Source organism: Pinus tabuliformis, chromosome J (genome assembly GCF_031772625.1).
Source record: "Pinus tabuliformis cultivar Carrire ecotype Pingquan chromosome J, CPIR1, whole genome shotgun sequence".
In the NCBI taxonomy this organism is placed as follows: Eukaryota; Viridiplantae; Streptophyta; class Pinopsida; order Pinales; family Pinaceae; genus Pinus; species Pinus tabuliformis.
Window position 1 is genome coordinate 149407131 of NC_142295.1, and position 144179 is coordinate 149551309.

Below are 144179 nucleotides of genomic sequence, written 5' to 3' on the forward strand. Positions count from 1 at the left end.
AATTTTACTGTTTTATGGAAACTGTACCCATTCTAATGATTTTACAAGGTTTATCATCACCCAATTGAACCTGTCCAAAATATCCTTGAACATAATCAAAAAAATGTTTCCTATCAGGCGTGGCATGGAATGAGGCCCCTGAATCTACCACCCAGGCATCAATAATATTTTCTAATGAAATAATCAAAGCATCTTGCAACACATCACGTGTTACATTCGCTTCATGATTAGTTTCTTGCTGCGCATCTCCTTCTTTTCCTTTTCGAGACTTGTAGTCTTTCTTCAGGTGTCCTTTCTTCCCGCATTTCCAGCACACTATCCCCGATCTGGATTTGGATCCACCTTTTCTTGACTTACTTCGATATCCAGGGCTCTTTCTTCTTTCCATTTTTCCTCCCTAGTCTCTGCAGTCAAAGAATTACCTAATGTCTCACCGGAGCTTTTCCGTTGCATTTCCTCGCTAAGGATTGCACTAACAACATCATCAAACTTTAAAGTACTAGATCCAGAGACAGAGTTACTAATGGCCATAACTAAACCATTCCAACTTTCTAGCTGAATGAGCACAGAAATAACAGAGCCCTAACTTCATCATCAAAAGTTACCCCTATAGAACTTAACTGACTGGTATATGTATTAAATTCATTTAAATGATCAGCAACAGATCCACCTTCTGACATCTTCATATTAAATAAATTCTTCATAAGAAATAACTTATTTGAGGTCAAGGGTTTTTCATATAGTTTGGCCAATGTCGACATTAAACCCTCTGTTATCATTTCCTTTGAAATATTAAACGCTACCGACACCGCTAGGCATAGCTATATTGTTCCAAGTGCCTTTCTGTCGAGAATATCCCATTCTGTATCTGTCATACTCATCGGCTTCTTTGTATTTCTGCTCAATAGTTGATACAGATCTGATACAGATAATCTTCCATTTGCATCTTCCACAGCTGGTAGTTTTGGCCATTGAATTTTTCGACCCTAAACCTACCATCTTCCGCCATTGCTCCCACTCGAACCAGGAACCCTTCTCTCCTGTGAGTTTATTAGCCAAATAGACCTTCGGCTCTGATACCAGTTGTTAGAAAATTATATATTACAGAGCAATGGAACACATAAAATATTGCAGAAATATAAACACAGAAAACACATAAAACAAGTGAGATACAGATATACGTGGTTCACCTAGTTTGGGCTATGTCCATGGAGAAACAACCATTCCTTCTTTTTATGTTGTCCAGTAAACTGAAAAGATACAACCTACAATAGATCTGCTGTAACTCCCTCTTCGCTCTCAATCTCCTCTCTCTTCCTGACTCGGAATACAGATCTACATAGACGAAATACAATTCCCTCATATATAGCGAGGGGTTGCCTTCTAGGGCAAATATTTTATGGGTGGTGTTGCCACCCCATTACGAACTGGGGTCCAATGTAGCGATACCTCTGAATACAGAAGATAATCAGGCTCCACACTCAACAGGACATGCCTGTGGTATTGAAGTACATTTGAAATTTCCTTTAAAAAAAAGCCATTTTTCTTTCCCTTAACAATAACAAAGGAAAATCATTGAATTACTATAGGGGCTTATTTCTTTCCATTAGAAGGTGGTAATGATGAATGTGTATCAATTATTAATTCTTATTCTACATGTCGAGAATGTAACTGTTGGGGAATTATTAAATCTACTTTAAATTTGTTTTACTTTTTTTCTCTAAAGGCAATCTTTCAATGAAAATCCATTTTACCTATGATCAGAGCATAAAGGTCTTTTCGACATGATTTTTCATGATTTTTTTAATAACTTGGGTGTCAAAAATATCTTGTTTCGTTAGCACAAACCATGATCAATACCTCCAATAAATGAGTTACATGCCTCTCCATTATTTCCCTTTCTCGGGCGGTTAATCCATCATGCTAAATTAATGCATTCATATTTGCATAAGTCATGTTAATTATTTTCCAAATTATGTATAATAAATGGTTGAAGATGACCTTTAATTGCCTCGAGGGGAGGGGGGGGTGAAAACATAAAAAGTATAACATATATTTATAAACTCTGCAACAATCATTGTATGTTATGGTCTTTTGAAGTTTTTACAACTGCATAATATTTTCGACCCTCAATTTTCTAGGCTTCTTATTTCTAGTTTCTTTCTAAGATTGATGCTTACAAAAACAACGAAAATGGGTGGTCACTCAATACACAGTGAACCTATACAACTACAAGTTTCAGAATAGGCATGAAACATTTTGGACCAGGTGGGATGGTCAAAATATTTCCTCCGGTTGTAAGGTTTGTACACTGAAGTAGCCGTAGAATTCATAAGCAATCTGAATGATCAAATGATGATAGTCAAAGGCATACAAATTTAGGTGAATGCAAAAGTACTAGCTAAAGTAACATGCCTACCTTCGGAAGGTGAGAAATGGTTAGAGATGCACACTCCATTACAGAGCGCAACATCTTTGTTTCTAAATCATGGGGAATAATTGGTAAGGAAAGGGAAGGGAAGGGATACAAACCTACTTCATTGCTGGAACCATGGAAGTAACTTGCAGGAGTGGTCTAAATATGTATCACATGCGATAGACACAACGATGTGGGAAGAGGTCGACACCTAAAGCTATTTGCGACACTAAGATGAAAGGTAAATTTGAACCTACCTTATTTTTTGAGTTCACTTGTGCATGAAACCATAGTGAGACTTAAAAGGTCCAAGGATCAACCTTCAGTGGTGATCCACCATGGATTGATATAATTAATAATTGTCAAAAACCTGAACCAATCACAATTAAATTGGGAGGAATTCCTTGGAATTCCAGAAACTTTACCAAACGAGGAAGCACCCAATGAAAAATGTGAACAAATTATAGTTGATAGTAAGTAGTAGGGAGAAACTAAAGAAATTGACAATGTTATGGTGGAAGAGACTCCAAAGACCCCTGCTTCGCAACAATTCATGAGGAAAAAAAATAAGATGGCTTCTCTCTTGGCCTCCTTACCCAGAAAAAGAAGAAGGTAATCTAGGTTGGCTAAATCTTGGGACTCCATAAACCTTGCAAAATAGTTTTTAGAAGACAATGGAGCTCAAACTCATGAGGAAGACCCTCCTCAAGAACATGAAATGTAGCTAGCCCAAGTCTTAGAGGGGTTGGAAATGTTTTTGAATTGAATGGACCTTGAAGAAGCTATAGGTTTTTTAAAGGATTCTCTCGAAGAAATGACATCACCCACATCTCCAGCCTCTCCTCTCGATTCCGTTAATGATACTATTATTTTTTAGCCTTTAAGAGAGCCTAGAAGTATTAAAGAATGCTCTGTTGACTCTGTCACAACCATCCAAGAACCATCCCCTTTTGAAGAGGTACAACGTCATTAGCAAAATATGGAGCAAAAATCCAATGACGATTCTCCCAAGGGACCCCAAGATGGTAGAAACCTTTTTGAATCCATAACTAAGGATATAATTGAGCCTGCTAAGGAACTAGTGAATGAAACTCCAACAACCATTGTTATTGTTCCCTCTCCTCTAGTTACCTTAGCCAAAACAGTTACACAGAGGATTAATAGTGGATTAAGAAATAGGCAAGAAGACAAGAATAATATACAAATGGAGCAGTTAAAGAAATAAAATAAGAAATTACAAAGAAGGGTCTGACAGCTCAAAAGATGGCTACGAAATAGTAAAATTTAGAGGTAGTTTGAGAAAAGGAAAGAAAGAAAGAAGGAAGTTCAAAAAATCGGGACCTGAATTGAGAGTGGAAATCTTGTTGTTTCTTCTACTGTAGGGACTCAGATTGAGTTAGAAATGTCTACTATTGAAGTTGGAACTCAGACATAAATGCCAACTTCTACTACAAGAGGAATACAGACTAAACTTGTCCCTCCATATACTCCTCTAATTGTGGAAGCTACAATCCAAGTCTTGAATAGGAAAATGGAAGAACAGTGAGAAACCATAACACGATATCAAAGGGAGGTAGTTCCCCAGAAATAACATCACGAGTTATTGCAAAAATTTCAGGCATCAATAGTCACAGAAGATGGAACATATGCCAAGTTGTGAGCAACAAAGGGGAAGATTAAAAATCTAGAAAAACAACTTGAAAGAGCTATAGAACAAATAAAATAAGTCTATTATTTATACTTAGACACCTTGGCATGTAGGTCCCCAACTAGGAACTACACTTTACTTTTGTTGGAGAGATACTTATTTCTCAACGTCAAGGTTGTCCGGTGTGGGAAACCCTATTAATTTAGTAACATTTTAGAGTTTATTAACTCCTTTCATAAACAAGATGATAACACAAGGTATTTCCTCTGTGAGCTATACACACATAATTTGTTTCTAGAAGATCAAAGAGATGAGAACCCTACCTCTTTCTTAGGGGATGTACAATTGCAAGCTTTCATATCCTTTTCTAAAAATCAGATTAAATGGGAAAAGTCTTATAACGTGTTCCAAAGACGAGAACTTGGCCTCGACCTCTAGGTCAAAGGAGAACCAAGTAGTCCTTTATTCACGCTCATCCATCATAAGAGATTCATGGAGTACTCTAGGGATTTATAAGATTTAGCAACCATTCATAATGACGTATTTAAGTAAGGGTTAGAATATATATTGTATATTGAGTCTGAGGTTCTGCAGGGAGAAAAAAAAAAAAAAGGTGGAAGGCCTCAATCGTGGAAATAAAAAATAGGGAGGCCTTCAATCATCGAAATTTTCAAGCTGCAATGGAAAGGGAAGAGGATTATGCACACATGATATTAGAAGAGAGCCCTAAATGGATAGGATGTAGATATAGGTACCTAATAATTTGGTGCCCTAAAATTGATTATAAGGCTGAGTATGAATTAATTCAAGCAGGTAAGTATATCACTTTCCAGGAATTTCGAGGAAGGAATGGTTTCCGACATTATGGAGAGGATTTCTACCGAGCTTATGCTTTAACTGCTCTCCATTACAATAATTTGTTTGCATGAGGTCATACAAATAGTAAGCAGAGGGGAGATGTTGGGCCCGAAAGTTAACACATTTTCTTACTCTGTTTCCTTATCATTTCATTAGTTTTTTGAGTCTTTTAGGTATATAATATTGTAACTTGTGTGTTGTGAACTTTAGAAAGTAGTTAATAAAGTGTTTCATCATTTAATTCTCTAAATGACTTGATTTAACCATGAACAATTGAGATACAATTTGAAATGATATCTAACAGGGATTCTGATAAGCAAATGTTGTTCCCTGGATAGATGGACAAGAGCAAGTTACATGAACCTACTTGGTTTCGTTGTAACCTGGATAAGCAAGAATAACAATCATCATGGAAATACCAACTTTGAATGATATTTTTTCCATCTATTCTGAGGGAACTTAAGAGATTTTGTAACTATAATTGAGCACCCTAAGAATCTCTTGTAGCGGCTACAACCACCCTCCAAAATTTTACCTTCGCCTGTTTTGGAGCCTCCCTACCAACCTTACACAACACTTTGTCTTCCTTCGTCAAGTACTCAAGCGTAAAGTATTTTCCTCACACAAAGGCACCCTGTCGATCACAGTTGATCCATTCCCCTCATAGGTTGTTCACCCAGACTTGGTCCAATTGCAGGCTGACCAACTTCTCCTTGAAAATTGCACATTTTTGGAGGGAAACCAACCTTCCCTAAAGAAATTGCGCAATCCTCTCTAGCAGCCTGCTAGGCTCCAATATTGCACAATCATGCCTGCTAACACTCCCAACAGGATTTGTGCAAATTTTCCCAGCAAGGCTGCTCAGCCCAAAATTTGCACAAATCTAGGAACCAATCAGTTTCCCTGCCCAGAAATTGTGCAAATCTCCTGGGCAATCAGCCCAATGCCCAGCCAGAAATGCACATTTCCTTCAAGTAGTCGAACAACCTCTTGCATGTGAAATTGAGTTGACTAGTTCCCTCTGGGACCGAGCAAAGTTGACTTGCATGCACAAGCTGCTTCTCCTAAGGCAGCATGTAAAGACATCCCTTGTCTTAGGGATCTATGTTTAGCAGTTGGAGGTTACATGCAAGGAGAAATTCAAAAACCTCCCACCAAGTGTCACTTCCCCTAGATTTGTGGCATGTTCATCACAACCTCGATGTTATCAAAAATCATCAATCGGATGCTGCAGAGCTCATTCCTCACATCAATCTTGTAGCTCTGACATCTCACATCACATCTAGGAGCAGTCTCACATTCAGCTCAACTGTTTTGGGGTAAGCCCATTTCCCATGCCTTGTGCTGCATTTCTGTCACTTTTTGTGTTTTCGCTTATGGGAGTACTGTTTGATTGATTTCTTCGAATGCTTTCTATCTTTTATATGTATACTATCTTGTCGTAGCTCTGCTTCAGTTTTCATTGCTATCTCACTGCTATCACATGCATGAAATTGTTTTGCACGAACGTTTGCCCAACTGGCAAACTGCCTCACCCACATGCATGTTGATTTGTTTGCTGAATATTTCATTCATGTTTTGCATGTACTGTCAATCACTTCTGCTATTACTTAGTGTCGCCATGCATTTACTGTATTAGTTGCTTTTAGTTGCCCGTCGGCAAGTCGGGCCAACCTTGGCCATGACTCTTCCTTCACGATGGCTACATTGCACAATCTAGGGAAGGAAGGCTCACCGTCCTCTCCAAATTTGTGCATTCCTGCCCAGCACTAGCACTACTTTTCAAATTTCTAGAGGATAGTGGCTTCTTGTCCCAAGAAATTATGCAAATTTGTCCCTAGGCCAACAACCCTTCACATTTGGAATTGTGCATTGCGCAATCCCAACAATTAGCAGCCAGATTGGACTATGCATTGTGCAGTTCCACCAGTTAGTCAGTCTACCAACAACCCAAACTGTTCCTTATGTAGTGTTGGCATTCACTCTCCTGACCTCCCGGCCAAAATTGTGCAACCTTCATGATCAGTCACACAGTATGTTGCAAGTCAAGTCTCAAAGTTCATTTTGTTTTTCTACTAACAAATTGCTTGCCATGAGTGTTTCCATGTCTCTAGGTATTACAGGTGCTCATCTGCCTCTTAGCAGTGTAGGTACAATGGTTTTCAAGAGAGCAGAGTCGAAGACATTGTTTAGAGCACACCTGGAGATGTAGTCGATCAAGTGTCTATGAGCTTGCCTACTCATGAAGACATCAAGTTGTTTGTAGACAAGGACATCAACCAACAACATCATGAACAATAGCTGAAAGAAACATACCGAATGTAGCAAATGCAGCGAATTCAATGAATGCAACGAATGCAGTGAATGCAATAAATGCAAGAGGAAGGTTTTTGACAACATAGAGGTGGAACAAAGTTGCAAGATCAAGCAGATCCACTGATAATGAAATAAACTTTGGAGACTTAGGTTATGAGGTGATGGTGCAACATGAAGGTCACGCGAAGAGAGAGAATGGAATGAAGAAGGATTTGCATGTGCCAACATAGAAACTCAAGGAAGAACATGAAGTTACATAGGCAGACGAATGAGTTGCAGCAGGATCAGGAACAACAGTGAGCACAACATGCAATCATGGATGAAACTGTGCCCGTACAAGTTAAAGATCCATCCCAGTAGCCGACACGGAGCATACATGGTGGGTAGTGTTGTTGATCACATGCAATCGATTTAGCAGGATGCATGTCATTGTGCCCATGCATACAATCAAACCCATTCAACACACTCACCAAGGCGAAGAGAAGAAGCAAGTCCAACTGAAGCTGAACATGTACTTTGGAAAGTTGATGTGCATGACCACCAACACACACTTGAAGATCAACATGGAAATTATGCATCAGTGTGTTTCTGGTTCACTCACACCCAAGAAGACCATGTGCATGTTAGCAGATGAGTTAGATGAAGGAGCCAAACCAATGCACTGGTTGCAATGGAGGCAAGAGTTCGCTTCAGCAAGATGCCATGATAAGGTGCATGCACACCATCACAGATGACCAAGATTGGCATCAACTCACCCCCTTCACCATCTCAAGCATGTCAAAAGAGTTGGTGTCATCACAGGGGATCGAGTGTCAGTGATGTCTTGCAAGGCTTACTCAAGCCATGTTGTCTCACATGAGTACATGTGCATTGTAATGTTGAGTCATGTCAAGTGTAAGTCAAACATCAATAGTTTGATGTAACAATCATAGAGTAGGTGAAGAGTCATGAGGGTAGTTGAACTATCACAAAGGGGAATGTCAAGGATCACCCCACCCTTTGCTATAAATTGCCCCTCATAACTCATTGTATGGGCTTTTGGTCAGCCAAGCTTTTGATAAGACTATCTTGGAAAGAGATTGGACAATATTGTACCACACCTTGGCTTCTCCACTACATGGAGCTAGCTCATATCTTTGGAGGAGTAGGCAGACGTGGCTGTAACATTCCACTGATGGGCTAGTAGGCTAACAAGGATGTATTGTATGATTGGAACTTACACTTCTTGATATAATAAGAGCCAACACATTTTCATGCATATGTTATTATTGTAGCTGGATTGCTTCGGTTGCCTTAATGATATATGTTGTTTAACTTACGTATTTGTGTGTGAATTGATTCATATGCAATTATATGAATCTTGTCGCAAATGTGTTGTATATGCTATTAGTGATATCCTATTTGTGTCGACTGTTCTGTCAGACATCAGACAGACCTTTCACATGAACCTTGCTGTAAAAATTGTTGCACTCATTCAGACTGATTCGTGAGTGTTGTACATGTTATCTTACCTTGTATGATGTGACTACTGCATCTGAGTGGACTGCTCCACCGGAAGCTGTGTATGTCCTTTTGTGTTGTGTGTTCTTAGCTGAGTTGGGACTGGTCCCTTTCAACTTGGAACTCACCTTCACCCTCATCTCACCCCCTATGTCTTAGAACCTCTCATACACCTTCCTTGACTCACTATAGCAGACACACCCTTGCTACTGACAGAGTTATCCAACTTGCCTTTGTGCGACATCACGGTCAAGCATTACCTTATGACCCACTGCTGGGACTCCTAAACCAAATAGCTCGAGGTCTAATTGGGACTTCTTACCTTAGATATCCTCTTGACATGTTGGCGGGTCCAGCACCGTCAACATTTATGGCGCTAGAAGGAGGGCCTAATGACAAGCTGTTTCCTCTCATCTAGTTTTGAACCTTTGCATATCTTTCATGGAGTCATGCACTCTTCTTCCCCCATGGTGTTTTCAGAATCGTGAATATGTCCCATCACATGGAAGATTTTCAATCTCTTGTCCACTTTCACGTATGATGGTGAAGGCAAAGTGGCATGGCCTGAGCACTTACATAACTTTCTTTCCATGATTCATGAGGAAGATGAGTTTTCTGATGAATATGCAGGTTTGCTACTTGCATACACACTTCGTGAATCTCCATTTCGTTGGTTGATCAGCCTACCGGTTGACACTGTGCACTCATTTGAGCACTTATGTGATCTTATTGAAGACACGTTCTATCCTTTAAATCCAAGTCATCTTGACTAGAAACTGTTACATTAATGGAGGGCTCTGCATGAATCAGATATTGATTTTTGGCAGCACTTACGTGACTTGCAATTTCAAGCTCCCAGGAGCCAGATGAAATTTTCATATCTTTGGGACCTGTTAGAGTACTACCATAAGAAATCTCCCCGTCCCAAGAGAAATTTTGAGATCAACCCTCGCTCAACATTCTTCATTGATGGAGCTACGTAATCTCATGTGGATGCGAGCACTGTCCCTACTAACTGTCTACCTTCCTCTCATTCAACAACTCCCCCATTTTCCCAGTTATGTTGAGGATCATGCTCGCACATCTGTTCATCCCTCACATTCTCCCAACATCACTTCACTCAATTTTCGTGCATATTTGGTTGTGATTCCCTTAAGTTCCCATATGCATTCTTTTCTTTGACCTCCATCTTCAAACTCGGGTGTTCCTCCGGATGATGTTGTCTTGTGTTCTTCCATTCCAAACACTTCATTTGTTGTGAACGAGGAACAACCCATTGACGGATTTGGTGCTGCACAACCAACATGCGCTTTCATTAATGAAGAGTATGAGTGGGAGCTTGAACATCAACACTTGGCGAATGATAACTCCCTTCCACCGGAGCCCCCTCCGTTCTTGCTTGACGTCTTTGGTGAGTCTGCCATCCATGATTTTGCATGTGAGTCTTCATCCACGGATGCACCCATTGTTGATCACTCGCAAGACTCATCGGATGTTAGTCCATCATTCGATGTTGTGTGTGGAGCATGATTGTTCAGAGGTCTTTGTTTCAGCCGGATGTATACCCCAGGAAGTTTGTACACCCCTCCACGCGGGGGGGTGCGGGCAGGGGCTCGGGGGTAGCGCCCCCGAAGCTAAAAACAAATGTAAAATTGCCTTGTAAAAGTATAGTAATTTCTAGTCAATCTGGGCCGTTCATTAGGCAGATGATCTGACGGTAGAACTTATGTTTAGTTTAGGGTTTTTTTGCCCTAGAAGGCAACCCCTCTCTTTGTATGAGGGTATTGTATTGGAGGCTGAGATATAGATGTGTATTCTATGAGCGAGAAACAGAGAGGTGAGACTGTGAGAGAAAACAGAGGATATTACAGTGGATTTGCTGTAGGTTGTGTCTCTTCATTTTGCTGGATAATAAAAAGGAAGGACTGGCTGTTCGGGGTGGACGTAGCCCAAACTGGGTGAACCACGTATATCTGTGTCTCTCTTGTTTTGTACGATTTCTGTATTTATATTTCTGCAATATTTTATGTGTTCCATTGCTCTGTAATATATAATTTTCTAACATTCGACAATGGAGAGGATAAGTTACTCATTGGAAATCCACTTGATCCTTCAACTGTCTTTTCCGGAAACAAAGAGGATGAGTTTGTTCTCTTTTCATCTACCCCTATGTTTTATTTATCTAATCATGAGGATGCCAAAGAATTCATTGATTCTTCTGATCATGGTGGTCGTGATCCATTTGTTTCAATTTTTTTATCATGATCATGAATCTATCGCAGTTGATCTTTCGAAGCCACCAGTTTATGATGATCTACCTGATTATGAAGTTGAGACACCCAAGACTTTCGAGGCAATTCAGCCCGAGCTGATGGTTATGTCAGGTCCTCACTCTCTTTGAGTTAGGCTCAGTTCTGATCATGAAATTTTTCAATCTCCCAAGGCTCCTCATCACTCATCTATATGCATGGAAGATCCATCTCACACACAAATCACACTTCGTCCACTCGAACTACACGATCCCATTTCTCATGCATTGGAGGAGTCGTACATTGCAAGCATTCGTTTGTGATGCAAGTTAGCTTTGTTACATTCATTTGCTTGCATGTCACAATCAAGAGTGTGCTTATGCTTCAAAGTTGCACGAAGAGTCACACATCACCATGATAAGTCCACAGACTACTTGCCATGCACATGCACTCACTTATGTCCCGTGGGAACTTTGAAACACGAAGCATGGTTGTCTTCATTATTATATCTTTCTTGTTTGCTGGTTCGAACAAATAGGTTGCTCGCGGACCAAGCCTTCATCAACATGGTTCTACCAATGTGTTGATGGCTGCATTGGAAGTATCACTTCACGTGATCAGGCCCATGCACCGTTAGTGTAGTAGTAGGAGTAGTGTTTTCTTTCAGTTGTTTGCTTACATGCTTGTTTGCTTATATGCTTTGTTTTCTTGTTTGTTTGCTCGCTTGTTTGCTTATTCTCTTTTTTTTGGCTTTGTAGGGCCTGACCCAGGTTTAGCATTAGTTAGCTAGACAAATCCCTACACTACTGGTCCTTGCGGCATCAGCCTGTGGAGCGCAGACCGAAGTCTCACTCGAAGCAGTATGGGGAGATGCTGGAACCAAGTTTCAGTAACTTGAGATGGTCGTGATGTCGGTTTATACCCTCTATTCCTACTTTCACACAAGTCACTAAGATTTAGTGCTTTGTCAGTCTACCTCCTTATTCTGCCCTTCAGTACCTCTGCAAAGGTGTACGATTGACCTTTGCACAGCCTTAACCCGCGATCCAGGTACGTTTGCACTGCTATGACAACATGTTGTATAGGTTCCCAGGTTATCTTAAGTGTTTTACTTATCTTACTAAACAATCATAGTTAGTTCTGCGTAAACTAATGTTCTTACTTGCGTTCAATTAACCAATATAATCACATATATTTGCGCATCACATAAACATAATAAATTAAACCCAAAACACAATATAACGGAAGGCAGTAACAAGAAATAAATACACAAAATTTGCAGAATACTTCTCTTTATTAATATCTTCAGTTTAATACAGACTATATCTTCCCTACACACACAGCTGCAGAGGTCCATGCACTCAGCTGCAGACTTTCACCCTAGGCCTCTACGCACTCAGTTGCAAAGCCTCTACCTATGCTAAGACCTGAAACACTTATACTTCTCTACCAAGACTCAAAACTTGTCTACTTACTTCCTTCTTAGAGATTACTTGTTTAGCGCCTTTTTATACAATCCCATCGTCCGCAAACCATGGGTCGATCTTTACAGCTGACTTTACACTTTACAAAATAAGCGTAGACAACCCTTTATGACTCTTGACACCTTTGCACTCTGCGACCACAAATTGCGGAGAATTTACAGCTTCATTACAAAATTTCTCCCAAAACATGGTATTTTAGCCCGAAAACTGTCCTTGGGGCAACCCATTCCCAATAGGCCCCCAAAAAAATATGGTGACTTGCCCTTGAGTCACTCTGTGGGCGCAGAGATCTTGGTGCGAAGACCTCCCAGCTTGACCTATATGACGAAAACCTCATTAGTGCACTGTGTGGCCGCTTGCTTCGCTTCTTCCACCAATAGCTCGGTCGCTGGTCTTGAACTGTTAACCTAAAGCTTTTGCTGAGTTTCTTGCAAATTAGCAAGCTTGCCTTAAATAGAGGCCATGACCGAATAACCCTCATCCAACCAGGGCTTCAAGCACGCCTTCAACACTACCTCCTTGTGCTGCACTGCATCTACCTGTTCTTTCAATTGTTTGGCCTCCTACAACTTTGCCAATCTTTGCGTGAGAGTGATGGTTCATGCTATGCCTTTTACTTCATCATAGCACTGCTGGAGTTCTCGCACTTCTGTCTCTAGCCGTTATACATTAGGGTCCTCCTGCAGGCTCATCAGGACCTCGAACGACTATTCAAAATGTTGTGTGCAGTCTGCTACTGCACTATCTACCACCGCTATTGCCTTTGTGACAGTGGTTGCATGCTGCTCCTTTACTTCTGGTGGAGTTGAAGGCTGGGCGTTCAACTATAAATATGGAATCTGTAGGTTCACCTCCAGTTGAACCTTAACCAACTCTGTGCGAGCATCATGCACCCCTGTAGAAAGCTTTCAAACGTGCACCTCAACTAGTTCTTCCTCAGGAATGGCCAAATCCGGGGCCATTCGGCATGCCTCCTCCACAACCTGAACTATGCGCTTGTTTTGGTTAGTTACCTCAGTCGTGGCGGCGATGGCAGAGTCTCACTGTAGGGCCATCAATTCATTATTAATCTTCTGCTCATTGATCACCTACAAAGCACGGTGTTTGCAAGCCTTTAGCTTCATGATGACTCCATCCTGCAATAGGTTGAGCACCTCACTAGGGAGCACTACCAAGTTCAACACCACTCCCTTGAGGGCACTAATAGTAGGCCTGTTAGCTTCCTTTTTTGTTGTCAGTGCTCCATCTAGCAGCACTATTGCGCGGGAGACCTTTGCACGCAACATCTCAGCAGCTTTTGAAGTACCGATAGCGAGGCTGGTGGACACCGTGCTAGCCTGTGATGCGTAGGTCTGATACTCCTATAGACCTATCTAGAGAGCCCCCAATAGTAGTGGATGCTACTGTTCGAACTGCTGTAGTGCCTCCGTGGTGAAATCTTGCACTGTGTCTGCAATGTCATGCAAATCTCCTTCTCTGAGGATGATTGGGTCCAGCGATGCCTTACTGGCCTTGGATTTCTTCCTCGACCCCACTTTTTCTTGTTCCCTTGGACACTTGATGTGGTTTGACGTCATTTGTAGGTCCGTGCCATGCTGCTTTTTTTCTTGTATATTTCTTTTTCTCTTTTGGGCGAAGGCGACCTCGTGCCTTTGTTAGAGCCATGCTCTGTTTCACCTGTCTACTTTTCCACCTGTTGGGTGGCATCATGCTCCACCTGGGCCTTGTCAATAGCCTCCTTCTTTCTCATCTCAGCTAGCTGTACCATCTTGAGCTTGGCCTCCTCCTTTTTGCGCTGTGCGGCAAACTTGCTCGATCCCACTACCAAGTCTGAGGTAGTGCGCCACTCTGTCGGCCAACGATCAAGTACTGCATCAATTGCATTGTTCATTTCCAAGTAAGGCAAGTCATACCATGTCTACACAGGTTCCTTCTGTGCCCTAATTGATACCTAGTGAAAGTCTGCCTTGAACTCTGCATACCCCTGTACTTTTTCAAACATAGTAGGTGACAACTGTGGTTTGCAATTAATAGCCATGTGGATGTTCATTTCCATCAAGATCCAAAAGATGTCGCTATCTTTGATGCGTTGAGCATCCTTGGTCACCCACAACGAAGTGTACTTTGCTACTTCTGGCAAGTCCAATGCGACCGAGGGGAATTGACTGTCTTCTGATAGCTCCCAGGCTACCAACACAATAGATGATCTGAATTGGATCCATGAAGATTATCAAAGTGCCATGACTATATAAAAAATCGGATAGACTTCAAAATTTATGCAAAGAGTGATCAAGAAGACCTCTGGATAGTGGCAGTTTGCAGCTTGCAAGGAACGATGAGGACCTCAATCAAAGCGCGCTGACCAAGGCCCATGGAGACCACGCAGGAGGAAAAATTGGTAGTTAGGAAGCCCGGATTGGGAAACAGAGGGGAAAGAGCTCAAGCAAAACCCCTCGAGAAGGAAAAGCCCTGAAGCGCTCGGTTGCATGAGAAGCCGGGAAAACATGGGGAAAGCGCTAAGGTGAAAGGTGGGTCCCATGCTCCAAAACTAGCGGTATATCAGAGGCACCCTTGGGTGGTAAGCAGATTAAGCCGAAAACGAGTGATTCCATTCAACGCATGACGCATGTCAGGCGGATGTGAGAGAAAACCGCCTCTCATTGCACGCTAACGATCGAGCAAGTCAACCATGCAAAATCAGCGAATAATGTAGGATCTTGGGGCTCCAGATCTGACGGTGGAGATTGCGCCTAATGGAGGAATTGGACTTGACAGGGAATTAAGCTGTGGCATAGAGAAGTTTGACATCCGATTTGACCATTGAGTCAAAAGATGAGTCATTCCATAGTGTAACTGAAAAACTGAGCCGTTGAGGAAGAGCTGGCGCAGCTCATGAGAGGACAAGTGGCCACCTCCCTGTGAGACATTGGTGATGACGCAGAGATAGAGAACTCGAAAGGAACAATAGCAGGTGAACCGAAGGGGTGGAAGAGGAAGTGAGCAGTCTTGAGACTGATTGGCTTTAAGCCATGAATAGACAGAGAACAGGAATAGAGAAGAGGAGAGGAAAGAGAACAAAGATAGAGAAAGCGAGAGTGAAGAAAAGACAGTGAAGCAAGAAGTAGAAAAGAGAGAGCCGAGCTGACCTTAGGCAGCATCGAGAAGACAGAAAGCTTGAGAGGTTCAAGCAATCCTTGAGAGGATCTGTTGGGAATTGAGCACCAGATTGGGCTCCTCCCATTAAAGACTAGAGAGGTCCAGATTTGGTAAGGAGAAGAGTCTGTTCACTCTAGTGTCTTGGGGGATCTAAGAACCACCCTTCCAGACATTCTCTATTTCAGGAGACTCAAAATTGAGCTCCTCATTGTAAATCTCTGCTTTAAAGACACAATAAAAGAAGGCCACCACTGAACGTTGGACCAGAGATGTAGCCCTGGAGAATAGGGTGAACTCCTTATTAATTGTTGTGTTCTTGCATTTGCTTACTGTGTTTTCCTTACTATTTTCCATTTTTCAGTGTCTATGTATTTTGCAATCTAATCGATTTGTTGCCTAAAATAACATAGACACACACCAGCACATGAGTCTGTAATACCTTCATTTATTAATTAATTAATTGAGGTCACTCACGAGTGATTTTCAGATCAAGTGGTATCAGAGCTTTAGGGTGTTAAGGTTAGACAAGCTTGTGTTGATTTAGCTGTTGAATGCTAACTAGATCAAAGCTCAAATTAGGAGAAGGAGATTTGGTTGAAACTAATTCTGAAATTGGGAGAGTCTATTCTCGGAAGACAATGTCAGAAGAAGGTTCTGTAGGACTAGACCCTCAATTCATAGATAGTTTCCTAGCTATAAGGTCCATCGTAGAAGAAATGTATAAGGACTTTAGAAAACACAAGGATGAAGATGCATCAAGCTCCAAACAAGAAAAAGGAGAAGATGAGTCTCACTTCCATGACCACTCAAAAGGAAAAGGAAAAGAGGAACACTTTCTCACACCTCCTAATAGCCCTGAACAAAATAAAAAAGCATCTTTGATCAAAATAGATGTTAAATTTGATTTACCTATATATGATGGAGAGTTGAATGCAGAAAAGCTAGACAATTGGATTAGACAAATTGATGTTTATTGTAGAGTGCAGAGTATCGACTCAGACAAGAGCAAGATTCAGTTCAAAAGCCTATGCCTTGGAGGCACCGCCTTGGTTTGGTGGGAAGGCAAGACCCAAGCTGACATGAAGAGACATGTTAAGACTATATCTGTCTGGAGTGAATTTGTTTCTACAATCAAAAAATAGTTCTATCCATTGGCTTACATGCAGCAAGCCATGATGAGCTGGAAAACTCTTCGACAGTTAAAAGGGCAAAGTGTGCAAGGGTACACTCAAGAATTTAGAAAGAGAGCATTGATTCTAGGAATCTCTTTAGACTCACCTGAGACTCTGTTGAAGTACATTGGTGGTCTACATAGCTACATGAGGCATACTATCCTCATGTTTAATCCCACTAGTATAGATGAGGTATCTGCACAAGCTACTCATCTAGAAGCTAGAGGAAAGAATGGAAGTCTAGAAGTTGGGGGATCATCCCAACCCACTGCAAGTAAGAGTAAGGAGACAAGAAAGTAGAAATGGAAAGCAAGGAAGGTTAACACTACATAGAAAAGTAGAGCTTCATGCACTCACTGTAAAAATGATGGGCATGATGATGAGCACTATTGCATTCTGCATCCAGAGCTGAGACCTAAGAAGTTCGAGAGTAAGAAGAAGAAGACTGCTGCAGCTATTCAGAAGGATTCAGGGTCAGACTGAGGAGATGAAACAACTGTTGCAGCCATAGGTATAAAAGGTAAGAATTCTGAAGCATCTACTAGTAATTCTGCACAATCTATTATTGATGAAGAAAATGAGAGAAAAAGACATGAGCTTTTCCATATTCTAGTTATTTCCAAACATCAAAAGATTGATACTTTATTTGACAGTGGCTCACAAGTAAATTTAATTTCTGAAGCAATTGTAAAGAAGTTGGGATTAGTAACTACACCTCACAAGAAACCATACCCATTAGGATGGTTAAATGATAAAGCACAACTACAAGTGACAAGACAGTGCAAACTCAAGTTTTCTTTTGGGTCATCATTTGTAGATGAGGTTGAGTTAGACATAATTCCTTTGGATTTATGTAGAGTTGTTTTAGGAAGTCCTTACTTGTATGATAGAAAAGCTATTTTCTATAGAGCTGAGAACAAGTATCTACTTGTTAAAGATGGAATCAAATACTTTGTAAGAGCTCATAAGCTCAAGAATAATTATACTCTCATAAACTCAGGGCAGATGAAATGAATGATAAATTCATGTAAACAATTCTTACTGATGGTTGTAAAGGAAAAGAAACCTAATAAAACCAATGTATTTGAAGGTTGTAATGCTGAACAACAAGCTGATTTAGAAAAGGTTTTTTCAGAGTATGATATCTTGTTTCAAGAACCTAAAGGTCTACCACCCAAAAATGAAATAGTACATGATATTCTTTTGCAGCAAGATGCTCCATTGCCTAGCATTGGAATGTACAGGTGTTTCCAGGAAAACTAGTGTCTTTTCGATCTATTAGTCCCACTAAGACGGGTAGCTATCTTAGAAACAAACAATCAAATCAATTTTTGATTTCCTTTATGTATGACAGATAAGAGAGAAGCAAAGGGGACCAACCTGGATCTTTTGCTTGGCTCCTTGCTTGATTTCTCTCTCCCTTGATAGAGTTTGCAACTCTTCTCCTACTCATCCCGCTTTAGAGAATACCTGTAGAGTCATAGTAACAAAACACTATCAAAGCATCTCGATCTATAATATCATAAACAATGAAGAATCAGAAATACATTGACCATACAATTGCATTCATAAATAACAAGATTCACAAATACACGATTATATGGAGGAAAAGTCAAAGAACTTTATTAATAGTAGAAGAGAGGATTACAACCTAGCTGTATGATCCAGCATCATCCTCCTAGCATCAAAGCCCTCTTCACCTCATGAAAAGCAAGATCACCCAACAATACAATGTCTCTTCTCAAAGATAAACCAACAACACTTCCTTACAAATTACAAGATTCCAGCCTCTAGATCTCTCAGATGAGGGATCCATTTATAGATTTCTACAAGGGTGTGAGTCATCTCTAGGTTTTTTATTAGTGTCATTCCACTTGTTGTTCTTGGTTCCACTTGGAGATTTCTTGGATCTCTTACTCATCCCTGGGCAAATTCAGAGAGGCAAGTGTCATATGAGAAGTTTCTGGAAGATTCCATGATCATTCACTTAGCAAATTGTCTCGAACATTTGTACATCCTCACTCATCTCACCCTATAGAAGGCCTTTTCAGTATGCATCGCACCCCCCATGTGTAGAAGGTGAGATGCATTGAACCCTGACGGTAGAGCAATCAGTATGTCCAGTTTTGGCTAGTTCTGAGTGGTTTTTCAGGTGGAACTTTTGGGGAATGATGTAATCAGTTGACCATGATTTTTTAGGGTATGAAACAACACTTTTAGGGGTTAAAGAGCCCTTGGTTTATTGACATATAAGATTGGGGTTCCAGTGCCCAAATATGTCTATAACAATTTCCCCCTAAAGCATGAAGTCGTAAATCTTTTGATGTCGGGTGAAATGCTTTATCATGAGGATCCGAGATATTCAAACTGGAAGGTGACCTATATAAGATATAATAAAATACATCATCATCATATTATTTTCATGATCTAGCTAAGGCAGGCATTCCCGTGCTCAGCTTTATAAATTCATTTTCATGTACATAGGACAGACAATCGTCTGTTGTTGCAGACTGGTGATTCTTCATATGAAGAGTCATCTTCCCTAGCTTAGATGACTATCTGTGTAGCTTTTGTGTAAATTTGATGTCTTTATGTTCCTGAATATATCGCAGCCCGGATGGTTGAAACTAGATTCGGGGTCTTCAAAACTCATTCAATCTTTGCCTGATGTACAAGTCGATCCATGTGAAAAGATGTTCTGAAGTCAAACATGGAAAGACATCGCTTGATTACCAGCCAATAATGTAAGCTGTTAACAGGCATGAGAGGAGTCACCGATAATGATAATGACCCTCATGGTACTATAGTACAATTCACGTGGCGTGAATATATGAGCCGTTGTCAAACACCACGCAAAATGTTTCGGTCAAAGGCCATTGATGTAAAATTGTCGTTGGAAGTGAGAAACTTGCCATTGAGGCATGCAAGCTTCAAAGTACTGAAAGGGTTGTTTCTAAGTCAACTTCATGGATAAGGAGCTGATGTCAACAAGAAGTGACCCGTCGTAGGAGGGCCTTGATGTATCCCACTTCTACAACACGAAACGAAGCAAATGAATTTTTTTTGGGAGGTGAAAACGATCTGATGATACAAGGTTTAGGAGTGGCGGCCATGAAAAATGAAGGGTGAAAGTATTGCAGTGGATGAGGCGTTAGCTGGATGGTAAATTCTCTGAATGAATTCTCTTGAGCATGTCGGCAACACTAAGATGGATTGGTAGCATTAACCCCAAAAGATGGATGGTATGGAGGACCAATGGTGATATGACCGGTGAACGGAATAACCCAACCCGACTCAGTCATGGTGATGGAGTGAAAGTGTCATGTTCAAGAGCGACCTGCTACCAATAAAATTCTTCAATTTTTCTTCCCTTTTTCCCCAGTCATTGCTGACCAGTACCTCTTTATTTTTGTTAAGCTTGAGGAGAATAACATATGCTTGTTCTATAATTTTCCCTTCGGGAAATCCTATCGCTATGTTTTAGCGAGCCTAGTGACAGTGAAACTCGTTCTTGTCTAGATGGACAAGTTTTTCGCTATTGTTTTAACAAGTTTAGTGACAAAGATAACTCGATCCTTTTCATGTTTAGAGAGTTTGAAAAGGGACGAAAAGGAAACTCCAGCAGTCTTTTTTCGTAGCATAATCCCTTAAGTCCGAAAAAAGTATAAAATAATATGAAAGGGATGACTTTTTTATTGCTTTAGTGAGCTGAACAAGACAAGCACTCGATCTTTTTGTTTAATAATCCCTTAGGTCCAAAAAAAATTAAAATGTATAGGAGGGATGGCACTTCCCTTTACTTTAACGAGTTGGAAAGGCCAATAGCTCAACAATCTTTTTATATTTAACGAGTCTAAAATGAGTTTAAAAGAGACTTGTTTTTTAGGAATGAGTGGTGTCTTGGGTAGCAACTGGTTCCGGGTAAGCTTGGAACTTCTCAAAACATGGCAGTGTGAAGAGGGTGGCTAACAGGACCACTCGTCGCAACTATTCCTCAAAAGGGTAAACAATCAAGTGGAAGCGTATGATCGGTAAAAAGAATGGAGGTGACGGTAGGAACACAACCAAGGTTCAAAAGGCTGATAGCAGGGTAATCACAAAGGTTATTTACCGAGGGTGGATTCATTTTTTAATGAGCTTGAACCAGGAGAAACTATGCTCACAAGCGGGTTTATTTTTAACGAGCTTGAACCTTGTGGAAACATTGCTCATGATAATGGTCTAAGACATTTAATTTACCATTTAACATGTTAGATTCTTTCTTCGGTCATTCAACCTGCTCAATTGCTCCATCAAATTGATTAGAAATACATATACATGCCTGAAAAATGAATTAAAAAACTAACATTTTACTTGAAGTACGTGAACAGTAACATAAAAAGTAGTTTTACCTCTCATTTTTACCATTTCATTTCGAATTTGGGATTTTGGAGCTCTGGTGTGGTTTTCCCGTTCAAATTTCATCAGCTGATTTCATGAGATCTGGTGGACTATTCTTTGCGCTATCAAGACCACATAGGAGCCAACCCCGAGCTCTTCATTTTCATTCCATTCTTTTCTGATTTTGAGCAAGTTTTTCCCTGTTTCTAGGCCCTTGCGGTTTGAAGAACTCGTTCTCCATCCATTGCATTTGGCCTGCATCAAAAGGTGCGGTGCATACTGAGCTGGACATTGGCCAGTGAGTATGCATCTCACCTTGCTCACAGGCAGGGTGTGATGGGCGCAGAGGGGAAACTTTATACAGTGATTTTTCATGAAATTTTTGCCTGTTTTTGCTCAAGTCAGGATCCTAATTTATCTTTTGTCTATGTTTAAGAGATTTATTGAATCTAGATAGTCATCACATGGCATGAACGTGAACATGAAGAAGAGGACATGATTTCTTTACACGATCAGGGCACAGTTACTGCATTGCAAAACTGCGGTTTGCTCAAATTCTTCCGCATATCCAACATGAGGCAACAAATTAGTTTGCTATAGTATTTCCTTGATGCTTTGGATCCAATCAACCAGGTATTCCAGATGAGAGGCAAATCCATTCCATTGACAGTCGAGGACATCTACTTTCTGACGGGGTTATTAAGGAGTGGGGCCCCTCTTTCCCTATCAGAATCCGTTCGTGGGCGCGAATCTGTGAGAGATTATATCCGTCAGTATTGTAGAGATGGATCTTAGCCTATCAGGGACGGCAAGATCAATATCTAGGATGTCACTGATCGGCCCTTGAGGACCATTTTATTCACCTTTTCTAGATTGGCTGGTAGTGTGGCTCTTCATTTGGCAAATAAATCTTATATGCAGTACACCCTAGAATGTCTGGAACCAAAGATATTCAACTGGTGTGAAGGGGTACTTCCGGTTATAAAAGAACAGCTCTCCAAGGTGAAGAATGGAAGACCCAAGAACTTTGGCTACGGTTCCATTTTGACTGCTTTTGCCTTGGAGATGATTCCATTGATGTAGCCTTAGTACATTTCACTAGGATTGCTAGCGCCGAGGGAACCATGGATGTAGAGGTGGGTTGATCTCTTGGCTAGACATATTGGTCAATCACAGATTTCTTTCTCTGATGCCTTCTTTGAGTGGTTCGACCGTTAGTAGATGGTCTTTGCAGAGTATCCATATGTTGGGATGGATTTCCGTGGCGACCCAGATTTGGTGTTACCGGCTGGCGAGCAGTGGAGCGTTATGGGTAAAATTATTTGACCATATCTTCATGTGTAGATATTGGGCCAGTGCGACCAGCACAGTGCCCATGGGTGGTAGCTGATACTCTAGTAGGAGAGGCTGTAGGGAGGGTTGTCCTTCGCGATTTGGGCATAGCAGAGACCCTAGCAGTATTGCAGGATCAAGTCGAGGGTCTCACTCCTGGGATTCAAGATGTGAGGACTGACGAGTTACCTTTGAGGTTACAGCGACATACCACTGGCATGCCGAGTCGATGGACTAGGCTCTTTTGTATGATCGCACAAGCGATGACATGTTATCATCAGCACCATTAGTCTAGGGTGCTTTTCTACATTCATTTTTGAGTTTCTCGGTCATGTGACTGATTTTGTCTTGGACACAAAACATTTTGTAAAACTGTAAATAGTTATATATTTTTTATTTTCGAAGTTTTATTTTGGTTAATCTATGTGATGCCAATGAAAATTTTAATGTGAAATGCTTTTATTTACAAATGTTACAAATGTCTATCTGACACATAATTTGCTAATGAATCAGTTAATGTGTTTAAGTTTCTGGAAATGTGTTGATATTGAATGGAATAAAATTGTCTTTCCAAAATCCTGACTCTTAGGAACATACAATAAATAGCTGGGTTCCGAATGGAATAGATGCCCATAAGCTGTAGAATGATGAGCTGCGAATCTAGCCTGACAACAAGTCGGCGTATTCAATGTGAAATGGCATCATAGAGAATTTCAATCAATGCGATATACTCAACGATGTTGTTCGTTGATCGACCAATACATATCCCTCTGAAACTCACTAACTCGCCGCTTGGAGCAAAAATGGCCTAGGCTGCGGAAGATAGGTTCGAAGTACTATGACTAGCTCCGTCGGCATACCCAATGAATGATTCCAAAATGCCCGACATCTACAACAAATGAAAAGTGGATTAGCTAACCAAAATGATAACTCTTGACGAAAATAAAAACGTAACAAAAGCATATCTACAAAGATATTACTACACTTGATCAAGCATAGTAACGCTTGTAATACAACCCATTTTGGGGTTGTGATAGTGGAATCCCATTGTAATCTACCAGCTCGTAGGCTCCTTTCGCTAATACTCGTTCAACAATGTAGGGGCCCATCCATAATTGTTCGAACTTACCTGCTCCCAATTTATCAGAGTCCTGATCGTAGAGCAATACTAGGTCACCTTCTGAGAAGACACGAGGCTTGACATTTTTATCAAATTGCACTTTGAAATGTTTCTTATGTGTTTCGTTAGCCAGCACGGTGTCACGATGGCTTTCATCCAAGTGGATTAGTTCCAAGAAACGAGCCTCTTCCTCTGAAGTTTTGAGAAGTAGATCGTTTGCGAGCTTGAGAGATGAAATTTCACACTGAATTGGCAAGACAGCTTCTAGATCATACACCAACTGAAAAAGCGTAAATCCAGTCGCATTTCTCACTGAAGTCCCATATGCCCACAGAGCTGTGTACAGGGAAAAATTTCAATTCCGTTTGTGGACTCCAATCATTCTCTGTAGCATGCGCTTAAGGACTTTGTTGATCGCTTCAACCTGTCCATTAGCCTGCGGATAATATGGAGTAGAACTATCATGGGGCAGTCCTAATTTGGCAGTCAATTCAACCATCATGTGATTGCAAAAATGTGATCCATGATCTGTGACTATAGCCTGTGGAACACTGAACCTAGAGACTACATCATTGAAAAATAAAAGAGTAGCCATTTCATCACTATTGTTTAATGTAGGCATCGCCTCGGCCCATTTTGTAAAATAGTTGACAACGACTATGATATACCCATGCCCCCCGGCCGAGGTGGGGTTACATGTCATGAAATCTATGCCCCATTTAGCGAATGGCCCAACAACAACTACTGGATGTAGCGGTGTAGGTGGTCATCTGGTTTTGCAATCGAAAATATGACAGGCATGTCAACTTCTAACTGCGATTATATAATCTTTGAATATAGTGGGCCAGAAGTAACTAGCTCGTAAGATCTTTTGTGTAGTAGCATAACTAGATAAATGCCCCCACATGCTCCTGAATGATAGTCATTCAGGAATTTTTTGGCACACATGAATCATTCAGGAATTTTTTGGCCTCCTCATGTGTGAGGCACCTTTGCAGAACTATCTCGACACCATGATGGTAAAGTGTATCACCAACGATCATGTATTCTTTTGCTTGGTATCAAATATGTCACTATTCGAGTGAGAGGAGTTAGGCCTAAATGTTTGGGTTTGGAGATAGATTAGTATATCTCTGTACCACGGGTCACTAGATGATATCAGAAACAGATTTTCATCCACGATTGATGCTTTAGATGTTAAATCGTTAGACGACGATGGGATGTCACAAAGTAACACCGCCAAGACTAGAGATTTCTTTGATTTGGATTTGGTGAATTCCAAACTAAACTCTTCCAAAATGGCTATCCATTTGGAATATTTTCCCCCTAGCAATTGATGCGACAGAATGTAGGTCATAAGGTTGCAATTTGACAAAATGGTAGTTTTACGAAAGAGTATATGGTGTCAAAATCTCTGTACTGCTTGAATAGCTGCTAAAGCTAGCTTTTCAACATAGGAGTACTTTATTTCTATATCATTTAAGTTGTGGCTTAAATAATACATAGGATGTTCTATTCCATTATCTTCTTGTACTAAAACCATGGCGATGGTTGTATCTGTAGTGGTGAGATACAAGTTAAAATCATTTTGATAGTCAGGAGCATACATTAATGATGCTTTTAATAGGGAACCTTTTAAAGCATCAAAGGAAGCTTGCACAACCTGATCTCAGTTGAAGGGTACTTCATTTTTCAAAAGATGCATATAACCTTAGCAAGTTCAGCATAATTTGGAATGAACCTCCTTAGAAAGTTTGCTTTCCCTTGGAGTTTCTAAATCTGAAGAAAATTTGAAGGTGGAGGCATGTCGATGATTGCCTGAATCTTACATGGGTCGAGTCGAATTCTGTCCTTAGAAACTACAAAACCAAGTAACCAACTAGAACCAACACAGAACACACACTTGTGTGGATTGAGTCGTATCTTGTAGTGTCGGCAACGTAGAAATATAGCTCTCAAATGCTGTGGATGATCGGTCTGCTTTCGTGAATGTGCCAGTAGATCGTCGAGATACGGTTGAACGATGTGCTTGATGTCATGGAAGGTGTAGTTCATTGCCCTTTGGAAAGTTTCCCATGCATTCTTCAAACCGAAATGTAGTTTATGGTATGCGAATGTGCCCCATGGACATATAAATGTAGTCTTTGACTGGTCTTGTGGGCGGATATTGATTTGATTGTATCCAGAAAATCCATCCATAAAGCCAGAAGTTGTTGTTGAACTATTGGGTTGATCTGTAGCGTTATTGTTCGATGACTGTGGATTCCCATAATCTTTATTCCTTGTCGATATCAAAGCATCATTTTGTTGTGTCGAGATGGATAGCATAAGCACTTGGGATGGGGAAGCATGATCAGTAGCAACCATATTAGTTTATGGGTTTGGAAATGGATCAGTCAATACTGCTGAGGTACTTGAAATCTTTAAAAACTTCGTGACCTCAGCTTGATGTGGACAATTTTTTGTATAATGGTCTTCATCACATATGAAACATGGCTGAATAGGTTTCTTTCGCCCAGTAGGGTTTCCTGAAGATTTATCAGGAGTTGAATCTTCCTGTTTCTTCTTTTTGTTTGTCCCTTTCTTCTTGCCCCCTGGTTGCTTTAGATTTTTGCCCTTGTCAGATGACACAACATTAATCTCTGAGGCAAGAGGTTCTTCATTTGCTTTTTTACTAGAAACTGCAAGGTCTTTCTTAGATGGAGCCTTCACAGTTTGCGTACTTGAGGTACCAATCACACCATCGCCAGAATGAGAGTCCCTGTTTGATTTAGGAGGGGGAGGAACAGAAAATTCTGTTCTACGAGTGTCAAGAATTTTGTCGTAGAGCGTGCCGGACTGAGTATAGATGAAGTCTAAATATTGAGCACGAGCAATGACTTGCTCTTCAGTGACAACCCCTCCCTTTGCCACATCTTCAGTAATTGAAGGTAATAATGGCTTAATAAACCACTCAGCTAGAAGCTAATTAGGAACATACGTCTTTACCATTCGGCGACGACATCGTCACTCATGAATATGATCAGATATGTGAGTGGTTGTCATCTGTTTAAAGATGGTAAGGAGTTCTATCCCCATTTCGTACCTTATGGGTAACTGAAAATGGCTTAAAAAGGTAGTGGCAAGGGTGCTGAAGTTATCGAACGAAGCTCTAGGCAATTCAATATACCATTTTGCTTCCAGACCAGTTAGCGTTCATTGGAAAAGGCGAAGCCTAATTGAATCATCATTCAAGGTGTTAGATGAGCACCACAAATGAAAAGTCATTACATGATTCGATGGATCTTCACCTGGATTTCCATTGAATTTAGGAATATGAGAGGAATATCAGATCTGGTAATTCTAGAGTTGCTACAAAAGGCAACTGTTGATTTAGATTTGGTGAAGCATACCTGGGATAAGATGGGATCGCCTGAGCAGTAGGTCTTTGCATACTAGCATAATGTATCTGATGTTGATAACTTTGATAAGGTTGATGGGCATAACCATTATAGTATGGTTGTTGATAACTGTTTTGAAAATGCAGTTGCCCGTTACCTACAAAGCCTTGTTGCTCAGGTCCTTGGTAAGATTGCTAGAATTGCAGTTGTTGATATTGTACCAGCCATGGTTGATGGACCATTTGCTGTTGCCTAATACCGGATGATTGACCAAGATGCGGGATGATAGTACCTGTTTGAGCCTGAGTCATTCCAAGTAAGGAGGCACTAACCTGAGGTTGTGATTGAGCCGCAGAGACAAGAGGCTGTTGTATTGCAACCTGAGAGGCTTGAGGTTGACACACAACAAGTAATGCTTGTACTTGCGATACAGTCACAATAGTAGGTGTAGTGGTAATATTCGACACAGGTTGGACTGGTTGCATTGAATATACAACCCTTGGTTGTTGAGGCAGTATTGGTACCTAATCGCTAGATGTAATTCCGGATTGACCTGAATTTTGTTGTAAACTCTCATATGGTTGCTCCCCAGGAGGGAACAATGAAAAGGCATACTGCCCCCCATATGGTGGCAATCCAGTGCTTAAAGGATAGATCGGTGTTTGAAGACTGGACTGCCCAAATTGATACTGCCATATGGGATCAATTTGTTGAGTTTCAACATAAGAAATACCAGATGAAGAAATAGGAACAGACCATGTTGTTGAATCAGTCCCTGAGTGGACTCTAGCTAGTCGTTGATAACTAGCCAGGACAGATGGTATACCAGCAAACATTGTAGGAATGGCAGCAGGAAGCTTTGTCATAGTTGTGTCAGATGACATAGTCCTAGATGTTGATGGTTGCTCAGACATATTTAGTTTATCCAAAAGATTTCGTAGCGATTCGACAGGAACTTGTGATGAAGGATGATTAAAAGAACTAACTTCAGAAATAGAAGGATATAAGTGGATCCCAGTTCCAAAATAAAATGGAGTACTAGATGGAAGATCCTCTATTATCTCCTCTATGGCAATTAGTTTAGGTGGAAGAGGTAGACCGTCAGGTCCATAAAATATTTCTGGAGCCGAAGAAGGTATAGCTTCTACAGTAATAGATACTGGAGGGATGACACCTTCTAAATTCCGGAACTCAACTTCCAGATGTTCAGGTAATTGAACTTCAATCTCTGGTTCAACTCTAGATGGAGTTGTCTTAGGTATAGAAGTGCCTACCATTACACTAGGATCAGTTCTAATGCCCTTTGGTAACAGTGGAGCTTCTTCTGTTAAGGCAGATGTACCAGAAATGATCGGAGTAACTGTAGTCTCTGACGATGTTGAAACACAAGTTTCAAATAGTTCAGGTGAATTGGACTCGGTTAAAGGAGACTATTTTGCCCGGAATGGTTTCGTCTCTGGAGTCAAAGACGGTTGACTCGCTAGTCTCCGTGAACAATGGGGTTTTAATTGACTTTCTTCCATGATTGCGGATTACTTGATCAACTCAAAATTAAAGGGGAAAAAGATGTTCCTTTTTAATGACACTTTGACACAACTTTGCTTTTTAAATTTTTGAGAGTCAAGAAAAAGCTAAAGATGAGTCTAGTCGCCTTCGACTTTTAATGAGCCTGAAGTGACAAGTGCTCAGATGGACCTTTTCTTTTAAGGAGCCGAAAAGGAAGAAAAGTGACTACTCTAGAATTCTAGATAGAGGGATTACCAAACCAATCGCAAAATTGCAAAATACACCTTGGTGATAAATTAAAGAGAAATTACCAAGGACTTATGTACGGCAATCAATCTTCTCGAATGCTGTGTTCAGTGCATTGCGATCGATAGGGCGGCAGACACGGCTTCCTATGAATAAAGGATATCAACCTATTATGGTCTCCCAATATATACTTGACGGTACGGGGAGCACAAGTTCGTACTAGCACTTGTCGTATCAAAGAGGAGGAATCACCCAACCTTCGATGAAAATGATAGTTACCAGGTTTTACGATGCCGGAACACGTCTCTAGGTTCCAAAGCGTTTTTATGTTCATTGAGATTTATTTTAGAGTTGATCTTGTTTAGAAGTTTGTCTTTCAAGGTTTACTGCATGATGTAGATGTAAAATTCCTAAATATGCAATCTAAAATGATAAAGAGTCATTTATTTTTCTTTTAGCAATGAAAATCCTAGTTACTAAGGAAATAAGATTATGATTTTTTCAATAGAGAGAAAAGGGCACACACTAAATGCACTTTTCCTAAATCATTTTCACACACAGTCTAAATGCAAATGCAAATGCATGTATTTGTTTTTCATTTCCTTAATGTGAGAATGCCAGAAAGGAAAACTAAGTATAGATCTGAACTATTTTCTTCAAAGCGGCATTTTGACAATTTCATTTCAAAATGAAAGGAAGACTAAATGACACTTTTCGATTTCGAATAGAAAACTGATTTTGACACCTCAAATATTAAAAATTCAAATCAAATACATGACAAAAAGTACAATCGACTATCTAGAGGAGGAAGACTTAACGACACTCTTTTTTTGACTCAAAATGATAGTTACAACACTTTTTTGCATCAAAACGACAGTTCGATTTAAGCTACTTTTTGAAGAAGGATTGTAAATGATGAACAAATACATAAAAAAATTTACTAATCCTAATCAATGGATGTTGAATTATGTAAATGAAGGAGGCTTCAGCAATGAGATATTGATCATAAGCAACAACACAATCAAACAGAGCTAAAAACAAGGAGAGAAAAACAAATTTCAAAGAAAGAAATAAGATCACTCATTCATTGCACCTGTGCTTCAGAGAAACAGGGATGCATCTCACTTGCTACACATGGGAGGTGTGATGCATACTGTTTCCACTTACAGACAGTGCGATGAGCCAGGGAGCGAAACTGAGTTGGGTTTTTGGTCAAATTTGTAGCTGAGTTTAGGGATTTAGGCTGAGCTATTACGAACAGTAAAGAACAAAGTATAGGGGTATGATCTTAGAAGGTTATTGAGCTACCAAAAGGGTGCTTAGAATGCTTGTAAGTCAGTTGTTCAGTTCATAAACCAACTTGGAGATTGAGTGAAGCAGCATTCATCTACTTTGCAATTGCATAGCAAGAGCATTTCGAAGGCTTTCTGGCTAACTTCAGGCTCCTTCTATAGTTTATAAAGCAAACAATAATAACAAACAAACAAACTATTCGTTCCCCAGCAGAGTTGCCATTTTGTTTTTGGGAAAGCTAGTGTCTTTTCGATTTGCTAGTCCCACTAAGATGGGTAGCTATCTTAGAAACAAATAATCAAAGCCATTTCCGATTTCCTTTATGTATGATAGATAAGAGAGAAGCAAAGGGGACCAACCTGGATCTTCTGCTTGGCTCCTTGCTTGAATTTTCTCTCCTTTGATAGAGTTTGCAACTCTTCTCCTACTCGTCTCACTTTAGAGAATACCTGTAGAGTCACAGTAACAAAACACCATCAAAGAATCTCGATCTATAATATCATAAACAATGCAGAATCAGAAATACATTGACCATACAATTGCATTCACAAATAACAAGATTCACAAATACACGATTATATGGAGGAAAGCTCAAAGAATTTTATTAATAGTAGAAGAGAGGATTACAACCCAGCTGTATGATCCAACATCATCCTCCCAACGTCAAAGCCCTCTTCACCTCATGAAAAGCAAGATCACCCAACAATACAATGTCTCTTCTCAAAGATAAACCAACAACACTTCCTTACAAATTACAAGATTCCAGACTCTAGATCTCTTAGATGAGGGATCCATTTATAGATGTCTACAAGGGTGTGAGTCATCTCTAGGTTTTTGATTAGTGTCATTCTGCTTGTTTTTCTTGGTTCCACTTGGATATTTCTTAGATCTCTTACTCATCCCTGGGCGAATTCAGAGAGGCAAGTGTCATATGAAAAGTTTCTGGAAGATTCCATGATCATCCACTTAGCAAATTGTCTCGAACATTTGTCCATCCTCCCTCATCGCACCCTACAGAAGGCCTTCTCAGTATGCATCGCACCCCCTATGTGTAGAAGGTGAGATGCATCGTACCCTGAGAGTGGAGTAGTCAGTATGGTCCAGTTTTTGCCAATTCTGAGTGGTTTTTCAGGTGGAACTTTTTGGGAATGATGTAATCAGTTGACCATGATTTTTTAGGGTATGAAACAACACTTTTAGGCGTTAAAGATCCCTTGGTTTATCAACATATAATATTGGGGTTGCAGTGCCCAAATATGTCTATAAGAATAGATTGTCTGCTTTAGAGAATGATGAAATCAAGAAGTAGGTGCAGGAGTTGCTCGAGAAAGGGTTCATCAGACCTAGCACATCACCATGTGGGTCACCAATCGTTTTGGTGAGAAAGAAAGATGGCTCATGGAGAATGTGCATTGATTATTGATCACTGAATAATATAACAATAAAAAATCGTTATCCCCTTCCTCGCATAGATGATCTTTTAGATCAATTGAAAGAAGCTGTTTATTTTTCCAAGCTAGACTTGCACAGTGGATACCATCAAGTCAGAGTTGCAGAACAAGATGCATGTAAGACTGCTTTTAAAACAAAGTAGGGATTGTATGAGTGGTTGGTTATGCCTTTTGGCTTAACTAATGCTCCTGCTACTTTCATGAGAATAATGAATGATGTACTTAGACCTTTTCTTGATGATTTTGTTATTGTGTATCTAGATGACATTCTGATATTTAGCAGAACATGGGAAGAACACTTAAAGCATGTTAAGTAGACACTAGATGTTTTTGAAAAGAGAAAAAATTCATGTTAAACTCTCAAAATGTGAATTTGGAAAAACATCTCTGAATTATTTGGGTCATATAGTAGGGGGTGGTGAATTGAAGATAGATCCCTCTAAAGTGGTTGTCACTGTGAACTGGCCTAAACCCAAATCTGCTACAAAAGTTAGAGCCTTCTTAGGAGCAACACAATATTGGAGAAATTTCATTTCTAACTTTTCCTTAATTGTAGCTCCCTTACATGCTTTAACAGGATTGAACAAGGTGTTTCAGTGGGGAGGCAAATAGTAGAAAGCCTTCGACACCTTGAAAGAAAAGATTAGTATAGCACCTATACTAGCACTGCCTGATCTTCAAAGACCATTTGAGATCCAAACAGATGATAGTGACTATGCCATGGGAGCAGTGTTGACACAGCATGGTAAACCCATATGTTATCATTCTGAGACATTTAATTCTGCAGTAGTTAACTATCCTACATATGATAAAGAATTGTATGCATTAGTATAGAGTGTGAAAAAGTGGAAACATTACTTAATGGGCAAAGAGACAGTAATACATACTGATCATCAACTGCTTCAATATCTACACTTCCAAACTAAGTTGCAGCAATCAAGACACTATAGATGGATGGGTTTTCTACAACAGTTTCATTTAGTCATCAGATATAAAAAGGGCATACATAATAAAGTTGCAGACATGTTATCTAGACCCATTATAAATGCATCTACTATACTTAAGCATAATTCTATGTTACATGAGAGTTACATTGAACAATATGCTCAAGATATAGACTTTAAAGATGTATATGCAACTTTAAGTCAAGGCAAAGAGTAGAAGAATTGGACTATCATGTAAAGGACTAACTCTTATACCATTGTGGGAAGTTATGCATTCCATAAACTGAAAGAGTAAAGATAATTCGAGAAGCACACACTTCTCTAATGTCAGGTCACTTTGGGGTAAGTAAAACCATTGCAGAGCTGCAAAGGTTTTGTTATTGGCCAAAAATGAATGAGATAGTTTCTAGATATGTAAGAGGGTGTACTATGTGTGCTAAAAGCAAGCCCGGCAATAGAAAACTAGGCTTGTACACTCCATTACCAGTTCCTTCTCACCCTTGGGAAAGTGTTTCCATGGATTTTGTTGGAGGACTACCTAAATCTAGGAAAGGTCATGATTATCTATATGTTGTTGTGGATAGGTTCAGAAAAATGTGTATTTTGATACCTTGTAATAAATAGATTACAGCTAAACAAACTGCAAAACGTTTCTTTGAACATGTATGGGTTCATTTTGGATTACCCACTTCCATTGTATCTAATCGAGACATCCGATTTGTGGAGATGTTTTGGTCAAGTATGTGGGAACTGATGGACACCAAACTGAAGAAAAACACAACTTTTCATCCACAAATTGATGGCCAGACCGAAGTAGTCAACAAGACAGTGATCCAGTTGCTCAGAGGATATTGCAGCAAACATCCTAAGCTTTGGGATGAACATTTATGTTATGTGCAGCATGCTTACAATAAAGCAAAGCATTCTTCTACACAGAGATCTCCTTTTGAAACCTATTTTGGTTGCACATCAAGGTCTCCTTTGGATTTTGTCTTTGGTAAAGACACTACATTTGAGGGACACTGTGATGTGGACAGGGCAACTAGGTTCATTGAACAGATCCAAGAGATCCACTAGGCAGTACAAGAACAGCTGGAAAAGAGCCAAGCCAAATACAAGGCAAGGCATGACAAGCATCAGATGGAGCATAGTTTCCATGTTGGTGACCAAGTCTAGTTGTACATCAGTAAGGACAGGATGCAAGGTGAAGGTAAAAAGCTAAAGCCTATCAGGTATGGATCTTTCAGGATACTTGAGAAGATTGGTGAGAATGCTTTTCGCCTTGATCTACCAGCTTACATGCACATCTACTCAGTCATGAATGCAGATTGCTTGAGGTTGTTTGAGCCTTCACTAATTGAAGGTCCCAAACAGCAGAGTCAATTGCCTTCTATTGATGACCTAGTACTTGAATATCCTAATGAATTGCAGGAAGACATAGTTCTGGACAGGAAGGTAAGGATGACACGTAGGGGAGATGTTGAGTACCTCAGAGTTGGGCTCAAGGGTTCAAAGCCGAGCAGTGCAAAGTGGATAGAGATTGGAAAAGTGAGACAATTGTACCCTCACTTAGTCGATGCTTGAAAACCAACTTTTGGTGGTCTGAAAGCTCTTTCAGTGGGAATGCCATGATCCGAATTGGATCCATGAAGATTATCAAAGTGCCATGACTGTATCAAAACTGGACAGACTTCAAAATTTATGCAAAGAGCGATCAGGAAGACCTTTGGACAGTGGTAGTTTGCAGCCAGCAAGGAACGACGAGGACCTCAGTCAAAGCGCATTGACCAAGGCCGATGGAGACCGCACAGGGGGCAAAAATAGCAGTTAGGAAGCCCAGATCGGGAAACAAAGGGGAAAGCGCTAAGGCAAAACCCCTCGAGAAGGAAAATCCCCAAAGTGCTCAGTTGCATGGGAAGCCGGGAAGCCACGGGGAAAGTGCTAAGGTGAAAGGTGGTTCCCGCACTCTAAAACCAGCAATATATCAGAGGCATCCTCGGGTGGTAAGCGGATTTGGCCGAAAAAGAGCAATTCCATTCAGCACATAACGCATGTCCAGTGGATGAGAAAGAAAACTACCTCTCATCATGCACTAACGGTCGGGCAAGTCAATCACACAAAATGAGCGAATAACGTAGGATTTGGGGGCTCCAAATCTGACGGCAGAGATTGCGCTCGATGGAGGAACAGGATTTGACAGGGGATTAAGCCATGGCATAGAGAAGTTTGACGTCCAATTTGACCGTTGAGTCAGCAGATGAGTCATTCCACAATGTAACTGAAAAACCGAACCATTGAGGAAGAGCTGGCATAGTTTGTGAGAGGACAAGTGGCCACCTCCTTGTGAGACATTGGTGATGATGCAGAGACAGGGAACTCCAAACGAATAGCAGCAGGCAAATTGAAGGGGTGGAAGAGGAAGTGTGTAGTCATGAGACAGATTGTCTTTAAGCCATGAACAAACAGAGAACAAGAACATAGAAGAGGAGAGGAAAGAGAATGAAGACAGAGAAAGCGAGAGTGAAGAAAAGACAGTGAAGTAAGAAGCAGAAAACAAAGAGCCGAGCTGACCTTAGGTAACATCGAGTAGACAGAAATCTTGAGAGGATCAAGCAATCCTTGAGAGGATCTGTTGGGAATTGAGCACCACATTGGGCTCCTCCCATTAAAGACCAGAGAGGTCAAGATTTGGTAAGGAGAAGAGTCTATGCACTCTAGTGGCTTGGGGGATCCAAGAACCACCCTACCAGACATTCTTTGTTTTAGGAGACTCAAAATTGAGATCCTCATTGTAAATATCTGCTTTAAAGACACAATAAAAGAAGGACACCACTGAAAGCTGGACTAGAGATGTAGCCCTGGAGAATAGGGTGAACTCCTTATTAATTGTTGTGTTCTTGCATTTCCTTACTGTTTTCCATTTTCCAGTGTCTGTGTATTTTGCAATCTGATCGATCTACTGCCTAAAATAACATAGAAACACACCAGCACATGAGTCTGCAATACCTTCATTTATTAATTAATTAACTGAGGTCACTCACGAGTGATTATCAAATCAATAGACAGCAAGAGCCATGCATAGTGGAAGGTCTTGCTGAGCTCCTGTGCCTCGTGGCAGTTCGCAAGGAACTCACCACAGAGATAACAGTCCCAATTAAACTGGACTCCTTCGGCGCAATGGGCTACAAGAGCGACGACTGGTGCTAACACTTCATCTGTGCCACATTTCCTCATAACCATTCTTGCCAAAATCTCTGTGGCCACCTTGACCGCAAGGTCACAGATACTTGAGATGGGATAGCCTCGTGGCTTCTTCAGGAGATAGAATTTCTCCTTCATGGCCTCTGCGAGGGCTTTCTCGCCACATTTTTTGCCAAATATCATGGCCAAATTTTCCCTTGTGTAGGGAAGCCATGTGATCCTATGGATCAATCTATCAGTGATGGGTATCGGCTCCTCTAGCCATAGACACCCATCGTGCACCAAGCATAGTAGCCGCTTGATGACCAATAGTGTAATGGGGGTGCGATTGTAGTGCGACACCCATAGTAGGTTGAGCAGACCTTCCTTTTCTACTCCCTTGAGCCACTTCCGTGGTTCCAATGAAGTCATCCTAGTGGTTGTGTCAATAATGTAGTGCATTAGCTACTCTGTCACTAAGTGCAAGAACTTCTCATGGTCAACTAAGTCTCAATCTTCTAGTTTTAATAGAGGAACCCAACCCAAGCACAATCCTTCAAAGGCAATCTCATCTGGCAACAAGCGGGTTTGCAAGGGGACCTTTCTCTCGTTAATGTACTTTGGCACCTTGGTCTTGCTCTTGCACGGAGGGACATACTCTAGAAGCTTAGTGAGAGTGTCAACACCCTAGACTTCAACTTCGTCCACTTCTACCCCCAAGTCCTCATCATCCATCCAGATGTCCTCAATTTCTTCCTCCTCCAACTCCAGGTTAATGACTTTTCCCTTTTCCTGTGTGGTGGGCTTGTCCTTCGATGGGTTTCTTCTTGATGACGCATGCATCAGTATTGTAGGCTGCTTTCCCTTCTTATGCTTCGTACTCTCCTTGGTTGGGGTCGGCTTCGGTCTAGGTGTCCGTGGTGATTTGGGAACTTCAACTAATACCTCTGCAACCTTTGGAGCAACTCCCTCTGCCTCCCTAGCAACATCTGACACATTCCCCTTGGTTGTCACTGCTTCGGTGTCCATAGCTTCTGTGGGTGCTGACATGATGCTATGCAGCAACTCCTCTGTCTCCTTTGGCAACGTATGAAATACTGAACTATTTAGCAAAGCCTCAAAGTTTTCACGGTTCATGTGCTCCTGAGAGCTCAACAACTCAATTCTCAAAATTCCAAGCGTTTTTCGTTGGGCCTCCACCTGTAATTTATAGGGCATTTCAAATTCAAATCTGACTATTGCCCCCACATTTAGTTCGTTAATGCTAGATTGGCAACAGATTTCCAAGGATCTTACCCATAAATTTTGTCTCAAATGTCGGCCGCCCACTCCATTTGGCTGCATTCTTACCATTCAATAATGAACCGTGACTTTAACAGTCACTTTCCGATTGACCTGCGTGATTTCTCCTTGGGTAGCGCAACTCTATTCATGCTGTCACGAACCCTATGACATTTCCTCGTTCCGCACAATCCTCCAATCATGCAGTTCCCTAACTCGGGCAGTGTAGTTTATAGTCCCGCGCCTCCTTTCAGCTACCTGGAGCGCTAAGACTATGCTACCCTCATATAGTCACTTGGCCAGATCACCGGTGTATGGCTTCAATCGGCTACCATTCACCTTTCCTGGGAAGGGATCTCCATTCAATTTAACCAACTGAACTGCTTCACCATCGGTAATCTCCTTAATGACATAGGGCCCTAACTAGTGTATTCTAAATTTTCTTGGAAATTTATCAAACTTGCTGTCATATAACAAAACTAGATCATTTACCTTAAAGGTGTGCAACTTAATGTGTTGATAATGCAATGCTTTTTTGTGCTACTTTTGGAGTTGTTGGTGAAATCGAGCTAGAAATCTCTCTTCCTCAAGCTCAGCCAGTTGCACGAGCCTCTCTTCCAGTGCTCCACAATCCATCATACCCGTGAATTTCGCTATGTGTAGACTAGGCTCAATGTATTCCATGGGCATCACTACTTCAACACCATATACAAGCCTAAAGGGTGTCTCTCCAGTTAACTTTTTGGATGTCATTCGATAGGCCCATAGTACTACAGGTATGCGTAAGTCCCAATCATTTCGCTGAGTGTTGAAAACCTTGGTTAGTGCTTTTTCCAGCACCTTATTGAATGCTTCCACCATCCCATTAGCCTGTGGGTGATAAGGCGTGATTTTCTGGTGATATACCTGAAATTCCTCTGTCAATGTGCTGATCCTCTCATTTAGAAAGTGCGTACCACGATCACTCATCAGAATATTTAGACACCCAAAACGCGTCAGTACATACTCAAAGAGGAATTTAACAGTGGTCACGATTGTGTAGTCCTTCATAGGCTATGCCTCCATGCATCAAGTCAAATACTCAGTCACGGTGATAATGTACCGCGTTTCCATATTCTTCCCTTGGGGCTGAATGGGTCCCACAAAATCTATTACCCATTTCTTGAAGGGTTGTAACATCATCTATGGGTTCAGAGGTAGCTCATCCCTCTGCGATGGCTTTCCAGTCCTTTGACACAAATCACACCCCTTTAGTAATATTTTGAATCCTGATGGAGGGTTGGCCACGACAACCCTGTGCGTAGAATCTTCTGCACGGTCACCCTTCCTACATAATGCCTTCCCGTGGCACCCCCATGAGCGTCCATGAGGATAATACTCCTTTCAAACTCTGGTACATATCATCGTAATACGTCATCAGACCCCATTTTGTACAGATGTCCGACAATGACTGAAACTTTTGTCGTGCGTACCACCAAATCCTTCTTCTGCTGGATGGTGTAGCCTTTTGGGGTAGTTCCTATTGTTAGGAAGTGTGTGATGTCTTCAAAGTGATCATTCGCGATGTGCACTACAAATAGTTGTGCATCAAGTAATCCCTCTTCCAAATTAGTGAGCTCTTCCCCTATTTTGATGCACGCTAGATAGTTTGGTCCCATGTTTAGTCGTCAAGGCTTCATAATAACTTCAAAATCATACTCCTAGAACAATAACAACCACCTATAGATTCTCCCCCACAACATAGGCTTGTTAACCAGGTATTTCAATGCAGAATGATCCATATACCTCTTAAAATGTCCACCCAGAAAATAGTGTCTAAAATTTTGGAGCACATATAGCATGGCTAACCCTTCGCGCTCGGTGGTGGAATAGTTATTCTTAGCCTTGGATAACCTCCTTCTTGCAAATGTTATAGGATGGTCCAATTCTCCTCTGCCAGCCTGTGTCACTACTACTCCTAATGCTATACATGACACATATACATGTACATGAAACTCCTTCTCCTAATTTGGGAACACTAAAATCGACGGGGTGACCATTTTTCCTTTGAATACATCCAAGCTATTTTGATAGTCCTTGTTCCAACAGAATGTGACATCCTTTTTCAACAACTTCTCCATAGGTGCGGTGATCTGGGCATAGCCCTTGATAAACTTCCTATAATACCCAATATGTCCTAAGGTTGCGCGCAACTATTTTACACTCTTCGGCGCCTCCAAGTTAAGTATCACTGTGATCTTCACGGGATCTACCATCAATCCCTGTCTACAAACCACATGACCCAACAGAGTCACAAAAGGCACACAAACATAAATTTCTTCAAGTTCAGCACAACCTGGTACATTCAACAAGTATCTAACATTAGGCACAAACTTTCCACATGGCATTTCACCAACCCAAACACAGTCCAGTCATCAAAGTACATCTCTAGGAACTTATGAATGAATTCTTTGAATGCCACAATGATTACACGCGAAAAAATCACAGGGGCATTCTTCAATCTGAAAGGAATTACAATGTACTGAAAACATCCCCACTCAGTCGTGAAGGTCATCTTGCTTCTATCTTCAGGCACAATTTTAATCTGATGGTACCCAGAGAACCCATCAATGAAGGATTACACTTCTTGGCCACCTACATTATCCAATACCTCATCAGTGAATGGAGTTGGGAAAGGATCATGAACACAAGCATCATTCAACTTCCTGGGATCTATGCATATCCTTATTTTGTCCTTCTGCCTCTTTTCTTGTACCACCATTGTGCTTACCCAATTAGATTTTTCTATGAGCGCAATGATGCCTGCCACGAGCATCTTGTTGAGCTCTAAGTAGACCTTCTCCTTATACTTCAAGTTGAGATGGTAAGGTCTTTGCTTGACTGGCTTTGCATCAGGTTTTAATGTAATCTTCATGACGCTCAGGTCTCCTATTATCCCCTTTAACTCCATAAGCTTGGTAGGGAACAAATCCTGGTATTCATGGAGCAATTCAGCGACCTTATCTACCATCGCGTCATCCCAGTTTCCCCAATCTTTGCGAATTTGGGCTCCACCTTCATAGCAATATTTACCTGTTTCATTTTCAGTGGCGTGGTTATATCAGGATTCTCAATCTACAGTCCCTCAACCTTGCGATGACCATTAGTTTCAGGGATATTAACCTTTCATGGATCCTCGTTTTCCTCTTCAGCAGTCATGTTATAGCATTCCAGCACATGGCTCAGCTGAGTAGTCCAATTGGGTTGAATCAGATCCAAAGGATTTCGCGGTATCCTGAAGATTGCTGCTTTAATTTCTTGTAGCGATTCATTAATACAATCAAACCTGTCTTCAAATTTGAATGCCATTATGAACCCTTTGTGCAAAATATCCCATTCACCTGTGCCATGGTGGAGCTCTGTCTATAAGAACCAATTCATTGGGATGACATCCAAGGTGTGACAGAAAAAGTGCACCCATTCAGGTTGGCTCTTCGCTTCATAAGCCTTAGCCCATTTGGCCAAGTGTGCGCATGGATCATCCTTCCCATCATATTTTCCTTTCATTCGTACCTTCAGCTTCCCAAAACGTGTTCTCATCATCCTCTACACTCACGCCAATCATCAAATCTACCCTTGTGCGTACCCCACAATCTTGCGGGCATAGCGTGCAGTGCCCGGTCCAAAGCTTGGAAGTACTGCTTTTCTGGTACCTCTCTCCCAAATGCATCCAAAAATACAACTACATCATTCAAGCCATCATAAGTGGGTAGATTTATTACTTATGATGACACACAGTGCAGCGATCGGGTCATCATGTTACAACTTAGTGTGGTCATATTATAACTCAGTGGGCTATATTTAGGACCCTTTCTTCCTTCGTTTTTGTAAGTATTTCCACTTCGTGTAGCTCCGAACATCAAGGTAGTTGCATAACCCGTTTTTCGCATGATAAAATCTTAATCCAGGGATTTAAAGACTTCAAGTACTTACCTCGTGGACCTTTGAAAAAGCATCACTTCGCCTCACTGTAACTAATTGAGGTATCGACCATGAATATAGTCACAACTCCTCCTATGATGTGATCAAGCCAATGATCGATAGCATGGGTGATCTTATCCTCAGAGGCTTCTAGTCTCTGTGCTAACTTCGGGGTCTAGACAGTACGACCATCAAGTCTCCACCTTCCTTGTCTATCTGCTAGCTTCGCGATCCACTCGTATAACTCAACTGGAAAGGAACATAAAAAGATCTCGTGGATTTTTGTATACAGGTACCTGTCCAGCCACTGTTCCTTTGTTAGCTATGGATTTCTGTTCTCTTGTGCCATGAATTCATGGATCTTCCTATCCAACCAGTCTTCGACCTCTTTCTTAGTTGGATTCCAGTGATACGACATCACACATCTCTCAAGCAGATTCTGGTCCCGGCAGTGGAACCAATTGTTAGATTTGTGGGCCTGACCCAGGTTCAGCGTTAGCTAGCCAAACAAATCCCTACACTATTGGCCTGTTTGGCATCAGCCCGCAGAGTGTGGATAGAAGTCTCACCCGAAGTAGTATGGGGGAATGCTGGAACCAAATTTCTGCACCCTGAGATGGTCGTGATGTCAGTTTATATCCTCTGTTCCTACTTTCACGCAAGTCACTAAGCTTTAGGGCTCTGTTAGTCTACCCCCTTATTTCGCCCTTTAGTACCTCTACCAAGGTGTATGATTGACCTTTGCTCAGCCTTAACCCACGATCCAGGTACATTCGCACTGCTATGACAACGTATTGTATAGGTTCCTAGGTTATCTTAAGTGTTTTACTTATCTTACTAAACAATCACAGTTAGCACCGCGTAAACTGATATTCTTAGTTGTGTTCAATTAACTAATATAATCACATATATTTGTGCATCACATAAACATTGTAAATTAGACACAAAAAAAAATATAACCAAAGGCAGTGACAGGAAATAAATAATACAGACTCTATCTGCCCTACGCACACAGCTGCAGGGGTCCACGCACTCAGCTGCGGACTTTCAACCTAGGCCTCTATGCACTCAGCTACAGAGCCTCTACCTACACTAAGACCTGAAACACTTAGACTTCTCTATCAAGACTCAAAACTTGTCTACTTACTTCCTTCTTAGAGCTTACTTACTTAGCTCCTTTTTATACAATCCCATGGTCCGCGAACAATGGGTGGATCTTTAGAGGTGAATTTACACTTTACAAAATAAGGGCAGATAATCCTTTATGACTCTTGACACCTTCGCACTCCGTGATCACAAAATGTGGAGACTTTACAACTTTATTACAAAATTTGTCCCAAAACATGGGCTTTTAGCCCCAAGACTGTCCTTGGGGGAACCCATTTCCAACACTTTGCTTTCACTTTTGCTTCTGATTTTGCTTTCCTTTGTTGTTTATTAGTTCACTTGTTTCATTCGTAGGTTAGTTTGCATGAAACCATGTATGACTCTTGAATCAAGCTGGGTAAACTACAAGAGGGTTTGTACAACTACCGCTGCTTGGTTATTTGTCATCTTACCTCTGTATGATGAGCCTGTTACTTTTAGTCCATGGAACGCTAAAGAAAAATATGTACTCTTCGAAGTGAACCTTTGTGAAAACACAACACTTGCATGGTAACTAGTGTCACCTTCTCTAGTCAGTTGTTTTTGGGTTGACCCTTCTCATCTCAGTCAAGTAGAGTAAGGTGAGAGAGAAAACCTTAACAAACACATCGAAGATATAATAAAATACTTCTCTGCTAGAACAACCTTTTCTGCTCTCAATAAGTCAGGATCCCTCTTTCACCTATGAAATGAATAAGTGCTATGCATAGTGAAAAATGAAAAAAAATGAAAAGTCAAATATTCAAAATGAAAAATGAATAAGGAGAAAGAAGAGAAAGACTTCCTACACAGGCAGGTGATGCAAGTAACTCTGCCGAGGTACTGACTAGGATCGATGGTAGCAAAGCCATGGTTATGATCCTATGTGACTCCACCGGGGTACTATCTAGGCATGCTGGAAGTGGAGCAACTCCAGAGATGAAACTAAGACTCTGACGACTATACTTCTTGTGCACCTATATACCCCTCAACCCCAATCGAAACAACTGTGTTGCCTTGGCTTGGAATGTGTGTTAATCGACCAAGAATTTGGTAGATGCTAAATCTTACAATCAAGTTAGTGTGAAACCAAGATGAGTTGAGAACTGAACAATACTTCCGGAAGTGTTAGACTTGCTTTTCACAAACAAGGTCCATTCAAAGAGCTGGAGTTCTACCTGTGTGTTGCCAAGTGTTGTAGTGGCTACAACCACCCTCCAAAATTTTCTCTTAGCCTGTTTTGGAGCCTCCCTACCAACCTTACACAATACTTTGTCTTGCTTCATCAAGTACTCAAGCTTCAAGTGTTTTCGTCACACAAAGGCAGCTTGTCGATCACAGTTGATCCATTCCCCTCACAGGCTATGTAGAAAATCTGATGTAGGTTAACATGATAATGCAATATAAATCAAAGCAGAATACTATAAACTACTTCTACTATCAATTTGCAGAAGCTTAAAGATCAAGCTGAACAATATAACTAGAATAAGAAGAATCAATGGCACAATACAGATGAAAATACTTTGGGGAAAGCCTCAACTAAAAACCCCACGCTATTGTATTATCATACATGGTGGAAATACATAGGAATTATGCAAAGCCTTAGCTCTCACAGCTAGCTAGATCTCAGTACAATCGTCCAAGATGCTCACAGGCAATCTTGGCTTCTCTCCTACCTTCCTATCTACCCTCCAAGGTCCTAGTTCCTTGCGTTGTTCCTTGTGGATGATTTTCCTTTACCAAGTGGAAGATCAATCCCCCAAAACTGCACAATCCTCAAGGATAAATCCTTGACTACATGCATGAGTTTTCTCCATGAGAAACACATGCAATTGATAGTACATTATCCTTGAACATTTATCTCAACTAGGTCTTTCTCAGAATAGACATGCATGAGTTTCTGATGAGGGAATCTTCAGTTAATTGGAGTAGCACTAGTTGAGTGCATTAATGCATCAACTAACTATTAACTCACTATTAGTTCCTCAAATAGTTTGGAACTAATTTAACTGGACTTAACTCAATAAATTGAGTTAACTAATTACAACTCAAATATAACTCAATCTTATCTCCTTAATTTAAGGAATAACTCTTGCATGACTTCAAAAAGACTTCTAACTTGAATTTCTCCAACTAATTAATTTAAAATAAATTAATTAATTATTTCCAAGTAGCTGTTAAGGCTAAATTCGATTTTAATTCACAATTTAATTCAAGGACAAATTAAATTGGAATATTCTTGTTGTCATATTTCAACACTCCCTCTAAAGAAGAAAGGGATTATCTGCCACCCCAATCCTGTCTCTATGGAAATCGAATTTACACTTTGACAATGCCTTTGTCAAAATGTCAGCATCTTGCTCCTCTATCAAAATATACTGCAGCAACATGATCCTCTCGACCTGTGAAAAGCCACAGGTAACAAATCTTGCCTTATGCTTCTCCACACTACCATCTACAACTTGCTTTACCTTGTAAAGCCAACATGAGCTCACAATTGACATGTTCTCTGGTCTTGGAACCACGTCCCAAACACTGTTACGAACTATGGAGTCATACTCCTCCACCATAGCATCAACCCAAATCGGTTGCTGCACTGCTTCCTCAAAGGAAGATGGCTTGGTCTCAACACATTCCTTAGTAAGGGCCATGTATACAATGTACCTCTCAGGTGACCTCCTCTGTCTATGCTGAGAAGATGGTGCTCCCACATTGTCTCTCGCATCCTCCAACGATCTGTCAGCTTCTCTTGTGCGCTTCCGATCATATTTGGAAGACTCTACTTGAGTGGATGTCTCCACTCTTGGAACCTCTACATGCAGGTGCTCTGCATCAGTCTGAGGCTCCTCCTCCTTAGGAACCAACAGTTCCTCCGCAACTTGTAGTTAGAGCTCCCTCTCAAGGGAAACTTGCATGGCCTTCTGTTCATCAAACTTGAGATCTCTGTGAACTACTATCCTCTGACTGGTAGGCAAGGACACTCAATACTTGTGAGGTGTATCAGTGTACCCCACAAATATCCCCAACTCTACTATCGGCTCAAGCTTCTTCTGTGCATCCTTTGTCACATGGCAATATACTGACGAGCCAAAGATCCTGAAGTGACCCACATCTGGTCTCTTACCGAAGAAAGCTTCCTCTGGTGTGTTCATCCCAAGTATGCGATGTGGGCTTATATTCTATAAATAGACCATTGTGTTGCATGCCTCAACACACAAGTGAAGTGGTAGGCCTTGGTCATGTAGCATTGCTCGTGCTTCCCCTACAATAGTTATGTTCTTCTTGGCCAGCCCATTCTGCTGTGCGTTATGAGGTGCCATCCTCTCCTGTTTAATTCCTTCCACTGCACAGAAGTCCTTAAACTCTTGAGAGGCATATTCTCCATGGTTGTTGCTTCTCAAGGCCTTGATATTCTTCCCTAACTCTTTCTTGACCAAAGCTTTGAACTCACAAAACTTTGTGAAGGTTTGGTCCTTCTCCTGCATGAAATAAATCCAACATTTACAAGAATAGTCATCAATGAAAATCACATAATACCTTTGCTTCACTGTGGATGCCATCGAGAATGGTCCACACAAATTAGTATAAACTAACTCTAGGATAGCCTCTACTTGACTGTCTTGATCATGAAAGGAATACTTGGTGTACTTTCCCAAGGTACAACCTTTGCATGTGTCAACTTTCTCAAGTTTACCTTTGGGAAGTCCTGTAGATATCTGCTATATTATCTTCAAAGCCCATGATGCAAATGGCCCAACCTCCTATACACAACTCGGCAATGTCTTGGCTTTGCACCAACTCTGCTTTCATACTCAATGCTGCACAATCATCTACCTCTAGTTTATAGAGATTCTTCACCCGAAACCATATCCTATTGGTCTGACCCATGGCTATCTGTCTTAGGAATGCCTTTCCTTTACTGAAGACAACATCATAGCCTTTGTCCTCCAACATCACGACCGATACCAAGTTCTTCTTCTGTCCAGGCACATACATCACATTTGTCAAGGTGAAAGGAGCTCCATGCTCCCTTTGAAAAGAAACCATGCCCACTTCTGAAACACTATACCTTCCGTCGTCACCCATCTCTATGTGCATCTTGAGGTATTTCTCCTCCAAGGCACTGAATAAATTTTTATCACTGGTCATGCGGAATGAGGCTCACTGTCAAGATACCAGACACAACCCATCATCGATGACACCATGCATGCGATGAGGGTAAAGTCCATTTCAAACTGAGAGGCTAATGCCTCACCTTCTGATCCTTCTGAGGATCCCTTCTTGGACTGCTTCGATGGGAAATTAGTCACATAATGTCCTATCATGTGACAATTAAAGCATCTTACTTTAGACATGTCACCCTTCTTCCCTCCATGAGAAGAATTCGATTTGAAATGGGAAGCCTTCCCCTTCCCTTTCCTTGCCTTACTTGCTAAGGCCATATTTTCTTCATCATCATTCCTGGATGAAGAACCATCTCATGTGCTCCTCCTAATCTCCTCCTGCATAATATCCGACCATAGTCGTTCCCAATCTGACACTTTCTCCCTTCCATTCACAGAGTCCTGGTAGCTATTCCAATTCTTTAGAAGGCCATGGAGAGCGGGGCTCACCATATCATCATTGGCAGTAATTATTCCCACACTGCCAAGCTTATCTCTACAGGTGGTGAGCTTGTTTAGATATGTGGAAATAGTATCACCCTTCTCCATCTTGATTCTTCGAAGCTTATCCTTGAGCGCCAATTTCCTCTGGTTGCTACTTTTCTGGTAGAGGTCCTTCAATGTCTTCCACATTGAAAATGGAGTATCCTTCCCATGGAGACTCGAGACAATATGGTCTCGAACTCCCTCAAGGATGATCTGTCTCGCCTTTGCCACACACTTCTTCCACTCAGCCAACTCTTGGGCATTAGTTGAAGCTGGCTTTCTGATTTCTTGATCAATGAATTCCTTCAAGCCATTGTCTTCTAATACAACCTCCATTCTATCTTTCCATGCTATGCAATTTGAGCTACCTTCCAAGGCATACTCGAGTCTCAGGCCATATAATTCCATTGGCCAACCTTGAAGTATGATATGAATTTGATTTGCACCTGCAACCCTGAACTTCAAACTTCGAATTCTCTTATGAGTATATTTTTCACAACTACGATACCATGTAGAAAATCTGACGTAAGTTAACTCGATAATGCAATATAAATCAAAGCCGAATACTATAACCTACTTCTACTATCAATTTTTCGGAAGCTTAAAGATCGAGCTGAATAATATAACCAGAAGAAGAAGAATCAATGGCATAATACACATGAAAATACTTTGGGGAAAGCCTCAGTTAAAAAGCCCACACTATTGTATTATCAAACATGGTGGAAATACATAGGAATTATACAAAGCCTTAGCTCTCACAGCTAGCCAACTCTCAGTACAATCCTCACAGATGCTCACATGCAATCTTGGCTTCTCTCCAGCCTTCCTCTCTACCCTCCAAGCTCCTATTTCCTTGCACTGTTCCTTGTGGATGATTCCCTGTTACCAAGTGGATGATCAATCCCCCAAGACTGCGCAATACTCAAGGATAAATCCTTGACTGCATGCATGTGTTTTCTCATGGCAGTCAAGGATTTATCCTTGAGGATTCCAGAGTTTTGGGGAATTGATCATCCACTTGGTAATAGGGAATCATCCACAAGGAACAACGCAAGGAAATAGGAGCTTGGAGGGCAGAGAGGAAGGTTGAAGAGAAGCCAAGATTGCCTGTGAGAATTTGTGAGGATTGTACTGAGAGTTGGCTAGCTGTGAGAGCTAAGGCTTTTTATAATTCCTATGTATTTCCACCATGTATGATAATACAATAATGTCAGGTTTTTAGCTGAGGCTTTCCCGAAAGTATTTTCATGTGTATTGTGCCATTGATTCTTCTTCTTCTAGTTATATTGTTCAGCTCGATCTTTAAGATTCCACAAAATTGATAGTAGAAGGAGGTTATAATATTTTGCTTTGATTTATATTGCATTATCGGGTTAACCTACATCATATTTTTTATAGGCTGTTCATCCGGATTTGGTCTAGCTGTAGGCTAAGAAGCTTCCCCTTTGAAAATTGTGCATTTTTGGAGGGAAACCAGCCTTCCCTCTAGAAATTGCACAATCCTCTCTGGCAGCCTGCTACGCTCCAAGATTGCACAATTTTGCCTACCAACACTCCCAACAGGATTTGCGCAAATTTCCGCAACAATGTTGCTTAGCCCAGAATTTGTGCAAATATGGCCAGCAGTTAGCTGCTCTGCCTAGAAATTGCACAAATCTCTCGGGCAGTCAGCCCAACTCCCAGCCAAAAATGTGCATTTCCTTCAGGCAGTCAAACAAATTCTTGCATTTGTAGCTGAGTTTATCGGTTCCCTCCGGGACTGAGAAAAGCAAACTTGCATGCATAGGCTTCTTCTCCTAAGGCAACATGAAGATACATCGCTTGCCTTAGGGATCTATGTTTAGTAGTTGGAGGTTACATGCAAGGAGCAATTCAGAAACCTCCCACCAAGTGTCGCTTCCCCTAGATTTTTGGCATGCACATCACAAGATCGATGTTATCAAAACTCATCAATTGGACATTGCATAGCTCATTCCTCACATCAACCTTGTAGGTCTGACATCCCACATCACATCTAGTAGCAGTTGACACATTCAACTCAACTGTTTTTGGGTAAGCCTACTTCCCATGCCTTGTGCTACATTTCTGTCGCTTTGTGTGTTTTCGCTTGTGGGAGTACTATTTGCTTGATTTATTTGAATGCTTGTTGTTTCAATTTTCATTGCTATCTCAATGCTATCGCATGCATGAAACTGTTTTGCATGGGAGTTCACCCAACCGGTGAACCGCCTCACCCACATGCATGTTGATCTATTTTCTTAATCTTTCATTCATGTTTTGCATGCACTGTCAATCACTTCTGTTATCACTTAGTGTCACCATACATTTATTGTCTCAGTTGCTTTCAGTTTCTTGTTGGTGAGTTAGGCCAACCTTAGCCCGGACTCTGCCTACACCAAGGCTGCATTGCGCAATATGGGGAAGGAAGGCTCACCTTCCTCTCCAGATTTGTGAATTACTACGCAGCACTGGTCTCCAGGATTGTTTTACGCATTTCTATAGAACAGTGGTTGCTTGGCCTAAGAAATTGCACAAATCTGTCCCTGGGCCAGCAGCCCTTCCCAGATGGAATTGCACATTGCACAATACCAATAGTCAATAGCAAGAATGGACTGTGCATTGCACAGTTCCAAAAGTCAGTTAGTCTCCCAACAACCCAGACTATTCCTTGTGCAATCTTGGAAGTTTCTCTCCTGACCTCCTAGCCGAAATTGCACAACCTTCATAATCAATCACATAGTATGTTGCAAGTCAAGTCTCAAAGTTCATTTTAGTTTTCAACTAACAAATTGCTTGCCATGAGTGTTTCCATGTCCCTAGGTATTACATGTGCTCATCTACCTCTCAGCAGTGCAGGTACAATGGTTTCCAAGAGAGCAGCGTCGAAGACACTGTTCAAAGCACACCTGGAGATGTAGTCGATCAAGTGTCTATGAGCTTGCCTACTCACGAAGACATCAAGTTGTTCATAGACAATGACACCAAGTAGAAACATCATGAACAACAGTTGAAGGAAACATAGTGAATGCAGCAAACGCAATGAATGCAACGAATGCAAGAGGAAGGTTGTTGACAACACAGAGGCAGAACAAAGTTGCAAGATCAAGAAGATCCACTGATAATGAAAGCAACTTTGGAGACTCAGGCTATGAGGTGACGATGTGACATGAAGGTCCCATGAATATAGAGAATGGAACGAAGAAGGAGTTGCGTGTGCAGAAGCAACAACACAAGGAAGAACATGAAGTTGCATAGACAGACGAATGAGTTGCAGTAGGATCAGGAACAACAGTGGATGCAACGTGCACTCACGGATGAAACTATGCCTGTACAACTTGAAGATCCATCCTAGTAGTCGACATGGAGCAGACATGGTGGGCAGTGTTGTTGATCGCATGCAAGGGATTCGACGACATGCATGACATTGTGCGCATGCATGTAATCCAACCCGTTCAACACACTCACCAAGGCAAAGACAAGAAGCAAGTCCAATTGAAGTTGAACATGTACTTCAACAAGTTGATGTGCATGACCACCAACACACACTTGAAGATCAACACGGACACTATGCATTAGTGTGTTGTCGGTTCAACTGCACCCAAGAAGATCATGCACATGTTAGTATATGAGTTGGATGAAGGAGCCAAACCAATGCGCTGGTTGCATTGGGGGCAAGAGTTCACTTCAGCAAGATGTCACCATAAGGTGCATGCATACCATCATGGATGACCAAGCTTGGCATAAACTCACCACCTTCACCATCGCAAGCATGTCAAAAGAGTTGGTCTCATCACAGTTGACCGAGTATCAGTGATTTCTTCCAAGGCTTGCTCATGCCATGTTGTCTCACATGAGTACATGTGCATTGTAATGTTGAGTCATGTCAAGTGTAAGTCAAGCGTTGATAGTTGGATGTGATAGTCATAGAGTAGGTGAAGAGTCATGAGGGTAGTTGAACTGTCACAAAGGGGAATGTCAAGGCTCACCCCACCCTTTGCTATAAGTAGCCGCTCATAAAATAATGTATGGGCTTTTGGTCAGCCAAGCTTCTGATAAGATTATCTTGGAAAGAGCTTTGACAGTATTGTAACACGCCTTGGCTTCTCCACTGCATGGAGCTAGTTCATCTCTTTGGAGGAGTAGGCGGATGTGGTTGTAACATTCCACTGATGGGGCTAGCAAGTTTACATGGATGTATTGTATGATTGAAATGTACACTTCTTTATATAATAAGAACCAACACATTTTCATGCATATGTTGTTATTGTAGTTGGACTGCTTCGGTTTCCTTAATGATATATGTTGTTTAACTTAGGTATTTGTGTATGAAATGATTCATATGCAATTATATGAATATTGTTGCAAATGTGTTGTATATGCTGTTAATGCTGTCCCGTCCATGTCAACTGTCTATCGGACCTTAGACAAACCTTTCAAATGAAGCTTGTTGTAACAACCATTGCGCTCGTTTAGACTAATCCATGAGTTTTGTACGTGTTATCTTACCTTCTATGATGTGACTACTGCATCTGAGTGGACTGCTCCACCGAAAGATGTGTATGTCCTTTTGTGTTGTGTGTTCCTAGCTGAGTTGAGATTGATCCCTTTCAACCTGGAACTCACCTTCACCCTCATCTCACCCCCTATGTGTTAGAACCTCTCATACACCTTTCTTGATACACTGCAATAGTCACACCCTTGCTACTGAGAAAGTTATCTGACTTGCCTCTGTGCGACATCACGGCCAAGGCATTACCTTATGACCCACTGCTGGGATTCATACACCAAATGGTCTTGGACTTCTTACCGGGGAGATCCCCTTGACATGTTGGTGGGTCTAACATCGTCAACAGAATCATTGAGATTCTCAAAATCAATCCTTTATTTTTAATTATAGACTTGGTTGTAATTATAAAAGAGAGAAATAAAGCCTCAGTAATTTTATTTTTTATTGTTATTCTCATGCTTAAGCTCTAAGTTTTTACAAACTTTGTAATATTTATGTTTATTAATATAATGGAGACTTACACAGCTTAGCCTTAATTCTTGCACTGATTTCACTCTAACGCAGCTGAATTCTAGTGATATTGGGCCCAATCCTAGAGTGACTACTGCCCTCTTTGTATTATTAAATTTACATTTCATCTTTCTCATTCCTATTATGCAATTATTTGACTTCTTTCCACAATTGATCGTTGATTAACTTATTATTCATTACATCAATAGTTGCTACAACAATTTGAGTAAATATCATTAGAATTAGATTTATGATAGTTGATTTTCCGAAGCGTTACTTATTATTTCACTTCCAATGATTGATAAAGAATGTTTAAGATCAAGGTGTAATATTTCTTTCAACAAATTTGTTTCTATTCAAGTGTGTTGTTTCTTTCCTGTAGTTGTAGTTTCCTAGGAAACAGATTGTACTTACCAAAATTGTTTATAGAAGGTTTAATGTTTGGATTGTGTTAACTAAGATTTTGAATGTTTGAATTCATGAAGTTGTGAGTAAATTCATTACTTTAGGAAATCCTAGCTGTTTCTTGTGTTTTCATGAATTTACCTTTCAATAGGACTAGATAAACTAGGTTACATAAACACTATTATTTTCACATATAGTGTGAACAACCTTGATATAACTAGACAAGTTTTGAGTTGACAATTTAATGTTCAAAAGGTTCATTGGTATTTTTAAAGAACATCTAAGTAACCCAACACACATCATAAAAATGGTATTCCAAAACTGTAACAGAGATGATATTTTTCTTTAGGTCTGAAATGAACATGACATCATTGAGCCTGAAAAGGGAACCTGGCTCCCTCTGAAAGGTAATTGGGCCAATCCCAATCGCGTTGTACCTTCTACTGCCCCAAAACTTGATGTGCATCTGGATATATTTCTGCTTCAGGTCACTAAAAATATGTCTATATCCTGTCACGTGCAACAATGCACCTGAGTCCAAGTACTACATGCTCCCCATCACTGTGCTAGCCATGCATGTGATAAGGGTAAAGTCAAGCTTGAACTATGAAGCCAAGGCTTCCCCTATTTCTCCTCCTTATGTCTTCTTGCTTGCCTTTTTGTGTGTACACTTCTTGGTATAGTGCCTGAATTCATGACAATGCAAGCATTTAATTCTGGACAAATATTTCTTCTTGCCCCCTTGGTTGGACTCTGGTTTGGATTGATATTTCTTGCCTTTTCCCTTCTTTCCATTTCCAACCAATGAAAATCTTTCTTCATCCTTTCCCTTGGATGAAATCCCATCTTTGGTATTCTTCCTTATTTCGTCTTGTACTAAATCAGACCATAAGCGTTCCCAATTTGGTAGTTTCTCCCTTCCGTTCACTGAATCTTTGTAGCTATGACAACTCTTGGGAAGGCCTAGAAGGGCTAGAATTACCAAGTCATCTTTTGGAACATTAACACCAACCCCACCAAGTTCATCACAACATTGTGTGAACCTGCTTATATACTGTGGAATAATGTCATTCTTCTGCATCTTGATACTCCCAATTTTATCCTTGAGTTCCAACTTCCTATGGTCATTACTAATCTTGAACAATTGTGTAAGTGCTTTCCACATTGTGATTGAAGCTTCTTTTCAGTGGAGATTTGAGACAATGTGATCCTGTACTCCCTCCAATATTATTCTCATTGGCTTGGCTACAAATTTCTTCCATTGAGCTAGGTTCTGGGCATCAGATGCTTGTGGTTTTACAACATCTTTCTTGATATATTATAGCAAGACATTGTCATCCAATACTGTCTCAATGCCATCCTTTCATGTGATGAAATTAGAGGTTCCTTCCAAGGCATACTCTAGCCTCAACTCATTGAAGGTCGTCTTCTTAGGTCTGAAGAGATCCTGCTACACTGAATTGCAAATTCGATCCTCCTGATAAACAACTTCGAAATTATTTTCTACTAAGAATCTTGCTCTGATAACATGTAGAAATTATGGTGTAGATTTGCAACTTCTCATGAATTTTTAATCAAAATCATAAGACACAAACCTACTCTACTATTCTGTGGAAGTTAATTCATAATTTAGAACAAAAATTCCAGACATGAAATAACACACATGCACACAATATTTTTCCTTGGAAAAGAAACCTGCTAGAAACCCCAATGTATGCTTGCATTAATCTGATGAATAGAGATGTATTACAATTTGTTTGCTCAACTGATAAAAATCTGCAAGTGAATAACTTATCTCTTTGCTCACTGAGAAGCTCTGACCCAGACTTAGTCAAATTTTTCCTCTTCTTGAGCCCTTATTTCCTTGTTTAATTCCTGAGAAATTAGGCCCATATTATTTAGGAATCTTGAAAATGGGTTGGACAATTTCCAAGATTGATCATATCACTGCATGTAACATCTGTACACTCAAGACTAGTCTAAAAGTTATGTTACACTGCCTTGGAATCTTCACCTCAACTAGGTAACTCGAATTCTCTTCATGTACTATATATTTTGGGCTAATTGATTAGTGAACTGGATCATCACTAAGTTTGACTAAAGTCCCACTACACAACTGACATTCCACTAGTTCCTCCAACGATTGGAACTAGTTTAACTGAAAGCAACTTGAGATAACTGACTTTCATTGCTACAAATTAGTAATCATACATGATTAATTGAACTCTAACTTCTCCACCTCAAATTTACTGAGTAAACTCGTTGACACAAGCCATGTCACACAAGTTAATTGCATCCAAGTTGTCTGTTGATGTGGAAATTCAAATTTTCTCAATTTAGTCAAGGAAAAATCAAATTGAGATTCTTTTTGCTGCAGTTTTGAACAATATATTTTTTTTAGCTAGTTCATCTATGATATATGGTACTACACTGGCACAACTTGGATTACACCAAACCTTAACATGATTGGATTTGTTTTCATGAAATTAAGAACATAATAATTTTGTCACCATTTCATCTAGTGTAGACTATATATTAATAATTTTATTATTTCTATGGAATATATATAATTAAATTGATTTTCAGATATTATTGTCCTTTAACTCTATTAACATAAAATAATGCATAACATTTTTATAAAACTTATTTATTTAATAAATTAATTGAATATTAATTTATATGTTTCTAGAAACTATTTTAATAAATTATTCACATTTTCCTCAATTAGCTTAAAACAATGTATACCAGCTTAGATCCATCTCAAATCCGGATCTACCAAGCACCGAGAGGGATCAAATCTCTTTTCACTCTAAAACAGGTTTTCATATCAAGAGATTTGATACCTCTTGGTGCTTGGTAGATCTGGATTTAATATGGATCTAGGTTGGTTTAATTTCCACCTTTTCATAAACTTCTTTTCACATGAATACCATAGGTCAATAGCATGGGCCATTTTTATTTTTATTTTTATTTTTTGTAAATCAAATTTCTGTTCTTCCATCAGAAAATGAGTACATCAGCAACAAAATGTAGGCATTCTCACCCCAACTAGGTTTGATGACTACCATGATCAACATAATATGAAAAAGAAATACAAAGACAACCAAAGATAAAATCTACAAATTAGGAGGCCAAAAGCAACAAAAAACACATAAAACAAGTAGAACACTTGTAACAATTCTAGTCATCTGAAGTGATTGAAGTTGGGTTATCTGGTGTTGTTCCAGGAGGAGGTGGAGGGCGAAAAGAACACTAGACATGCTCCTCAAAGTGGGCCATGCAAGACTCCATCTTCTCAAATTTCTTAGCTAATAGGTTTTGGCTATGCCAGACCACCATGATTCACTCTTGGAAATGGCACTGGAGATAGTGCATCTTGTTCAATGTGGTTATGAGATCAGCATGTTCTTCCTAGTGTACATGTTCAAAGGCTTCCAAGCGATCAAGCACCGACTTGATCAAGTCTCTATAATTTTCCAAACAACACTGATGGTCATCGCTATGTACACGTCCCACACATCTTGCCTTCCCTCGTCTACCCGAAACTCCACGTCACACCACTCCATCCTGCTAGTGAGGCTATGGAATGCGACCCCTAGGACCAACCCTCGAACCACCATGACCACAACCACTGCAAACTCGAGGCACTGCTCGATCCGAATGATCAACACTCCTACCACCCTGCCGAGTTTCAATGTTCACCCCTTTCATGAATTTCATCTACATTAAACTCCTAACCCCCCTGTCCAGTTGAGCTAGGCCTCGACAAGAAAGATGACCGACCACGATGAGGAACTAGGCACATTTTTATAGAACCAACACCAGTTCAAGGGGATAGAGAAAACCAATGAACTGGTAGCCAGAGAAAACCAATGACTAGGCCAATAATTGCCAACCGGAAAATTGGATCTGAGCCCATGATTCCTCGCCTTCAACCCTTCATTGGTAGCTCACTGGTTTAGCCGCCCAAAATCCTATACACCCTTGACGTAGAAACCACTAAAACATAAAAAAACCCTGAGGAAGAGCTGCAAAGGAGGGTGATTCATTTTCCACTCAGACGTAGATGGGAATCCCACCTTCTCACAATAGGACCACTGATTTACCTACACCACTGGAGGTTCTGCTCAGATCATGTGCCAAGGCACCAAATTTCACACACTAGAGAAGAAAGTGACCAATTTACAAACCCAAAATCTAGGGAGGGGATATCAACACTAGAGTCACCACCTTTCCCAAATAATAACTCCTCACCTTTTCCACCTCCCGCTCATAGAATTCCAATCGCATTCACTGAACTGTTACCATACCCAATAACACACACCACCCTCCATAAAGTTTCATCGTTTAGATCCTCCCACTTGATTCGAGGTTGATGGAGGTTTCACATAGACTGCCATGATGCCTCCCATACACAAGTAGCTTTGAGAGGATGGGGAGGCTGGTCCTTGTACCATTAGCATGGATTTCATAATTGCCCACACATTACCTTGTGTGCCCAACTCCTCACCCCCATCGGGGATTTATTTCGTTATTTTTAATTTTATTTTTATGGAGGTAAAATGTTTACATTACATCACATTAATATTTTTATTTAATGTAATTTTTAAAATTTAATTTATTTTTTGTTTCTTTGTAATTTGACTTAGTCAAATTGTTAAACATTACATTACAACATCTCTGAGAGTGCTTCTCAACGCAATTATCTTTATGTAAAAAAATTTAATGTATTAAATTAATTGAATATCAATTATTTGTTTAAAAAATATCTTAATAAAATAATAAAAAATTAGAAATATTTTTTTTAGGTATTATAATAAATATAATACATATTTTAAGACACTTTATTTCGTTTTGGTCTTTAATATTTATTTTTATTGTATGTTCACTAGCTTTTTTATTGATCCATATTTAAACTGGAACACAAAAAATTACAGATATGACCATATATACAGAGATGCAACAGAAATAATACTTCTTTTCATTCATGTAAAATATTGAAATATGCTTACAAACAGAAATGGAAATAAATTAGCTCAGGCGATGGTCGCTTATCTCTGAGAAGAGATGTGGCGGCTACATGCCTCTAAACTATCTTACAATGAGGCTTGAAAGCCTATTTATTGTTGAGAAACAATGGGAAATCCTAAACATCCAATAACCTAACCCTAGGAGATGAAGCGCCAAACTATGGGCCCCGTTCTGTGTAAATTGGTACATCAACTTCCTGGCGTCGTAACTTTGGCATACGATCTCTGTTTGATGTGCACAATACCTCATTAGAAACATCTATCTGAGGAATACAACTTTCAAGTAAGAATCATTAGCCCATGGACCCAGGTTGCTCTGATTTTTCCCAAAATAAACGTCACTTAGGGCCTCAAAATGGCTCCGGAATTTCAGGACCTGAAAAACTACCAAAAATAGTAAATTGTGCTACAAATAAGGAAACTGAAAGACTGAAAGAAACAATGGTAGAGGTCTAAGTGGAATATATAGATAGCCACCAATATCCACCTGGATCATTCCTCCCCCCTTAGGAAGCAATGGTCCCCATTGTGTTGAGTTCCTCCATGAGATCAGGAAACTTTTGCTGAACTTCGTCCCTAGTGAGCCACTTGTCGTAGTGAAGGAGTTGGCATACTTTGACAACTCAATATAGTTGGATGCTTTTCTGTCAGGTGTTCTTGCTCTACTTGTCCATGATTCGATCAGTTGTGTCCTATTCCATGCAATCTGGATTTAACTCTGTAGGTGTGATTTGTTCTACAATGTCTAATGTGTCTAGCAATGGTGGGAAGCATGGTCGAAGGCTGTCCAAATTGAACATTGGGTGCAGGCCAAGGAATGGGGGAATGTTGAGCTCAAATTAATTGTCTCCCACAACCTTGGTAATGGTGGAAGGACCATATCAGAGTGGTTTGATTTTCCAATAGGCTTCGGTAAGGTGTTCCTTTTGCAAATGCAACCAGACTTTGTTGCCCACCTGAAACTTGTGTGGCACTCGATGTTGATCATGTCACTGCTTGTGCTTGGCATTTGATTTATCCATAATGTTATGTAATTGTTGGCGGATATGTTGGATGTGCTCAATGAAGTTGTTTGCCTTATCGGTTTCAGACTGGACATGAACCAAATATGCCTAAGTAGCTGCAAATGGCATGGCGACATCAATAGGACATAGTGGCTGGAATCCCAAGCCCACCTGAAAGGGGCTGTGGCCAGTTGAGCTGTGGAGAGCCCCGTTATAGCTATGTTGGACATAGGGGAGGCTCTCATCCCATGTGTGTGGATGATTTGAGTTGTACATGCACAAAATGTGTATGATCATCCTGTTGACGACCTCCGTCTGGCCATTAGTTTGGGGATGGAAAGTTGTGGAATTAGTGAGCTTAGTGTCTAGCATTGACTAGAGACTAGACCGAAATGCACTGAGGAACTTGCTGTCCTGATCTGAGAAGATAGATTGTGGAATCCCAAAGTGTACCCACAGTCATTCAAAGAAGAGTATAGCAGTGGTTTCTGCTGTGATATTCTTCTTGCTGGCCATCATAATGGCCATCTTCGAGAATCTATCGATGACTACAAAAACACAGTCGCTTCCATGCTTAGTAGAAGGAAGGCCTGACATGGAGATGGATTCCCAAGGTCGACTAGGGGTAGGAAGCTGAGTATAGAGGTCTTGCTTCTTGATGGTTGGTTTGGCAATGGCACAGGCAGTGCAGGATCTGGTGTACTTCCCAACATCCTGTCAAAGATTCGGATAATAGAAATACTTCTGCAGTACTGCCATTGTTTTTTCGACCCCGAAATGCCTAATAGCTCAACTATAGTGTGCTTCCCAAATCATCTTGGCACCCTCACTTGAAGGAACACAAAGGTGATGCAGGTGGCATAACAAGGCATCCTGGAGGTGAAAATCTGGAACATGCTGACCCTCCAAGAGCATCTGGTATGTGTGGCCAAATTTTGGGTTGCTTTTGTAGAGAAGTAGCCAATTAGAAGTCTCGTGCCCAAAAGAGTTGAGCACGTTGGTTAACGCCATGATCGGTGGTCGACTGAGGCAATCTACAATGTTATTGGTGCTTCCCTTGTTATACTTGATATTCAAATGGAACTGTTGCAGGTATGTGGACCACTTTTGATGGCGATCATTCTGTAACTTCCCTTGCATATCTATGAACTGCAGGGGCCGGTGTTATGTGTGGATGAACGTTTCCTTCCCTAGAATGTAATGCTTCCATTGTCGGCAGGTCTGCACAATGGAATACATCTCTTTGTCATAAGTGGGATACTTCCGGACTGTGTATGAAAGAGTCTCACTATGATATTCTATTGGATGCCTGTGTTGAGTAAGGACTGCCCCAACAACATTGTCAGAGGCATCTATCTCAGCCTCAAATGGCTATTGCAAGTTTGGTAATGTGAGCAATGGTGCCGAGAAAAGGTGATGTTTCAACTCTGTGAATGCCTTCTGTTGAGATTCAGACCAAAATAATTTTTCTTTTGCTCCTCCCTTGGTGACTTGACTCAAGGGCCAAGTGATATGAGAGAATCCCAGCACAAACCTACAGTAGAAATTGGCAGGACCTAGAAAGCTACGGAGCTCTATCACAGTGGTTGGAGTTGGCCAATCCCGAATGAATTAGATCTTGGCTGGATCCACATGCACCACCTTCTCATCAATAATTTACCTCAAATATTGAACTTGGGTCATGCCAAAAGTGCATTTCTCCAAATTGGCACATAGCTTGTGTTGCTGCAGTGTTTGGAGAACCTATTGGATGTGATGGAGGTGATCTTCCCAACTCTGGTTGAAGATCAGGATGTCATCCAAGTATACCACTACAAATGAGTTGGTGAATGGCTGTAAGATATCATCCATCAGCCTCATGAAGTTTGCAGGAGCATTTGTCAACCCGAAAGGCATAACCAACCATTTTAAAAGGCCCTCCTTGGCTTTGAAGGTAGTCTTCCACACATCGGAGGGTTCGATTGGTACCTGGTGATATCATGACTTCAAGTAGATCTTTATGAAATATTTTCCCTCCTTCAGTTGGTCCAGAAGGTCATCAATTCATGGGATTAGGTACCTATTTTGGACAGTGATCTTGTTCAGTGCCCGATATTCAATACAGAGTCTCCAAGTCCCATCCTTCTTCTATACCAACATGATCGGGCTCCCACAGGGGGATGAACTCGGTCAGATGTGACCTTTCTACAACAGTTCCTGAATCTGCCTCTTGATTTTGTTGTTCTCTAGAACGGAGCACCAATAGATTGGTCCATTGGGCAATGGTGCACCTAGGGTCAGATCGATGGAGTGCTTGACCTAGTAGTGTAAAGGCACCCCTACGAGGGAGGTGAATATGTCCTCATACTCCTCCACGACCTTGTTCATCTGTTTTTGTCATGAAGAGGGGCCCCGTCTAGAGGTCGTGGCCACCGTCTTCTTCTTTCCTTGAGGGCATATCATTAAGAAAACAAATTTCCTAGTTTTGGAAATGAGCTTACTGCATTGTTTTGTAGTAACCAAAGAGATGGCGGTAGGCGATGCTACCTTCGGTATCTTGTACACCTTATTTCCCAAAGTAATAATAACAACACGAGGCCTTGACTCACATACATCATGTCACTTCCACAAGTATGGTTGGCCTAATAATACATCACAAACATCAACGGGAGTAACGTCACACAATACCTCATATGTGAAGGGCTTGATGTTGTATGGAAGGTGACACTCTTGGCTCACGCAAAGATCCAGTCCTTGGTGAAGCCACTCGATGGTGTACGGTTGTGGATATGCTATGGTTAGTAAGCCCAGACAGTTCACAACCTATGCCTAAATGATATTCTTTGGGTCGCACTATCGATAATGAACTGTAGTGGGGAATCCCTTACCCACATTTGGGAGTGGAAGAGGCGCTCCTTCAACTCTGGATCTTAGGGTTCCTCCTTCTGGATCTTCGTGGTGGCAATGGTGGCATTAGGGTTTGCATTGATAATATACTTCCATTTGTCATTCCCCTTATTGAGTTCTAACCTAGAGTCAGAAAATGCATCTGATTCCGAAGACTTTAGCTCAGTCACCAGTGACTGCTTGGCCCAACACTCACTTTTGTTGTGAGTGGAGCTCTTATGGAACTTACATCACTTTCCCTTGTCCTTCTTCGGCTTCCCAGTGTTATTCTTTGCTTGCGGCTTTGGTGGATTGTCTTGGGCCACCTGATCTTGGCCTTGTCCTTTGTTTGGTGGTTTGGGGGAACCTTTCCCTTGCTTCAGATTCACAGATCCAAAGTCTCACTCCTTCTGTTTAAACTTTTTCTCGATCTTGATATCATATCAGTACGTTGTGCCGAGAGAGGATATGTATAGGAACTCCATCTCATCTTGGATGTACCTATCCAAGAAACTGCGGTATTTGAGTACCAAATGTAGCTTAGATTCGTTGATACCCAACTTTGTCTAAAGGGTATGAAAAATATTGGGAAACTCCGGCATGTCTTGGTCCCTTCCCTGCCACAGCGTGGTCCACTTTATTTATTTATCCTCATAGCTTGTGACAAGGTAGTATTGCTCCTTTAAGGCATTCTGGAATGAATTCCAAGTGGGTGCGGCTGAAAATAGTGAGGCTGTACTTTCATCCCTCTATTTGTAGTAGGCTTCCCACCAGTCCTTGACGTGGGGTGTGGCTTTGAAAAGAATGAAAGTAATATTTTCCCCACCGGAAAAATTATGAACAGAAAAATACCCTTCTAACATATTTAACCATTTATCTACATTGTCTCCATCTATCTGACCCTCAAATATGGGAATGTCAAATTTAACTTGTACCTTAAAGAGTGTGCTAGTTCTAGAGTAGCTACTGGAAGTAGATGTGTAACCCTTGGGTAGCCGCTGAAGGATCTAGGCAAAGTTGTCCATATCATGTTCCTTTGTTGCTCGAGGGCCTCTCCGGGCAAGATTTTGATAGGATCTCCTGGCCCCTTGTCTTTCGTTTCAGCTGCCATGGGAGGCTGTTGGGATTTGTGAGGCTAGTCTTGCAAAGGTTTGACCAATTCAAGCCCTAACTCCTTATATCCCGACCTCGTTGGGGACATGCAAAGAAAAACATAGAAAGAATAGACCTTTCTGATACCACTGATCCAGATTTAAATAGGAATGCAAAAAATTACAGATATGACCATAAATATAGAGATGCAATAGAAACAATACTTCATTTCATTGATGTAAAATACTGAAATATGCTTACAAACGGAAATGGAAATAAACTAGCTCGGGTGATGCTATCTTATCTCTGAGAAGAGATGTGGTGGCTACATGCCTCTCAACTGTGTTACAATGAGTCTTGAAGGCCTATTTATTATTGAGAAACAATGGAAAACCCTAAACATCCAAAAACCTAACCCTAGGAGATGAAGTGCCAAACTATGGGCCCCATTTTGGCTAAATTGGTACATTAACCTCCTGGGGTCGCAACTTTGGCATACAATCTTCATTTTACACTCACAATACCTCGTTAGAAAGATCTATCTGAGGACTACAACTTTTGAGTGAGCAACATTGGTTCATGGACACATGTTGTTCCCAGGTTTCCCAAAAAACGTTATTTAGGGCCTCAAAATGGCTCCGGAAGTTCAGGACCCGAAAAACTACCAAAAATAGTAAATTCTGCTACAAATAAGGAAATTGAAAAACTGAAAGAAACAATGGTAGAGGTCCAAGTGGAATAGGCAGGTGGCCACCAATATCCACCTGGATCAAGTATGGTGGAGATGTTGTAATGTCTTTAACCTTTTGGCTTGCTCAAAATAAAATAAAATAAAAATAAAAATAATATAAAATAAAAACAAAACAAACGAAATAATTCATAATTATAATTATCAATAAAACATTTTAACTTGATAAAATTACATAAAATTAAAAATAAAATAAAATAAAAAAACCATAAAGTTAATAATTATAATAAGAATAATGAATAATTAAACTAGCCTAGATCTATCTTAATTTTGGATATAGTAAGCGTTAAGAGGGTTCAAAACATTTGAGATGCAAACCTCTTTTAGAGTGAAAATAGATTTTACCTATCTCAGTGAATTAAGATGGATCTAGGTTGGTTGCACTAAGAGGTGCTTTGTAGCCAAGTATGGGGGAGAAAAGTTTTTAAATGTTAGGAAAAACATATATATAAATGTAATGTAATTGAAAATGTATATGTACTGAAAAATATAAAATATAAAATGTAAGGTAATGTAAAATTTAAGGCATAAAGCTACCAATTTCATGAAAAGAAACTAATCTATCTATAATGTAAAGCTAACATACTATTGTTTTTTTAACAACGTATTTCTTTATGTATTAGTATTGTATTATTGATTATTATTATTCCAATATATTATAATAATAATGATCATATCCATTATAAGTATTATTATATTATACCCTACATATATTATTGATTACACAAAATGAAAATTCTTAATCATATGGATGGGGAGAGAGAGAGGAAGGGGAGCAAGAGAGAAGGAGAGAGGGAGGGTCAGGGAGATAGTGACAGAATTGGATGGCAAAGATTAAGAGAGTGAGAGTGAGAGTGATGGGGGGGGGGAGGCAGGAATAAAGAGGTGGAGATGAAGGAGGAGAGAGGGAGTGACAAGATAACAAAGACATATAAATATAGTGGTGGAGAGAGAGAGGGAGTGACAAGGGAGATATGGAGAGAGAGTGAGGGAGAGAGAAGAGAGGAGGGAAGATAGAGAGAAGGAGAGGAGAGGGAGAGGGAGAGAAGGGGAAGAGACAAAGAGAGGACGACGTAGATGGATGGGGGAGAGAGACAAGGAGAGAGGGAGGGTGAAAGTGACAGAGTTGGAGGGGAGAGACAGGGGGGCAAAGACATATGAAGGTGGGCGAGAAAGGGAGAAAGAGGAAGGAAGAGAGAGAGGATTTGGGGGAGAAGGATATATGAAGGGAGAGAGATATGGAGTTGAAGGGTGAGAGAGAGAGAGGTAAGAAGAAAGACATAGAGAAAGAAATTTGGAGAGAGAGAATATGTTTGGAGGGTGAGATAGAGAGAAAAATAAGGAAAGACAAAGGGAGATAGAGATATAGATGGTGGAGGGAGAGAGGGAATAAGAGCGATATAGATAGAGGGAGGGAGAGAGAGAGTGTGGTGTAGGCACAGGGGCTTCACTCAATGAAACTATGGCATATCATGTGCATTCATGGCATATTAAACAATGCCCTTAATTTGACTACATATTGGAAAATACCTTTAAAAATCACATTATTGCACCCCCTACCAATATGAACACAATACACCTTCCCAATTTGAAAACCCCTACTTTCACTAGATATTCTAGGTATCCATTTTTTCATTAAAATTTTTTATACCCCTTTATATTTTTTCATTGACTTTGGGCTACATTTTTTATACTTGTCCATATAAAAACCCTTTACCCCCTATATATCCCCCAATATATTATGTCATTTTTTCCTCAATAAATATCCCCCAATATGAACCCATGTGGTATGGTATTGCTCCACCAGTGAAGCCCCCGTGGGTGTAGGTAAATTCTTGATGTAGACAAAGACAACTCCTCTAGCTCGAGAGAGAGGGTCTAGCCACAAACAAACAATCTAATGTAAACTTCCTTAAACTAGAATTGAATAAGAGGGCCTACCTCTTAGAATTCTAATCCACTTGATGATGATCCCACTTCCTTGCTCCAACTTCCTTTCATTTCTTCCTTTAGATAGCTGAAACAAATACACAAGAGACAACAACAAATGTGATAGCATACAATCGCATTCAATCTACTTAAAAAGTCAAGGATTCTTAAGCCATTAAATGTAACAAAACACTCATTGTAGGAAATAAACCATTAGTTGTATTGATATAACTTAAAAAAGAGATACAACCAAAGCCTTAACGTTGCAGGTCTCCTCCAATGTATTCCAGTTCCCACACCTCTGCTAGCATTTCATGGATAGCCTCAAAAATGGAAGTTTAAGGATTCTTAACTTTAGTTCGAAACCAAACCAAACACACTATTGTCCCTTACAAACATAAACTAGAAGGCTAAAAGCTATAGATATCTTGTTGGTTATTCAAGCTCCAAAAAGACTAGTTCAGCTTGGAAAAGGAGGAGTTTATATAGCTTTGATGGAGGGGTGATGGTTCGTCTTATTATGGGAGAGGTCTTATCTATTGGTTTTGTTCCATTTTAATAGGGGAAAGGAGCCCAAACTGAATTCCTTGGCTCTATCCAACCCAACCATTTACCAGCTTTTTGTTACGAAGCTCCTAGACCTAGAAGCTTTGACTCCATATTTAAAAAAATTGCCAAAAGAGGATTGATGCGAGTGATGAGGGGATCAATTGTGCCGTATAGAGCTAGGCCTAGTTTAAAACCCTGTGAATCGGCACGAGGAATGAATTGAGCACTAGCATTGGTCTTGTAAACTAGGGTAAAAGGACGATTCTTGGGAAATGATGTAAAAGGGAAATGTTTTGGAATTGAGGGATATAAGGGTAGTCTCTTCATGATGGGAAAGCATGTAGGGTTCACTGTAGAGGTCCTCCAGGATTGAGCAATGGGGAGTACAGGGATAGTGACCAAATTTTGTATAATAGATGACCCCTAAAGTGTGAAGGCTAAACTAGAGTGAGGGGTGAAATGCTTTACAAGTAGGTGCATGGAACCGGAGACTGTCATCGGAAAACCTACAAGCAAGCATACATACATATACATCACTGAAATCTCTGATAAATGATACATGAATCGTGGTGTGGATGCAGGCATCTAGAGAAAGATCAAGTAGATGAATCCAAGGCATGGGTGCAGCCATCCAATAAGGAGGATCATATCGAAACCGAGGTATGGTCACAACCATTCAATAATGAGAAGGATCGCATATAAAAACTCATGGTATGGCCACAACCATCCATCTGAAAGAGACATGTATATCAACATGATCATGTCACATCACCTTGCAACCTAGAATTTTGTAATCTGAGCCCAGCGTCTTGCGCTCCAACATGATCCAATCAAAATACAAATTCTAACATGTGAATAGATGTGTTAAAGTCGAACATGCTAGAAAGTCACTTCATTACCAGTCAATGATGTGAACTATTAACAAGCATGAGAGAAACCACTAATAATGACAATGGCTCTCAAGGTACCAACAACACAATCCATGGAATGTGAATAAAGGAACTGAAGTCGAACACCTGTGAAATCAACTGATCGAAATCCAATGATGTGATCTTGCTATCGAGTGCAAAGAACTTGCCATTAGGGCATGCAAGCTCTAAGGTATTGGAAGGGAGTGTCCTAGCCAACTTCTCGGGTAATGAGCTGAAGTCGACAGGAAGCGACCTTGTCGAAGGAGGGTCATGAAGTATCCCACATCATCGACACAACACAAAGGGATGTAATGATTATGGATGATACAGAGAATTAGGAATGAGTGTAACTGCAAAAGGACAACTCTTAAACATATCGACAACACGACTCCAGAGTTTGGTAGCTTTTGTATCCATATGATCGGAGGTCATGATGATGTGGCACAGATCAAAGGGAAGTAAAAAATGAATGGCCCAACCTAGGAAAGTCAACAATGAAGTGAGGATATCCCAACCCAACACGAAGAAGAAAGTGTCATGTTAAAGAGTGAGCTACCGACAACTGACAGAATTTTCCATTTTCCCCCACCATTTCTAGTAGGTACCCCAATTATTTTTAATTGCAAGCTTGAAGGGGATAGCATGTTCTTGCATTGTAAGTCCACCCTTCGGATGAATCCGATCTAGTAAGATTAATGATCCCTAGGAAGGAGAATCTCATGTTCATCATGGCAATGAATCCGATGTTGTTTAATGTTTTAACAAGTTCGACAAAGGTGTAACTTGGTATCTTTTTCATGTTTAGAGAGTTTGAAAAAGACACAGAAAAGAAAATTCCAAAAGGTCCCTTTTCATACATTTGCATCTCTTGAGCCTGAAAAGGTAGAAAATGATACTTGAGAGGACTACTTGATCATGTCAGTCAAGGTTTTTCGTAAATAGTTCATCCCAGCCCGAAAGAGGGGTAAACGTATACTGGGTAAATGACATTTCACAGCCTTTAACGAGTTCAAAATGAAAAGAGCTTGACAATATTTTTTCTTTTAAAGAGTTGAAAAAGAGATGAAAGAAGAGCCCTAATTTTTATGTTCTTTACAAGTCAAAAAGGAAAAAAATACTTAGCGATCTTTTCATTTGAGTTTTTACGAGTCGAGAAAAGAGCTTAAATATGACTCCAGTACCATCATTAGCAATTTGTCACCTGTTGCTACACAAAAGGAAAACGTATTATCCAATTTATGATGTAAAAATAGATGAAAATTTCTTTTAAAACCCTAAAATATCATAAAAAATGAATAAAAAGGGGAAAAGTAAATTATTTTTTACTATTTTTACCTTTTTACCTTGGTGGAGTAGTTTTTACGCATTTGTTCCCTAGATTTTCAGGAGTAGAATGCATCAGATCCAGGAGGCCAATCGACAAACCATTAGTTGCAGGTAAGAGCTGAAACCCTTAGCTTCATTTTCATGCCTGTTTTCCCCATTTTTAGCCAGTTTTTGGATTTTCGGAGGATATCTTAGCAAAGAAAAAATTGCCTTCGATCAGTGCAAGATCCAAGCTTGAGATCGCATCGATTGAGGGTCATTAACATGACCACTTTCATCGTCGGCACTACAGTCTATTTTAAAATAGTCATGCCGATGCTGAGAGTAGAAAATATTCATCATTTTACCCAATTTCCTTGCTTTGAATCCAAATTTATTCATTCAAGGATGAATTTTGACTTGCATCTCTAGTTTTTGCAGGAAAACTACAGTGAAAAATGGTCGATTGGAAAGAACATGAGCATGAGGCAATTGATTGACAAGAATTAGTAGATCCAAATTTTTTAGATGCCCTGAGGAATTGTGGGCTCCTCCAATTCTTCCTCACACCAGGCCTTTGGGCTCAACTTGAGCTGTTGCAATATCTGATTAGTCTTTGGGACATTGGTTGGGAAGTTTTTGTGATTCGGGACCAAGAACTGGAGTTAGAGACTTCAAATATCTTTTTCATCACCGGAATGTTCACACTTGCAGAACACTATCCAGAAGCATTGAAATCAAAGAGCAGCAAGGTAGGTATCATGAATGTTAATGATCTCATGCTGAAAGTGATGCTCTTGACCATAAACAGAGTGGATGGGGCTCAGGCATTTCATGAGTCCAATAAATCCAAAATCTAGTATGCCATAGATTGCAAGACACCTACTGTCTTCAACTCCGTAGAAGCCATGAAGGTAAACATGAAGCAACAATTATCCAAAGCCACGGCAGGAAACCTAAGGAAATTCAGATATGGTTCCATTCTAGTGACCTTAATTTTGGAGAGGATGCCATTATTTCACTATCATCTTGCAGAGGTGAACGTCCCATTGCCATGAGATCCAAAGATGGTCCATTGGAGGGATCTGATGCCTAGAACCAGCGGGGGCTAGCATATGTCATACAAGCCCTCCTTTTTGTGGCTTAGGCATCAGCTGATCATGGTAGAGGATTATCCCTATAGCAGTACTGAATTTCGCGGAGATCTTGACATGCTGCTCCCAAAGGGATAAGATTACGATGATGAAGGTAAGCAAAATGATTTTAATTTTTTGACTTTTTACTGTTTTTGACATATATGCATTCATGACATTTAGGTTCTATAATTGCAGATGATGGACCAAAGCGACTAGTCAGGAGGTCCCTAATCGCTGGGTGCATTGCTCGACAGTTTGATATCTCTCCTTATCAGGAAGGAGTCGATAATGAGGAGGTGATTGCGCAGAACCTTGAGGGATTGACCAGAGGTATCCTAGAGTATGCCCAGGTGGGTGACATCCCATGCTAGTATCAATGGCATGCAGTGGGGGTATCAGATTAGATCCACCAACTACTAACTCGAGTAGTACAAGAAATGACGTGCTATCATGAGCACCATGCCGACTAGTCCATAGCTTTTAGCATTTACAGTTTTTTAGGCCTGCGAGCCATAGTTGTACTTGGAACACATATATTATTTTTTAGGGTTTTGATGTATGACACTCAAACATTATATATATATATAGATATATATATATATATATATATATGTTATATTTTATTGCTTACTATGATACAAGTGTCTTGTTTTCTCACATATTTCGCAAATGTTTGTCCAACACATAATTAGCTAAGACATCTATTAATGTATTCATATGTTTAGGAATATGATGATATGTGATGTAAAGAAAATTTCTTTCGAAGAGACAAATACGCAAATAAATTCTCAATATCTGAGGGTTTCCGATGGAATATTGCCCATTGAGTTGAAGAACAACAAGTTGTGAATCATGGTTAACAACCATTTCACGAATGTTAAGAGCAATGGCTTCTGACAAAAGTTTAATAACTGTGCTATAGTCATCAATGTTATTAGTTGTTCGACCTAAACAAATACCTTTAAGATCAATGAACTCAACATGGGGGTCATAAATGGCCCATGCCATGGAGGATAGATTCTGGGTACTACAGCAAGTACCATCAGCAAAAACGATGTGAGGATTCATAGACATCTACAAAGCAGGTGAAGACATAATAAGCAGGAAAGTTGCTTGAAAAACACACCAAACCAAATTGCACAAAAATGAATAACACACTATTGTACAAAAGTAGCCATGCGAGATGACTCAGGCATAGTACTTTTTGAGGGAGTCCATACTCAGACTCAGGTAATCAATCAACAAAGAGGAAAACTAGAGTTTTACTATGGACATGATGAGTGAGCATCGACTCTACCAAATAATAGAGTGGAACTCGTATAAGGCTATGCCCCCATGCTCCCTGTGTGAGTGAGGGTTATGAGTCATGAGATGAAAACCTGTTGATGCCTCGAAAATCGCTGCAACAACATTGGGGGATAACCACCAGGTCCGGACCTTAAAACAGCTCCTTTTCCGTTTGGTGTGGTAGCTCCGACTGGTTTAACTAGGTCCAGTTACCTTCTCCCTATTGCTATTGGTTTATAATGTATTTTTACCTACCAATAGACAGGGATATCAGATCAATTCTTCTTGCTGATCAGACAAGAGAATGACCCTTAAGCTGATTTGCGTTCAGCCAAGCCACAACTAAAATTTTGCCTCTTTGAGGAGAGGACTTAAAAGAATGTAGAAATTACTCTAAATGCAAGCTTATTCTATGATGCAAGCAAAAGAAACTAATCTAAATCCTATCTTAATTAAGCAGATATAGATCTAACCCAACTAAGAGCAAGATAATTAAAGTATTGGGATTTACATATGTCTCGTTTATAATGAATATCAAGTTAATGAAGTAGTTCAATTAACTGATATTATGGTTACCAAAACACATCCTATTGAGACCTATCAACTGAAATAATAAACCAACAACATTCCCGGAAGTAGTTCACAAAAATGATATTAATTATCAAATCAGTAAATCCAATAATTGAATAATGACATGTGGAAATAGTTCACAACACATTACCATTCAATAAATCAGTTTTATAAGACAGATTTCTGAGTAAATAGTTACTCAGAAATCAGATTTTAATTCATAAGAACAGAGATACCTAATAACAATATTGAGGCAAATTACCCATGTTGACAATAGTGTACAAACATGAATAAAATGAGACATTCCTGTTACCATCAAATGAAACTGATATTTGAAACAATAGTATTAGAAATACCAATTTATTGCATCCATTTCTCTGATCTTGGTCTCCAACAATCCTTTACATTGCTTGAACTTCTGCCTTCAAAACTAGAGCCACAATAGTGCAAACTTTGCCCCTCATACATAATTCAAGATACAAAGGAAAATTCCTCAATAATCACCAGATCTGAGATTTTCTCTCCTCTCTCCTACAACTCTAAATTCCTATTACAGTAGTGCTTTTAGAAGTCTAGAATTGCAGAGGAGAGAAGCCCCTTGTTACATTCTGCAATCTATTACTTATATTATTTGTGAAGGAATTCTTGAGAGGAAAATCTGCCAAATCCAATTTTATTTGCTCAAAAATCCTGATCTTCAATTGCTGGAGGATTCTCATTGATTGAGATCCTTTTCTCCATATTTCTTCCACTGTTTTCATGCAAAAAGAAATCAAAATAAATTAAGATGCAATCAAAATATCATTTCTGGCAATTAAATCAAATCCAATCAAATTCTATTTTAATAAATAATTGAAAATAAAAGATAAGCTTTCTATTGATGTTTGGGGTGGTGTAATTGGCCAAAGATATTATTAACCAATGGATCTGCAATTAGAAGAGGTTTTGGACAAATGAAAATGAAGAAAATAACTCAGAATATTGATTTTGTTTCAAAATTCGGAGCTTGATCTTCTGCCTGATTTTTGACCCAATAAATGATTAAATCTGTTAGCGAAACCTCCTAAAAAATGCTCTCCTTGATTTTCTCTTTCCAATGAGCCATCCTTGGCCTCATTTGGCCAAGTATAACTCAATCTATGAGCCTCCAAAGTTGATGGATGAAATCTGGCATGAATCTGGAAATTTTGTTGCTGGGCTAAAAATATTGTAATTAAAAACTAATCCTAAATTAGTCTCTAATTAATTCAAATTTAATTGCTATTTATAAACTAAACTAATTATTAATAAACTAATTATTAATTAATATATAACTAACTATTATAATTAACTAATTACAAACTATATAATATTAATCTAAATAATAATTACAATTTTATTTATTTAAATTAATTATATTATATATATTAATTAATTTAAAAATTATTATTTAAATTGATAAATATTATTTACAATATTACATTAGCCCTACACTATCTCACTTCATTTATTCACTCATCGTATGAGTGAGTTTTGAAATTGAAACAAATGTAATCGTTATAATATTTATGCCTTAATGCCCCTTTGGGTAATGGACCATGGTTTGACTTTTCGCAATCGGAGCATCGGGGGTATGGAGGGGTTACGTTAAACATGTCCCATACGAGAGCTCCGATGCGATGAGTTTTAAACTTTGTTTTATTGCATTTTGACTTATGTTTATCGGATCGGGACATGGCCATCGGGCTTTTAAAACAATACAATACAAAATCCCCGATCTAATATCGGCATCGGGGTATGGTGTAATGTCGGGGCCTTTTAAAATATTTTCTGAACAAAACTTCCGATGTGATCTCCCGATTGCGAAATAAGTTTTATATATATATTTTTTATATATTAAATTTAAAGTTAATTAAATTAATTATATATTAATTTAATTTAATTAAAGTAAGATTTAATATTATTTTTTATTTCGGTTTTATTTTAGTTAAGTTGTGAAATTATTAAAACTACAGCCACTTAAAAAAATAAATAAAAAGAATAAAAATGAACTACAGCCACTTGAATGTTATGGGTTTTTAAGATTAGTAATTGATTTGGAAATTGGAGTATATTTCTTAAAATCCCGATAATTAATGATTTGGTTGCATAACTAAAAATGGAAAAATGTTAGTAAAAGCTCGCTATGGGTTAATATTTAAAATGAATGCGTTATTGAACTAATTTATTTACAAAATGCAATATTATACATTTTATGCATTTTTAACCCAGGCTAAATAAATGATGAGACTTCAAAGGAGTGCCATTTTCAAACCAGTTGACCAAATGAGGCGAAACAAGCGTCAATGGGAAGCTTATAAAACATCGATTCTAACAAAGCAATCAAAACAAGAATCCAAAGAAAATGAAAAATTAACAAAAGCGTAGGGCAATCAACTAAATAAAAATCCAAAAAGGTGTTTAGCCAAAATTTTATAGAAAGTGTCCCCATTATTGATGTGTTCACTTCAAAAATGGGGGGGTTGTGTTTTTACCACAACAATGGCGACACACGGGAGAAGAACTAGTTATCTCTGTTTGATATGAATAAGATTTTCCTAAAATTAAAATAAAAATAATTAAAGAAGAGAAAATTATGCTTGAAATGCTTGACTAGGTTCATTAGTCTGAATAAAAGCAAGAATCATCTAACTGTTATTTTTCTTAAAATTCCTCATAAACTAAAATATTTCAAAGTTATATATCAGTCCTTAATTAGTGGTAGAGATAAAGCAGGGGTCACTTTACAACTTAGCTTTTAAAATATACTCATTTGTCACAGGTAGAGCCACTGTTGCCAGCAAACATCTATAGTCTTGACAGGGTTACCTTTTAATCATCAATGACTCAGAATCCCATCTCTTTAAAAATTATTGATCTAGAAATAAATCCATATATATATGTTTATTTTTTATTTTTTATTTTTGTTATAAATCTTTAAAAGCCATTGTCCTGGTTTGGTGGCCAGATAGTTGACAATGCCATTCACTGGTTATAATTGGTCTGAACAAGCTGGCTCGTGATGAGACCCCTTGTCTTATAATTGTTTACAATCATAAGCCATTACCCTGGTTTGTTTAGCAGTGTTGGTAATGTCAGCCTATTTTATCTTTTAAGTTTAAATATATTTTAAGATTATACTCTAGAAAAATAAGACTCTTTGGGACAGGGAGAATCATTGACTCCTTAAGATTTAAGAATGACAATTTCAGAGTTAAAGGTGCTTTGCTGTAAAGTGTCTTTACTTGGTTATAAATAACTTTCTTGACTGATAATAAAACTTTGAAAGATCTTAATAAAATATTGAAATCTCAAAATAACTACAATTTGATGAAAAAGAATTTCTCCAGATTTTATGATACTTTGCCAACTTCTCTTGATTGGTAATCTCTTCCTTAAGTATGTCTACCTTTATAATAAGAAAATCAAACTTTACTAACAGATTTAAGAAAACGCTAATAGGTGACTATTAACAATTTTTCTCCATGAATGTTGACCATAGTTAGGTAAAAAGAAGGCCTTCCATATAAATCACGGCAAAGTCACCAAAATCAAAACTAAAAACTAAAAGAAAAGAATTCTTATGCTAAAGTGAGAAAAGAAATCAGCAAACAAAACAAAAATGAAGAAATTTTTAAAAGTGGAAAGGAAAATCCAAGTTTTTAAAAGATAAAGTTCAAACAAGAATGTTTATACCAATGTCTCAACAATATGAAAAAAAAGAAAATAATCGTGTAATCAATCTTTCTTATGTCGAGATTTAGGGAAATCATACCTTGCAGGGTTGTGAGTGTTTTAGGCTTTTTGGATAGCAGTGATGATAAAATTCAGCCACAATGAAAACTTTCTGTCTGATGTCAATCTTCTTGTTCCAAAGCATCATTTTAATCATTTTCTAAAAAAGGAATGCTTAAAGAAACAGATTAAAGGTTCAGAAACTTCCTGGTGTAGCTGTGTCGATGAAGATTATCGCTGCTTATTGAAATAAAGCCAGGAGAAGAGTATGGACTTTGAAAATATGATCTGGCAGAGGATTGGAAGCTTTTATGAAGCGCTGCAAAACAGATTCATATATCAGAAAAACAAAACTGAAACTAAAGTAACGAAATGGAAATTAATGAAAGTGGGCACATGAATCTTACCATTGGATCATTGCTTTTGATCTTACCTGAAAGGTATCAGTTTCTCCAAGCTAGCTGACTTCTTATTTTAATTAACATTAAAAACATGAAGAAGTCAAACTAACCAAAATCCTATAACCCAAAATCATTATTTATTTTATTTACACTAAAGCAAGCAGTAAAATGTAAAAAATGAATGCTTAGTGCTCAAGGGAATTGAAATTAAAAGAAATGCATCAGAAATGATAATGAGAATTTGCAGTAACGAATGTTTCTCAAAATATTATAAGTTTCATATAAACTCCATGATTTTATAAATTGTCCAGAATCAAGACCAAATCGAAGATAATAAAATTTAAATATGAAGATGAGAGGTCCTGAATTCCATTTTTAATTATGGAATTATATATGAAACTAAAATGTATGAGAAATTGAAATGATTTTTTGTATGCTGCAAATTTGTCATCAATTGCTTTTTTCCCATAGTGGTTACCCAAGCTCGCTTTTAAAATAACACATTGCCGTATCACATGATTCACATAACATGTTTCTTCACCATGCTTCAAGTTTAATTTGCAAAACTTCACCTTTATTGCTATGCCATATATCAATTAAATGTTAATGGCTCAAAGGCATGCATTGGAAGCTATCGCATCGGAGATTGCAATGGCAAATTGCCGATAAAACATGTGCAATGAAATGAAGCGATCGCATTATTAAAGAAATATTATATCGGGGATCGGAGAATATTTACATTGTGCTTCCCATATTGCAAAACGCACATCATAGATTCAGAGAAGTGACGTGAGCATAAAAAATGTGATGAAATGATTGCAATATCGGCGATGCGATGGATGACGTAGCTAATCAGAAATCGGCAAACTTTGGGTACCCGATGTAACACAATATGATTCTTGCGATGCCGATATATGATGAAAAGCGGACCCGATAATTTTTATGATGGGATTTTAATAACATATCGGATCCGAGACATCGGCCCTTTTAAAGTTATTTTGCTACCATTATTGCGATTAAACAAACGCGATATTTTTTTTAAACTTGATTTGAATTTCATATCGGGTCCGGAATTATGTGGTCATCGCAATATCAGTAAAGTCAATTATTAGAGATCGGCGATTCACGATAATGGAAATATACGTCAACTGCAAAGCTCTGATATGCGAAATGCGATATGGCATATAAGTAAGATAATACATCGGAGGTCTTTTATGAAAAAATTGTTATCGAAAGAAATGCTAAGAACTACTTCCGATGAAATCTTATGATGCGAATGGTCTTATGATATTCCTTGAAATTCTAATTAGGTTTTCTAAGTGAATAAAAGCAAAGTTAAAAATGCTTAAATTCTAATGAATCAAAAGTAAAATTTCCCTGAACCTGTTGCAAATTTGAAATGGGTTTACTGCTTACTTCAAGTTTTTGAAAAGAAATGAAAACCTGTAAATAAAATAGAACACGAATCAAAAATAAACTAAGGAAAAGAGAAACTAATAAGAGATGAGGACGAACTTGTAAATGCGTACCTAGAAGGAAATTGTCTGCAGATTTTACCTCATAAATCTTCAAATTCTTCCTTTGATTTATCAAATTTTTTCCTTCGTTTAAAATCATCTCATTATTTATTCTAAATCTAAGTGTGCAATCAGCCTAAATAAAATCTGTTTATTCATGTCTAGGGAATATAAAATTTACCAGAAATAAATATGAAACTATGCTTCCCTTTTGAAGTGCTACAACAATTTATTACCTCTGCTTATTCTGAATAACTTGAGAAGAATCTGTATTGTTATAGCGACTATTTAATAATGCCTTTAGTAAATAAATATGATGCGTATGGTAGCATCAAATAATCAACTAAAGATCAGAATGGGATAGAGCCACTAATTGTGGAAAAATATCAAAACAGATTTGAATGTGTGCACTCAGCAAAATGGACATCCTGAAGGTCAGCTTTGAAAATTTCAAGGAAAATAATATGAACTTCATATGATTACCATGAAAGGTTAGATTGAGTAATAATGATTGAATTAGAATTAAGCTTATGATAGACAGTCATACATTTCATGGGATAATGGGATCATGAAGCTTTTATATCATCAAATCCTTACCATATAAATTTCAAAAGAAAATCTTAGAAGGAAATCTCGAAATAAAGAAAAGTGGCTTTGAGGCGATCGATGCCAAGTGCAATCTTAATTGAATTTAATCAAGACATTATTCAAAATAGGCAGAGTAGAGGTATTGTTGTAAGAAATTTAAAAAAGAAAGCAAGAATTAAAATTTTCTGATAGGGAAAAATGTTTTCACTGAACATGTATGAGAATGGCTGATTGCTTTGTTTTATTTTTTAATCTACAAAACTGTTAAAAACAAATTAACTATACAAAACAAACTAACTAAATTAATTCTACTCCTATTCTAACCATATACATGAAAATGACTAGGTATAGTCATATTTCCAGTGTAGCCATTTTCTCATTTTAATTGCTGCACGTATGTACAGTTCAAATGTTAGTAATAAAAATACAAATCTAATTAAACTAAGAAAATTAAATATGAAATCAGAATGTACAGTTAGTGTTAGCAAGTTGATTAAAATCTCCTTCTCTTGAAATTTGCTTTCCAATTCAATACCAATTGGATCACAAAAATCTGGATGGATTTCCATTAATGATTGGGAAACGTTCAAAAGAGGAGATGACAGGCCGAATTGTAAATATGAGTTTTCAAATTCAAAGGCCTGGAAAAAATTGTTAGTGTTATGTACAAATGTTAAGTTATTAACAATCTCCTTTGAGAGAAAAATTTCCAAATAATTTTCAAATGAATTAATGAAAAATAGATGGAAATCTTTCAAATGAAATGGAAAATTATTAACTGAATTGAATTGCTGGCCAGATTGCAAAAATACATTCTCTTGTTGACATTGCCTTTGAAAAAATAGAAGCTTTTGATGAAACATTAGCATTGATTGAAATTGAAATATTGATATCTTTTGATGCTCATGATTATAATATGAAACTTCAATTTCCCAATCGGGCAATGCATCAATTGAGTGTTTGATAGTAAGGTGTTCAATATGCCAGCGAAAAGTGTGAAAATTTTGCAAAATAAAATCAGAAAATAAATCTAAGTTTAAACAAAATAACTGTGAAAGAAAAACTAAAATGAAATCACTATTTGTACAACTAATGTTACAGCACAATTGGGATTGTTTTGAAATAATTTCTCTTTCACAAGGATTGGCTAGAATTATGAAATTTGGGTAATTTCGAATTCCAACTTGTGAAATAGAAAACGAATTATGATTATGAATAGGAATGGGAGTTTGATCCTCATATGAATCATAAATTGGAATGTTTTCTTGAATGGTGAAATCATGAAGATAATTTGCTGCTCTAAAATGAGGATTAGTTGGGATAATTCCTAAATTGAAGCGTTCCTCATCCTCAGATGTTATTTGAATTTTATCATGAGGATTCTCTTGAGAAGAATAGAAATCAACATCCTCAATGTCAGAGTAATCATCATAAATGACCTCACAAGATTGTCTGGAATTCCCTTCGATTTCATCCAATATACCAAAACAAGGAGGAACAAAAATCTCATGTTCATTAGTGGCAAAAGAATGATCAATTATTGTTTCTTTATCTTGATAAAAATTTAATGGTAATTCATTTAAATCATCCTCTTTAATTTCTGAAATATCATTGATACCAAGAGGGGAAAATTACTATCATTAAAAATATCAGGATAAAGGGAAAAATGTGAACCTGAAACAATGCATTTAAAACTGTCTCTGTTTGAGAGCTCTTATGCATTACGCTCATTGTAAATTTCAGATTGCAGATCATTCCTTTGCATACTCATGCTTTCTTGAAGAAGGCTGCTTTGCTGCTGTGATTTCGGCATTTGCTCATCATGGAGAAATTCATAAATTTGTACTGCAGTTTGCATTTTATTTACTTTGATTGCTGCTTGTACTTGCTGATTTGCGATTTCATTTTCCGAATTTACTTCAAAGTAGCTTTCATATTTCAAAGCGGCTTTTTCTCCAAAATTGTTGTTGTTGTCTTCTTGCATTTGAATGGAAATATTTTCCAAGCTTTGTGAAACCACTTCATCGCCATTTATTTGCACATCCATATTGGAATTCTCATTTATATTAGAAGGGGATGGAACAAAGCTCGAATTAATTTCATATGGATTGGGAATGGTTGGAAGAGAACAAATATATTCAAACCAATCTAATGATTCTTCTTCCGTAGGTTTATCTTCATCTTTAAATCTTAAGCAATTCAAATGAAATTGAATATTAAAATCATTAACAGATTCATTTTCAAACCTTCGTAAATATTTAATTTCTTCACATACCTGTTCATAATCATAGCCGTCAAATTTACAAATGAAAATTGTAACAAATTGATCCTAGCTGTGGATTGAGGCAACCGGAAGAGTTCTACACCAGCTTCTGGCTTTTGCCGCAAATGTGAGAGTAAAAATTCTGCATAAAATGCCTTCATCAATTCCTTGAAAATCGTAATTTGAAACATTTTGAATAAATTGAAAGACATGGTTAAAAGCAGAAGAATTTCTCTTACCATTGAACTTTTCCTGAGACAAGAGTCTTACCACTTCGGGTGGAGTATTGGAAGATGCACGTCCATGGATGCAACTCCAAATTGGAAGCTTAAGAGGAGCCATCGTGATTTAAACAAAATGTTAAAATTGAAAAGACTCCAATAGACAACAAGTCTCAGCCCTCCTTCTAGCGCCAAAAATGTTGATGCCTCGAAAATCGCTGCAACAACATTGGGGGATAACCACCTGGTCCAGACCTTAAAGCAGCTCCTTTTCCATTTGGTGTGGTGGCTCCGACTGGTTTAACTAGGTCCAGTTACCTTCTCCCTATTGCTATTGGTTTATAATGTATTTTTACCTACCAATAGACAGGGATATATCAGATCAATTCTTCTTGCTGATCAGGCAAGAGAATGACTCTTAAGCTGATTTGGGTTCAGCCAAGCCACAAATAAAATTTTGCCTCTTTGAGGAGAGGACTTAAAAGAATGTAGAAATTACTCTAAATGCAAGCTTATTCTATGATGCAAGCAAAAGAAACTAATCTAAATCCTATCTTAATTAGGTAGATATAGATCTAACCCAACTAAGAGCAAGATAATTAAAGTATTTGGATTTACATATGTCTTGTTTATAATGAATATCAAGTTAATGAAGTAGTTCAATTAACTGATATTATGGTTACCAAAACACATCCTATTGAGACCTATCAACTGAAATAATAAACCAACAACATTCCCAGAAGTAGTTCACAAAAATGATATTAATTATCAAATCAGTAAATCCAATAATTGAATAATGACATGTGGAAATAGTTCACAACACATTACCATTCAATAAATCAGTTTTATAAGACAGATTTCTGAGTAAATAGTTACTCGGAAATCAGATTTTAATTCATAAGAACAGAGATACCTAATAACAATATTGAGGCAAATTACCCATGTTGACAATAGTGTACAAACATGAATAAAATGAGACATTCATGTTACCATCAAATGAAACTGATATTTGAAACAATAGTATTAGAAATACCAATTTATTGCATCCATTTCTCTGATCTTAGTCTCCAACAATCCTTTACATTGCTTGAACTTTTGTCTTCAAAACTAGAGCCACAATAGTGCAAACTCTGCCCCTCATACATAATTCAAGATACAAAGGAAAAATCCTCAATAATCCCCAGATCTGAGATTTTCTCTCCTCTCTCCTACAACTCTAAATTCCTATTACAGTAGTGCTTTTAGAAGTCTAGAATTGCAAAGGAGAGCAGCCCCTTGTTACATTCTGCAATCTATTACTTATACTATTTGTGAAGGAATTCTTGAGAGGAAAATCTGCCAAATCCAATTTTATTTGCTCAAAAATCCTAATCTTCAATTGCTGGAGCATTCTCATTGATTGAGATCCTTTTCTCCATATTTCTTCCACTGTTTTCATGCAAAAAGAAATCAAAATAAATTAAGATGCAATCAAAATATCATTTCTAGCAATTAAATCAAATCCAATCAAATTCTATTTTAATAAATAATTGAAAATAAAACATAAGCTTTCTATTGATGTTTGGGGTGGTTTAATTGGCCAAAGATATTATTAACCAATGGATCTGCAATTAGAAGAGGTTTTGGACAAATGAAAACGAAGAAAATAACTCAGAAAATTGATTTTGTTTCAAAATTCGGAGCTTGATCTTCTACCTGATTTTTGACCCAATAAATGATTAAATCTGTTAGTGAAACCTCCTCAAAAGTGCTCTCCTTGATTTTCTCTTTTCAATGAGCCGTCCTGGGCCTCATTTGGCCAAGTATAACTCAATCTATGAGCCTCCAAAGTTGATGGATGAAATATTGCATGAATCTAGAAATTCTGTTGCTGAGCTAAAAATATTGTAATTAAAAACTAATCCTAAATTAGTCTCTAATTAATTCTAATTTAATTGCTATTTATAAACTAAACTAATTATTAATAAACTATTTATTAATTAATATATAACTAACTATTATAATTAACTAATTACAAACTATATAATATTAATCTAAATAATAATTACAATTTTATTTATTTAAATTAATTATATTATAAATATTAATTAATTTAAAAATTATTATTTAAATTAATAAATATTATTTACAATATTACATTAGCCCTACACTATCTCACTTCATTTATTCACTCATCGTATGAGTGAGTTTTGAAATTGAAACAAATGTAATCGTTATAATATTTATGCCTTAATGCCCCTTTGGGTAATGGACCATGGTTTGACTTTTCGCAATCGGAGCATCGAGGGTATGGAGGGGTTACGTTAAACATGTCCCATACGAGAGCTTCGATGCGATGAGTTTTAAACTTTGTTTTATTGCATTTTGACTTATGTTTATTGGATTGGGACATGGCCATCGGGCTTTTAAAATAATACAATACAAAATCCTCGATCTGATATCGGCATCGGGGTATGGTGATGTCGGGGCCTTTTAAAATATGTTCCGAACAAAACTTCCGATGCGATCTCCCGATTTTGAAATAAGTTTTATATATATATTTTTTATATATTAAATTTTAATTAAATTAAATTAATTATATATTAATTAAATTAAATTAAATTAAGATTTAATATTATTTTTTATTTTGGTTTTATTTTAGTTAAGTTGTGAAATTATTAAAACTACAGCCACTTAAAAAAATAAATAAAAAGAATAAAAATGAACTACAGCGACTTGAATGTTATGGGTTTTTAAGATTAGTAATTGATTTGGAAATTTGAGTATATTTCTTAAAATCCCAATAATTAATGATTTGGCTGCATAACTAAAAATGGAAAAATGTTAGTAAAAGCTCGCTATGGGTTAATATTTAAAATGAATGCATTATTGAACTAATTTATTTACAAAATGCAATATTATACATTTTACGCATTTTTAACCCAGGCTAAATAAATGATGAGACTTCGAAGGAGTGCCATTTTCAAACCAGTTGACCAAATGAGGTGAAACAAGCATCAATGGGAAGCTTATAAAACATCGATTCTAACAAAGCAATCAAAACAAGAATCCAAAGAAAACGAAAAATTAACAAAAGCGTAGGGCAATCAACTAATTAAAAATCCAAAAAGGTGTTTAGCCAAAATTTTTATAGAAAGGGTCCCCATTATTGATATGTTCACTTCAAAAATGGGGGGGTTGTGTTTTTACCACAACAAAACCCCATTGCGATAATGGGCTAACGATAAGAACTTGGGCAGGGAAGAAAAACCTGAACCTATGAGGAGGAAAATGTGCCCCCAGTTGAAAGATCTTGACAATATTAGGATAAACTAACATGTCAATACGTACCAACGAAGGGAACTCCTCAAGACAAGTAGACATGACCGTTGGGCTAGGAAAGAATGAGGGATGATGAGTATCATTCTATGGTACTTCCTCCAGAGACATAACTTCCATGATATGTTCATTAGTAAGAAATGTCTTGGTTGAGGGACCGGGAGAATCATAAGAACCAAGCCATGAGGATTGAGAATACGCATCGAGAGATGTATTCGAAATAGAATGATTAGAGGATACCGAAGCGAAAGTCGAAACAATCTCCACATAATTAATTTTTGTAGGGCTTAATAGCATAACATCACCCGATGTATCAACAAGATCAGGAGAGGGAATGACCGAAGGATTAGACTTGACCAAGATCATGTTGACAGAGGCAACATGCGGAGGTGGGAGCGGAAACATAACCATCAAGGCAGGATATTTAAAAATTCCTACCCCCACACTCTCATAAGTAGCATTGGTGTGCTTTACATAAGGAACATTGCCATATGAGGAGGAAGAGGCAAAGAAGGATAGTTGGTCGACCGTGACTATCTTCCCTTGATGGGGAAAATGAATCATGCAAAAAAGAGAGGAGGATACAAAATGCATGGCATGGGTCCTACTCTATCCGAGTAGAAGATTATAGTTTAGATTGGTGTCAACAATCTCTACTTCGACGTGAACTGTATTACCCTCCAAAGTAATGGAAAGGTTAGGAAGGACACCGAATGGTCAAGAATTGCATCCATTGAAAGATTCCAATGTGTTCAGAGATTGGTTTAGGGTAGGAGAACCAATTGCATTCCAACAAGCAACAGACATGATGTAGGTAGAATCACCTTCATCAATGATGTTCCTATGGATGGTTTTCTCATTTATGATCACCTAAATGAGAAAGGCAATCTGATGAGGTAAGCATAGAACGTGGCTTTCCAGATCAAAACAAATGAGATTAGAATTAGTTGGATCAATACCTCCAATAGCCGACAACAATGATTTCAGTTGAGAATGATAACTTTGAAGGACCTAAAGAGAAGACATATCTAATGATGCTTGAACCAAATCCTCAACAATGTTATAATTCTAAGCGGCTTAAGCATTAGGATTGTATGAGGAATTTCACAACACACCTTGAGAAGGTGGTCGAATAGAAGAATTAGGATTAGGTCGCTCTATATGGAGAGGGCCGAAACTTGATGGGATGGAGGAGGAAGGGGTACTTTCTTTCTTTTTCCCTGCTATCGAGGTAGGTGTTTAATAATATTTCGACCTCATAGCCACATTGATGGGTGTACTCATCATGAACACTTAGGAACCTGGGAAGCAGACGACTGAGGTTGGTCTACCATTTGGTTTTGATGGGATAAAAAGGGCTCTTTCAATTCAGCCTAGGTCCCTTTGAGCAAACGACTAACTTCAGATCATCGGGGACAATCTTTAGTGTAGTGATCCTCCTCAGAGATGAGGCATGGATACTTGGGCTTCTGTTGAGAAGAATCACCAGCAGATGACTTAGGAGGGCCCTGTTTCGGGGCATCGACTTTGCCCTTGCCTTTACCCTTCTTTTTACCCTTAGAGGATTTATCCACTATGGTAGATTGGACAACGTGAACCTCCGAGGTTTTACCAAGACCAGGTGAATTTAGAGAGGGATCACTGGAAGTAGTGTTTGAGATCGACTTCTGCTTGGAAGAATATCTTGCGGGGGTCTGAGACACTAAACCAATTACTCCATCAATAGGAGGTGTAGTTGGAGACTTTGATGTCATCAGATCAGATGATGGTTTGGGTACATTGGGTAACATATCATATAACATGCCAGATTGCGAGTAAACGAGGTCTAAATATTGGGAATGCGCGATGGCTTGTTCTTCACTGACACATCCACCCATAGCTATGTCCTCAGCAATTTTTTGAAGAATGATTTGGTGAACCATTCGGTCAACGATGAATCAATGATTTCAAACTTGATTAGGCGACGTTGACACTTCCATTCATGGATGTGATCGGAGATGTGGATCGTAGTGTCTTGCTTGAGTGACATAAGGAGATGGGTGCCAGTTTCATGGTGAACTGACAACTGGAAATGCATGAGAAATCCAAAGCAAGAGTGTTAAAGTCATTGTAGGTACTTCGAGGCAGGTCGATGTACGACTTGGCTACAACAACTATGAGAGTTCATTGGAAAAACTAGAGATGAATGGAATCATCATCGATTTTCCCTCAAACCTTGAATAATCGCTTGGGATCTTGGATGGAACTGGAGGCCAGTATGGCGAATGAAGAATTGGATCATTTGTGAGTCTAGAAACATCTGGAAACTCCAATGTGGCCAAGAATGACAATTGGGTATTGAAAGGCATTTGGGGTGTCTAAGCGGCCCCGGACTACAGGACCCATCCTTGATGGTAAGGATTTTGTCCATATGGAATTCGATTTTCCCCCCACTATAGGTTACCTTGCCTATAGGGAGGATTTTGGCCTATGTAGCCTTGATACCATCCAACCATAGGTTGTTGATAAGCAACATACATGTTAAAAGGTTGTTGAGCCTGTTGACCTTGGAAATATGGATTTTTCACTTGTTGCCCTTGGGCATAAGGTTTTTGAAGCTTTTGCCCTTGGACATAAGGATTTTGCACTTGTTTCCCTTGGACACAAGGATTCATAACCTATTGCCCTTAGAAATAAGGATTTTGGGCCTGCTACTGCAGGACTTGACCTTGACCATGCCCTTGCAAAGGTTGACCCTGTTGATATGAGTACAAGGGTTGTTTTTACTCGGGTTGACCTTATTTCTGCAAGGGCTGACCTTGGGCTATAAAGGTTATCCCTGCGGCTGCAGAGGTTGACCTTACGAGGACATAGGATGGGAGGATTGCTTAACATACTGCATCTATGGTTACAAGGTTTGCTGTGACTATTGCAAGGGTTTCCCCTGTGGTTGTTGGAGTTGTCCTTGCAGCTGCACTATCTACCCTTGCTGCTACAAACTTGGCCCTTATTGCAGTGAAGAGATTCCTTGCTGTAAGGGTACTTGGATAGTTCCCGGAGTGACACCTTAAGGGTATTGAAAGTTCTCGAACTATATCTGGCCATATGCGCAAGGCATGGTGGGTGGACCAGGCTGAACATAAAGTCAAGCTTGAGGGATGTAAGGCAGATTCACCATCGCTTGTGAACCATATGGAACATAAGGAGGTTGGTATTGAACCTGAGCCAGATACGACTACTAGTATTGGGCATTACCTGACCCATAAAGATCAATAGGGTTCAGCTGTTAGTACTTGACATTACTCTATCCAATCAGACCAACAGCGTGTAGAATGGCACCAGGAGAGGGCCAATTCAAGCCAACCATGTGAGTTTGTAATCCACTCAAATTGGTTGTACTAGACATCATAGAAACATTCATATTTCCCCCCCTAGGCGGTGGCATGGATACTTGTCCGCTCACTGGAGGGGTCGAAGAACTGATAGAGACTTGACTCGAGACCATCGCTTGAACTGGAAGAGTGACTTGGACTGACAAAAAAAGTGGATTCAGAATTATGGGTTGTGCCAAAACTTAAGTGACTGCAAAATAAACAGTCAGTTGAGAGGTCAGGTTCTTCAGGAACGAACCTGAGGTAGGCATAGCCCCAGATGACCATACATGGTTGTGATATAACCATGAGGCACTAAGAGTGCCTGAAACCAACTGAGATAAAGAAACATAATCACGAGGTAACTCAAGATAAAAACTGGTTAGAATGCTTCCTGTGTAAGGGAAACCTTTAGGAGGGAATGGATATCCATGCTCTTCAACAATGTGAGGAGTGTGTGTAGCAGAAGCCTCCAAGTGACCTGGAGAGGAGATTGGGATATCACCTTCTCATTCCATGGGTGGAAACAAATGATGATGAACAACCAAAGATGTTCGAGGGGATAATTCCAAAGGAATACCCAGCTGATAGTACAGACTGTATGAACACTGTGGTGATATCACAAGAGGATCGAACAAAGGATTTGGAGGATAAACAACCAGTCCTAGCTAACCTTTAGAAGTCAGCGGACTCTCAAGAGTCTGGATAGGATTATCTGAAGATTTTGGGCTAGATTTGGAAAGTGACCCAGTATTTGAGGGAGGAGGAGGACGAGATGACAAAGGTTGAATACTCAGAACAATTCCAATTTCAACACCTTGATCCTCAAGTGACTGCGGGAGTTCAGGAAAAGGCTCCTCAGATGATCTTTCAGATAGAGGAGAGGAAGAGGAACTAGGTGAACCTGATGGTTCAACTATGATGACTTCATCTCAAACAACAAGAATAGTGAGAGTAATTTCAGGGCTTTCAAAATGTATTCAAAGGTATACTCATGATGTGGTCCAGAATAAGACTATAAGGAATGTTATGTGATCGTGGGCAGGATTTTTTTAAGATGTTGAAACAAACTAGTGCTTTTTTGTGTTTTAAGAGTCGAGAAAAAAGCAAAGGTGACTCTATCACTTTCGGTTTGAATGAGCTCGAAAGGACAAGTGCTTGATGATATTTTGAATTTGAAGAGTCAAAATGATCAGTCAAAATGATTGCTCAGGATAATCTAGGCAATAAAGATTACCAGGTAACCGTGAACTGCAGAATACCTCTCGGCAAACCAAGAAGTACAGGCAAGCAATCTTCCCTAATGCTGTGTTCGGTGTATCACGTTTACAAGGCGAAAGACTCGACTTCCAACAGATAAAGGCTTGCAAACCTAGTGGGGTCTCCCTTTATATACACGATGGTATGGGGAGCACAAGTGCATACTAGCACTGTCTAGTGCTAAAGCGAATGACAGCTGCTAGGTCTAAAGACACTAGAACACATCTCTAGCCTAGACCTTCTAAATGTGAGCATTAAGTTTCAAATGTGTCTTAGGTTTATTGAATACATCTTAAATTTTATCTTGAAATTATGTCTTAGTTTTCAGGCCTTACCGATGTGACTCGAAAAAACTCCCTTATGCAGCTAAATGAGACAAAACCCTTTCAATTCGATGAATGTTTACACTAATGAGAGCAGAGAACACAATCAATGCAACAAACAAGCAACTGAAAGCAAGATGACCTTTTCACTACTTCACTTTCGAAAGAAAAATAATGAAAATTCTTTCCACTTCCTATCTTTCCTATCAAATGCACTTCAAGTAGTCCTTTGAACAATAAAGAGAATTCATTTCTTTTCGAATGCAAATGATGGTGCAACTCTAGTTTTCAATTATGCTAGCTAATGTAACCTATTGATTCATCAAACTAGAATGATATATTTTTCAACGGAATGATAAAATGGATTTTTCACACAAACACTTCAATGAATTTTTTCAAAACAATCAACATCAATCAAATGCCAAGCACAAAAAGAGAACTCTTTCCAAACCAATGATGCAAAGACTCAACCAAAACAAGATGAGAAATGTAATCTATGCCTGGAAAGAAATGCTTAATCAAGAGAAGAACAAACAAAACTTTTCAAACTTGTTCAATTGAAATCAAAGCAATAAAAGGACTAAACACGAAATGCATAGAGCAGTTAACCAACAATTTGACTTGCTAAGCAGATAAAAAGCTGAATGGAAAATGACCTAGATGCCCTAGGGCCACAAACCATCCAAAGAATAAAAAGATCAAGTAAGGAAATCTCAAACCAAGTAAGAACACAAACCAAGCTAATGAAGCTTTCCAGTGAGGGAGAACATAGACAAAATAGGCTAAGAGGCAGAAAATAAGAGGGTAAGACACACTGGTTATGATTCAAGAGAAATCTTGATCTTCACCTACAGGAATTGACACGATTTCTTAACTAACAACAAGCACCACAAGGAGGTACGACGTGACTGTTTGAGAGTAAATCATGCTGGTTGGTGTGATTGTCAGAAAATAAAGCACGTTGATCAAGGATTTCAAGAAAAAAATAATTTTTTTCAAAGGCCAAAGCCAAACCTGCCACTCTAAATTTCAGACTCATAGTAGTAAACCAGGAAAAACAAAGAAAACCAAAGGCAAAGGGTGATACTACAAAAATTCACACAAACCATGAAATGAAAATCAATCAAACAAGAGGATTGGCTCCCTAGCAGAGTCGCGAATTTGTGGTGTAGGTAAATTCTCGATGCGGACAAAGATAATTCCTCTTGCCTGAGAGAGTGGGCCTAGCGAAAAACAAACAATATAATGTAAACTTATTTAGACTAGAATCAAATAAGAGGGCCTACCTCTTAGAACGCTAATCCGCTTGATGATGACCCTGCTTCCTTGCTCCAGCTTCCTTTCGTTTATTCCTTTAGATACCTGAAACAAATACACAAGAGACACCAACAAACGTGATAGAATACAATCACATTCAATCTACTTAAAAATTAGAGTCTTAAGCCATTAAATGTAACATAACACTTAATGTAGGAAATAAACCATTAGTTGTATTGATATAAATTCAGAAAGAGATACAACCAAAGCCTTGACGTTGCAGGTCTCCTCTAACGTATCTGGGTTCCCACACCTCTGCTAGCATTTGATGGATAGCCTCAACAATGAAATTTTAAAGCTTCTTCCCTTTAGTTCCAAACCAAAACAAACACACTATTCTCCTTTCACAAACATAAACTAGAAAGCTAAAAGCAATAGATATCTTCATGGTTATTCAAGCTCCAAAAAGACTAGTTCAACTTGGAAAAGGAGGAGTTTATATAGCTTTGATGGAGGGGAGATGGTTCCTCTTATTATGGGAGAGGGCTTATCTCTTGTGTTTGTTCCATCTTAATAGGGGAAAGGAGTCCAAACTAAATTCCTTAGCTTTATCCAGCCCAACCATTTACCATACTTTCGTTACGAAGCTTCTAGACATGGAAGCTTTGATGCCATATTTAAAAAAAAAATTCCAAAAGAGGATCGACATGAGTGATGAAGGGCTCACTTGAGCCATACGACGCTAGGCCTGGTTTCAAACCCTACAAATTGGCGCGAGGAAGGAATTGATCATTAGCACCGGTCTTGTAAACTGGGGTAAAAGGAAGATTCTTGGGAAATGATGCAAAAGGGATATGTTCTACTCATGAAGAGGGACATAACAGTAGTCTCTTCATGATGGGAAAGCATGTAGGGTTCATTGTAGAGGTCCTCCAGGATCGAGGAATGGGGAGTACAGGGACAGTGACAAAATGTTGTGTAACAGAGAGGGTAGAAGAGAGAGATAGAGAGAGGGAGGGAGGGAGGGAGGGAATAATAGAGAGAGAGAGGGAGGGAGGGAGGGAGGGAATAATAGAGAGAGAGGGAGGGAGGGAGAGAGAGAGAGAGAGAGAGAGGGAGGGAGGGAGGAAGGGAGGGAGAAATAGATATATGTGGATAAAGAGAGAGAGTGTGTGTTTGGAGGGTGAGATAAAGAAATAAAGAAGGAGATATGGAGGGAGATATAGATATCAATGGAAGCGGGAGAGAGAGGGAAGAATGGAGAGATAGAGAGAGGGATGGTGGCACAAAGAGAGAGGGAAAGAGATGGGGGAGAGACTAAGGGGGAGAGAGAGAAGGAGAGAGGGAGGGAGATAGACACAATGATGGAGGAGGGAGAGGGAGCGGAAAAGAAATAAAATACATAAAGTCAATATAGTTTTCATCTCAAGAGGTTTGATTCTTCTTGGCATAGATATAGGGTCAAGATGGATTTAGGTTGGTTGATATTGAAACTCAACATGAAGAAGTCGTGTTAAAAATATTTTATTGTCACTTGTAACCATAAATAAAATATTTTTGAGCGGAAATGCACTTTACAGTCTATCATGGAGCATATATTGTAACATATCATGACATTTAAAAATAATAAAATAATATTTATATAGCCAAATTTAAAAGTGGTAATAATAAAAAAATAAATTCAAAGTTTGACATAAATAAAATACAGCAATTCTCATCTCAATTTTACATCAAATTTATACAAATAGATAAAGTAATTGAAAGTAAAAAAAATATTTATATTCTATAATTAACTTTCATTATGAGAGAGATGTTTATTTCCTCCATTACGGTAATATCCCTATAATTCTTTACTCACGACATCTATCACAATATATTAATTTAAGTTAACCATTTTTAACTGTTTCCTCAAAGATTTAGTTAGAGTCTAATTGCAACTATCAAAGAATTACCTTATCCTTTTCACCATCTTCTTGGTCGATACGAGGAAATACTGGAGGACACATTTCAGTTAAAAATTGGAGAGGAGAGCTTTGGTGGGGGTGAAGTGAACTATCAAACTAGTGAATGGTTTTCATCTGCAAATAATGGTCTTGAAGACCATGATTGATGCTTTTTATTTTGACGAGAAAGGAAATGTATTACTTTGCATGGAGTTACTCTCGCCGCAACTGAAGATGTGCCTACGTGTGAGAGTTATCATCGCGGGGATCGTTCCAATTCAAAACCCTATTGCAATAGAATTATGGGATTCATACCATTTATCCCACAAATGGCTAGTGGGTTTGGGTCCACGGATTTTTTTGCCCCTGTTTAATCAAAGTGTATTTACAGAGTGAAAAGTTGCTCCAATGTTCGACGAATCAGCATCTAAAACATAAGTTAGTACATTCTTTTCTTAAAAAAAAATTTTTATATATTTTATGCATATAGTGGATTTTAATGATGTTATGTTCTTTGGAAAAGAATGCGAAAAAATTACACATAAAATAATTTATGTGCAAAGTTAGGGATATGTTATTAGTATTTTCACTATTTATCTACACTATAATTTTGGAAAGAAAACACACTTATATAGATATATGCATAAATTATAAAAAATAACATGTTTAAAATAAAAGAATATTATATTTTTGGAAATACTTCCATGGATTCAACTATAAGTTAACTATGGTAACTTTTGATAAGTTTATATGGGTTGTGAACCAAGTGGATTGATTTTCTTGAAAATAATTCATAAATCTCTATGCATAGAAAACATAGGATACCCAAGTGGTTGTTTTCCTGAAAAGGTTGTAGGAAATTTGTATTTTATAAAAAAAGGGAAACTATTATGTTAGTTTTCTTTGGATAAGAATTTGTATTGCATGCAAAGATAGATAATTATTGTCTTATCATTTGCAAAAGAATACGTTGTTTGGTATTTAGTTATGGTGAAAGGAATAAGTTAATTCCATGCATCCGTGTATTAGATTTCGAAGTGAAATGTCCTTACATACATTATTATATTAGATTCTTCAAAAAGAGAAAATATTCTTGCATGCATGTTTAATGCAAGAAAATGCATCTAATTGGGATAGATTTTCTTGAAAAAGAACATTTAATTAGAGTAATTTTCTTGGAAGGGTTTTCATGGATTTGTATGCATATGCATATATTACCCATGTTGTATAGTTAAAGATTGCAAGGATTTGAGTGATGAAAAATAAAGATTGTTTCTTAAAAGCTGCATATGAATCTTGATCATACAAGAACAAGAATACATGCTTGTTTCTTGAAAGTATTATGTGCATTGAAGTAAAGGTCATTGTTTTAGGAAAAGCACATGTTGCATGTACGAAATGGTATCCATTGTGACATAGAAAATATGTTTTTGGGTGTAGATAGAGAAAGTTATTATGTTAACTTTCTTGAAAATAATAATCTCTTGAAATGATGTGTGGCTAGATGAATTGTGTCAATTTCTTGATTTCGGTTCATAAAGGTTAATTTAACCTTGTATGGTTATCTATGGTAATTTATTGAAAGGGAAGCATGAGAAATTGAACCATGTATGGTTATCTATGGTAATTTCTTGAAAGGGAAGCATGAGAAACTTACATATAGGAAGATAGAGAAATGAAGCTATATTAACTTCCTTTTGAGAAAGAAGTATGTAATTGTCTACACGAAAATAATCGCTACTAATGGTAGAATTCTAAAAAAGGGAATATATGTTGCATACATTAAAGAAGGGATATTATGATAAGGTCTTGCATGCACAATAATAGTCATTGTGTTATAGAGATATTCTCTTTGCATGGATAGAAAAAAAACTATTGAGCTATATTTCTTTAGAAAAATGATATGTGATTAATTTTATGCTATCATAACTATTATATTAGTTTCTTTTGGAATAAGATGTATATGAATGCAAGATTTGTGTTAGCGTTCATTTGGAGATAATATATATATATATATATATATATATATATATATATATATATATATATATATATATATATATATATATATATCTAGATATATATATATATATATATATGCATTTGCATGCATAGGATCAACATTATTTATGTTAGATTTCTTTACATATTTGCATACACAAAAGTAATAGTTGAAGGGTTAGTTTTTTTGATAAAGTTTATGTAATTCACATGACCAATGTGTTAGTTCCTTTAAAGGAATGTCTAGAAAGTTGTAGTGATTTATCTTCCAGGAATGCGTGCTTCTGCGAGGGGAAATATTAGTTAATATGGTATTGTTTATGAATGTGCATTGATGGTTATACACTTATAACTAATGCATATGCAGTGTTGTTAAAAGAAGCATGTTGCATTCATGTATGCTATGAATAGATGTTGAAGAATCGTTATTAAGGATTGATTATTGGTTGAAAAATACTCTATCTAATCATGATATCAATGTTTGTTGACGACAACATTGGGAGGAAAAGATGATGACCTCTGCAAAGGATAGATTATGTTTAACATTGTGGCAGGTAAAGTGCTAATGGTCCATGCATATGAGTGTGATTTGTAGGATGGTCCACTGATGGAACCTCCAGGTCACAAAGATGTTAATATTGAATATTATGGGTAAATGATATCATAGATATTAAGATTGAAGATTATCGGTAAATGATATCATTATGATTGTAATCGCTTTTAGCTAGATATGTTGTATTTAAATGATATTTCTTTGAAATATTTTTTGACAATGGTTAAGGTATGGAATCCCTTAGAAGCCATTGAGTTAGGGGTGAACATCCTCATGAGCGTTTAATAATAAAATTAAATGTTTGTTGATTTTCACCCTACGGGGTTTCCAGGGTATATCGATGTTCAATGATGTGATTGATTATTGTGTCGGTATGATGATGGTGATTCCTTGCATGGTGTGATGTTTATAATTTCAAGTATGTGATTAATTAATATGGTTAAGGGAATCATGAAATGGATGCAAGGTTCATCATACAATTTATGTTAATATACTACAACAATGGTTGTTAATGGTTATGCAACTTACTATTCCTCTATTAAAAGTTACTCTATGTACTGATGAACATTTTATCTAATGGTTAATGAGGATTTGGAATAATGATTTAGATAATTACTCGTGGGTAATTTGTGTAAATAATTTCTAACTCCCTCCATTTTCATGTGAAGTCATGGGGGCATGTTATAAGTGGTATTAGAGCTGAAGGTTGCAACACTGGCACCTTTGGGAAGTGTTAAACATAAAGGAAATAAAGGGATGCTACTAGTGAGCATCATCTCAGGTATGAGTCTGACAATATATATATTGATACATGTAGTAGACGACTTTTGGTTTGAGATGCATAATTCATGGTTATAACTGCATTGAAGAGTAATAAGTAATACAGTCTGTTGTAAAACTGTATTCATGACATTTTAATCGTAGTGAGGATAAAGAATAATAAAACTTTTATTACACCTATGAAAAATTTTGAAATCTCTCTAGTGAAAGTGAATTTTGACTACCAACGTTTGCAAGTATGAAAATATTAATGATGCATTTAATGAACATGACTAAAGTTACAATGCGCTACTGATAAAGAATAAATGTATGAATGAAAAATATGGGGAATCTCCTTGAAGAGGATGATATAGTGTTTTAAAAGGACATTTAAAGAACCCCTTTAGATATTAAAAAGAAATAATGAGTTAAGTAGTGTGACTTTACTGTAATAACTAATTGTTCATTAAGTCTTGGCATGGCTGCATCAAGATGGTTGGTAGCAGTGATTGGTTAGTGTTTCATGACTAACTAATAAAACTTATACGCATGAATTAAATATTGCAAGTTGTAAACAAGTGATTATGATAGTTATTTCATGTGTCGATCTTTTGATGACAATACACCAGGGGAAATTGGAAATGTTCGGATTGTTACCCTAACTGTTATTCAAATTTACACATCAATGAATATTTTCATACAGTTTTATGCATGAAATTTTGTATGTATGAAACTAAAATGCTTGTGGAAGTGAATACTTGTTTAAACAATGCATATTTATGACTAGCGTTGCTGATGGGATTAAGTAGGGGTAGCTTAATGACAAAATGAAAATGATCCACTAGTTTGGTAGTTCAGTTTTTCACCTCCCACAAAAGCTCTCCTCTCCGGTTTTTAACTGAAATGTATCCTCCAGTAGTTCCTCAATCAACCAAGAAGATGGTGAAAATGATAAGGTAATTCTTTAGTATTTGCAACTGGACTCTAAGTAAATCTTTGATGAAACGGTTAAACATGGCTAACTTAAATTAATATTTTGCGATAAATGTCATGAGTAAAGAACTATAGGGATATTACATATTGTCCCCCCTTAAAGATAACACTGTATTGGTGTCATCAACTCAGGTTTGAGTCTAACAATCCACATATTGATACATGAAGTAGACTACTTTTGGTTTGAGATGCATGATTCATGGTTATAAATGCATTGAAGAATAATAAGTAATAAACTTTGCTGCAAAAATCTATTCATGACATTTGAATCCCAATGAGGATAAAGAATAATAAAACCTCTATTAGACCTATGAACAATCTTGAACACTCACTAGTGAAAGTCAAATTTGAGTACCAACCTTTGCAAGTAGGAAAATATTAATGATACATTTAAAGAACATGACTAAAGTTATAATCCACTACTGATAAAGAATAAATGTATGAATGAAAAATATGGGGAATCCCCTTAAAGGGATGATATAGTGTTTTGAAAGGAAAATGAAAGAACCCCTTTAGATATTAAAAACAAATAATGAGTCATGTAGTGTGACTTGATTGTAATAACTAATTGTTGATTAATTCTTGTCATGGCCACATTAAGATGGTTGGTAGCAGTGATTGGTTAGTGTTGCATGACTAACGAATAAAACTTATATGCATGAATTACTTATTGCAAGTTATGAAAAAGTTATTATGGTAGTTACTTCATGTGCTGGTCTTTTGATGACAATACACTGGGGGAAATTGGAAATGTTTGGATTGTTACCCTAATTATTATTGACATTTACACATTAATGAATATTTTCATATACTTTTATGCATGACTTATTGTATGTTTGAAACTAAAATGCTCGTGGAAGTGAATACTTGTTTAAACAATGCATATTTATGACTAGCAAGTAGGGGTAACTTAATGGCAACATGAAAACCATCCACTAGTTTGGTAGTTCACTTGTTCACACCCAAAAAAGTTCTCCTCTCTGGTTTTTAACTGAAATGTATCCTCCAATAGTTCGTCATATCAACCAAGAAGATGGTGAAAATGATAAGGTAATTATTTGGTAGTTGTAATTGGACTCTCACTAAATCTTTGATGAAACAGTTAAACACGGTTAACTTAAATTAATATTAAGCAAAGTATTTCGGTAGAAATCACGTAAGACAACTTTTTGGCCGACGTGTTTCGAACCAAGTATGGTTCATCATTAGGACTTGATGAATAAGCAGATCATGGAAAAGGCTTAAATAGAGAGCAATGTAGAGACATAATTTCAAGTAACGACTATATTTGAACACTAATATTTAAATTATGATATTAATTTATTAATATATTACAAACAAATATTATTAAGTAACAGCTATATTAAACGACTAGTTTTTGAAAAATAATATTTAAATAATGATATTAGTTTATTAATTTATTAAAAAAATATTGATAAGTAATGGCTATATTAAATGACTAGTTTTTGAAAATCATAATTAAAATTAATTTATTAAAGCCAAATATTTAGTTTATTAAAAATAATATTTAAATTATGGTATTAATTTATTAATTTATTAAAAACAAATATTAATAAGTAACCGCTATATTAAATAACTAGTTTTTGAAAAATAATATTTAATCGATTTATTATTAAAAAAAGGTCAAACTCTAAACAAGGAGGGCAGTCAAAAATTATAAAAAGGAGTCAAGACCCTCATCGAGACAAGATCATTTAATAAATAAAATAATTAATGGAAATAAAAAATAAAATAAACTAAATTAAAAATAATTAATCGAAAAATAAATAAAATAAAACAAAAATATACACAAGCCAAAAGATATATATATATATATATATATATATATATATATATATATATATATATATATATATATATATATATATATATATCAGAGAAAAGTAATTAATAAATAAAACAGGGTCAACAATAAAATATGGGGCTAGGGCCTATTAAACAAATAATAAAAATACTAAAAGGAGTTAAGAATGAATAGGATGATAAAATACATAAAAACACAAAGGATCAAGAAAATAAAATCTAGTGAAGAATAAATTGACAAAAAATACTATAAAAAGGACGCCAATACCTACATAGATAAACAAACAAATAAAATAAATCCAAAAAAGAAGCCAAAAAAAATAGAAGGATAGGACAGGGACCCAACTTCTACTAATATTCCAACCATCATCTCTATTCAAATTATTGGTTATTTTTTCAATTTCTAGGGCCTCCCTCAATTTACGATGATGGAAATGACTAACCCTAGCAACGAATTGGGCCTCCTCGATGCAGATGCGACGCTTAGATTTAGATGCATGCTCTACAAAAGTAGAGGAGCGAGTCCTGCCATGTTTGATGTCAGTGGCATGCTCACGAATCCTTTGATTAATTAAGCGACCAGTCTCACCAATGTAGGGAGTCCCACAAAAGCATGGGACAACGTAAACACCCTTTATATTCTTGGGGTTCACTGGGTCTTTTATAGATCTAAGGGAGCTTTGGATGGTAATTAAAGGAGAGAGTAAGGAATTATAGGGGTATTACATACTCCCCCCCTTAAAGTGAACATCGTCTTGGTGTCATCAGCTTAGGCATGAGTCTAGGAATCTACATATTGATACATGCAGTAGACTACTTTTGGTTTGACATGCATGATTCATGATTATAACTGCATTGAAGAGTAATAAGTAATAAAGTCCACTGCAAAACTGTATTCATGACATTTGAATCCCAATGAGGATAAATAATAATAAAACCTCTATTACACCTATGAACAATCTTGAACACTCACTAGCAAAAGTGAAATTTGACTACCAACCTTTGCAAGTATGAAAATATTAATGATACATTTAATGAACATGATGAAAGTTACAATGCACTATTGATAAAGAATAAATGTATGAATGAAAAATAGGGGAATCTCCTTGAAGAGCATGATATAGTGTTTTAAAAGGAAATTAAAAGAACCCGTTTAGATATTAAAAATAATTAATGAGTCAAGTAGTGTGACTTTACTGTAATAACTAATTGTTGATTAAGTGTTGTCATGGATGCATTAAGATGGTCGGTAGCAGTGATTGGTTATGTTGCATGACTAGGTAATAAAACTTATATGAATGAATTACTTATTGCAAGTTGTAAACAAGTGATTATGGTAGTTACTTCATGTGCTAATCTTTTGATGACGATACATTGGGGGAAATTGGAAATGTTTGGATTGTTGCCCTAATTGTTATTGACATTTACATATTAATGAATATTTTCATATTCTTTTATGGATGAAATTATTGTATGTATGTGTTGTAACAGCTACAACCACCCTCCGAAATTTTTCCTTCTCTTCGTTTTGGAGCCTCCTTCCTCAAATCTTAGCAGATTGTCTTGTGCTGCCTAGGTACTTGTTTTTTCATTTGAATTTATCTTTCAATTTACAACTTGTGTTTTCTTACTTGCTTTTCCATCTAACCACAAGCAAACCCCGTGACTTGGTTGCAATTCGGTTCTTGCGCTGCCTTGATGGTCTGCGCAGTCCTTGAGGGCAACCAGCCTTGCTCTCAGGAAATGGGCAGTGTAACCCAGTAGTGAGCTTCGGCTCAAGAATTGTGCAGACCCAGCTGATAGCTTGTCTTCAGTTGGGAAACTTCGTAGAGTAGTCCAAGCCCTCACATTGGCCTTCAGCTCCAGAATTGTATAGATCTAGCTTACAACCAATGTTCAATCCAAGAATTGTGCAGTCCAATCCCACAATGAGCACTCAAGTCCAGAATTGAGTAGATGCAGCTAACAGCTTGCCTTCAAATGGGAAATTGCATAGAGCCTGAGAGGCATCCTAGAGCCACTCAACCTATAAATTGTGCAAAACCATATTGTGCTCATAAACTATCAGTGCATGAACCAGAGAGTTCCCCAGTCCCCCCCTGGACTGCATAATATTTCTAGGTAGTACTTGGCAGTTTTCCCAAAAATCAAGAAGTTAAGAGGAAAAACATCCTTGGGAAGTAGGGAATCTATTATTATCTTCCCGAAGGTGACACATTTCCATCTTTAGAAGTTTCTGCTAAGTGTCATTGTTGTCCTTGATCTCAAGCATACACGTCATGAACTCCATTTTCTCAAACATATGTAATGGACACCTTTAGAGCTCACTTATGCATTTGATCATCAAGTTATAACTTCCCTAGGAGATCAAGGAGCCTTCGGGGCACTGTTATCGCTTTTCGATGTGTGTTTTTCTTTTATTTCCTCTTTTGATTTCTATGTGGTTTCTAATTGTTTAGCTTGTGAGAGTGTTGTTTCACCTTTTTTATGAAGCGACCACTGGAGTTTTAACTTGTTTTAGCTTGTATAAGTGTTTTTTTAAGTTATACATTTCCTCCCCCAAGGCTCGCATGAGTTTTCCTATTTTTGCACCAATGGTTGTCGCTACAGCGACTCCCTTCACATGCTTTGTATTCCTTCAATTTGATCCATTGTTACACTTGTTTCACATGTACACATATACACTTAGTCAAATCTGACTCAACATCACACTATCCTTCAGATATGCTTGTTTCCGTGCTCCCCACGAACAGATCTGGGCTCCCCCTTCTTAGGTCTCACATTCAGTTGCATGCACTACGCAATCTAGTAGCTCAAGGCCTCTGCCTTGACTTCTAGAATTGCACAGAAGCTGTCCTAGGCTGGCTCCAATTGTGCACTACACAGTTCCAGGAGCCAGCCTCCCATCTTGGTCACCAAGACTGCACAATGCGCAGTCTCCCCTAGGCCCTGTCCCAGGCTGAATTGTGCATTGTGCAGTTTGAGTCGGCAGGCTTCCGTAGTTAGTGGAAGGAATACACAGTGCATAGTTCCCATGGTCATTCAGTCACCACTTTTCAAACAAAACTGCACATTTCCTCTCATCAGATGCCCTAGCTGCTGCTTGATCATGCTGTAAAGTTAGATTTGTAAGAGCTAATGTTTGCTTGCCATGAGTGTCCTTTCTGTCCCATAGGTACCACACTTGTGAATTGCTTCTCTCCAGCAGTCACTGTACCATGGAACCAAAGAGATTTGTTTCAAGATTGACCACTGAAAGAAGTACAGGTGAAGTAGTTGAGAAAGCACTGGTTTAGTTGCCAATATATGTAGATGCCCAATTCTTTACAGAAAAGGAATCAATGCTAACATGGTAGCAAAACCAGCAGAAGTGGTAGAATGCAGCAAGCTAGTACAAGATCAAGGAAAGAGGAAATTGCTGACATAAGAGAGGGAGGACAAAGCTGCTGAGTGAAAGTGCATTCAGTCTTCATGTAGGAAAATTTGATAGTAGAAGAAAAAGGAAGCATAGGCCACAAACAATGGATTAGAGGAAGAGAAGAGAGTAGAGCTTGCACATAGTAGAACTAAGATCACAACAAGAAGAATGAAAGTCAAAGGAAGAATAGGAGCTAAGAAGAAGAAACAGGAAGAAGAATAAAGGACAAGCACAATGACAGAGAAAACAATGCTAATATAGGTTGATGAGTTGGAACAGCCAACAACCAAGGAAGAGAGTGAACAAATGTAGGTTCCCTCACTAAAGCTAAGCACAAAAACCAAGTCGAGCTAGACGTCGACAGGCACATCGAGCAGTTGATGTGCGAGGCCACCCATGATGACTTTTCGCCAAGTGCAGACAACATGCAGAAGTACGTTGGTGGTCCAACCACACTTAACACAACACTGTGCATGCTTCAAGATGAGATGGACATAGGTTCAAAGGCCATATACTCGGATGCCATGGAGGCAAGAGTTCTCTTTTAGCAAGACAACATCAGACAATTCGGGGACGTCATTGCACAATAGCAAGCTTGGTATTAGTATGTGACTGAGTAGCATCAAGTGGAGGTTTTCGAGTTGGTATTTCCCCAAACTCCGGAATCATAGTGTTTTGTCTTCTTAGGCTATCTCTAGCCTATTTTGTCTCACATGGGTACATGTGCAAAATGTATACTATTAGTAAATATGTTGTACATGAAATTCCAAGTGTCATTAGTGGAATGTGAACAGTCACTATGTAATGTAATGAGTTTTGTAAAGAAGTTGAAGAGTCATGAGGGTAGGTAAAGAGTCACAAAGGGGAATGTCAAGGGTCACCCTACCGTTTTCTATGAATAGAACCTCATAACTCATAGCCATGGCTTTTGGGAGCCAAGATTTTGGCTACGAATTGCTTAGAGAAGGCTTGGAGAGTATTGTGATGAGCCTTGGATTCTCCACAGTGTAGATCGAGTACATCTCTTTGGAGAAGCAAGAAGTGTTGAATGTAATGTTCCACCATTGGGGCTACTGGCTCTCAAAGATGTATGTATGGATGGAAATTTCACTTAATAATATAACTAAGCCAACACGTTTTCATGCATATGTTGTTATTGTAGTTCAACTATTCTGGTTACTTTAGCAATGTATGTTATTTCACTTACGCATTTCTGTATGAACTATCTTGTATATGATTGTACGAATATTGTTGAAGACACGTTGTTGTATTGACCCATCACTTTGGATTGTGGACTATTCCACTTCCAACTTATCATGTAATTCAGCTCATGTGTCCATTTTAGGTTGCGTACTATTACAGGCTTCTAAGGGACACACATTCCTTACCCCTCCTTTTGTTAGAGCCCACATGCATCTCACTTGACTCGCTGCAAGGTCACACACTTGCTTCCTTCAAAGTTATCATACTTACCGTTGCACGCTACCACGGTCAAGGCGCTACCTTTACTACCCATTGATGGGACTCCTATTCCAAAAAGTCTGAGGTCTAATTGGGACTTCTTTCTGGGGGGATCCCCCGACATGTTGGCAAGTCCAACATTGTCAACATTTCTGGCAGTAGGAGGGCTAGACGACAAGTTGATTCCTTAAAGTTTCTTCTGAATGTCTGCACATAATTCATGACTTACATTACAATCATACCTTCAACATGTTTTCCTCATGAAGATTATTTCAAAGTGTTGGAGGATGTCCTTGACGACTTGTCATGTTTGAATTATGACGGTGGAGGAGGAGACACCATGCTAAGGCAGGAAGTTGCCTTCGCAGGCTTCTGCCTGTAGGCCGTTCACTTACACATTTGAAAGGTCCGTAAAACAATGGTGTCACACATTTCCCACAAACTCTATTCACTATTTCGATCACATGAATAGATCGTGCTTTCTATCATTATGACTGTCAAGCACTCAATATGTTTCTTTTTGGAATTATGGAAGGCACCTGATGAATCTATTGCAAAATTTTGTGATTGCCTCTACAATATTTCTTTTCAAATCCCCGAAGATGAAGTTGATTGGAAATTTACCAAGGAACGATTTCAATATCTTCGTCACGTATCTGAAAATCCTCATGAGTTAGAATCATTTGAACCCCTCTCAGCATACCTAAGTGTTAGAGCTGCCAAATCTAAGATAGACAACGTTGCTATCACAAGTGACCCACTATCCACTCCTCATCAAACAAATCTAGCTCCATAGGATGAGGTGGGAGTAGTTACGAACCCATCTGTTGAACTATTATATCCTCCCACCGCACCTGCTCTAGATTTCTACGTAGATATGGATTGCAAGCCAATTGGTTTTCATGTGAACTTGTTTTCTCAACCTCCATCCTCTCATTTTGTTGATCCTCTAGATTGTAATGTCTTGTGTTCATTCATTCTGGACTTCACATGTGATGTTCAAGAGGATCAAGTTGTCGATGGAGTTGGTTTTGATCAACCAACCTGCAATGTCGTTTTTGATGAGTTTGTGTGGGAATCTGAAGAATAACTTGAGGTGAAGGATGACCACCTTATATCTGCACCTCATCCGCTCTATCATGACATCTTTTGTGATCCTACCATTTCTAATTTTTCTTGTGAAAATTCATTCCTGGATGTTTCTACTTCAGATGATTCACAAGATACATAGGATGTCAGTCCATCATTTGATTTTGGTGAGGACAATTATTTCTTTCAGTATCCACTCAATCTATCATCTTTCACTTTCAAAAATTTAGAGGGTGAAGATTTTGTTTCTGATCAAACCCTCTGTGTGATTCGTCAGATCATGAGGATGCCAATGTACATATCAAATTTTTTTATCGTGGCTGTCGTGATCTCTTATCTCACTTATTCAATCATGATGCTCATTAACTTGCTATTGACCTTTCTAAGCCATCGTATTTGATGATCTACCTACTAAGGAAGTGGAAACTCCTCAGGCTATTGAGGTCCTTGTTTCCTTGAGGTCAGTTCCACTACTGATCAGAAATCTATTGAAACACCCCATGCTCCTCATCACTCTCCCATTTGCATTGAAAATTAATTTGATCCACAGATTTCACTTTCTCCACCAAAATCACATGATCCTATTGCTCATGCATTGACGAGTCATATATAGCAAGTCATGTTGCAAAACACAAGTTTTTTCTTTTTGCATGTTTGCTCGTATTTCAAGTTCAAAAGAGTGTGTATGCTCATCATTTGCGCATAGTTCGATGCCTCACCATTGTATGCCAACATAGTGTTTGTCTTGTGCTTTTACTCTTTTCCTTTCTGTGGACGCATTTAAACTTAAATCATCTTGATCTTCATTGTTTTATCTTTCTTATGTGCTGGTTTACTTGAATATATTTTTTGTTGACCATGCCTTCACCAACATGGGCCAACTAATGCTCCAGTGGCTGCATTGCAAATATCACTTCTCGTGAGTAGGTCCATGCACTGTTTATAAGTTTAGGAGTAGGATTAGTTTTTTCTTTCTTGTTTTCTTTTCTTTCATGTTCTTGTTTGTTTACTTGTTTTGCTTTCATTTTACTTATGTCCTTTGCTTGCATTTTTTGTTTCTTATTCACTCGTAGGTTCAACTTCTCATGAAATTGTGTATGGCTCTTGAGAGAAGCGGGATGAAGTACAAGAGCACTTGTACAACTACAAAAATTTGGTTATCTATTATCCCCTCTCTTTATGAAGATCTTGTGTTCTTCAGTCGATGATACCCTGATGGAAAATATGTCCTTTTCAATGTGAGCCTTGGTGAAGACACAACGCTTGCACTTTTAACTAGTACTGCCTACTCTAATAAGTTTTTCTATATTCATTTAACCCTTGTTAACTCAATCAAGTAGAGTAAGTTAGGGGGGAAACCATAAAAAGTATGTTAGAGGTATATATAACATAATTCTTTGAAGGGAAAACCTCCTTTTCTCTTAATAAGTCAGGATCCCTCTTTCATCTCATGAAAATAAATAAGTTCCTATGCACAGTTCTATGAAAAAATAAAAATGAAAAATAAAGTAAAGGCGAAAGAAGAGAACAGATTCCTGCACAGAGAGGTGAAGTGAGTAACTCCGCTGGGGTACTATCTAGGCTCACTGACAGCAGAGAAATTCTTGTGTTCCTGAAGTGACTTCAGCAGGGTACTGTCCAAGCCTATTGATAGTGGAGAAACACTAGAGATGAAACCAAAACTTTGATAGTCTATATTACTTGCGCATCAGTATACCCCTCATCCCCAATTGAAATAACTCATTTCAATTCGCTTGGTACGTGTGCTGATTGATCAAGAGAATGGAAGGGATTATATCTTTAACTAAAGCTAGTGAGGAATCCATGATGATCAAATATTCTAATAATAATTTCAAAGGATTTAGACTCATTTTACACGAGACAAGGTTTATACAGAGAGTTGGAGTTATACCAGCGTGTCACCAATGTTGTAGTGGCTATAACCACCCTCCAAAATTTTGTCTTCACTTCATTTTGGAGCCTCCCTCCTTAAATCTTAGCAGCTTTTCATGCACTACCTAGGTACTTGTGTTTTCATTTGAATTTATCTTTCTCTTTACTGCTTGTGTTTTCTTACTTGCTTTACCGTCTAACCACAATTTGACCCCATTACTTGGTTGCAATTCGATTCTTGCACTACCATGATGGTATGTGCAATCCTTGAGGGAAACCAACCTTTCTCTCAAGAAATACGCAGTGCAACCCAACAGTGAGCTTCGGCTCTAAAATTACGCAGACCTAGCTGGCAGCTTATCCTCAGCTGGGAAACTATGTAGAGCAGTCGAAACCATCAAGTCAGCCTTCATCTCCATAATTGCACACAGCGATTTGACAACCAACCTTCAGTCTAGGAATTGCACAGTCCAAACCCACAGTGAGCCCTCAAGCACAGAATTTCACAGAGCCAGTTGACAACCTACCTTCAGATGGGAAATTGTGCAAAACCATATTGTGCTTAGAAATTGTCAGTGCATGAACCAGAGAGTTTCCCAGTCCTCCCCAGGATTGCGCAATCTTTCTAGGCAGTGCATGGTAGGGTTCCAAGAAAGAAATAAGCTAAGAGTAAAAACATACCTAGGAAGTACGGAATCTATATTAGCTTCCTGAAGATGGCACATTTCCATCTTTAGAAGTTTCTACTAAGTGTCTTTGTTGTCCTTTATCTGAAGCATACACGTCACAAACTCCATTTGCTCAAATATATGTAATGAACCCCTCTAGATATCATTATGTATTTGATCATCAAGCTATAGCTTCCCTAGGAGATTAAGGAGCCTTCAGAGCATTGCTATCGCTTTTCGGGGTGAGTTTTTCTTTTATTGCCTTTTGCTACTTTTGCTGTGGCTTTTGTTTGTTTAGCTTCTGAGAGTGTTTTTTCACTCAGTTTGTTGAATGATCATTGAAATTTTAACTTGTTTCAGCTTGTAGAAGTGTTGTTTCAAGTTATACATTGCCATTCCCAAGGGTCGCATGACTTTTCCCATTTGCGCACCAATGGTCACTGATGCGGCGACTCCCTTTGCATGCTTTGTGTTCCTTTAGTTTGATCCATTGTTTCACTTGTTTTACATGCATACATCCACAATTAGTCAGATACGCACTCATACTTGCATCATCATTCAGATTTGCGCTCCCCCATGGACAGATCTGCGCTCCCCCCTACCCAGGTCTCACATTCACTTGCATGCACTATGCAAACTAACAGCTCAAGGTCTTTGTATTGGCTTCTGGAATTGCACAAAGGCTGTCTTGTGATGGCTCCAAATATGCACTATGTAGTTCTAGGAGCCAGTCTCCTAGCTTGGTCACTGGGTAGCACCATGCGCAACCTCTCCCAGACCCTGTCCCAGACTGAACTGTGCATTACGTAGTTTTATTCAGTATTTTTCCACACTAACTAGCTAGACTGTGCAGTGCACATTTCCCATTGTCAGTTAGACACCCCTTATCAGTCAAAACTACACATTTCCTTTCATCAGATGCCTTGGCTGCTGCTTGATCACACTGTAAAGTTAGATTTGTAAGAGCTAATGTTTGCTTTCCATGAGTGTCCTTTCTATCCCATAGGTACCATACTTGTGAATGATTCTCTCTAGCAGTCGTTGTACCATGGCACCAAAGAGTGTTATTTCAAGAGAGACCACTGAAATAAGTATTGGGGAAGCAATTGAGAAAGCACTAGTTTACTTTCCAATATATGCATATGCCCAACTGTTTATGGAAAAGGAATCAACGCTAACATGGTAGAAAAACCAACAGTAGTGGCAGAAGGGCCAAGCTAGTACAGGATCATGGAAATAGGAAATCATTGACATAATAGAGGGAGGACAAAGCTTTAGAGCAACAGTGCATTCAGTGGGAGCTTTGACAACAGAAACAAAAGGAAGCACAAGACATAGACAACAGAGCAGAGGAAGAGAGTCAAAGGAAGAACAAGAGCTAAGAAGCAGAAACATGATGAAGAAAAAATTCAAGGTGCAATGACAAAGAAAACAATGCTAATATAGGTTGATGAGATGGAATAACCAACAACAAAGGAAGAGAGTAAACAGATTCAAGTTCCCTCACCAAAGCTAAGAAAAATAACCAAGTCCGACTAGAGGTGGACAGGTACATGGAGCAGTTGATGTGTAAGGCCACCAATGATGACATGAAGATGCGTGCATACAACATGAAGAAGTACGTTGGTGGTCCATCCACACTCAATACAACACTACACATGCTTCAAGATGAGATGCAAAAAGGTTCCAAGACCATATACCTGGATTCAATGGAGGCAAGAGTTTTCTTTCAGCAAGACAACATCAAGTAGTTCAGGGACATAACTGCATAGTACAAAGCTTGGCATCAGTATGTGACTGAGTAGCATCAAGTGGAGTTTTCTGAGTTGGTCTTTCCCCAAACTTCAGAGTCATAATGTTTCGTCTTGTTAGGCTATCTCTAGCCTATTTTGTCTCACTTGGGTACATGTGAAAAATGTATATTATTAGTAAATATGTTGTAAGTGAAATCCCATGTGTCATTAGTGGAATGTGAATAGTCACTGTGTAATGTAATGATTTTTGTAAATAAGTTGAAGAGTCATGAGGGTGGATGAAGAGTCACAAAGGGGAATTTCATGGGTCACCCCACCCTTTGCTATGAATAAAACCTCATAACTAATAGCCATGACTTTTGGGAGCCAAGATTTTGGCTAGGCATTACTTATAGAAGGCTTGGAGAGTATTGTGATGAGCCTTGGCTTCTCCACAATGTAGAGTGAGTAAATCTCTTCGGAGGAGCAGGCAATGTTGACTGTAATTTTCCAATATTGGGGCTAGTGGCTATCAATGGTGTATGTATGGATGTAACTTTAACTTAATAATATAATTGAGCCAACACATTTTCATGCATGTGTTGTTATTGTAATTCAACTATTCTGGTTACTTTAGCAATGTATGTTATTTCACTTACACATTTATGTATGAACTAATTCGTATATAATTGTACAAATCTTGTTGAAGGCGTGTCATTGTATTAACCCGTCACTTTGGATTATGGACTATTTCGCTTCCAACTTGTGATGTCATTTAGCTTGTGTGTTCCTTTCAAGCTACGTACTATTTCAATATTCTAAGAGAAACACCTTTCTTCCCACTTTGTGTGTTCTAACCCCCATGCATCTCACTTGACTTGCTGCAAGGTCACACACTTGCTTCTGACAAAATTTATCATACTTACCTCTGCACGCTACCACGGTCAAGGCACTAAATTTACTACACACGGTTGGGGCTCCTACTCCAAATGGTTTGAGGTCTACTTGGGAATTATTACCGGGGAGATCCCTTGACATGTTGGCGGGTCCAACACTATCAACAATATGAAACTAAAAAGCTCATGGAAGTGAATACTTGTTTAAAAAATGCATACTTATGACTAGAATTGCTGATGGGATTAAGAAAGGGTAGCTTAATGACAACATGAAAACCTATGAAGGTAAAACATTACAATTTGGATTACAATCGTAAAAGAGAAAGTAGAATGTTATGATATGTATGATTTTGTTATTTGGAAAAATTAGAATGCATATCACATGTATGTTAGTTATGTTTCCTGTCAATTTGGATATTGTGGACCCATGTTGAGGGTTAAGCATAACTTCATGGTGTACATAAATGTCTCTTTTGTTATTGATAATGTGCATATGGTTCATTATGTAAGTTAATGTGAGAAAGAGTGATAAAAGAGAAATTTAACATGCCATATAATTGTGGTCAGTTGTGAAAGGCCATAAGGCCTCAGGTTAATGGGGGGTGCCTTCTCGGAGGGGTTGATTGCACTTACATGGCCAGACTTCCTCTCCCTAGAGATAAATGATCTCATTAAGGGAAAAGAGTTAGCCAATATGGTGAAGATGGGAAAAAGGCTGAGGCGACTCTGTTAATTTGGAGCCTATTGGATGAGGCCCAAAATTCCTCATAGACAGGATGTTTTTAGAGGAATAGGTAGGATGCCGCAAAGAGGAACCATGTATTGAACCCTTTGTGGTCATTAGAATTCTTGAGCTAGTTGGGCAGTGGAACTCCAAAATGGACCTAGTATGGTGTTTGTCAAAGAACAATCTGGATGTGAAAATGGCTCGACCTGGCTATGGAAACTAGCTCCCATGGGTTGGGAAGAGCATTCCTTTGCTGTTGTGGACCACATAGTAGAAAAAAGTAACAAATCAATTATGCATTGTGTTAAAAATTAATTTTTCTATATAATTGTGTAAATATTTTATGTACATCTTGACAAGAAAGGAGCCTAGTGCTCGGTAAGAAATTATTGGCAGTGGATTTCCTTTATTGTATTACTATTTTTTTGAATGTCTTAGAAGGGGCTAGGATAATATGCACTTGGTGCATTTATTGATCATTTCGATGGTTAGAGAGCTAGGTTCTCTCTTAGTACTTTTAAAAGTATTGTGTGGATGTCTTTAGCGAGAGTTAAGACATGTGCACTTGGCGTAGTTATTTATCATTTTGATGATTATAGGGTTGTTTCTCTTTGAGTACTTGTGGAAGAACTGTGACTAAGATATCACTTGACATTGAATGAATAATTGATAGTTAAAAGTATTTCATTTGATTGAAAACATTGTGACTAATATGATTATGTTCGATTTTTTAGTCATCCATTACAGGGTGTTTTCTATAGAGTGTTGATGGGTTGTTGAACCATTATTAAAGTGTTTACATAAAAGTAATTAGTAAGTAATGGTAAGTGGTATAGAGACTTTGTTTTTGTTTTTGAAATTAAATAATGGTTAAGTGATGGAAAGTAGAACTTGCATATTTTTGCAGTTATAAATGGTTATGAATATTGATAAAACAGATTATTTTTTGATTTAATGATATTTTTGGAAATGAAAGTCCTTCATTTTTGAAGCGGAAGTATCCCCTTTTGGGTTATTTAGATTACTATAAAATTTAAATCTCTAGCAAGAGATGAACACCGAGACTGTGTTCTCTTTAAGGTAAGGGGGAAAGTACGTAATATCCCTATAACTATTTACTCACAACATTTATCACAATATATTAATTTAAGTTAACCGTGTTTAACTATTTCGTCAAAGATTTAGTTATAGTCCAGTTGCAACTACCAAAGAATTTCCTTATCGTTTTCACCATCTTCGTGGTTGATACGAGGAACTACTGAAGGATACATTTTAGTTAAAAACCGGGGAGGAGAGCTTTCGTGGGGTGAACAAGTGAACTACCAAACTAGTGGATGGTTTTCATGTGCAAATAATGGTCTTAGAGACCGCGATTGATGCTTTGTATTTTGTTGAGAAAGGAATTGTATTACTCTACATGGAGTTACTCTCGATGCAGCTGAAGATGAGTCTGCATGTGAGTTATAATAGTGAGGATCATTCTAGTTCAAAACCCTATCGCAGTAGCATGATGGGATTCATACCATTTATCCCATAAATGGCTAGTGGGTTTGGGTGTACGAATGTTTTTTTCCCATGTTTACTGGAAGTTTGTTTACAGAGTGAAAAGTTGCTCCAATGTTTGACGAATCAACGACTAAAAAGATAAGTTACTACATTCTTTTCTTAAAAAATAAATTTTATATACTTTATGCATATAGTGGATTTTAATGATGTTATGTTCTTGGGAAAAGAATGAGAGAAAATTACACATAAAATAATTTATTTGGAAAGTTGGGGATATGTTATTAGTATTTTCATTGTTTTCGTACAATATATTTTTGGAGAGAAAACACACTTATATATATATATATTCAAAGAAAAGAAAAGAATATTATATTTTTGGAAATACTTCCATGGATACAACTATAAGTTAACTATGGTAACTTTTGATAAGTTTCTATGGGTTGTTAACTAAAGAAAATTAATTGGATTAATTTTATTGAAAATAACTCATAAACCTCTATGCATAGAAAACATAGGTTACCCAAGTTGTTGTTTTGAAAAGGTTGTAGGAAATTAGTATTTTTATACAAAAAAAGGAAACTATTATGTTACTTTTCTTTGGATAACAATTTGTATTGAATGCAAAGATAGATAATTATTGTCTTATCCTTTGGAAAAGAATAAGTTGTTTAATATTTAGTTATGGTGAAAGGAATAGGTTAATTGCATCCATTAGTGTATTAGATTTTGAAGTGAAATTTCCTTACATACATTATCATATTAGATTATTGGAAAAGAGAAAATATTTCTACATGCATTATTGTGCGTGTGTTTAATGCAAAAAAGGACAACTAATTGGGATAGATTTTCTTTAAAAAGAACAGTTAATTAGAATAATTTTCTTGGAAGGTTTTTCATGGATCTGTATGCATATGCATATTTTACCCATGTTGTATAGTTAAAGACTGCAAGGATTTGAGTGCAAAAAGAGTGTGCATGAATTGATGACAAATAAAGATTGTTTCTTAAAAATGCATATGAATCTTGATCATACAAGCACAAGAATGCATGCTTGTTCCTTGAAAAGATTATGTGCATTGAAGTAAAGGTCATTGTTTTAGGAAAAACACATGTTGCATGTACAAAATGGTATCCATTGTGACATAGAAAACATGCTTTTTGCGTGTAAATAGAGAAAGTTATTATGTTAACTTTCTTGAAAATAAAAATCTCTTGAAATGTTTGTATGGCTACATGAATTGTGTAAATTTCTTGATTTCAGTGCATAAAGGTTAATTTAACCTTGTATGGTTATCTATGGTAATTTCTTGAAAGGGAAGCATGATAAACTTACATATAGGAAGATAGAGAAATGAGTCTATATTAACTTCCTTTTGAGAAAGAAGTATGTAATTGTTTACATCAAAATAATAACTAATAATGGTAGAATTATAAAGAAGGGAATATATGTTGTGTACATTAAAAAAGAGCTAGTATGATAATATCATTCATGCACAAGAATAGTCATTATGTTATAGAGATATGTTCTTTGCATGGATAGAAAAAAAAAACTATTGAGCTATATTTCTTTAGAAAAATGATATGTGATTACTTTTATGCTATCATAACTATTATTTTTGGAATAAGATGTACATGCATGCAAGATTTTTTTGGCGTTCATTTGCAAATAATATATATACATATTTGCATGCACTAAAAGTAATAGTTGAAGGGCTAGTTTTGTTGATAAATTTTATGTAATTAGTATACGCAATGTGTTAGTTCCTTTAAAGGAAGGCCTGGAAAATTGTAGCAATTTTTCTTGCAGGAATGTGTGCTTATGTGAGGGGAAATATTAGTTAATATGGTATTGTTTATAAACATGCATTGATGGTTATATACTTATAACTAATGCATATGCAATGTTGTTAAAGGAATCATGTTGCAATAGTTTGTTTACATTCATGTATGCCATGAATAGATGTTGAAGAAACATTGTTAAGGATTGATTATTGGTTGATAAATATTATATGTAATCATGATATCAATGTTTTCTAACGACAACATTGTGAGGAAAAGATGATGACTTGTGCAAAGGATAGATTATGTTTAACATTGTGGAAAGTAAAGTACTAATGGTCCATGCCAATGAGTGTGACTTGCAGGATGGTCCACTGATGGAACCGTCAAAACACAAAGATGTTAAGATTGAAGATAATGGGTAATTGATATCATAGATGTTAAGATTGAAGATTATGGGTAAATGATATCATGATGATTGTAATCACTTTTAGCTAGATATGTTGTATTTAAATGATATTTCTTTGTAATATTTTTTGACAATGGTTAACGGATGGAATCCCTTATAAGACATTGAGTGAGGGGTGAACACCCTCATGAGAATTTAATAATAAAATTAAACATTTTTTGGTTTTCACCCTATGGAGTTTCTAGGGTATATCAGTGTTCAATGATGTGACTGATTATTGTGTTGGTATGATGGTGGTGATTCATTGCACGTTGTAATGTTTGTACTTTCAAGTATGTGCTTAATTAATATGGTTAAGGGAACCATGAAATGGATTCAAGGTTCATCATACAATTTATGTTAATAAACTACAACCATGGTTTTTAATGGTTATGAAACTTACTATTCCTCTATTAAAAGATACTCTATGTACTGATGAACATTTTATCTAATGGTTAATGATGACTTGGAATAGTGATTTAGATAAATACTCATGAGTAGTTTGTGTAAAAAAAAACTAACTCCGTGCATTTTCATGTGAGGTCACTAGGGATGTTACAATTACTTAATATGGAGTTGATATGTGACATCTAAAATTAATATTGATATTATAGCTATGTAATCCATTTTATGTTCACTTGACATGAGAGAGAGAGAATATTTTGATATTATACATATGTAATTTATCTTATGTTAAGTTGACTTGAGAGAGAGAGAGCGCACATGTTATTTCATTATTGTGTTCTTTCTAATTTAGTATATGAGGGGGATTTAGTAATTCCTTTAATATTTCATATGGAGTTTACAAGTGAACTTTAAAACAAAATAATTTAATGTAAATAGAAATAGAATATATAAAGTAAATGAAAAATAAAAATAACAAAATTATGGCTAAAATAATTTTTTTATTAGTGTGTTGTTGAATATGAATGAGATTTGTAATTCCTTCCGTATTTTTTTAATGAATTTAAAGGTAACATTTGAAAAAAATTGTTAATAATTAAAAAAATTCATGTATATATTACTTTGCTTATGAAGAAATTGTGTATATAAAGTGTCACATACCCCGGTAACCTCGCATGTAAAAGTAGGGAGTTAGAATTTTTCATACAAATTACCACAAGTAATTAACCAATTCATAACTCCACAATTCATCGTTAACCATTAAATATAACATTCGTTAGTGAATCAAGTAAATTGCCATCAAAGACAGTAAGTTACATAACCATTAACCACCACTGTGGCAGTGTAATAATATAAACTATCTCATGAATCCTTGCATCTATTTCATGATTTCCATAACCTTATTAACTAATCTCATACTTGGACATTATGATCATGCCATCAAATAAAGAACCATCAACATCAAGGATTCAACGTCATCCAACTGACACAAAAGGCAATCACATCAATCACACCATGGAACACTGATATACCCTGGAAACCCCGTAGGGTGAAAACCAGCAAACGTTTAATCTTATTATTAAACGCTCGTGAGGGTTTTCACCCCTCACTCAATGGCTCATAAGGGATTTCATCCCTTAACCATTGTTATTAAAATCATTACAATGAAATCATCATTAAGCTGTCACATAACTAGCTATAAGCTAATACAGTTTTCATGTAATCTTTTATTTACATACCGCCACATGCAACATTCCTTGTGGCATAATTGTTCTAGCAATGGACAATACTGCAGCTTGAACTCATCTGCATGGACGAATAATCCTTTTCCTGCCAATGTTAAACATTACTTTCCTTTGGAACCAACCACCATCTTTTCCTGTCAATGCTTGACGGATTGTCTTGCTCGTTGGCAGCCAACGGGACTAGAGAAACCCCTAGACAACCCTGAGCACCGACGTTGAGGTGCCATTAACCATTCTGCATAAAAACCCCAAAACTTCCGAAGGGTTGCCGATCTCCCCATTGATCTCATACCCACAACATCTTCATGCCTCAACCTCCTCCCCGAGAAAGTGGCCAGGCATCCGTTACATGGCATTTCCCTCGTTCAGTTTTACAGGAATCAAGAATCGGTTCAATAACTGATTCGTAAGTTTTTTAACTTAGAATTACTTTTTACTCAGGGTAGTTGCAATAGGGATATGACATACTCCCCCCCTTAACAGGAACACTGTCCTCGGTGTTCATCTCTTGTTGGAACTTTAGATTGTAATCAATGTAGAATCATCTAATCCACACACAATGATGATCCTTCCTCTTTAGAGTCCAAGATTTCATTCCAATTAATGACAATAACCGAAATAGTAATGATATAATCATAAGAAATATCATCAGTTATAAGTATCAATAGTCATAAGCATTCGTAATTGCAAAATATGCAACTTTTAATCGCCACCACCTGGCCCTTATTCATTCATAATAAACAATTCTCTGTGTTAACTTACCATAACTTACCATCTTATGCTTGAAAATCATGAATACTTTCATGTAAGCATTTTAGTAGTGGTTGGACAATTCTTCAATCCTCCATGGTGAGTAATTCCTGTAATGTATGACTAACAAATTCAATCGTGTTAGTCCCAATATTCTGAGTCAAATGAGACTTTGACTAGCAATCAATTGTGCAATGTTAGATGCTTTCTAAATCACAGTACTTTTACAAGTACTTAAAGAGCACTAATACTAATCATCAAATGATAAATCACTGTTCCACGTGCATACTGAACGAATTCTCACTAAAGACATCCGCAAAGTACTTCGAGAAGTACCAAAAGAGCACCTAGCTCTCTAATCATCAAAACAGTCAATCACTGCATCATTTGGAAATGGTCTTAGCCCCTACTAAGACTTTCACAAAATTAATAAAATGATACAGGAATTAAAATTTCCAATAACTTCTTATTGAACATTAAATTCATTCCTGTTGAATGTGCATAACACATTTCACACAACTTTATATAGAATTTATTTTTAACATCACCTACAACTGATTAGTTAATTCCTTTAGCCATGAAAATCACAATAGACTAAAGAATTCCCAACCCATGGGAACTGGTTTCCACAACCAAACCAAGTCATTTTCACATCCAGATAGTTTCTTTGATAGAGACCTTACCAGGTCTAACATGGAATTCCACTGGCCAACCAGCTCAAGAATTCCAGGGAGAGTAAATCTGGGCAGACAAGTACCATCAACCCCTCCGGGCAGGTAGCTGCCATCAACCCAAGGCATTCCAGCCTTTCACAATCTGGGCAGACAAGTACCATCAACCCCTCCGGGCAGGTAACTGTCATCAACCCAAGGCATTCAAGCCTTTCACAATCCGGGCAGACAAGTACCATCAACCCCTCCGGGCAGGTAACTGTCATCAACCCAACTATCCGCAACTGTCTTGCATGTTAAATTTCTCTTTTATTACTCTTTCTCAAAGTAATTTACACAATGAACCATATAATCATTATCATTAACACAACAAACATGCATGTATACCATGCATTTACACTTAACCCCCACATGGGTCCACAACATCTAGATTGATGGGAAACATATCTATCATACATGTTGTATGCATGCAAATTTCCCACATAACATAATTCGTGCATATCATATAACATCATTCTTTCTCATTTATGATTGCAATTCTCATTGCAGCAATTTACGTGATGAGTTTTCTTGTTGCCATTAAGCTACCACCACTTAATCCCATCAGCAATGTTGGTTATAAATATGCATCAGTTAACACATATTCAATTTCCAAGAAGTTTCATGCATACCATATTGTCATGTATAAAAGCATATGCAAATATTCATCAATGTATAAATGTCGACAACAGTTGAGTTAATAATCTCAACATTTCCAATTTTGCCATAGTCTGTGGTCTTACTCCAAATCGTCATTACTGGAGTATTATCTTACATTTACTATGGCTAGCTTTAGTGATGCATTGTTAGTGTAATTAAACATAATTTCTCTAACATACAAGAACATATCTTTTATGTCACAATGACTAATCTTTGTGCATACTATTGCTTATCATATAAGCCCTTCTTTAATGTATGCAACACTTATTCCCTTCACTAGAAGACTACCATCATCTCATACAACAAACTACATACCTCTTTCTTAAGGAAGTCATTTTAACCTCATTCTTCTATCTTCCGATGTGAGGGTTTCTCAAGATTCCCTTTCAAGAAATTATTAAAGATATCTATCTTTAGGCATAAAAATCAAGATACAAAAACAAGGTTTACTTATCCTTTATGTATCAAAATCAAGCAATCAACACAGCTCATCCAACAGGACAATCTCTCCAAGAGATTATTATTTTCAAGGAAGCTAACATGACCACTCTCTCTAAGTACACACAGACTCATAATTCCAAAGTCACAATAGCTACCAATATACAACATGTGTTCTCCTAACACAATTACTTTACTTCATTGCACATTGTTCTTTTCATGAAACAAGTAAGGATTTTGTTTTCTTGCATGAACACTATTCTAATGTGTCTTTAAGGGAAAGAACTTCTAATTTTATTTTCAAGAAAACTCTCACAAAATCCTTCATCTTCATACATGAAGTATGCATACTCTTAGGATGAGACTATATTTAAGTGTATATATATATAATACACTCTTCCTTCAAGAAAGTTAGAAATGAATATCTATGTGCCTAGAAGCACATCTTTAGCTATCTTATCATGCATGTAATGCATAATCATTTCACTAGAACTTAGAAACTAACTAGAATCATAATGCAATTAGCGTATATATATATATATATATATATATATATATATATATATATCCAAGAAGCCTTTACCAAATAAAGATACATATTTTAATTCAAGAAAACTTGGCCACCTTCCATGCTTTGTCCTCAGGACATTTATATGCCTCATCCTCTTTTCTCAAGAAGATACTTTGGCTATATTTAGCAAGGATTTGTAGACGAGAGACAAGAATTCACACACAAGACTCACGTGGAGTCTTTCTAATAGGAACCACCTATTTTCTTTACCAAGAAAACGTACAAAATAATCAATCTTTAATTGCATGCATTAACACATTTTCTTTACCAAGGAAATCTAGAAAAGAACCATTCTTTTACTGCATGCGTTCAAATACTTTCTCCACTAAGAAATCATATAAAACATTCATACATGTTCTTCAAGAAAGTGAGCAGGATAGCCATGGATCACCATGCACAACTAACAAATTAAACCACCCTTACCGCAAGCAATTGCTCTACTTATGCAATTAGAAGCATAATCTCCTAAGTGTCACACATGCATCAGAGTTACCGCTTGATGCTAGATGCAACAACTATCATAACCCTACTATGTGACCATTTTAGAATAATGAGTTCAAGGAGACATTATGAAAATCATTAACATCAACACACTATAGTTATCATTTTCCAACTCCTTAAGCATGGTCAAGGGAATACTCACATGCACATCGAGCGCTATCTAGTCATCCCCAGACTTAGAGTCTTTTGCAAGATTCTGACACAAAAGCTTGCTCTATCTGGTCATCACCAGACTTAGCGATTCTTTTTCCCATCTCCGTCTGTCCCTACAGCACGGTCTTCTTCCTTCTCCTTGCTTCCTTTTCCTTTGGAAGCATCTATGGTTGGGGAAGGTAGTTAGAGTTTACTGACAACTGTATTAACACAGGTAGTCTATTTATGAGTAATTATCACATGTAATTATACCATGAATGGGTCCTAGAAATGTTACCCACTGAACATGCCTCTACAATTAACTTCACACTGGAATGCAACATGCATAAGAAATCCATCATTTCCATAATAGAGATAAATTCAACCATGATTAAATCGAGGCTCCAATGGTTTTTATCTCCCAACAAGTAATGATAAACACATACCATGCTAATGGATTTCACTTAATTAGAGGGTAATCATCATTAAATCTATTAAGACATAAGCATATACTATTCATCATGCATTCTCACGGTGAATAAAATTAAGAACTCTTCTCATGAACAACTGGACTATAGCACAGAGAGAGTAAAAATCTTCATACCCACATTCCATGCATGTGACATCAATCAACCTTCACTTTTTTACCACTATTGTAACAATCTTAGTCCAATTGAATTAATGCATATAAGTTCTATGGGTTAGTCATACAACACTAACCAATCTCAACTACCAATCGTCTTCATGCATCCATGACAAGACTGAATCAAAGTTAGTTATGACAATCAAGTCTCGCTGCTTAACTCATTGCATGTTTTCAATATCTAAAGGGGTTCTTCTAATGTTCTTTTTAAAACAATTTTTCATCCTATTCAAGGATGTTCCCCTAATTTATATTCATGCATTGGCTCATTAAGTTTTTGTTCATTGTAACTTCAATTTTGTTCATTAAATGCATCATTGTTATTGCCATATTTGCAAATCAAACTTGGTAGTTGATTGTCACTTGCCTCAATGAGTGTTCAATATTGTTCATGAATGTAATGAGTACTCAATATTGTTCTTAGGTGTGACAAAAGTTTCATTGTATTTTATCCTCATCAGGAATTTAATGTTATGAACGTAGTTATGCAACAACTTATTATTTACTACTTAAAGCAGTTATAAACATGAATCACACCTATCATGCCAAAAGTAGTGTACTACATAAATGAATATGTGAATGATTAAACTCATACCTGAGTTAATGCCTACTGATGGCGTACCTCAATATCCTTTCCGCTTACCAATTCCCAAAGGCGCCAGTACTGTAACCTTTAGCTCTGATACCACTTGTCACATACCCCGGTAACCTCGCATGTAAAAGTAGGGAGTTAGAATTTTTCATACAAATTACCACAAGTAATTAACCAATTCATAACTCCACAATTCATCGTTAACCATTAAATATAACATTCATTAGTGTATCAAGTAAATTGCCATCAAAGACAGTAAGTTACATAACCATTAACCACCACTGTGGTAGTGTAATAATATAAACTATCTCATGAATCCTTGCATCTATTTCATGATTTCCATAACCTTATTAACTAATCTCATACTTGGACATTATGATCATGCCATCAAATAAAGAACCATCAACATCAAGGATTCAACGTCATCCAACTGACACAAAAGGCAATCACATCAATCACACCATGGAACACTGATATACCCTGGAAACCCCGTAGGGTGAAAACCAACAAACGTTTAATCTTATTATTAAACGCTCGTGAGGGTTTTCACCCCTCACTCAATGGCTCATAAGGGATTTCATCCCTTAACCATTGTTATTAAAATCATTACAATGAAATCATCATTAAGCTGTCACATAACTAGCTATAAGCTAATACAGCTTTCATGTAATCTTTTATTTACATACCGCCACATGCAACATTCCTTGTGGCATAATTGTTCTAGCAATGGACAATACTGCAGCTTGAACTCATCTGCATGGACGAATAATCCTTTTCCTGCCAATGTTAAACATTACTTTCCTTTGGAACCAACCACCATCTTTTCCTGTCAATGCTTGACGGATTGTCTTGCTCGTTGGCAGCCAACGAGACTAGAGAAACCCCTGGACAACCCTGAGCACCGATGTTGAGGTGCCATTAACCATTCTGCATAAAAACCCCAAAACTTCCAAAGGGTTGCCGATCTCCCCATTGATCTCATACCCACAACATCTTCATGCCTCAACCTCCTCCCCGAGAAAGTGGCCAGGCATCCGTTACATGGCATTTCCCTCGTTCAGTTTTACAGGAATCAAGAATCGGTTCAATAACTGATTCGTAAGTTTTTTAACTTAGAATTACTTTTTACTTAGGGTAGTTGCAATAGGGATATGACATAAAGCAAATGAAAAGAAAAATTGTAGTTAAAATATTTAATTAGTGTCTTGCTCAAGATGAAACCAATGTGTAATTCCTTTCATGATTAGCATGGAGATGACACATGGCATCTCTAGAGCCAAGGTTAACACATTATTTTATATCAATGTTAGACATAAATAAATTATTTAAAAGTAAAAAAAAAAAAAAAATTAAAGTAAAGAAGTTAACATGGATATGTAAAATATTTATAAAAAAAAGAAAAAAAGAAAAAAAAGTAAAGTCAAATTTCCACTTTAATAAACTATAAAAATAATATATATATATATATATATATATATATATATATGGGAAAATATTTTAATATTATTCATAGCAAAATATTTTAATAATGAAAGAGAAAAAATAACTGAAAGTAAAAAAATTGATGATAATTCATTTATATGTTTCATTTAAAAAATATTAATAATAATAAAAAACTGCATTGTATATTAGAACTAACATATTGCAATGTCCATGTTAAATAACATATTTTAATTTAAATAAAATATTTAAATATGAATTATGTATATAATATATATGGTTAAAAAAAAACTACTTATATTATATAAAATATTTGAAAAAATTATTTAAATTATTTTTTTATTAAAATATTTCTAGTATTAAAATTATACATTTTGGTCATTTTTTAGATTAATTTTAATTAATTTAATAAATGTTTATTAAAATTGCAATTTTAATTTAAGTAATTTACACATTGAATATATCCCAAAAAAATATATATATATTTAAAACTTTATTTCATTTTATATATTAAAAAATATAATCTAAAAACTACAAAATTATATATATATATATATATATATATATATATATATATAAACTATTAAATAATGTTAAATCTTTAACTTTGTGTTTTTAATTTTACATTTAAAAAAATTTGAACTCCAAAACATTTTAATTCCTCTCCATATTTACTAAATCCCTAATTAAAATAAATCCATACACATCATACTAAAATAAAAATATTTTCAATTATTTTAACATTTTCAATTGTCGAGGTATTATAAGTTTTAACGATGGGTGCAAAAAGATTATTTGTAAATTCGTGAGAAATAAAATATGACAAACTTTTTGAAAGTCAAATGCAAATTATATTTACTATAAGTGGAAAATGAATGAGATTTTAAAATAGTGCAAAGGAAAGATAAAAGCCATCATATAAATGTCAAAGATCTAAAAGGGTTTTTCCATACATAATTAATTTGTTTTAAAGCATTTTAAACATAGAAATTCAAAAAAGCTTCGATGAATCTTCTGAAAAATGACTGGACCATCGTTAATTTTCCAGATGGAAAATTCGAAGAAACTTCAGTGAAGATGATAAGAAATAATACCATAATTTCCTTGAATGACTATCACAAATTTCCTATGGTTCTTGGACTTTTGGCAAAACGTGAACAACAGAAATAATACCAGAACTTCCTTGGATGACTATTAAAAATTTTCTATTCTTCTTGGACTTGTGGCAAAAGGTGAAATGTTGTTGAGGAAATGACAAAATAGATGGTACCAAGAAACTTCAATGAACAACCAGATGAGGAAATGACAGAATAGAAAATGCAGAGAAGCTTCAATTCGGAGAAGAGGGCATTATGTTCTCCTCTCTTTATGTAACAACCTCGCGTTCTCACTATGGTGGCTGTGAAAGTCTCTAGGGATGGCCAGGATTACCCGTCTTATGTTGTCTGAGAGTATTAATGCGTGCGCTCTGCCTGAATCCTTTATATGGGCCATATTTGGAGTCGTGGTAGTTCTAGCGATGGTGGCCATGACTGTTATTTCGTGCGTTGGCCATGGCGATGGTGATGAGAAGAAGAGGAAGCGCTATGGGAAGGAACGTCCTGTGCACGTTAGTGGAGGAGTTGCGCAACAGAAGAAACAGAGCGGAAATGGCCGCACAGATGCCTGGTTTGTGGCGAGAGGCGCTGGAGACGGGGTAGCTGTGGCAGCCACTGCTGTAGTAGTGGCCAATGCCGCCACTGGTAGCGGCGGCTGCGGTGGGGGATGTGGTGGAGGATGCGGAGGTGGGTGTGGGGGTTCATGCTGAAATAAGAGGCGCAAGGACAAATTGCTTGGTAAAAAGTTGTGCTGTCATCCAGCTATATGTATAGAATGGTGAATTATTTTCTTACCTTATTGTTGCACGGCTACTGCGAGAACGAAATTGCAGAGAAAATAATAAAAACAGTTGAATACATCAGAGAAAGTCTGAAATATATGAATGAAGTATATGAATGAAGTTGTATGTTAATTCAAGTCACAGGAGAAATGAAATATGACAGACATCTTATGGCCCAAAATATTTGGGGTTAAAATGTGTCCTTGTTTTCATGTGCTACTTAAATTAATGAGAATGATTTTGATGTGTTTATTTAATTAATTAAATTTTAAGGAATTTGAGATTTTTATAGGTATTTATATTGTTAGATATTTACGGAGAAAAACTAGATTTTTAATTACATAGTTTTTTTTTGCTAATGTGATTAAGTGAGGAGTTAGTAATGGGTTTTGGCAATATTGATGGGTGGGCATAGATAAATATTTTATGATTTTTCTTTGTCATAGTAATTCATAATAATAATAAAATTTAATATTAAAGGTTTAAATTTTGAATATGTGAATGAGATTAGGCTTTCAGGAAATGCGTAGTGTGAGATTAGGTTCCATAATTGTGCAGACCAAGCTGACAGCTTGTGTTTAGCTGGGAAACTGCACAGAGTAGTCCAAGCCATCAAGTGAGCCTTCAGTTCCATAATTGCACATAGCCAGTTGGCGGCCAACCTTTAGTCCATGAATTGCGTAGTCCAAAACCATAGTGAGCACTCAAGTCCAGAATTGCGCAGAGCCAGCTGACAACTTGCCTTTAGTTGGGAAATTGTGCAGAGCCTACGAGGCATCCCATAGCCACTCAACCCAGAAATTGCGCAGAACCATATTGTGCTTAGAAAATGTCAGTGCATGAACCAGAGAGTTGCTCGGTTCTTCGCAGGACTATGCAACCTTTTCGGTAAGTGCATGGCAGGGTTCCAAAAAATCAAGAAGCTAACAGGAGCAACATCCCTAGGAAGTATGAAATCTATTATTATCTTCTCAAAGGTGACACATTTCCATTTTTAGAAGTTTTTGCTAAGTGTCGATGTTGTCCTTGATCTCAAGAATATGTGTCACGAACTCCATTTACTCAAATATATGTAATGGACGCCTTTAGAGCTCACTTATGCATTCGATCATCAATATCTAGCTTCCCTAGGAGATCAAGGAGCCTTCAAGGCATTGTTATCACTTTTCGGGGTGAGTTTTGCTTTTATTGCCTTTTGTTGCATTTTTTGTGGTGTTTGTTTAATTAGCTTGTGAGAGTGTTGTTCCGCTCATTTTTTTGAATGATCGCTAATGTTTTAACTTGTTTTAGCTTGTAGAAGTGTTGTTTCAAGTTATACATTGCCTTCCCCAAGCATCGCATGAGTTTTTTCGTTTGTGCACCAATGGTCGCTGATGTGGCGATTCCGTTCGCATGCTTTGTGTTCCTTCAATTTGATCCATTGCTACATTTTTTTACATGCATACATCCACACTTACTCAGATCTGCACTCATCTTTACATCATCCTTCAGATCATCCTATTTGCGCACTCCCCATGGATAGATATGGGCTCCCCCTGCTTGGGTCTCACATTCACTTGCATGCAACGTGCAATATGGCAACTCAAGGCCTCTGCCTTGGCTTTTGGAATTATGCAGAGGTTGTCCTAGGCTGGCTCCAAATGTGCACTATGCAATTCCAAGAGCCAATCTCCCAGCTTGGTCATTGAGAAAATGCAATGTGCAGTCTCTCTTAGGCCCTATCCTAAACTAAGTTTTGCATTGCGAAGTTCCAGTCAGTAGGCTTCCACATTGACTGTCGGGACTGTGCAGTGCACAGTTCCCACAGTCATTCAGACACCCCTTATCAGTCAAAACTGCACATTTACTCTGATCAGATTCCCTAGTTGTTGCTTGATCATGATGTAAAGTTATATTTGTAAGAGCTAATGTTTTCTTGCCTTGAGTGTCCTTTCTGTCCCATAGGTACCACACTCGTGAAGCACTTCTCTCCAATAGCCATTTTACAATGGCACCAAAGAGAGTTGTTTCAAGAGTGACCACTGAAAGCAGTATTGGCGAAGAAGTTTAGAAAGTACCAATTTACTTGCCAATACATGCAGATGCCCAACTATTTATAGAAAAGGAATCAATGCTAACATGGAATCAAAACCAGCAGCAGTGGCAAAAGGCGGCAAGCTAGTATAGGATCAGGGAAAGAAGAAATTGCTGACATAAGAGAGGGAGGACAAAGATGTAGAGTGAAAGCACATTCAGTCTTCATGCATGTAGATTTGATAGGAGAAGCAAAAGGAAGCATAGGACACAAACAACAGAGAAGAGGAACAGAAAAGAGTATAGCTTGCAGGTAGTAGAACTAACATCACAACAAGTATAATGAGATTTAAGGAAGAACAGGAGCTGAGAAGCAAAAACAAGAAGAAGAATAAAGGCAAGGCATAATAACAGAGAAAAAAACATTAATACAGGTTGATGAGATGGAATAGCTAACAACCAAGGAAGAGAGTGAACAAATGCAGGTTCCCTCACCAAAGCTAAGAACAAGAACCAAAACTGACTGTAGGTCGACTGGTACATGGAGCATTTGATGCGCGAGGCCACCAGTGATGACTTGCAACTGAGCGTAGACAACATGCAGAAGTATGTTGGTGGTCCATCCACACTCAAGGAAACACTATGCATGCTTCAAGATGAGACAGACACAAGTTCCAATACCATATGCTCGGATGCCATGGAGGAAGGAGTCTACTTTCAACAAGACAACGTCAAGTTGTTCGGGGACATCATCGCACAGTACCAAGCTTGGCACCAGTATGTGACCAAGTAGCATCAAGCGGAGGTTTTTGAGTTGGTCTTTCCCCAAACTCCAGAGTCATAGTGCTTTGTCTTGTTAGGCTATCTCTAGCCATTTTGTCTCACATGGGTAGATGTGGAAAATGTATATTATTAGTAAACATGTTGTAAGTGAAATTCCAAGTGTCATTAGTGGAATGTGAATAGTCATTATGTAATGTAATGATTTTTGTAAAGAAATTGAAGAGTCACGATGGTAGATGAAGAGTCATAAAGGGGAATGTCAAGGGTCAGCCCACCCTTTGCTATGAATAGAACCTCATAACCCATAGCCATGGCTTTTAGGAGCCAAGATTTTGGCTAGGCATTGCTCAGAGAAAGCTTGGTGAGTATTGTGACAAGCATTGGCTTCTCCATAATGTAGAGCGAATACATCTCTTTGGAGGAGTAGACAGTGTTGATGGTAATGTTGCACTATTAGGGCTAGTGGCTATCAATGATGTGTGTATGGATGGAACTTTCATTTAATAATATAACTAAGCCAACAAGATTTCATGCATATGTTGTTATTGTAGTTCGACTATTCTAGTTACTTTAGCAATGTATGTTATTTCACTTACGCATTTATGTATGAACTATTTTGTATACGATTGTACGAATATTTTTGAAGATGTGTTGTTGTATTAACCCGTCACTTTGGATTGTGGACTATTTCGCTTCCAACTTGTGATGTCATTTAGCTCATGTGTTCCTTTCAGGTTGCGTACTATTACAGGATTTTAAGGGACACACATTCCTTCCCCCTTTGTGTGTTAGAACCCCGATGCATCTCACTTTACTCACTGCAAGATCACACACTTTCTTTTGACAAAGTTATCATACTTACCTCTACGCACTACCACCATCAAGGCACTACCTTTACTACCCACTGTTGGGACTTCTAATTCGAACAATCTGAGGTCTAATTGGGACTTTTTTCCCAGGAGATCCCTTAACATGTTGGCGGGTCCATCACCGTCACCATTTTTGGCTATAGAAGGAGGGCCAGATGCGAAGCTGAGTCCTCAAAGTTTGTTCAGAATCTCTGCACATCATTCATGACTTACATTAAAATCATACCTCTGACATTCTTTTCTCATATAGATGATTTCCGAGCGTCAGAGGATGTCCTTGATGACTTGTCATGTTTGAAGTATGACGGTGAAGGCAGAGAAACCTTGCTAAGGCACGAAGTTTCCTTCGTAGGCTTCTGTCACAGGAATGAAGTCCCCTAAAACAAAATTGGCTATATTCTATTCACTTACACGTTCGAAAGGCACATATGATAATGGTGTTGCACATTGCCCCCAACCTCAATTCACTCTTTCAATCACATCATCAGAGAGTTAGGTCATGATTTCTATCATTATGACCGTCAAGCACTCAAGAAAAAAATTCTAGAATTACGGAAAGCACCTAATGAATCTATTGTGCAATTTTGGGATCGCCTCTATAATCTTGTTTTTCAAATCCCTGAAGATGAAGTTGATTGGAAATTTATCAAGGAATAGTTTCACTATTGTTTTCACGTATCTGAAAATCCTCATGAGTTAGAATCATTCGAACCCCTCACAACATACCTCAGTGTTAGAGCTATGAAATATAAGTCAAACAAGGTTACTGTCATGGGTGACCCATTGTACGCTCCTCATCAAACAACTCTAGATCTGCATGCCGAGGCGGGAGTAGTTACGAACCCATTTCTTGAATTGTTATATTCTCCCACCCCACTTTCTCTTGATTTCTGCGCAGAGGTGGACTTCAAGCATGTTAGTTGTCACGTGAAATTGTTTTCTCAACCTCCGTCCTCTCATTCTATTGATCCTCTAGATTGTAATGTCTTGTGTTCATCCATTCAGGACTACACATGTGATGTTCACGAGTTTCAAGTTGTCAACAGATTTGGTGTTGAGAAACCAACTTGCGTTGTCATTTTTTATGAGTATGTGTGGAAATTTGAAGAAGAACTTGAGATGAAGGATGACCTCCTTCTATCCACACCTTGTCCACTCTATCCTGATATCTTCTATGATCCTGACATTTGTGATTTTTCTTGTGAAAATTCATTCCTGGATGTTTCTATTTTGTATGATTCACAAGACACACAGGATGTCAGTCCATCATTTGATTGCAGTGAGGACAAATATTTATTTCCATATCCACTCAATCTGTCATCTCTCACTTTTGAAAATTCAGATGGTGAAGATTTTTGTTTCTCATCAACCCCTCTGTATGATTCATCAGATCATGAGGATGCTAATATAGATCTCAAATTTTTTGATCATGGTGTTAGCACTCCTCCAGATCTCCAAGGTTGAGGAAGAGTCCAACTGAGGTAACCACAGACAAATCCTTTGACTTGGTAGCTAGCCCTACCAAGCCGAAGAGGGCTCTCTCCAAAGGATCACAACCAAGAGGGATGGATAGATTAGGGTTGTAGGTTAGATATAGTAGCTCAGGGTGTGTTTGATTTGATTTGATTGTAGTAGTCACTGGATGAGTGAATTAGGTCAAAGAGTGAGCTAGGTTAGGGCAAAAGAGAATCAGAATTGTAGACATCTGATGGGGAAAGGTAGGCGAGTTACTTTAACACTTTGTAGTATAGTGATGAAATGGTTTAGACTAGTTAGGTGCTAAAAGGAGCATGAAAATCATGAATTCTTCTTAAACTGAAGAACTAAAACAAATTATGACGATTTCCAAAACATAGCATAACAGATGTATTCTACTTATCACACCTTGAAAAACAAACATATTTAGAACTGAAATGGATCATGAAAGGTACAAAACATTCAAGCACATGTAACTGAAGAAGAAACAATATCAAAATACCATGCCACAGGAATCCCACCAAAATAGCTACAACTCATCCAATGTATTCCATGCCAAAGTCTAAAACACTAGTACAACATCCAATGGAGTCCAACCTATAGAATGACTGAGAAATTACATGATATAGGACTCAAAACCAACTCATCCTAGCCTCAAGGGTCGAATCCATGAGAGGAGGAGCAGTTACAACAAAAACTGAATTGATAGCTAGAGTGTAGGGTGGTCAAAGTGACTCATCCCTAACTTAAGTAAACTGATTCATTACATCTCATGGAGGCTATTTACCTAATGTACTTACCCTATGTAACAGTAAAAACATAATAATTACATAAACCACATCAATTACATCAATAAAACATTGATTTCCCATAGGTAAAAATCAAATTTGGAGAGAGACAGTAAAAAACTGGGCCAACATTTTCCTGCCTTCCTAATGTCCAAATTTAGACCAGGGTAGCTCATTGGAAAGTTTATCCTGTCTAGCTTCACAAAATTCCTTTGGTTTTAAAAATGGGCTTGATTTAACCCTCCAAAACTCCATTATCCCAAGAGTACTCAAGCGCGCAACGCCTAGTCTAGAAATGAGGCAGAAACATGATTTTTAGGTAGTTTTTTGCCTTTTTCACCTGCAATTTTTGCATTCCAAGGCTGGAAACATGGTTTTCCTAGATGTAATGGTCCTTCTGAATCCACTGGTGGCTTTCTTTCTACCAAAAAGTTCCTCAAAAAAGTGCGCAACGCCTTTGACCAAATAACTAATATGAAATTGCCTCAAAAAAGATAGGAAAGACAATATTACTAAAAATGAACCAAGAGTCTTCAAAACTGGTCAAGAAGCTAATGTTTGGTGTGGCTAGGCATGGAGTGAAGCCTCTACAAGTATGTCAAGCTTATTCTTTTCTTCTTGGTGAATTAGGGCTTCAATTCTTGCCCTAGCAGCCTTGAGCTTTGCCCTTGCTATTTGGTTTCTTCGACAATAATACTGTTCCATCTTTCTTTGAATGTCAGTGTCTCTTTTGGCATTGTTTAGGAGCTTTTCAAGATGGTTGTTCACCCTATCAAGCCAATTCTCATGGTTATCATTGATCATTTTGGCAAATTGTTCATTTAGGGTGAGCTTGTTAGCTAGTTCAACCTCTTTCTGTTTCTCTAGCTCCAATGCTCTTTTTAGGCCTCTAGTCCTTGGCCTTCTTCTTGGTGCCTATTCCTCTAGATGGTCACTATATTCTCCATATGCTTCATCAAGTAAAGCCTTAGCCTTTTCAGCCTCCCTATTTATCTTAATGATCTGAATCTCCATGAGCTCATGTTTGATCTCAAACTGCTTGTTTTCCTGCTCATAATATGAGATGATGTATTTTTCCCTTTGCAAGTTGACCTAGAGCTCCTAGATGAGTGCATCCTTTTCTTTGATGACAATGCTTGTTCTATCACTGTCATCATGCTCACTTAGGTCAACTAAGTTAAAGTCCTACTTTTTCTTATGGAAGTCCTCCTCCTGCTGCTGGATCTCTGTCTCTATCATCTTTTCCTTGCCCTTATGTATCTAATTTCCTAATGAAGAAGGCAAGGCCCCTCCCACGATATGTGGTGCAAACACTTGCGTATGTCCTCTCTAATAAGTATGTGTCAAAATGCCTAAATCATCCCATTTAGGCTTGATGACTCCACCCTATTCAATGTGCTCTTGCTATTTGATTTCATCTCTATTAGGTGAATGAATATCCTCATGGAATGGTGATGATGGAGGTGATGGTGAGGCTAACTCATCAGATGAGGATGAATTATCTATGGGCTGATATGGAGGAATGGAGGTGGAAGTATGAGACGATGATGGGATGATTTCAACATTCTGAGTAGACGAATGAGTGAATATGGGATTAGCTATGAACGTACTCCATGCAATGTTGAGTTCCTTGAGATGATAAAGGACTAAGATTTTAATAAGGGAATGATGAAAGAGACTCTTCATTTGATCTTTATACTCTGTCTTTTGGGAAATGTAGGTCATCTTCTCAACACTTTGGAAAAGATAGTAGGGTATATTGAGCATTTTTACCCTAGTGAAATGCATTAAAAGCCGGATGTGATAAAAATAGAGCCTAGAAAATCTACCTTCACATGAAAAATATTTCATGATAAAAAAGGAAAATAGCCCCTTATTTCATTTCAGTACCTTGGTTTCATGTAAGGCTCATAATAATGTCTCTCAACATCACCTTGTTTAAACCATTTCTCCCCAACATTTGGGATTCTGGTGGAAATTGATATAATGGCAGTAGATAAAGTAAAAGTGATACCTGCTAGAGTGACTTGGTTATCTTAGATTTTAGCTATGAAGAGCCTAGTCAACTCAGGATGGTGTTGGACTGCCTAAACTTGCTCACAGAAATCATAATAGCCTAGCCATTTGAAGGATGTCATAGCCATAGGGGATGCCAAGAGTTCCTTGAGATTTGTGGGCTCAAATCTATGTATTTTGCCTCCATTGTGTATTGTCTTGACCTATGTTTCTTCTCTATCTATTTCCTCTTCCTCACTATGTGGTTTGTATTCCTCTTCTGCCATGGTGTTTAATATCAAACCCTAGGGAGGTATAAGGTAGTGGGAATGTAGTTTTTTGGGAATAGGAAATGGGGAAGGGTAAATATGAAGGAGATGGGAGAAGGTATATATGTAATGGAGGAGGATATAGGGTGTTATTATGATAGCTTTTGAGATGGGGGAAATTGTTTGCAATGTAGTGGTTTTGGGAGCCTAGGTAGTTGTGACACCTAGGACATAGGGTTTTGGGACAAAGGGTTTAGAGGGTATTTGGGATAAAAAGGTTTAGGGAAAGGGAATGAAGGTGTATGGGAGTGTATAAAAGGTATTGGGAGTGCAAGGGTAATTTTAGGGAAGATCTAGGGTTTAGATATAGAACAAACAGTGAATCTTCAATTAATTCTTTAAACACTTTGGGAGTGACTTAAGGAGGAAGAAACACACATTCCTTAGTTGGTACTTACTTGTTTGGAGGTTGAATGCAATTTGGAGTAGCTGAGGAGGTGACTATAGCCTTCCTGGACAAACGTGAAACGCTAGTGGAGAGTGCGTAGTGCCTCAGGAAAATGCGCAATGCTAGAAGAGAACATGCAATCCCTTAATGAAACGTGCAACACCGAGTAAAAGCACAGCACTAGAAGAGAACACGTAACGCCATAAGAGAATGTGCAGCGCTTGCTCTGTTCTGTTGATTTTTGCCCAGAACTATAAAAAGACTTTCTTGGGGTTTGCTTAATCAGTGGTAGGAGGCAAATGAAGCTGAGTTTGAATCTAAGAGGTCCTTTATAGCTGAGTGAATTTGATCTTTTAAATTTAAAACCCACTTTCTAATGTTTCATTTCACCATTTTGATCTCTTTGCTAATTTCCTTTCTGACTTTTTCTTTGCAGGTGGATGACGTTGGAGTTTTGGCAATATTTACTTTTGAATATTGCTTGGATGATATTGGCAATAGAGTTTGAGTAAATAGCTAGGAATAGTGACTTATTACATATGATAAACATAAAATGACATAAATAAATAAAATTATTACATCACTCTTTTAGAAATAAAATTATAATCTGAAACAAAAGTTATACTTTTGGAATCAAAATTAGAGCTCTGGCAACCATAGTTATATGTTTGCAAATCCTATTTGAATGAAAAAGGGATATTATTTCTTTCACTCTCATGCTTTTACTAGCCTTATGCAGTGAATGGTGTTTTTATTAGACCTTGGAGGAATGAAGCATAGTGACCTAATGGGACCTTGAATAACCAGACTTCATGTAGACTCGACTGACAAAAGAAAATGATGAAATGAGCTTTTAAAATGAATGTATGCTCATTAAGACAAAAGAAGGTGGCCAACAAATATTGATTTTTTGAGGGAGAGTGGGGTTTTGACTTTGGGCTACCATCAGTGAGTAAATTGTTTGCATGAGGACCTAGGTGGAATGATAAAAATTTCAACATGGGACATTAATATGATATAAAAGATGAGTTTTGATCACTGATGGCAGTTTGAAAATACTGACTCTAACACATGGTTGTCGTGATGTCTTCACTCACTTATTCAATCATGATGCTGATTAACTTGCTATTGATCTTTCTAAGCCACCCGTATTTGATGATCTACCTACTGAGGAAGTAGAAACCCCTCAGGCTATCGAGGAACTTAAGCTGGAGATGATGGTTATGTCAGGTTCTTGTTGCCTTGAGGTTAGTTCCATTGATGACCAGAGATCTATTGAAACACCCCAAGCTTCTCATGACTCTCGTTTCCATTGAAAATCAATCTGATCCAAAGATATCACTTCCTCCACTAGAATCACACGATCCTATTGCTCATGCATTGGAGGAGTCATACGTAGAAATTCATGTTTCGAAACACAAGTTTTCTTATTTCTACATGTTTTGTCATTTGTCAAGATCAAAAGAGTGTACATGTTCATCAGTTGCGCATAGTGCAATGCTTCGCCATGGTATGCCCACAGAGTGTTTGTCTTGTGCTTTTACTCTTTTATTTTCTGTGGACACATTTAAACTTCAAGCATCTTGGTCTTCATTGTTTTATCTTTATTGTGTGTTGGTTTACCTGAATATCTTTCTTATCAACCATGCCTTCACCAACATGGGCCAACCAATGCATCGGTGGCTACATTGGAAATATCACTTCACGTGAGTAGGCCCATGCAATGTTTAGTTTAGGAGTAGGAGTAGTGTTTTATTTGCTTTCATGTTTTTCTTTGCTTACTTGTTTTTCTTTCATTTTAGTTCTGTCCTTTTCTTGATTTGTTCTCTTGTTATGTACTCATAGGTTCAGCTTCCCATGACACCATGTTTGGCTCTTGAGACAAGAAGGGTGAAGTACAAGAGGACTTGTACATTTATCAACATTTTATTATCTGTTATCCCCTCTCTTTATGAATAGCTTGTGTTCTTTAGTCGATGATACCCTAATGGAAAATATGTCCTTTTCAGAGTGAGTCTCAGTGAAGACACGACACTTGCACTTTTAACTAGTACTACCTACTCTAATCAGTTTTTCTATATTTGGTTAACCCTTTTCAACTTAGTCAAGTAGATTAAGGTGAGGGGGGAATCCATAAAAAGTATGTCAGAGGTATATATAACATAATTCTCTTAAGGGACAACCTCTTATGCTCTCAATAAGTTGGGATCCCTCTACCACCTCATAAAAATAAATAAGTGCCTATGCAGAGCTCTATGAAAAAATGAAAATGAAAAATAAAATAAAGACACAAGAAGAGAAAGGCTTCTTGCGAAAAGAGGAGAAGCGAGTAACTCCGCCGAGGTACTGTCCAGGCTCACTAACAACGGAGAAATGCTTGTGTTCTTGAAGTGACTCCATTGGAGTACTATCCAAGCCTACTGGCAGTAAAGCAACACCAGAGATGAAACTAAAAATCTGATAGTCTATATTACTTATGCATCAATATACCCCTCATCCCCAATCGAAACCACTCAGTTGAATTGGCTTGGTATGTGTGCTGATCGATTAAGAGAATGACAAGGACTATATATTTAACTCAAGTTAGTGAGGAAGTCGTGACGATCAAAGAATCAAACAATACTTCTGGAGGAGTTAGACTTGCTTTACACGAGACAAGGTCCATATAGAGAGCTGGAGTTCTACCAATGTGTTGCCAATGTTGTAGCGGCTAAAACCAACCTCCAAAATTTTTCCTTCACTCAATTTTGGAGCCCCCCTCCTTAAATATTAGTAGCTTGTCTTGCATTGCCTAGGTACTTATGCTTTCATTTGAATTTATCTTTCGCTTTATCACTTGTGTTTGCTTTCTTGCTTTGTCGTCTAACCATAAGCTAATCCCGTGACTTGGTTGCAATCTGGTTCTTGCACTACCTTGATGGTCTGCACAATCCTTGAGGGAAACTAGCCTTGCTCTTAGGAAATGTGCAATGCAACCCATCAGTGAGCTTCGACTCTAGAATTGTGTAGACCCAGCTGGTAGCTTGTCTTCAGTTGGGAAACTATAGAGAGCATTCAAATAGTTCAAGTCAACCTTCAGCTCCAGAATTTCACAGAGCCTATTGGTCGCCAGCCTTTAGTCCAGAAATTGCGCAGTCCAAAACCACAATGAGCACTCAAGTCTAGAATTAAACAGAGCCAACTGAAAGCCTACCTTCAACTGGGAAATTGCGCAGAACCATACTGTGCTCAGAAATTGTTAGTGCATGAACCAAAGAGTTGACCGATCCTCCACAAGATTGCACAATATTTTCGAGCAATACATGGAAGGGTTCCCTAAAAGCAAGAAGATAAGAGGAAAAACATCCCTCAGAAGTAGGGAATCTATTATTAGCTTCGCTAAGGTTACCCATTTCCATCTTTAGAAGTTTTTGCTAAGTGTCATTGTTGTCCTTGATCTCAAGAATACACGTCTCGAACTCCATTTTCTCAAATCTATGTAATCAATGCCTCTAGGGCTCACTTATGCATTCGATCATCAAGCTGTAGCTTCCCTAGGAGATTAAGGAGCCTTCAGAGCATTGTTATCACTTTTCGGGTTGAGTTTTGATTTTATTTCCTTTTGCTACTTTTTCTGTGGCTTTTGTTTGTTTATCTTGTGAGAGTGTTGTTTCTCTTGTTTTGTTGAATGACTGCTAGAGTTTTAACTTGTTTTAGCTTATAGAGGTGTTGTTTCAAGTTATACATTTCCATTCCCAAGCATCGCATGAGTTTTCATGTTTGTGCACAAGCGATCATCGATGTTGCGAATCCCTTCGTAGGCTTTGTGTTCCTTCAGTTTGATCCATTGCTGCACTTGTTTTACATCCATATATCTACACTTAGTTAGATCTACACTCATCCTTAAATCATCCTTCATATCTTCATTTTTACACACTCCCCATGGACAGATCTGGACTCCCCCTGCCTGTGTCTCACATTCACTTGCATGCACTATGCAATCTGGCAGCTCAAGGCCTATACCTTGGCTTTTGGAATTTCCCAAAGGCTACCCTAGTCTGGCTCTAACTGTGCAATGCAAAATTCCAAGAGCCAGTCTCCTAGCTTGGTCACTAAGGCGGTGTAATGCATAGTCACTCCCAGACCCTGTCTTAGACTAAACTGCGCATTGCGTAGTTCTAGTCAGTAGCCTTCCACACTGAATGCTGGGACTGCGTAGTGCACAGTTCCCACAGTCAGCCAAACACCCCTTTTCAATTAAAATTGCACATTTCCTCTCATCAAATGCTCTGGCTGCTGCTTGATCACACTGTAAAGTTAGATTTGTAAGAGCTAATTTTTGGTTGCCATGAGTGTCCTTTCTGTCCCATAGGTACCACACTCGTGAAATTCTTCTCTCCGATAGTCATTATACCATGGCACCAAAGATAGCTATTTCAAGAGAGACCATTGAAATCAGTACTTAGGAAGAAGTTGAGAAAGCACCAGTTTACTTGCGAATATATGCAGATTCCCAATTGTTTCCAGAAAAGGAATCAATGTTAACATGGCAGCAAAACCAATAGCAGTGGTAGAAGGTGAAAATCTAGTACAGGATCAGGGAAAGAGGAAATCACTGACATAATAGAGGGAGGACAAAGACGTAGAGCGAATAGGCATTCAGTCTTCATGCAAGGAGCTCTGACAACAGTTGCTAAAGGAAGCACATGACACAGACAACAAAGCAGAGCAAGAGAGTCGAAGGAAGAACAAGAGCTAAGAAGAAGAAATAAGATGAAGAACAAATGCAAGGCATAATGATAGAGAAAAAATCGCTAATACAGGTTGACGATATGGAACAACTAGCAACCGAGGAAGAGAGTGAACAGATGCAGGTTCCCTCACCAAAGCTAAGCACAAGAACCAAGTCTGGTTATAGGTCGACAAGTACATGGAGCAGTTGATGCACGAGGCCACGAATGATGACTTGTAGCTGAGTGAAGACAACATGAAAAAGTACGTTGGTGGTCTAGCCACACTCAAGACAACATTGCGCATGCTTCAAGATGAGATGGACAAAGGTTCCAAGACCATATATCCAAATGCCATGGAGGCAAGAGTTCGCTTTTAGCAAGACACCATCAAGTAGTTTGGGGACATAATCACACTGTACCAAGCTTGGAATCAGTATGTGACCGAGTAGAATCAAGTCAAGGTTCTTGAGTTGGTCTTTCCCCAAAATCTGGAGTCATAGTATTTTGTCTTGTTAGGCTATCTCTATCCTATTTTTTCTCAAATGGGTACATGTGAAAAGTTTATATTATTAGTAAATATGTTGTAAGTGAAATTCCAAGTGTCATTAGTGGAATGTGAACAGTTAGTATGTAATGTAATGAGTTTTTTAAAGAAGTTGAAGAGTCATGAGGGTAGACGAAGAGTCACAAAGTGGAATGTCAAGGTCACCCCACCCTTTGCTATGAATAGAACCTCATAATTCATAGCCATGGCTTTTGGGAGCCAAGATTTTGGCTAGGCATTACTTATATAAGGCTTGGAGAGTATTGCAACGAGCCTTGGCTTCTCCACAATGTAGAGCAAGTAGATCTCTTTGGAGGAGCAAGAGGTGTTGACTATAATTTTCCACTATTGGGGCTAGTGGCTATCAATGGTGTATGTATGGATGGAAATTTCACTTAATAATATAACTGAGCCAACACGTTTTCATGCATATGCTGTTATTGTTGCTTGACTATTCTGGTTACTTTAGCAATGTATGTTATTTCACTTATGCATTTGTGTATGAAATATTTTGTATATTATTGTACAAATCTTGTTGAAGACGTGTTGTTGTATTTACCCATCTCTTTCGATTATGGACTATTCCCCTTCTAACTTCTAATGTCATTTAACTCGTGTGCTCCTTTTAGGCTGTGTAAAATTTCATGATTCTAAGGGACACATTTTCCTTCCCCCTCCATGTGTGAGAAGCCCTATGCATCTCACTTGACTCGCTACAAGGTCACACACTTTCTTTCAACAAAGTTATCATACTTACCTTTGCACGCTACCATGGTCAAGGTGCTACCTTTACTATGCACTGCTGGGAATCCTACTCCAAACAGTCTTATGTATAATTGGGATTTCTTACCGGGGAGATCCCCTGAAATTTTGGTGGGTCTAGCACCATCAATAGTATGAAACTAAAGTTCTCGTGGAAGTGAATACATGTTTAAACAATGCATATTTATGACTAGTGTTGCTGATGGGATTAAGTAGGGGTAGCTTAATGGCAACATGAAAACTTGTTAAGGTAAAACATTACAATGTGAATTACAACCATAAAATAGAAAGTATAATGTTATGATATCTATGATATTTTTATTTGGAGAAATCAAAATACATATTGCATGTACATCAGTTATGTTTCCTATCAATCTAGATATTGTGGATCCATGTTGAGGGTTAAGTATAAATTCATGGTGTACATAAATGTTTCTTGTGTTAATGATAATGTCCATATGGTTAATTATGTAAATTAATGTGAGAAAGAGTGATAAAAGAGAAATTTAACATGCCAGATAGTTGTGGTCAGTTGTGAAAGGCCATAAGGCCTTGGGCTAATGGAGGTTGCCTTCTAGGAGGGGTTGATGGCCCCTGCCTAGCCAAATTTCCTCTCCATAGAGATAAATGATCTCAGTAAGGGACAAGAGATAACCAATATGGTGAAGAGGGGAAAAATACTAAAGAAACTCTGTTGATTTGGAGCCTGTTGGGGGAGGCCCAAAATTCCTCATAGACAGGACGTTATCAAAGGAATATGCAAGATGCTACAAAGAGGAATCCTGTATTGGACCCTTTGTGGTCATTGGAATTCTTAAGCTGGTTGGCTAGTGGAATTCCATAATGGACCTAGTATGGTGTTTTTCAAATAACTATCTGGATGTGAAAATGGCTCAATCTAGTTGTGGGAACTAGCTCTCATGGGTTAGGAAGAGCATTCATTCGCCATTGTGGTTCTCGTAGTAGAAAAAATTAACTAATCAGTTATGTGTTGTGTTAAAAATGGATTTTTTCTTTATAATTGTGTAAATAATTTATGTACATCTTGACGAGAAAGGAGCCTAGTGCTCGGTAAGGAATTATTGGCAGTGGAGTTCCTTTATTTTATTTCTAATATTTTGAATGTCTTAGAAGGGGCTAGGCTAATATGCACTTTGTGCATTTATTGATCATTTCGATGGTTAGAGAGCTAGGTTCTCTTTGAGTACTTTTAGAAGTATGGTGTGGATGTCTTTAGCAAGAGTTAAGAAAATGTGCATGTGGTGAGTGATTTATCATTTTGACGATTATAGGGTTGTTGCTCTCTGAGTACTTGTGGAAGAACTGTGACTAAAATATCACTTGACATTGCATGAATGATTGATAGTTAAAATTATTTCATTTGATTGAAAAGATTATGACTAATATGATTATGTTGGGTTTTTTTGTCATACATTGTAGGGCGTTTTCTATAGAGAGTTGATGGGTTGTTGAACCATTATTAAAGTGTTTGCGTAAAAGTGACCATGACTTCCCAGAGTAATTAGTAAGTACTGGTAAGTTGATATAGAGACTTTGCTTTTATTTTTGAAATTGAATAATGGCTAAGTGATGGAAAGTGGAACTTGCATATTTTTGCATTTATAAATGCTTATGACTATTGATAAAACACATTATTGTTTGATTTAATGATATTTTTGGAAATGAAATTCCTTCATTTTTGAAGCGAAAGTATCCCCTTCTGGGTTATTTAGATTACTATAAAATTTAAATTTCTAGCAAGATATGAACACTGAGACGGTGTTATCTTTAAGGAGGGGAGTATGTAATATCCCTATAATTCTTTACTCATGACATTTATCACAATATATTAAATTAAGATAACCATGTTTAACCATTTTTTCAAATATTTAGTTAGATTCCAGTTGCAACTACCAAAGAAATACCTTATCCTTTTCACCATCTTCTTGGTTGATACGAGTAACTACTAGAGGATAAATTTCTATTAAAAACTGGAGAGGAGAGCTCCTGTGGGGGTGAACAAGTGAACTACCAAACTAGTGGAAGGTTTTCATGTTCAAATAATGGTCTTGAAGGCCTCGATTGATGCTTCATATTTTGACAAGAAAGGAACTATATTACTATGCATGGAGTTACTCTGGCTATAATCGAAGATGAGCATGTGTGTGAGAGTTATCACCGCGAGGATCATTCCAGTTCAAAACCCTGTTGCAGTACCATGATGGGATTCATGTCATTTATCACATAAATGCCTAGTGGGTTTCGGTGTACAAATGTCTTTTTTTCCCTGTTTACTGGAAGTGTATTTACACAGTGAAAAGTTACTCCAATGTTCGACGAATAAGCGACTAAAAAGATAAGTTACTACATTCTTTTCTTAAAAAGGCAATTATATATATTTTATGCATATAGTGGCTTTTAATGATGTTATGTTCTTGGGAAAAGAATGAGAGAAAATTACACATAAAATAATTTATGTGGAAAGTTGGGGATAAGTTATTAGCATTTGCATTGTTTCCATACACTATATTTTTGGAAAGAAAACACACTTATATATCTATATATACATTATAAAAGATAATATAAAATTTTTATAAGAAAATAAAAGAATATTATATTTTTGGAAATACTTCCATGGATTCAACTATAAGTTAACTATGGTAACTTTTGATAAGTTTATATGGGTTGTGAACCAAAGAAAATTAACTGGATTAATTATCTTCAAAATAACTCATAATTCTCTATGCATAGAAAACATAGGTTACCGAAGTTGTTTTGAAAAGGTTGCAGGAAATTTGTATTTTTATACGAAAAAGGGAAACTATTATGTTAGTTTTCTTTGGATAAGAATTTGTATTGCATGCAAAGATAGATAATTATGTTCTTATCATTTGCAAAAGAATACGTTGTTTAGTATTTAGTTATGGTGAAAGGAATAGGTTAATTGCATGCATCAATGTATTAGATTTCGAAGTGAAATGTCCTTACATACATTATCATATTAGATTCATGGAAAAAAGAAAAGAATTTTGCATGCATTATAGTATGTGTGTTTAATTCATAGAGGCACAACTAATTGGGATAGGTTTTCTTGAAAACGAACAGTTAATTAGAGTAATTTTCTTAGAAGGGTCTTCATGGATCTGTATGCATGTGCATATATTACCCATGTTGTATAATTAAAGACTACAAGGATTTGAGTGCAGAAAGATTGTGCATGAATTGATGAAAAATAAATATTGTTTCTTAAAAGTCGCATATGAATCTTGATCATACAAGCACAATAATTCATCCTTGTTTGTTGAAACGATTATGTGCATTGAAGTAAAGGTAATTTTTTTAGGAAAAACACATGTTGCATGTACAAAAGGGTATCCATTGTGACATAGAAAATATGTTTTTTGTGTGTAGATAGAGAAACTTATTATGTTAAATTTCTTGAAAATAATAATCTCTTGAAATGATTGTATGGCTAGATGAATTGTGTCAATTTATTGTTTTCGGTGCATAAAGGTTGATTTAACCTTCTATGGTTATCTATGGTAATTTCTTGAAGGGAAGCATGAGAAAGTTAACCTTGTATGGTTATTTATGGTAATTTCTTGAAAAGGAAGCATGAGAAACTTACATATAGGAAGATAGAGAAATGAGGCAGTATTAAATTCCTTTTGGGAAAGAAGTATGTAATTGTGTACATGAAAATTATAGCTAATAATGGTAGAATTCTAAAGAAGGGAATATATGTTGCGTACATTAAAAAAGGGCTATTATGATAAGATCTTGCATGCACAAGAATAGTCATTGTGTTATATAGATATGTTCTTTGCATGGATAGAAAAAAATAATTATTGAGCTATATTTCTTTAGAAAAATGATATGTGATTACTTTTATGCTATCATAACTATTATCTTAGTTTCTTTTACAATAAGATGTATATGAATGCAAGATTTATATTAGCATTCATTTGGAAATAATATACATATGCATATGCATGCATAGGATCAACATTATTTATGTTAGCTTTCTTTACATATTTGCATGCACAAAAAATAATAGCTGAAGGGCTAATTTTGTTGATAAATTTTATGTAATTTGCAAGCATGATGTGTTAGTTCATTTAAAGGAATGTCTTGAAAGTTGTAGTGATTTGTCCTGCAAGAATGTGTGCTTATGTGAGGGGAAATATTAGTTAATACGGTATTGTTTATAAACATGCATTGTTGGTTATACACTTATAACTAATGCATATGCAGTGTTGTTAAAGGAAGCATGTTGCAATAGTTTATTTACATTTCATGTATGCCATGAATGGATGTTGAATAATCATTATTAAGGATTGATTATTGGTTGATAAATACTCTATGTAATCATGATATCAATGCTTGTTGACGACAATGTTGGCAGGAAAAGATGATGACTTGTGCAAAGGATAGGTTACGTTTAACATTGTGGCGGGTAAAGTGCTAATGGTCCATTTAGATGAGTGTAAATTGTAGGACGGTCCACTGATGGAACCGCCAGACCATAAATATGCTAAGATTGAATATTATGGGTAAATGATATAATAGATTGTAAGATTGAAGATTATGGGTAAATGATATCATGATGATTGTAAACGCTTTTAGCTAGTGTTACACAACATTTTGTCACTATCCATGTACTCCCCGTTCCTTGATCTTGGAGGAAATCTATAGTGAACCCTACATGCTTTCCCTTCATGAAGAAACTCCCATTGTGTCCCTCTTCATGAGCAGATCAATTCCCTTTTGCACCATTTCCCTTGAAACTTCTGTTTTGCATAGTTTACAAGACCAGTGCTAATGACCTTTGTCTCCCCCGCACTGATGTGCAAAGATTAGCACTATCCCTAGCACCGACTAGAGGGACTAAGATGTGTTTCAGTCACACTGGTCCTGTTATGGAAAGTTTTTTAAATTAAGAGCCAAAGCTTCCATCTCTAGAAGCTTCGTAACGGAAGTCTGGTAAATGGTTTGGCTGGATGGGGTTGAGGATGTTAGTTTGGGCTCCTTTCCCCTATAATGATGGAACTACCTCAAGAGATAAGACCTTCACCCTTGAGAATAGGATCCATCTCTCATCCATTCATCCTATATAAACCTCCCTTTTTCCCAAGCACAAGCTAGTGTTGGTGTTAGTGTTAATGTTGGTGTGCTAGTGCTATTTTGGATTGGAGTAAAGAACAAGCTATTCATAGTTGTAGCTATCTAGTTGTGTGAGGAAGAAGTGTGAATTTGGTTTGGAGTGAAGCCTAAAGGAAAGAGCCTTAAAACTATGGCTTTTGAAGCAATCATGGAATGCTAGCAGAAGTGTGTGGGAACCTTGTCTTGTCAGAGCAGAATGGAAACGTCAAGACAATGGTTGTAATCTCTTCTTGATTCAATATATATGAAACTATCGATTCATTTCCTATATGATTTGTCATCTTACATATTCGTGGCTTAATGTTTCTTGACTTGTTAAGTAGGTTGAATTACAATTTGTCTATTATCACGGTTGTTGTTTGTTGTTGTTTATTTGTTTCAGGTGCTTGAAGAAGAAAGCGAGAGATAGCTAGAGTGAGCAAGAAAGGACATCATCAAATGAGATAAGCATATTAAGAGGTAGGCCCTCTTAATTGGTTGTAACCTAAGGAAATATTCCATAAAATGTATCTATTGTGGCTAGACCCATTATCGAGCTAGAGGAATTTGTTTGTGTCTGCACTTATAATTTTACTTCACCGCAAATAGGTGACTCCGCTGGGGAGCCAATCCTTCTGTTTGTCTTGTTTGAGATTTCATGATTTCGTGTGAACTTTTCTAGTTCCATTTTTTCCCTTTGGTTATGTTTCTTTTCTTCTGCTTACTGGTCTGAGTTTGAAATTCATAGTAGCAAATCTGGTCCCAGCTTTAATTTTTTTTTCTTGGCTTCCTTGCTCAATTTCCTTAATTCACTGATAGTCATGTCGATCAGTACGATATGCTGAGAAACACTCGTGCTGACCAACCTCTGGCGCTTGTTGTCAGTTAGGCAGTTGCGCTGATGCCTATAAGTGAAGATTAGGGTCTGTCCCCAATCTTGTTCAGTGTGTTTTGCTCTCATGATTTTGACCCTGTAAGCCTTTTAGACCATCTTCTCCCTGACTAGAGAGCTTCATTTAGCTTGGTTTATGTGCTTTCTTCGTTTAGCACACCCTCTGATGTGTTAAGTCTAGACCTATGTGAATTTCCTTTCTATTTTTTTCTTTAAATCCCTTGATTAGCACTATTTTTGGCCAAACATTCGTACTGATCAGGGCTATTAATGCTAGTTTTAGCCTAGAAGTCATGTCGGTCGTGCCGATCAGTGCGTTTTTTTTTGGCCCAAAAGTCGCTCCGGTCTCTGAGATAAGAAAAATCAGAATTCCTCCCATTCTAGTGCCAGTGTGTCTTGACCCTTAGACTCTCTTCTTCATCCCATAAGTGACTAGGATGCTTTGTTCACTTCATTTTCAATTGAATGAGTGAAAGAGTCTTGTTTGTACTCTTATCTCGAGCATCTCTTTTCTCATTCCGAGCATAGATTACATTTCTTGGTTTGTCGATTGAAGCTTTTATGTGTTTGGTTTTGTCGATTCAAGGAAGAAGTTTCTTTCAGTTTCATTTATCATACTTTCGATTTGATTGATGCTTGTTTGTTTAGAATTATGAAATTTTCATTAAAGTACTTTATGTGAAGGATTGATTTTTCATTTTATGAAAAGAAGAACATCATTCTAGTTTACTTAAGTGAAAATATTGCATTAGTAGCATTATTGAGAAGCTAGAATTGCATCATCATAGGCATGAAAATGAAATGAAACTTATTTTGTTGTTAAAGGAAGATTAAGTGCATTTAGGACATATCTTAGTGAAGGATTTCATTCTTTGATTATTCCATTGATTGTGTGCTCTCTATCCCTCGATTAGTGTTGATTTTCATCGAAGATAAAGATCTATTTTATCATATAGATGCATGTAGGAGTGTTTTCAGATGATAGCAGTAGGGCCTTGTAATTGAAACCTAATTCAAGATCAACCATTAAAATTTATTGAATTAACCTAAGGAAGCATTGAAATTTAATGCTCACATTTAATGAT